At 38.6% G+C, this 144179-nt stretch overlaps 1 protein-coding gene across 1 annotated transcript; it reads left to right on the top strand.

The window, feature by feature from the left end:
• Positions 1 to 43322: 43322 nt before the first annotated feature.
• On the top strand, positions 43323 to 128583 carry LRFN2 (leucine rich repeat and fibronectin type III domain containing 2; the record flags this gene model as incomplete). Its single annotated transcript, XM_083349338.1, has 2 exons — positions 43323 to 44695; positions 127662 to 128583. The coding sequence occupies 2 exons, from the start codon at positions 43323 to 43325 to the stop codon at positions 128581 to 128583; spliced, it is 2295 nt and encodes a 764-aa protein (XP_083205464.1).
• Between the last annotated feature and the right edge of the window lie 15596 nt (positions 128584 to 144179).

The raw sequence follows: 144179 nt of genomic DNA, 5'->3' as shown, positions 1-144179 counted from the left end.
ATTGTTGAAAGTAATAAATAGGTCTATATGGAATGTTAAAAACGAAAATTATCAGTTTAAGCAAGAGATAGCAGATACAAAGAGGAAGAGAGGAAGTATTAAATATTGAAATAAAAACAACAACCGAAAATTAGCAAAAAGGAAGGATCTCATATTGTATCCTTAATTTGTTGACATAGAGGGTGAGAAGTTAAGTAAACAGGATGTATATTTTGAATATTAGATTTTGTGAGGAATGGTGATAGATGAATTGGGAGTATACTAAAAATCTTGGGAATGATAAATATCAAACGTTAAATCTAAATGTTAGTGGAAATTAAAACTGAAAAATCTATTAGGTCATTGATTGTCTAAAAGATTATATGTTAAAACAATTAGAATATGTGTAAACTAAAAACTATGGATATATGTAAGAAAGTTATTTTCTATGTGATTGATAGGATAAAACTTGTCTTTAAATAAACAAATAGACAGTATAAATGAAGGGAAAAAGAGAGGAAATATTTATGGTAGCAATTTGAAATCTGTACTAATGATATCTGTATATAATTGAATTACTACTACCCAGCCACCACATTGCTTTTTAAATATGTGAATGTAATATTAGAAAATCAATAAAATTTGTAATAAATAAATAAATAAATAAAAACAGTAACTGTGAGAGGGACCTTGGAGTCCTAGTGGACGATCACTTGACTATGAGGCAGCAGTGTGCAGCAGCAACCAAAAAAGCTAATACAATCCTGGGTTGAATAAACAGAGGCATAGAATCAAGATCACACAAGGTATTAGTACCACTTTATAAAACCCTAGTAAAATCACAGCTGGAATACAGAAAATTCAGGTGCTGCTGTGCCCAGCTCACCAGGGTCTCACTGTTGAAACAACCGAACCATTACACCCAGATGATAGTGTAATAGCCCCAAACTAATCAGATTAAATCTGGGGTGAAATGGGATATGACCTAAAGTTCTGACCTCCACTAGCGACTTCCTAAACTTAGCTCTTAGCTTGATTTAGTTCAAGAACTGTTCTAAGGATAAAATCATGGCAAACAGAAAACTGGAGACTGACTTAAATTTCTTAGACAAAAAGGGCATATGATAACAATGTAGTGGCTAGCCTTCTTATTGTTGTGGATAAAAGTCTTGTTTAAAATGATTGCTTTGCTAGAAGCTACACAATGACTACATAATATGTAGAGGATCATTCTGAAATAAAATCCAGTCCTCACCATTGAAAGTAAAAGATCACTAACAGATCTAAACATTCAGTCTGCTATACAAAGGCAACTGCCTCCATTACAGACTCCGTGTTATCATAAAAGGAGAGAACTGTAAGTTGCATCTAAGAGACAGATGCATTTTGTATGTGCTATGAAATGACAGAGCTGGTGTTAAGTACAGTCAAGGACTGGTGTTGTGCATGGAAAGAATTATAAATAATTATGATGAGTTACCATACAGAAGAGTTGTATGGAAATGCTATCTATGAAGAGCTTTGCTATTCTGAAAAGTAATACATCTAAATGCTATTACAATTAGGTCTTTGTAGGGCAGTTTGGATTCCCCTCAGCAAAATGTCATGCCATGGAAGCAAAGTGACTCTCCTGAGGCCAAAAAAGTGATGTGATTTACCTCCTCTGACTATTGCAAATACCAGTCAAGGCAGACCAGCCAAGGGATGCAGCTTCATCATAATGAAGCACCCTCTCAAAGATCTATACAGCTTGCTTTACTATACAAGCTCTTTGTGCTGATGTGAAGTGGAGATATCAATAGATTTACTTTCCAGCTTGAGCTTGCTGATAATTATCTACAAAGCCTAGGTGTTTTACTGAAACAACCGGTGATTGGTATGTTGAAGCTGGCAGAAGTGCTGTTTGGTAATATGAGAAATGAAACAGACTAGACTCGGAAAAAGGCTTTAGTCAATTGTGCTTGCACTGCAAAATTGATGTAGCATACAAACGAGCAATAATTCAAGTGATATTTGAAACCATTCCTTCAAATATATTACCCAGAGATATAACTATTGTCTTATTTTACTAAAATAATTTATTGGCCTTCTCTTCTTCTCTGAACATTCTTTTGTTTATACCAATATAAGCATGGAGAACATAAAGATAATGTTTTCATCATTGGTGAGTAAGAAAAGAAAATACCTATCAAATTATCTTATCCTGAAACTATTTTAAAAAAAAAGAATTTCCAGTGCCTAGGATCAGTTATCGCTGTCACGTTTTCTGTTCATGTTGTCTTTAAATAATGCCCACCCACACAATCGCTGTAGTGAAGTGTGTATGTACAAAGCTATCCAACTTGCTTCATTACAAAATCTTCAGCTCAGAAAGTAGCCTAAGCCATTTTATACACAACTTGAGGAAGCGCGGAGTTAGGGTTATGTGTTTCTTTTATGTTCTCTATACTTCTACTTAAAAAAAACAACAGTTCAGACATTCAAAAGATTTAATGCACTAGTGTATTAATCTTATGGCTCCTGTAATGGTATGTCCCTGCTATGATTTTCTTCGTTTGTTTTGCTTTCCACACAGATAGACTCAAGACAACAGATTGCAAGTAACTTTCAACACATGCATTTGCAAGCATACAAGCTCCAATAGAGAGAGGTGAAAAAGGCTGATCTTTTGTGGAAAGGAGGAGGAGGGAAGGATGTCATGCTTCGCCCAAAGGCCTATCTGGAAATTCCCACCACCCCTTTAGGTGACAAAAACCACAGTGGCAGTGACTGTCTTTCAAGGTGAGTGTCACATGTCTTCCCAAGGGTGTTTCTTGGTCTAATATCACATTTCACTGTGTTCAGTTCTGTTCAGTTAAGCTCTTATCACAAAAACAGAACTGATCTCTCCAGATCATTTGTGCTTATTCCTCAAGAGCATCTTGAGTCGCCATCATCATCATCATCATCACCATCATCATCCTACTGTAAATGGTCTTACCATCTCTTTTTTAAACTAAATTCTACAGTATTTGCAGTAATATTTTCCTACTGGTAAGAAATATCCATGTCAAATTCTACATTAGTCAAAGAGTTTTGTGCAAAATAAAAAGATGCTTATAAAATATAAAAGATGTTCTTGCCTCTTTAAAAAAAGTCAGTGAAGGGCTTCCGGTGGCGACGCGACGTCGAAAGACAGCCGTTTTCGGGCTGCCCGCTCCGCAGCTGTGTTTTTCCATCGTAAACAGCGTCTATCAGCTGTTTAGATGGATTTGAAGCCCCCTCCTCAGGAGAAGAGGAGGGGGTGAGGCCCCAGGTAGGGGTTGAGCTCTCTGGGGCCGCCTGAGCTGAGAGCTTGGGCGGCTGAAGGATGAGCCCCCCCGAAGCCTGGGTTGCTCCGAGCTGCGCAGCGCCTCTGCTCTGGGATTCTTGGAGCAGAGCCAGGCGTTAGCAACCACCCCTGCCAAAAGGAAATACTTTTGATTATCAAGATGCAGGCAGAGCGGTACAGGAGGTCAAGGTGAAGTGGACTCTTTATTTTTACTCTCTAGCTCAATGGATTTTATAGCTTTAAAGTGAAAGTGCGTAATAAGTGAAAGTGGGGGAAGATGGCGGCTAAAACTTCTAAAGCTCTTCGGAATGCGGGGTCTTCCCTGGTGCAAGAGACCTCACTGCATGCTTTGCTTCCTCCTGCATCTCCTCCGGTATTGACGCTTAAGGATTTACAAGACGCTCTTGGAAAGCACGCACAACTGATGTCTGATATGATGGATGAAAAGTTGAAAAAGCTGGAGGAGAAATTGGAGGAGAAAATGGAGGAGAAAATGGAGAAATTGGAGAAGAAGATGGAAGAGAAGCTGAGAGCAATGAGGGTGGACATCTTGTCTAAGGTTGTATCCGTAGCTGAATGTGTGCAACAGCTGGATGTAAAAGTGGAGGATCTCAGTCAAAAGAACTCTATATTAGAAGCAAAGGTATTAGAAAATGAAAATATAAGGGATAAAATGGATGAAGAATTGAGCCGTGTTCAGTATAATCAGATGCAGAATGCTATTAGAATTAGGGGTTTAAAGGAGAATGGTAAAGAAGATTTAAAGCAGCTGATTTCTGAGGCTCTGGAAGGGGTACTGGGCCAGTCAGCATCTGAAATTGAGGGAAATATGGACAAAGTTTTTCGTGTAAATTCATGGATTGCAAGACAGAGGAAGTTACCCAGAGATGTGGTGGTCTATTTTACAAAGAGAGTAATTAGAGATGAAGTCATTCAAGCTGCTTATGATACTAATTTGGTAGTGGCTGAGCAAGAAGTTTTGGTTTTAAAAGAGATTCCTCCGAAGATCCTAAGGAGAAGGAAAGATTTCGCATTTCTAGTACAGGAACTTAAGAAACGTGATATTAAGTTCAGATGGGAGATTCCAGTTGGGTTGGTGACAACGCACGAAGGTAAAAGACATCGTTTGGTTACTGTGGCTCAGGCACGTGATTTTTATAGTAATGTGTTAAAAGCAACCCCCCTATCATTTTTGGAAGCTGCAAAAGGACACGGTGTGGGAAAGTTTCAAGATGTTGCAGACAGACAGACAGAGGACAATGGTGGTGGAGGGGATCAAGCTACAGGCTCATCGGTTGTTGCAGGAGGCCAGAAGATGACGCGTGCCGCCCTAAGAAGAGCGAGACGAGAGCAAGAGCAAGACCAGCGGAAAGTTATGGAATCTTCAAAGTGTGCTTACAATGAAGATGTAGGAGGAGAGCGGTCTAAAGAAGTTTTGGGGGTCATGACAGAGGTGCTCCAAAAGTTTTGGGGCGTTAAGATTGCTGGTTAAATTTTTAGATTAGAATGTCAATGGAGTAAAATTATTATAGAGGAGAAAGAAAGTTTTTTTTTTCTTTTTTTAAAAATATTTTATATAATTTAAGATTGATGTTATTTGCTTGCTAGAAAAGTATATTAGGGTTACGGACTTAAAGTATGTGTTGAACTAAGAGTGGGTATGTAAGCACCTAATTAATAACAAGTTGTCTTAGAGATTGCTTAAAAAAATTTTTTTATATATACTCTTTTTATTTGAACTTTTATTTGAACTTAAGGATGATTTGGAACTGGGAGACATTTGGCGTGATACACGCAAGAACTATTTTAGATTATAGTTTAGTTTGGTTGGAGATTATTAAGATTAACAGAGATAAGCGCTTTTGGTGCGTAACTGAGAATTTGTTTGGAAATTAGAGAAAGGTGGGAGAATGCAAATAGCAGGTGAAAGTTTTTTTTTTCTTTTCCCTTTTTTTTTGAAATTAATATGAATAAGGACTGGGATTAAGAAAATTTATTTTGAGTAAAGATCTTTTTTTGTTTTCCTCTTTTTCTTCTCTACTTTATTTGTAATATTAATATTGTTTGTATTCATTTTATATGAGCTAGAGAGAGATAGAATCTATACTTTATTGTTGATAATATAGGGGTGTTTATGTTTGTTTTTTGATTTTATGCCCTGTATTTAGCTCTGGGAAGTCGGGGGAGGGGAGGAGGGAGTGGGGGAGAGGGATAGGGGTGGGGGAGGGGGGGATTAAAGTCAAAATGTATTGTAAAACTTTTTAAATAAAAAAAAAGTCAGTGAAGGCATTTCAGCAAGCATGAACATCATGCCTACCTACATTCTTGAAAGTAAAGTAACAGAAAGACATAAAAATGTTATTTAATTGTCAGGATTTACACACACACACACACACACACACATACACAAACAAACACATGCACTTCTAAGCCATAGCTCAGATTTATTTGAGAGATCAATGCAAACAAATTTTATATAGTGAAATGGGGAAAAACAGGTTATTGACTTGTATACAGAAACATTTTCTGGGTTTAAAATCAAAATCAAAAGGCTTATTATTTCTTCCTATTTGAAGCTGATGTTTTATGAAAATAATAGAAATACAATGACAGGGTTTTGTTTCGTTCTTATTTTTCATTAATATTTTAGAAATACATTCAATGAAACAAATAAAAATTCCTGTTAGGAAATATAAATATATTTTCTGGCTGCATTCAGTCAACCCTGCCCAGAGCCACACTGATGAGTAAAGACATTAACTCCCAGACCTTTTAACATTCAGCTACAATGTTAACTTGTTTTGCCTCTTTGGAAAATGTCAACAAATGTCACTCAACACCTTATACTTTGCTTTATTGTATTTTGACATTATTTAATGTACACACAGGAGTGTCAACTCAATTAATGAGGAAAGCAGAACAACAAATAAAGATAAACCTTTTGTCTAAGAATGTAAAGTTCCAAATTTCAATCCATATTCTAGTCTTCTTAAGGAAATGTATGAGAAGCAGACATTGTTTAACGTAAGAATCTTCAGGAAGTATCATTAGGAAAAAGTCTCCTTGTGCTAAGAGATGCTAAGTTATACCTCATGCTGTGTAATGCATTGTACAATGATACTGCTGCTTGCTTACTGCCACAGAGTCCATTTCCAAATGAGTAGTGGTTTAAGGTACCAAAGTAGAAACAGAGACTGTGGGTTCTAGGCATGAAGCCAGCTGAGTGAGTTTGGACCAGACATTCTCTATTATCCCTAGGAAGAAAGCAATAACAAATCACTTCCCAAAAATGTTGCTGTGAAAATTTCATAGATTAGTTCATGTAGTCATTCCATTTCCAAAGTTCTGGACAGCTCCAGAAACATCCGTAAGATCTATAATTGGGCTGCCTCTTTACATGGACATTTAGAAGACCCAAACAGTCCAGTTTCCATTCTAAGGAAAACTGAACGTTGGCCTAAGTGTCCACATGGAAGCGTTTTTCGGATTTCCATGCACAAAAATTTGAGGGAAATGAGAGAAGAGAATGATAGCAAGAGAAGGAATATGAATTACACTGCTGCTTCTTTCCATTTCTTCAGCTCAGTTTCTGAATAACGTTGAAATGGTGTTTTAATGAAATATGAGCAGTATGGACTGATTTCCCAAGCAGGCTAGAATCACTAAGAAGATTCTCTGATTCCCATTTCAAAAAGAGAATCCTTGCTGGTATATTTGGATGAATGGCTTAAAGGAAAGCAATTTTAAAATGTAAATGTTGTAAAGTGATATTTTTACTTGTTCTCTGACATTTATTTATTTATTTATTTATTTATTTATTTATTTATTTGTTTGTTTGTTTGTTTGTTTGTTTGTTTGTTTGTTTATTTATTTATTTATTTATTTATTTATTTATTTATTTATTTATTTATTTATTTATCCCATTTATATCCCACCTTTCTCCGAAGACTCAGGGCGGCTTACAATCTAAGAAGCACAAATCAATGTGCTTAGCAATAGCCTTCATTCTATGTATATGCCTGCTTCTTAGGCCTTTCCCCCCCAAGTGGCATTATTACAAAGTCAGCTTATTGCCCCCAACAATGAGGAGTCATGTTAAAAAAGATTGTTTAAAGATAGTTTTCTAGTTACTTTTTATTAACCTTGAAGGTTAGGTTGAATTTTTCATAAGATTTGTTTTTAAATATTTGAAAGGCTACATTTTTATGAGCATATTTTTTTAAAAAAAGTCTACTGGAAGGAAAATACATGTCTACTTTGAAGGCCATATATTTTGTATCTCCCACATCCTTCCTTTTGATCTTTTCAAAGAAAAATATGCAACATGTTCAAACAAGTATTTATCTCAACAAAAACCAATATTGCACATTATAGAACTTACATGTATATATTTGTTTATTTCATCCATAATTGTTATAATTAGTATATTATTCTTATGTTTCTAGATATCCACAGTTGCAACATATTTGTATTTATTATTGACTAAAGTAATATTTACTGTTTTGTTAGAGCTTGCTAAGTGTCCTCTGCCATTCATTGACTATAAAAATCTTCTCGAAATTTATCTCAAGTTTTAATATCCCAGATGAATAGATTTATTTCCAAATCAATGTGTTATGTTAGGGAAGCAGAAAAACTGTAGCATGATGGAAATAATAATGTGAAGGGTCCTTGGTCGTCTCTCAGCTTGATTGTTTTATTATAGAAGTTTCATTTCCCAAAGTAAGTAATAGCATCAGTGTTAGTAGGGAGTGGGGTTTGTTCTCAATTTACTCACTTTTACCTTTTACTAGCACTAATGATGTTACTTAGTATGGGTAATGAAATGTGTGCAAGAGACCAATCAAATTCAGAGGGCACCAAGGAACCCTCATTTCAACCCTAAACTACAAACACTACAAAAGGTTTTCAGAATAAATACCTGTATTCCCTCCAAATGTAGGAACAAATCAAATCAACAACAACAACAACAATCTTTACCTGAAGAACCAAATTGTCCCTATTCATTTTGAATTATCTTTCTGCAACTCAACAAAATATACAAATGAGCATTGATAAAGCATTGCACAAACAAACAAACAACAAAAGCAGCCTATGTTGGGTGACTGAGCTCTTCTGCTAAGCCAAAGAAGAGAAAACTCAGCATCAAAAGTACAGCTACTTGTATAAATTAAATTAAAAGACAGTGCAGTAAAAGTGCTACACTCAATTTGCCAGCAAATCTGGAAAACTCAACAGTGGCCACAGGATTGGAAAAGATCAGTTTACATTCCAATTCCAAAGAAAGGCAGTGCCAAAGAATGTTCAAACTATCGCACCATTGCACTCATTTCTCATGCTAGTAAAGTTATGCTTAAAATTCTACAAGCTAGACTCCAGCAGTATGTGGATCGAGAACTACCAGAAGTACAGGCAGGATTTCGAAGAGGCAGAGGAACTAGAGATCAAATTGCTAACATACGCTGGATCATGGAGAAAGCTAGAGAGTTCCAGAAAAACATCTACTTCTGCTTCATTGACTATGCTAAAGCCTTTGATTGTGTGGATCATAACAAACTGTGGCAAGTCCTTAAAGAGATGGGCGTACCAGACCATCTTATTTGTCTCTTGAGAAACCTATATGCGGGCCAAGAAGCAACAGTGAGAACTGGACACGGAACCACTGATTGGTTCAAAATTGGGAAAGGAGTCCGGCAAGGCTGTATACTGTCGCCCTGCCTATTTAACTTATACGCAGAGCACATCATGAGAAAGGCAGGGCTAGATGAATCAAAAGTTGGAATTAAGATTGCCGGAAGAAACATCAACAACCTAAGATATGCAGATGATACCACTCTAATGGCAGAAAGTGAAGAAGAACTAAAGACCCTCTTGTTGCGAGTGAAGAAGGAGAGTGCAAAACTTGGGTTGAAACTAAACATTAAGAAAACCAAGATCATGGCATCCGGCCCTCTCAATTCCTGGCAAATAGATGGGGAAGAAATGGAGGTAGTGACAGATTTTATTTTCCTGGGCTCCAAGATCACTGCAGATGGGGACTGTAGCCAAGAAATTAAAAGACGCTTGCTCCTGGGGAGGAAAGCCATGGCAAATCTAGACAGTACACTAAAAAGCAGAGACATCACCCTGTCAACAAAAGTGCGTATAGTCAAGACTATGGTCTTCCCAGTTGCAATGTATGGCAGTGAAAGCTGGACCATAAGAAAGGCTGAGCGCCAAAGAATTGAAGCCTTTGAACTATGGTGCTGGAGAAGACTCCTGCGAGTCCCTTGGACTGCAAGGCAATCAAACCGGTCAGTCCTAGAGGAGATCAACCCTGACTGCTCTTTAGAAGGCCAGATCCTGAAGCTAAAACTCAAATACTTTGGCCACCTAATGAGAAGGAAGGACTCACTGGAGAAGAGCCTAATGCTGGGAAAGATTGAGGGCAATAGAAGAAGGGGACGACAGAGAATGAGGTGGCTGGATGGAGTCACTGAAGCAGTAGGCGTGAGCTTAAATGGACTCCAGAAGATGGTAGAGGACAGGAAGGCCTGGAGGAACATTGTCCATAGGGTCGCGATGGGTCGGACACGACTTCGCAACTAACAACAACAAAGCCATTGTGACATCTCCAAATGATTTTCTATGTCATAAAGGCTTGAAGATGTACTGTAAAAATATGCATGTTTGTTTTGTCTTCTTGTGGTCTATTGTAAAGTATAAATGGGAGTTGTATAACATTTATGTTGCCTTTGCAGTAGAACAGGGATTTTCAAACTCAGCCCTTTTATTTTTCCTGGGATGGGCAAAATCTAGACTGGATTTTAAAACAAAACAATCAAATAGTTTTGTCATAAAGGTAAAGGTAAATGCGTGCTAGTTATTTCTGACTCTAGGGGCCGGTGCTCATCTCCGTTTCAAAGCCGAAGAGCCAGCGCTTGTCCGAGGACGTCTCCATGGTCATGTGGCTGGCATGACTAGACACCAAAGGTGCACGGAACGCTGTTACCTTCCCACCATAGTGGTCCCTATTTTTCTACTTGCATTTTTACGTGCTTTCAAACTGCTAGGTTGGAAGAAGCTGGGATGAGTAACAGGTGCTTACTCTGTTACGTGGCACTCGGGATTTGACCTGCCAAACTGCCGACCTTCTGATCGACAAGCTCAGCGTCCTAACCCACTGAGCCACCGCATCATAGCCCACCCTTTTTCCATACCAAATTGTAACTGAGGACATGTTTCTTTGTCTGCATGGTCACGTTGCTATGTTCCACTAAGGAAAGAGGAAAGAGGAAGTAGAGAAAGATCAGGAGCAGACTGTAAAGCAGCAAATTGGTTCTATTGATGAAAATGGGACAGAGATGTAACAGAGATATTTTGTAGCTTCTTCTTGAACTTTGCCCTCCAATTCATCTCATGCCTGTCTTTGACAGAGAATAAATGCCACATATATTGGGTGAAGGATCATGCTGGAATAAGATTGAACTATTGTCATTTTTCATGCTTTGGAAGCAGTACTGGGCAACCATTTGGTACTGCACTGAAAAAAAGGATTTCCTTCTTCTACTTTCTTTTGATGTAAAAGAAAACAGGGTAAATTCTTCTCTTCTATGACCTAAATTGATGATGATAATGAGGACAAGGATTCCACAGTGAGCAGGCATCAGCTATCAAGGCTCTGAAGAAAAATATACTGGTATAGGCTTTCAAAGCCAGTGTCTGTTGCGTAGTGATAAAAATCTGATATTTTACCAGCAACTATGGCTGGCATCTTCAGAGGCAGAGACCACCTTGCCTCTGAAGAGGCCAGCTATAGTTGCTGGAGAAAACACCAGGATACCTGTTATCTAGACCAGAACTTTTCACCCTTTTCACAGATTGTACCACTTTTAGGACATGACAATAGTTGAGTTCCACCAGTGCTTAGCCAGGTGTCAAAAACTTGATGACAAAAAAGGGGGTTGGGATTTTGGGTTGTACTGATTAGATTCATTTTTGTTGTTATAGAAATGGCTAGTTTATAATATGGGAAAGTAAAAAGTTGAGGTTCAGTGTTAATGCTTCCTTCTACTGCAACAAAGGAAGTCTGTTCTTTTTCCCTTCTCCCCCTCACTTCTGCCCCCTTTTTCCTTTCCACTGTGTCCTACTATTTGCTTTTGTATTTTTGTATTTTATTCTATAATCTAATAAAATATTACAAACTGTAGAAAAAAAGGGAAAAACGTACCAGTTTTAATTTCTTTGGTGGCTGTTCCTTTGCTGAATCACTTTCCCTTTGCACTGACAAATGTATGATGAATTTATCCATGTTTATTAAAATGGACCACTACCAGCTAGCTTGGAGGTCTTCAAACTTGGCACTTTTAAGACATGTGCACTTCAACTCACAGGATTCCTCAGCCAACATGGCTGGATAAGGAATTCTGGGAGTTGAAGTCCACAGGTCTTAAAGTTGCTTTTATGTTTGTAGACCCCTGAGCTAGCTGGTCAGCCCTTCTTCCTCTCTCCCTTCTGAGCTGTTTCCACAGTGGAGTAAGAATGCACCCCCTCCCAATCCCTTCTCTGTACCCTTAAATACACAGGAATCAAGTGCAAAGCAAGAAAGGCTCACAAAATAAACACATAAACTCCATTTTTTCCCCTCTGTAAGCTGTGTCAGGCATGTCACATGTCACAATGTTGCAACCTGAGACTGAAATTGCAAAAGTGGAATTGCAAAAAGCTTTAGCCTTAAATTAAGCCTGTTTGCCTTCAAAGAAAACTTTCTAAAAGCCATAGACTCAAGATAAGGGGGTAAAACCAGGGCTTTTTTCTCATAGAACGCTCAGAACAGAGTTCCGGCACCTTTTTTGGATGGAACCTTGTAGGATAGGCAGGGCGGGTTGTATGACATGTGTGAGTTCCGGCACCTTTTTCTTATACAAAAAAAGCACTGGGTAAAACTAATTATATGTGTTTAAAGGGATTAAACCTATGGAAGTCAACACTTTGGACTCATTGCTAGCCTAAAATACAGACTAAAATATTCCAATAATCAAAGCACACAAAGGAGCCTCTGAATTACAAAATGCTGTAAAAACTGTACAAAAATCCATATGGTAACCCAATCAAGCTGCCACCTGATCCAGAACTAAATAAACCCACCTCCTTTCCGACATGCCGGCTTTTCATTTCATCAGCGGTGATTGCATTCTCCTGGCTGAAGAAAATGAACCAGGGGACCTTTCCTTCAGCAACAGCTGCTACTTCTTCTCTGTCCCTGTTTCCTCCCTGCCTACTGACCTCTTTCCCTGTTGTCTTTTTTTCACTTTCCCACCCAAACCACCTCCTTTTATATCCTCTCCTCTCCTCCCTCCCCCTTTTTGTTCAGTTCCCCTGCCAGCTCTGTGCTGCTTCTGGAAATGCCAATCAGCTGGAGACAATCAGCTGGAGCCCAGCTGGCTCCTGGGGCTTCTGCTGAGTCCAGACTGTCTTGCAGCTTCAGCTGCCTCTCCCTCAGGCTTGGGTCACTTCGGCTCATTCCCCTCCCCCACTATACTTGGCTAGCAGTTGTGCAAAGTTCCACAGGTGGTATGTGTATCACTGGTTGAAAGGCCCTGATCAAGACCACAGTCCATAAAATCCTGAAGCCCAATATTGCTGTCCAAAGGAAAAATCCATCACTTATCTTTTTCCCCCTTAAATATATATTTTTTGCATGTTTTTGTTTAATCTATAGCTTTTGTATCCATTTTTCCCCTTAAATCAAGACCTGTATCCAAAATCAAAGAGAAAAATAATAATAATAAAAAAAACACAACCAGAATTATGTTGTGTTGGTCAGAGCCATGTAGGTTAATTCAAAATACAAAATGAACCAAATATATTTAACTTGGTTATACAGAAAAAGTATATGAAATAAGAGTCATGGAGAAAAAGACAAATACAAGTGCATGCATTGTGAGTGTGTGTGTGTATGTGTGTGTGGTGTGTGTGTGTGTGTGTGTGTACATATATATGCATTAAAATGACCAAGGTTTGGATGGTGTCCTTCCTGACAAAAAGGAAAGCCTTCAAAACCTTTTGAAAGATGTATTTTTGTTTCAGTTAATCTTGATGTATTATATTGAATGTTTTCATTAGCCTTAATTTTGTACTGTATATGTCTGTACATGAGTAAACATACATATTTATACATACTCTGTGGATAGATAGATAGATAGATAGATAGATAGATAGATAGATAGATAGATAGATAGATAGGAGAGAGATGTGATAGACAGACATATTAACAGGACTTGAGCAAAAGTTGAATATCCTATATTACATAAATTTGGGTACTTATATGAAAAGTACAGTATTCTATTCTTCTTTCTTTGTGTGGGAAGTATTGAATCAAGATTATCTTCACCAGTTTCTATAGGACGGCATAAAAAAAATCCACTATCTTGTCCTGCCCCCATATCATATCTAAAACGATATAGGGTTGGACTAAAAGATCTCCAAAATCCCTTTCAACTCTGCAATTTTGTTGTTCTGTTGAACTTAGTGGAGAGAATACCTCAGCATGAATACCGTAATTCAGAATGGGAGACAGGAACTGCTGTGTTTTACCTATTTTTCAGAAATCCGTCCTCCTTTATTTTGATGAAATCTTCTGTTCTGTTTTAGAACTGATTTAATTAATTAACCTGGATGGATGGATGTACAAAGAACAAAAACATTAAAAACAAAACAAAAGTTATCCCTTCTCCACAGATGGTTTCTGCTTGTTTACATGGGGTCCTAGAGAGAAATTACTTTTTCTTAGCCTGAAGAGGCCTAAACTCATAGTAATAATCACTTAATGTTGAAATGGAACTGTTCATGTGTGTTGATATACTAGTCTTGCTGTGACAATGAGTACTTAGGACAACATTTGTCCTGGTGTGAAGCATGTGGATAATGAACACATACTGGTTTTTTTCCATTGATGAAGTAACCTCATCTGAATTTGACGTGCTTCATTTTCCTGCTGCCAGAGCACAATTACTTTTGTCTAAAAAGATGAAAGGTTAAACTCTGGTTTCATTACTCAGTTCTGGTGATTGTAGAAATTATATCAACCATCCATTATCTCATTTAAAAAGAACCCCTTCATGCATATTTCCTCCATTTTTTTTATTCCTCTTCTACCATGAAGACAATACTTGTGGAAAATAAATATACCTCAGGATGAAAGATAAATAGAGAAGAAACAAAATATTTTCTTCATTTCCCTTCTTCCTTCAAATTGCACCATGTTGGCAAGTTGACAATCAGCATAAATGCACAGAAGTTGGCTTCCTATATTCTAATGAATGTTCATCCAGGCTGGTAGAACATTCTCTTTTATTGGTAGGACATGTATAACTGACAAAGTAACTTTTATAGCAATAGTGTCCCTCTCTTTCCTTGCTATTTTGAGCTTGTTACAAGTGGAAGAAGAATTTCCTTTCATTTGGTTAACACTGAGAACATTTTCACAAATGGGGAAATAAAAGCTGGAGATTGGAAAGAGAAGGAGGTTTGAACTATAAATGAACATTATAGTACAGATTTAACAGTGTCTGTATGTGTGAGTGTAAGGGAGTCTGTTGTTTTCCTAGTGAAATAGATTTTTATTTTGGCAAAATTCCAAGTGTCTTAAAGGTAAAGATGGCTGTTAGAAATCATTCTAAAGAAAAAGAATAAATCAATTTTTTAAAAAGAGCAAAACTGGCATTACAGCTTGATAAGTGGGCACATTAAATCCATACAAGCAATGGCTGTTTGCTGCAAGGAGAAGCTTCCCTCCTACTTACTCCTGATGAACCTGCCAAACGTCAATTATATACAAGAATATAAGTTACAGTTGTGCAGAATTTTTAGCCCAGAATTTAAAAGGAAGTATTACATGGAAAAGAATCACTGAGAGAATAAAAGCAGAAGTATTACATACTTTGCTCTTAAACATCTGTATGTTTTAGCATAATTTGGCATGTTTTACATAGGTTACCAGGCCAGGGTCCCATTTCTACTTTTAACAGAAGGACAGGTTACATACCACCAGTGCTTTTTTTGTAAAAGAAAAAGGTGCCGGAACTCACAAATGTCATACAACCCACCTTGCCTACTCTACAAGGTTCCATCCAAAAAAGGTGCTGGAACTCCGTTTTGAGCGTTCTATGACAAAAAAGCCCTGCATATCACAATCTGGTCCAGTGGCACCATTGCACTGATGTTTAGAAAGGAGTCATAATGACAGAACCATGAGATCATCTTGCTGGTGGGCAATAATTAGTGAACCTACTGGTAGTTGGTCCCACCTTTGTCAATGCTAGTACATATTTCTTTTAATGTTTATGGTTTTAACAATTCTGATATGGTGTTTATGTCGTTTTATTATTGATATTGCTTTAATTTTTGACTGGGAGCAGGCCAAACTGTAGTATAAGATGGACAGCCATATAAATGTTTTAAATCAATAAATAGTAATGGGCTCTTCAAACCCATTGCAGAGGCCGATTCTAAAAGTAAGATCATAAAAATCACAACTGATGAAAAAAATAGAATAATTTAATGTATGAGTTGGAATGGACCCATAGGTGATCGAGTGCAACATTCTGCTGATGTGGGAATAATTTCAATAATCTTTGACATATGGATAGATACTCCCTCTTTCAGTTGCCTGCCCTTTTTAAGAAGAGTTATTTAGAGATGACCTGTCCATTTTTAAAATATTTTTTTTAATCACCATTACTACTTTTTATACACAAGGTGGAAAACTTACCTAATGCTTGAAACAAAAATGTCTGGAAACTCTATCTTCTTCTAGGCAAAATTCTTAGTGTCTTATTTCATGCCATATCTATCTTGCAAGCCCAAGACCTTCTGTGTTGGCATGTGCCGCACCCCTTTCCTATTACTATTTGAAGAGCAATCTTGGTGGAAAGAGAGAAACAAGCAGGCAGACCAAACACAAAGAAGAGTAGCTTAAAACGTTAGTGATAGATTGGGAGAAGGAATAGGACCTAATTAAGAGGGATAAGTTCCAGTTGAGATCAGTAGTAGCTTTCAAATGATCCAGGCTAGGGCTAGTCAACTTCCCTCCGCCCAGTACGTGCCCACAGAGAGGGCCTCCTCAGGGTGCCTCCGGTCAGGGAATGCCGACTGGTGGCCCCCAGGGGGAGGGCCTTCTCTGTGGGCGCTCCGGCATTATGGAACCAACTGCCGGTTGAGCTCCGGATGGCATCAGACCTCCGAACCTTCCGCCGCGGGCTGAAGACCCACTTATTTGAATTAGCTGGTCTGGCCTGATGGGGGAATATGGGTTTTTAAATTGGTGTTTTTTACTACTTTATTATTGTTTTTTAACTGGGCACTGGTTTAATTTCCTTTTAACTTTTGTATCGTTATTTATATATGCCCTGTGAACTGCCCTGAGTCCCTAGGGAGAAGGGCAGTATAGAAATCAAATAAAACTAAACTAAACTAAAACTAGTTTACAGGAAATAAATAGCTTTTTCCAAACCTCATCAAAGCGGCTCTTTCCCCTCATTAATTATTAAAAGTTTTCTTAGCTGAGTAAGGCACATTAAACCAGGGCTTTTCAACCTTTTCACCCATTGTACCACTTTTAGAATATGGGAACATCCAAGTACCACCAGTCGCCTAGCAAGGTGTCAAAAACTTGATGACCAAAAAAAAGGGGAAAAAGTGATGAAGTACAGGTAGTCCTCAACTTACAACAGTTCACTTGGTGACTGTTCGAAGTTACAGTGGCACTGAAAAAAGTGCCCCCCAAGCCACAGCCGAACAAGACACCTGCCTGCCCACCCAACGGCACTCTTCCTCCTGTCCGAGGTTTTCATTGTGTGCATTTCTGTTGAGGATTGGCAGCAGGGGTGGGATGGGGGGTGTTTGGTTTTTATTTTTCCCCCTCTGCTGGGTGGTTACAGCAGATTTTGGTCACTTCACATGACCTTGGAACTCTGTGACCATCATAAATATGAATCAGTTGCCAAGCATCTGAATGTAAATCACAAGACCCTAGAGATGCTGCAACATTCCACTGATAGACACTTCTTCTGGGCTCAGAAGAAGTGCCAGGATCAGTGCTGAGCTCCAGCTGGAGCCTGGCAATGATCTTGGTGCTTCTGCTGAGCCCTGACAGCTCTGCAGCTCCAGCCATCTTTTGCTCAGGCTTGTGCGGTGCTGCCACCGGTTCAGCTCATTCCCCTCCCCCACTACCACTTTTCTAGGATGGTCGTGTACCACCTGCCAGGTGCCAATATACCGCAGGTGGTACTTGTACCACTGCTTGAAAAGCCCTGCATTAAATAACCCCTAAGGACTGTCTGTGAATGCCCAGTATGGGTAGTCTTTGATTTCATGGTTTCAATAGATGAGACTAGTAAAAGCAGAACTCCAAGGCAAGAGGTTTCCTTAAAGAACATATTTATTGGCTACAAAGTATCAGCACAGTCAAAAGTGAAATCAAGTCTTGAGTTCCCTCCCAAGTGTTAGAATGTTACAAAGTTGAACTTCCCACCCCAGCACTATGTCATTATCCACATTTCCCAATAGAATATTTTGGAAGACTTTCTAATGGAAGGCTCAGCCTGCCAAAAGTCAGGCAACAATGACCTTGGACAATTTATTGTTTAGTCTAACCTTAAAACCACTCATTCCCCCCTCCCATTACTGTGGCAACCGAAAATGAAGCAAAAAATGGCTTCAGCCAAGATCATTGCAGTGCTGACAGTCGGATTCCTTAGAGAGAGAAAAAATCCTGCAGACAAAAAAAGGTTAGAGTTTGGAATCTTCCTCGTCTCTTGGGAAAAGTCCATCCTGTTTTCCACTGCAGTTTACTAAAACCTGTCAGAGAGTCCTCCTTAAAACTTGTTCCCCAAAAAGCACCTGGTCCCCTTTTAGTAGAGGGGGAGACCCATTATGAAATAAAACAAATTCTTCATTCTAGATTGTAAGAGGGAAAATTAGAGGATTTAGTACAGTGGAAGGGATACACACTATCAGAAGCTACTTGAGTAAAAAAATATTGATGTCAAGGCAGATAGACTGAAACGTAGATTTTTTGATAAGCACCCTCATAAGCCTTGGGAAGATTCCTAACTCTAACTTTTCTTCTTCTGCAGGATTTGTTCTCTCTCTAGAGATCCAACTGCCAACACGGCAACAATCTTGATTGAAGCTATTTTTGTTTCATTTTCAGTTACCACAGTACTGGGAGGGGGGGGATGAGTGGTTTTAAGGTTAGACTAAATAATAAATTGTCCTGTGGGAACCAAGGTCATTGCTGCCTGACCTTTGGAGGGCTGAGCCTTCTGTTAGAAAGCCCACCAAAGTATTGTATTGGGGAACATGGATACTGACATAGTGCTGGGGTGGGAAGTTCAACTTTGTAATATTCTAATGCTTGGGAGGGAACTCAAGACTTGGTTTCACTTTTGACTGTGCTGATACTTTGTAACCAATAAATATGTTCTTTAAGGAAACCTTTTGCCTTGGAGTTCTGCTTTTACTGGTCTCATCTATCAGAACCATGACACTTGACTTATGATTATTAGCTAGTGACAATCTGAAGTTATGACAGCCCTGAAAAAAGTGACTTATATGACTGACCCTTGCACTTCCAATTGTCGCAGCATTCCCATGGTCATGTGATTAAAATTTGGGCAATCAAATTGCAACCAGCATGTATTTATGATGATTGCAGCATCCCAGCATCATATGTTACCCATTTGTGACCTTCTCAGGGGGCTCCTGATTAGAAAAATCAACAGGGGACTCTGGAGTCATTTAATGACCATGGCAAAAACTTCATAAAACTGGGTGCAACTCAAGTTTAACAATCACATTGATTAGTGACAGACGTTCCAGCTGCTATTGTGGTTAGAAGTCAAGGACTATCTGCACTTCATGATACTGCACTTTTACATGCTGAAACAACAACAAAATCCTCTCAATTTGATACACTCTGTGCAATATATTAGAAGTCAGCAGTTTTGGGGTCTGGCCAACATCAATGAAGAAAATTCCTGTAACCAATAAAGATCTCATAAGTCATAATGTTGAGGAAAAATAATTAAACTGCACATCACCTTGATGGGCATGTACTCAAATGAAACAAGCAAGCAACAGAGTCCTGGATACAAAGAGCCTAAGGGCCATCAACTGAAAGCGCACTGAAGCCCTAAAAATGGGCTGTGGGGGGAAAAAAGTGAAAAAGTCATAGAAGGAATGTGTTGAACCGAATAGCTGCTTGCTTAAAAAAAAAGAAGTTAAAGAAGTTGGGGGAAAAGACAACTGAGAGAATGGAGAGATGCATTGGCCTATGCTAGTAGAAATGCATTATGATGATAACTTTATTGTCACTTTGAATGTACACAAATCGGCATACATCAAAATGAAATTTCGTTGCATACAGCTCTCAAAGGGTCACCACCTCTGATATATACTCCTTGTTCGTGGCCCGCTCAAATTTCACATTGTCCATTTTAGTCTCTAGGGAGTGAACGATGGCAAACAGGACAGATGGAAATGGGGCTCCATGTGGATTAGCCCTCAAATTCGCTTGTATTCCGACAACCTCGCCTTCTTTCCTTTTTCTGATCCTGACTCTTCCACCTTTTCCTTAAAGAGGCCTTGCTTCTTTTCGCCCCTGGAGCACGCTGCTGCCGCCACCAACTCCTCCAAAAGCCCCTCTCTCTTCCTCTGGGCCTGCCGACAGCCTCATCCAGTTCCTTCGCTCCATTATGTGGGAATGTGGAAAAAATAAAGCATGGAAAATAACCATATTAGGAATGCAATGAGCAAATTCTGAGGTAATGGAGCCTGTTGTTTGCAATGTTAATTTAAATGTCATCTATAGCCATGAGCTTCTTTTAGCTGGTATTTCCACCATTCTGGGAGTAGTTGAAAAGCAGGAACTGTAAAGTGAGGCCCAATTTATTCTTTAAGGTTATTTGTTACTCCTTATTCTCTGCCCTCTTTAAATATAAGAAACTCAGCTTACCCTCCTTCTCCTTTTCTTCTCTTCAAGGAACACTACTGTTTGGGGAGTATTTAGAATTATGTGGCGATGATGGGATAGCTACAAAAAAATCTTACTGGTGATGATTTGAGCCCAGCTCCCAATTCTTCTTCAGGTCAGATTAATATTCCCTACCCCACCAACTATAAGGATATGTAGCAATTTATTCTTCCTCCTGCCTATTCTTTCTCCCAGATTTTCTTGGGACCATGCATCTGCTGTACAAGTATGGCTTCCTTTAAGTCCTGCTGACAGATACAACAAAGCTGTAAATGTCAAATCAAAAAGCACACTGGCCTGCTTCAGATCGGAATAGTGCACGCTTTACTCTTGATGCTTAAAGAATCTTCTGCACCTGTGTTGCTAAACCCAAATCAAGTCAGACCACTTCAGTGTTTCATTCTGATGTGCAGTACTGTAACTCAGTTTCTCAGACTGAAGAACCATCTCAAATCTCTTTGTACGTGCTTATTATTTCTATTTTATTTTTGCTGCATTTCTGATCCCAGTCAGGACTGTTAATTGGCTGACCCATTGTGGGCCATAGAAACAGCCAGATCTGTTCTCACTGTGTCCTAACTGAAGGCAACTAAAGCAGTATTTTCCTTTGGGGGGGGGGAAATCACTTAAAGAGAAAAAAGTCAACCAAAGTTGAGGAAGAGGATCAATACAGACAGGAACATGTGCTTCCACTTCAGATTTAGTTCTATTTTAAGCCATCATCCTGAATTCTACTATTTCTTCTTTTTAGTTAACTTAAACAAGTCATTTCATAACTCCATGTTAAAGCAGGTGGCAGCAAAAACACTTCCCCCCCCCCACCATGGACTTACAAGTTTTTAAAAAATAACAATCAAAGATCAAACCAAACAGAAAAATAAGGATCCAAGCTTTATGATCTCTTTCTCTAGCATAGTTGGGAAGCAGAAGGCCATACAATCATTTAGCTGTATTAGAGCAAACTCATAATAATAGCCCACCCTGGGAGATGCTGCATTTTGAGCAGCAGGGAATCTGGACCAGAATTAGAAGCAGCAACACCAGGAAGAGGAAAACAGGACTAACTCAATGAGCAGTCTCGTGTTGCACAGTAGGAGAGGGTTCCATGTGGGTCACAGATGGATTCTTTTGTTATTTTGTTGTAATAGAGAAGGAAGATTGGAGCTGCAAATTTCAGAGGAGTTTGCTGAGGAAGCAAAATTGTAGCCAACTCCAAAAGAGCTGACTAATCCTCCATGCACATTTACAAACTTGTAAAAGTGATTCATTGTCAGCATATAATATGGGGGATGGCTAAAATTAACTGACCTTAGAGTAGATGCTACAAAATCAGTTTCCCAGTGGAAAGCTTCGGGAGTTTCTAATGCTCTTATAGATTTCCTCTGAGGTTAGAACTTTCCCATTCAGTTTCCCAGAAGGCAAGCCTTGCTTGTCAATCCCTCTATGGGTTTCCCATTGTACTTTCTTTTGAACTGAATAGAGCACCTCTGGAGGGAAGATGAGCTTAGGTCTATGGAAATCTAAACACATTATAATAAATTGCTATACTGAGCATCCCAGACATTTTCCAGGAATAGAAAATGCAAACATCAAATAAATGTAGACAACGAACAAGCCAAAAATTTTATGCAGATACTTATTTTATTAATCAAATGTATATAGCTGTGTTTCTCACAAAAAGCAGAACATAGATTTTTTTTCCTTGTTTATACTTTGGATTCTTCACCTCTGGAAATTTTTAAAGAGAAGATTGGACAGCCAATCACCTCATTAAAATGGGTTAATTTCCATCATTCTGTTGATGATCCTTGTCTTTTTCAACTGCACAACTCTATGATTCTGTGATTTTATTTATGTAGAGCTCTTTCCCAAATGACAATTTGACTTCCTTAAGGGTCATACGGGGCTTGGAAAGTTCTAAAACTGAAAAGGCAAACAAAGAGCATTCTTGTAAAATCAAAAGATTACTTGCTGTATATTGGATGGAACCCATGTGATCCGAATGTCTCTACCAACCAGAAAAGAGTAAAATATATAAGGATTTGAAGATTCCTAGTATCTGAAAAAAAATTGTTTTTCACAATTTCCAAAATAAGTAGGAAAAGAAGTATGTGAACCCAGTGTTTTTAAATGTCCTGCCCACATATTGAGCAAAGTAGCTATTCCCTATTATGCCAGATCTTTAAACCACTGGAGACCACTACCTTGAGGTCTCCTTGGAAGGCACAATTGTCTGGGTACTTGTGGACAATCTCAAATTCTCTCCTTGTCCAGAGAGAAATTACAAACAACCATGTCTATGGAAATTCTCAATCGTCCAGGTCATGCTTGTCCCAAAGGTGTTTTTTTCCTTGAAAATGTTTTAATTTCTCATGAAAAAAGCTTCTTCATTTCTGACTAAATGGTGGGGAATAGAAGGGTTTATATTATTTTCAGCCACCTTGCCGTTGATGTCATGTGGTTGAGCTAACAGCCAACCTTCAGAGTGCTAACCAAATGACTGCAAAAAATACAAATCCTTCCATTCCCACCTTTCAGTCAGAATTGAAGATGCTTCTTTGATGAGAAGTGAAATATTTTCAAGGGGAAAAAAAGACCAGTTGCCTTTTGAAAAGCACCTTTGGGACAAATAGCCATTGTATGAACAGATTATACATTCCACTGCAGTCATCTGCTCCACTTTTAGTGGAGTCATCTTCAGTTTGCCATTTTTCCCCCAGAAGTGCAGAGATATCAGAGATAATAGCAGAAAATATGTAGGTATGTTTCATTAATTTTGAGGATATGGCAAAAATATCACATTTTATGCACATACACAGCACTTTCTTTTCATATTTTTATGTCTTTTCACTATTCTCATAATGTAGTTGCCTTTCTGTCATGGTGACAGAATGTCACCGTGACAAAGAGTGCTTTCTCAATATAGCTTCCAGAAAGTTGGCATTTAAAATGTATACTTAAAGGAAAGGAAAAGCAGACAATGGAAGAGAACAAAATATGTCAGAATGTTGAATCCTACAAAATGAAACCCAGATACTTGAATCAGATGCTACTTTTTTGCAGAGGGAGAACTTTTACTTTTTTAGAGTGAGAACTTATTTTCTCACTTCTAGAAAACTGGAAATCTATCAAAATAAGTCAGCATCTAGCATTGCACTGAACTGTTTTATTATTAATAATAATCACCATCACAGCATTGACAAAATCCCCATCAGTCAACTGTATAAGTCTGATTCGTTTAAAACAGCCTATATCCTGCAACAGTACCTTTTAATGCCATCAGACAACAACATATGCCTGCTTCAGGTCCTTTGAACAGACCTGATGGGTGGATAAAAATGTCAAATCCAGTCTAAACATCCGGCTGGCTGCATGACCAACCATTTTGGGGGGAAAAAAACATTGGGAAAGGCATGGCATATTGTCTTACGTTGATGGATTTTATCTGCCTTACTTTGAATTAGCAAACATGATCTAAGTTTGCTAAAGACTCCAGAGGTTTAGCTAATTACTCCCACGTTGTTTACATTGAGATGTATTTGTCGATCATTTTAAAGCCAGTTGGCTGGATCAAGAAGCAACGGTTGCTGTTTTTTTTTTTTTTTTTTTGCAGAAATCACTTATTGCATCAGAACTTTAAATAACAGGTTAACATCAGGCCTTTAATGATTCAGTATATGTGGACATGATAAAACACAGAAACAATAATTCAAATGGTTTCCAATACATTCTCTGAAGGCCCATTTTAGCTCCTGTGTGGAGAATTTAACTCAATGAAAAGAAGAAAATCTTATCATGGCTAAGGAAGGATATATTGTTGTTTTGTGGGTATTCTGAAGGCAACAATAGTGCTTGAATCAAGATGCATGATGCTTTTATGGTGTCTAGATAGCCCATTTTAACCTTTACTATTAATCACATATGCAAGAGAGAGAGAGTACATGCACATATAGGGCCATACACACTGGTGCAGCACTAGCAGCCCTGTTCGTGCATGTGGCATTCACTGGCACTGTGTGCATGCACGAACGGCCACCCACACACACATGGCAGCTAGCGGCCCATTCGTGCATGTGCAAATGGGCCACGCAAACTACCCCGGCTACAGAGCATCGGTTGGGAACTCCAATCTATAAGACTTGCAAAATTTCTTCTCTTCACTGAAAAACAATTTGTTTGTAATGATTTGCCATATTTTAGTCATTGGCTTCAAGTAACACAACTGAGCACTGCTTCATTGTGCATCTTGCAGCTGGGCATATCTTTACAATGTCTCAAGCCAAATTCACAACAGCATGCCACAGATTGAGATTGTGCTTCTAAATTTAATTGGCAATGCACATTTTTATCCAATCAAAGCATTAAATTATTTTGATTATAGAAAGGACTATAAAAATTGTCTTATGTTTTAAACTACTACATAAACTAAAGCCTAATTCACAAGAAACTGTTTTCCAATCCAAATATCTCTGTTCCAAAGTCATTTTTAATTTGTGGTTGAACGTGGCACAAACTGAGAACTATTTTTTTGCTAGACACTGAAGTTTAAAAACCAAGAATTTATTATGCAGAGGTATAAACATACTACATAAAACTGAATCAGACATATAGTGTTACATTTATACTTCACCACTGTAAGATTATAAGTATTAATTAACTGTTCCAGTTTAACTAGGTATTTTGTATTCTTTCTTGGAAATTCACACTGAATTAGCAATAAATTGATTATGTGCCATTAAATTGGTGACAACTTCTAGCAATCAATCTATAAGCTTTCTTCTGGATGATCTGTTCCCAAACTGGCACTCAAGTCATCCAATAGTGCACAAATTTCTGCTCTAATTGTGTCTATCCACTCTATTATTTGTGGTCTTCTTCTTTCCTTCCACCTTTTCCAGCATTATAAACTTCTCAAGAAAGCTATGTCTTTGCATAATAAGTCCAAAATATGGTCCCCATCATTTGTGCCTCAAGTAGGAATTCTGGACCAATTATTTCTATGATCCATTTGTTTGTTTTCTTGGCTGTCCATGATATTCTGAGGAGTCTTCAGAGTCATTAAAATCCAAAAGTGTCAATTCTCTTTCTATCCTGTTTCTCTGAAGTCCAAATTTAGCTTTCACACAGTGTCAGAAGAAATATCATTTCCTACAGGATTCTGTCCTACATCACAATATCTGGATAAGTTTTTGAAAGCCTTCATTGCTATCAACTAAATACTAGTCTGTGGCATATTTCTTGACTGCTGTTACTGCTGTTGATAGTTGATCTTAAAAGGCAGAAGCCATCCATCACTTCAATATCATCACTATCAATTTGTTAGCAAAATATTGATAAAGGTATGCACTGTTCATTTGCAGAGAAAGTAACGTTATGCCTCTCTCTATTTAAAAATGTAGGAGGGCCTTTAAAAAAAAGATTCAGCAATATTTTCTGGCCATTGCCATCATCACACTATATTTTGCAATAACTGGAATCTAGAGATAACTTGGGATACAGAAAGCTCTGGGTACAATGGATTATCTGAATCCTTTCCAGGCAGGCTTCAGGGCTAACTATGGGATGGGGACTACATTGGGGATAATCAGTGATGGAACTTGTGAATGGATGTATTCTTTCTTGTTTTGTAGTGTTCCATACCATCAACCATTAGTACCATGGTATCCCTTTGAGACAGGAGATCTGACAGAAGTTCTGACTTGGTATTTGGAGGCAATGTTTGGAGCAAACAGAGTACAGTTGAATCCTAGCAAGAAGGAATAGTTTCCCTTTTGTTTTTCCTAGAAACCATTGAGTATTAGAGATGCCCCTTATATATCTGTATAGGGGGTGTCCCTTCATTTGAAGGAATCACTGCATACTCTGGGAGTTCTCCTAAACTCGTGGCTCCTGTTAGACTAGGAAGTACTAAAACCGGTAACCCATGCCTTTCTCAGTTTGTTGTTTGCTTTATGTTGGACTGGACTTAAAGAAGAATCTGCAATTATAGTTGGCATCAAATGCAGCATCTCATTGGCTGAGCAGTGTTATCTAGGTTAATAGAATAACACCTGTCTAAAAAAGCTTGAAGTCAGTTTGGTGTGGTGGTTAAGGCATCAGACTAGAAACCAGGAGATTGAGAATTCTATTCTTGCCTTAGGCACAGAGCCCCTGAGTGATACTGGGTCAATCATTTCTTTCAGCCCTAGAATGGGGGCAGTGTAAAAAAAAAAAGAGCTTGCCAAGAAAAGGTCTGCCTTTTTCAGACAGTCCCCAAGAATTAAATATGATTGAATGGAAGAAGGAAAAGGAACTTTACTGGCTGCCTGTAAACTGCCAGTCTTAATTCAATTTATTGTGATTGTTTTGTGTTCAGATCTGTGTCAACTTCAAGATCATTTTCTTTAGGTAGAACCTGCTTACCTTATACAATCTGGTAAGGAAGGATGCTCTATGTAGCTACCCCGAAAATGATTAGGGGTTTGGATCTAAAGAGCAAACAAGTTTCTAATTAATAGCCCACTTGCTCTAGAACAACTTGCTAACTCACAACACCTCCCCTGGGCTGTTTCTGTCCCAAATCTAATAGTGTTTCACAACATTGGTGAAAATAGTCCTCTGCAAGATAACATTCACACCTGGCTGATAATAACAACCTATTTTATTAATAGGTTTTATTAATAATACTTTAATTGAATTGATTATAAGAGTATTTTATAGAATTTTATTGTTTATTGTAAGCTGTCTAGAATTATGATTATAGTTGACATACAAATGTTTGCAAGTGAACAAAAATATTGCAAAACATTGGTGATCTCTCTCTGAAATGTCATCTCATGAGATCATGAACTCATGAGATGTGATGAGACTTCAGTATTTTCATAAGAGATCTAATAAAATGGCAATAATTCTCAGTTGTGGTTGCTGTTTTGTGGTGCCTAGAGGCAATACTATAGAATTTCTTGTGCAGAGAATTATACGGCAACTTGGATTTCTCTACAGCACAACTCAATTATCCTTAATGTAAGATTAAATAAACTAAGTAGTAAATTCTTAACAATACAAATATAAATGATAAGAGCAAAGATAAATTAGAATCCAATGAACCAGGGAGGTAATAAATACTGATCTGCACAGTAGCTGGACTATCTGTCTGTAAAGTCTTAAGATCACTCCTTTTCCCAGTTTTCCAATCTCCTATTTGTTATACTTTTTTATTTTCATATAAATATTCTTTCTTGCTTTTATATAATGATTTGACAGAATTTATTTTTTCTCCCTGTATCATAAATTGGAAGTGCTTTCTAAGGCCTTTCTATATTCTCATTTTATTTGAAGCTGTTCAGTTGCCATGGAAATGAAACTATCCATCTCATTGGTTAGGAACAGATGATGGCCACAGAGGCAAAAGGTGTCTGAATATAATGTTTTCCTGCTGATAATAGTGGCTGAGTCAAAATTATAGTTCATGTAATTAATGCTGTTAATTATCTCATATTGCAATTAGACATGAGAGGCCTAGCCAAGAACAGAGTTTACATTGTATTAATACCTTACAGATATGTATTAAAATGCTTGTTTTCCTGGAAGAATATATCATATAAATGGCCAAAATATTCAGGGTGAATATAGGAGGACAGAGAATGCAGAATTTCAAAGGCAGGTTAGCCAGCAGGATAGAGATACTGTTGTCCTTATTATTTAACAGCATAGGTGAAGATTGTAAAATATATAATTCATTTGCTTATATATTCTTGTATTTTACATATGAATTTAATATCCAAAGGAAAAGTGGATGAGTTGAACTCTGTTTCATAATGAATGAATTACACTTTCTCCCATTTTTTAAGGTGATAATCTTGAGTTCATGAGAACTCATACTAAATTAACTATTTTTTTCTGATTAGCCAAATATTCACTTGTTTGCATCCAAACAATTTGAAAAACTTATCTATACACTGTCTGGATATTATACTGCTTTTCACATAGCAATTAAAGATGAGAAGCCCACCTGAAAACTCAAGAGCCTTGGTGGAGCAGTGGGCTAATGCCTCCTTAAGTAACACCAGCTGCCTGCAATTAGTGCAGGTTCGCGTCCCACCAGGCTCAAGGTTGACTCAGCCTTCCATCCTTCCGAGGTAGGTAAAATGAGGACCCAGATTGTTGGGGGCAATAAGCTGACTTTGTAAAAATGCCGCTGGGGCCCCCCCGAAAGCCCTAATAAGCAGGCATATACATAGAATGAAGGCTATTGCTAAGCACATTGATTTGTGCTTCTTAGATTGTAAGCCGCCCTGAGTCTTCGGAGAAGGGCGGGATATAAATGGGATTTTTTAAAAAAAGATTATCCAATTAAATTAAAATCAAGAAAAAACAAGCCCATCAGAAGGCATTTTTTTTCACTCAGCTTATAATGAACCCATGGCTTTCACTGCCAAGAGTTGAGGTAATGATTACCAAATAGAGGTTTTTTTTTTAAATGAATAGATTCATGGTGGATTAGAGCAGAGGTCCCCAACCTTTTTGGCACCTGGGACCAGTTTCATGGAAGACAATTTCCCCATAGACCAGGGGTGGGATGGGATGGAGGGGGTCTAGTGCAATGATGGCGAACCTTTTAGAGACTGAGCGCCCAAACTGCAACCCAAACCCCACTTATTTATCATCAGGTGACGGATGGGTGTGACCCACTGGGTGGGTGTGGCCCTCTGGGTAGGTGTGGCCTACTGGATGGGCATGGCCAGCTTGACATAACTCGCTTCAGGGGCACTTGTGTGGGCCATGGCATGACTGGGAGGATCTGAGGGTCTCTGGCGGAGAGGGGATGGGACCAGGGCAAGTGCCAGGGCATGGTCGACTGGAGGAGCCTCACTGATCTTAAAGGGGGTGGGGGAAGAGATAATATTAAAGGGGGTGGGGAAGAGATTATATTAAAGGGGGTGGGGGAAGAGATGACATTAAAGGGGGTAGGGGAAGAGATGATATTAAAGGGGGTGGGGGAAGAGATGATATTAAAGGGTGTGGGGAAAGACATGATATTAAAGGGGGTGGGGAAGACATGATATTAAAGCAGGTGGGGAAGAGATGATATGAAAGCGGGTGGGGAAGAGATGATATTAAAGGGGGTGGGGAAGAGAAGATATTAAAGGGGAGTGAGGACTACCTGTACTTTATCACTTTTTTCTGGTTTCTTACCGCCACCCAGCTTGTTCTGCGGCCTCATGGCAGCAGCATTGGGCAGCAGACGGCAAATGGCTAGTTTCGGCATGATGCAGCTGTTTGCCGTCTTGCGTATTGTGCCCAATGCTACTGCAATGTGGCTCAGCCAAAAGCAGCCATGAAACAAGTGGGGCAGGTTTTCCCCCCACCCGCCACACAAACCACACTGCCATCAACCCCATTTCCCCCCCCCCACAACACAGATCGTGTTGCTGCTGCCACCCCACCTTCTGCGCAGATCACGCTGCCGCTGCTCACCCACCCACCACACAGATCATGCTGCTGCCGCTGCCATCACTTAACAAAGACCTTTTCCAAGCTCTGGAGCTCATATCCATGGCTGCGGGATGATTTTGCGGCATGCCAGTGGCCCAATCCGGGCTCCAGAGGCTTGGAAAATGCTTCTGCCACCTAGATCTAGGGCTGGAGAGCAATCTAGGGCTGGAGAGCGATTCTAGTGCATTACATTAATTGAAAATTTTCTAAATAAACAAACAAACAAATATAATGCACTGAATTCTATCACTACTATATTGTATTAGATTAGATCAGTGACTTTCTGCTTCTAAGAAAGTAGGAAGGAAGAGATAGTCCTAAACTCAGCCTTCCAGCAAAACCCAGCATGTTGAGGAAGTGCTGAGAACATCATGTGTGTGTGAGAGAGAGACAGAGTCAGAGAGACAGACAGACAGACACACAGAGACAGAGAGACCAAACCACCTCAGCACTGCGCTAGCCCAGCAGTCTCTGAACAGGTGCAAATGAGGGATTCCCTTGGAGACACAGTGCTTAAGGGGAAATTGTAGCTTCTCTCCCCTCCTCCTCCCTCTCCTTCTTTGCAAGCCAGGTAGGAGCACACTTGGCTTGCAAACTTGGAGAGCTGCAGAAGAAAGGAGGAACATGCACACACATACACTCACCACAATAAACCACAAAAAGCAGGCAGGATGTTGCCAAAACACGAGGCACCTGGAACAAAAGCAAAAAAGTCCGGTTGAAGTACAACTTAGCCCAGCGGTCTCAGAAAAGTTGCAGATGAGAGAGAGGATCCCTTAGAGATGGCAGGGCTGAAGGTGAAAGGTAGCTTCTCCCTGCCCCTATTTTCACCCTGACAAAAAGACACCTTCACACACACATACCTTGGGAGGATCCCCTTCCAATGAGGCTTTGAGGAATCTCCCAGTTTCAAGCTGGGCTGGCACACACTGGTCTTGCAAACTTGGAGAGTTGCACGAAGGGCATGCAAGCTCAGCTGGGGTGCTGGGAGGGGGAGAGGAGGAAAGTGAGGAAGAAGAGGAAGGAGAATTAGCAGGAGGAGGAATAGCCAGTTGCAAGTGCAGCTGCCGGACGACCTTTGCACTGAGCAAGACAGTTTCTGCCCAGCCACTCTCCCTGCTCAGACCCCTGTAGTATCACCTCTTGCCTGGAGGTGCACCTCCAGCTGCACCGCCCAGTTCCTAACTGGCCACAGCCCAGTACCAGTCTACAGAAAGGGGGTTGGGGATTTAATTTTAATTTAGTTTAATTTATTAATATTTCTATACCGCCCTTCTCCCGAAGGACTAAGGGCGGTGAACAGGGCAAGAATAAAAAACACAGAATTACAAAAGTTAAAAAATGATTAAATACATGCCCACTAAAAACAATTAATACATAGTAAAACCCCAATAAAATACAATAAAAACCCCACCAATCCCCCATCAGGCCAGGCCGGCTTGTTCGAACAAGTATGTTTTTAGATCCCTGTATTAGAGTATTTATGACTGCAAATATTGATGGCCCTTTGCCAGATCATAGACCACATGCTTTTAAATACTAAATGCTGAACAGTAGCAATTAAAGGAACTGTCACCCTTCAGTCAAGATTATGAGTTTCCCAGCACTGCTTTGCTCCCTTCCTGAAGCTGTATTAAATGATCTCATACTTGATAGAGCAAGGCTTTTTTTACTTATACAGTTTAGAGGCAATCCCATGCCTAATGCCTCATGGTTCCACAGATCATGGAATTGGGGGAAGAAAAAAAAAACCTACACCAATATCTGCGTTACTTTACATGCTTACCATAAGAATCTTGCAAACACCCCATTCTGATCATAAGTAAAAACATTATATGCACCATGTTGTGTTTATGTTTTCCTGTATATACAGTAAAGATGTTCCCTTGTCCCTGATTCATATGAAGAACTGGGTGGGATGAGTCAGACTAACACAAAGTAGGTAGGTAGGGGTACTTTTGGAGCTGAGGATCTGACCAAGCAAATCAGGGGTCCTTGCTCATCACTAAAAAAATAGAAACTGAGCCAAGTAAAATTGACAGATTTGCCTATCCCAAGAAAAAGCATGCTGACATGTAATAATAATAATAATAATAATAATAATAATAATAATAATAATAATAATAATAATAATAATAATAATAATAATAATAATAATAATAATAATAATTTAATTTCTATACCGCCCTTCTCCAGAAGGACTCAGGGTGGTGTACAGGGCAATAAATACAATAGAAATACAATGTACAAAAGTTAAAAAAGAATTAAACATTGTAGCCCAATTACAGTAAAAATAATAAAATTAATATTAAAACACCCCAAACCCATCAGACCAGGCCGGCTTGTTCAAATAAGTAAGTTTTTAGGTCACGGCGGAAGGAGCGAAGGTCAGGAGCCATCCGGAGCTCAACCGGTAAACGGTTCCAAAGGTCTGGCGGACCCACAGAGAACGCCCTCCCCCTGGGGGCCGCCAGTCGACACTCTCTGACAGATGGCACCCTGAGGAGGCCCTCTCTGTGGGAGCGCACTGGACGAAGGGAAGTTGATGCCGGCAGCAGGTGCTCCCATAAGTAATCTGGACCCGTGCTATTTAGGGCTTTATAGGCCATCACCAGCACCTTGAATCTCACCCGGATGGCAACCGGAAGCCAATGCAGCTTGCGGAGTAGAGGTGTTACATGGGAGTATCGGGAGACCCCCACCACCACTCACGTGGCTGCATTCTGCACCAGCTGAAGCCTCCGAGTAGTCCTCAAGGGCAGCCCCATGTAGAGAGCATTGCAGTAGTCTAAACGAGAGGTCACGAGCGCATGAGTGACTGTATGCAAGGCATCCCGGTCCAGATAGGGCCGCAACTGGCGCACCAGGCGAACCTGGGCAAAGGCCCCCCTAGTCACAGCTCCTATATGATCTTCCAAGGAGTGCGAATCTAGGAGGACACCCAAGTTGCAAGCCCTATCTACGGGGGGTAATAACTCACCCCCCATAATTAGGGATGGAGTAATCTGAATTTCCCAAGATGCCGGCACGTACAACCACTCAGTCTTGTCGGGGTTGAGCCGAAGCCTGTTCCTCCCCATCCAGACCCGAACCGTCTCCAGGCAACGGGACATCACATCAAGGGCATCGCTGGGGTGGTTTGGGGTAGAGATGAAAAGCTGGGTATCATCAGCATATTGATGATACCCAACCCCAAAACCACGAATGATCTCACCCAGTGGCTTAGATGGTTCTTGCTAGATACCATTCATAAGCACATAGATACATACACACACTCAAGCTATTAATATGCAAATTACCTCATAATATTACCAATATATGCAAAGATTATTTGTAATTTATATGCAAAGCTCAGTGACTGAATACATAATTTTTAAACAAAGTTCCTTGGAGACATCCCTAAAAATTAAATACCACTTCTCAATACCTGTATCTTTATGACAGAGATTTAAATACAAAAAAAAGGTCGTTGTGATTCTTCTTATTATTTTTATTAATTCATGCTGAACTATGTGGTAAGAGGTCTAAAAAGGCTATTTTTCACTTGGCACCCAGAAAATTACCTTGTGTTGGTGAAAAAATGCTACTTATGGAAGCCTATTAAATACAAATCAGCAAAGTAATAAGATATCACAGGTCTTCTGTAAAACATTTGCAGATGAGTAAAACAGCTATGGGAGGAGATGCCAGGATAAGTGTTCACCATAGATGGAAACATTGGGTAATGGAGCAGATGATTCTGCCAAAGGGAAAATACTGTCTAGAGCAGGCAAATAAGGTAGATTCTATAGAGACTTTGCTATTAAGCCAAGTTCTTTTTTAGGTGTATCATTTGCAAGGGGACTATTGTAACCAGGTAAGTATGCTAGTAAATTAGGTCTAGCAAAGGAAGTTTTAAAAAGGTGGCATCTTTTCTCTGGATCCCAGATGCCAAAGAATGCAAACAAGAAGATGTGATTGAATTCATGTCTTTTTCAAGGGCTTCCTATAGAAATGGTTTAATGATCATGAAAAATTAGCTACATGTGGTTAGTTAGGCTTTTATACAATTCCTGATAACTGATGGAATGGAGAGAATACTCTGTATGATACAACACTGTTGACATTATTACCCCTGACAGCATGCCAGTTTCTCTATTTTATTACCCCTGACAGATGTCATCCACAGCATGCCACTTTCTTCACTTTCTACCACTTGGGTAGATACTGACAGCCATGGCAGCAGCTCCTCCAGCTCCCAATATCTTCTTCAGCTTTTTATTACCTTCATCCATGGGGCTGCCCTTGAAGACCACTCGGAGGCTCCAAATGGTGCAGAATGCAGCCGCGCGAGTTGTGTTGGGAGTCTCCCGATACTCCCATGTTACACCTTTGCTCCATGAGCTGCATTGGCTGCCGGTTGCCCTCCGGGTGAGATTCAAGGTGTTGGTAATGATTTACAAAGCCCTACATGGCATGGGTCCGGATTACCTACGACAACACCTGCGGCCGGCATCAACTTCCCTCTGTCCAGTGTGCTCCCACAGAGAGGGCCTCTTCAGGGTGCCTCCGATCAAAGAATGTCGATTGGTAGCCCCCAGGGGGAGGGTGTTCTCTGTGGGCATGCCAGACCTTTGGAACCGCTTTCCAGTCGAGCTCAGGATGGCCCCCGACCTTCGCTCCTTCCGGCGGGATCTAAAAACCTATTTATTTGAGCAATCTGGCCTGGTTTGATAGGTTAGGGTCAGGGTTTTAACATGGTTTTAATTACTGTTTATATTGGGCATAATATTTAATTGTTTTTTTAACTTTTGTACTTCTTTTATATTTATTGCCTTGTACACTGCCCTGAGTCCTTCGGGAGAAGGGCGGTATAAAATTTAATAAATATAAATATAAAGGAAGGTGCACAGCTGGACTTTCAATTCGACTTGAAACCCTTTATGCTATCATTAGGCCCATATTTTTTCCTTCCATTCAAATGACTTGAAAGATGTACTTTGGTTTGTATCAAGGTCAATGTGAATAATCATCTTGGGGATTAGGAGTAAGGTTGCCCCAGGAAAGACTAGAAATGATTGGAGGGAAGTAAACAGTGGGGTACCACAAGGTTCCGTCTTAGGCCCAGTACTCTTCAATATCTTCTTAAATGAATTAGATGGGGAAGAAAAGGGGATCTCATCAAATTTGAAGATGACACCAAGCTGGCAGGAATAGCCAACACCCCAGAAGACAAGCACAGGATCCAAAAAGATCTTGACAGACTTGAACAATGGTTCCTATCCAACAAAATTATATTTAATGTGGAGAAAAGCAAGGTTGTACACCTGGGCAGGAAAAATCAAAAGTACAAGTACAGATTAGGCAAAACCTGGCTCAAAAACAGTAACTGTGAGGAGGAGACTTCTGGTTTTGCATGGTAGCGACCAGTCATGGGGTTGCGGATTCTCCGCACCCCCGGGGCTAATTTTGTCCTACCAGGGGACCCTAAATGGGTCTAAATCACCCCAGAGAGGCGATGAAGAAAGAAGGGTGCTCAAGAGATTCTGAAACAGCTGCAACCATTCCGTTTAGCTTTGGGGAAGCCTTCTAACCCGACAGGAGAAAGGCTGGCTGTATTGCATCAACCAGCCCAAGCTACTAACAACCGAAGTCTAAAAACACTAACCAGCACAACTCTGAATAGCGTGCTTGAAACTGGGTGAGGAATTTGATCTTCTCTTTTCTATTTTATGCTTAATTTCCTGGAAAAGATCCCCAAGAAGGGAAGGAGGGGGATTTCTGCCCCACACTTATACTAACGGAAGCAGCAAATTAATCTTTTTGTGGAGGATCAAAATATACGGAAGTGAAATAAATATAAAACCTGAAACTTAAAACTCAAATCTGGATAAATCTAAAATTGTTTGAATTGATATGACTCTCATTTAAAACATAATTGTTAATTTTACAAATTGAAAAACAAATAGTTGCTGATACCTAGTGGCAGATGAAGACTATGACAGCTATGACTTTAATATAAGACTTGGCAAAATCTAGGGAAAACTAATCTGTGACTTCAAAGAACAACAAAGAACAGCTGTGAAAAAAAAGACAATAACCTGGGCTGTAGGCAAAGAGAGAATTATAAATTTCAGAAAAAAAATCTTTTTTGAACTATTTGGATTACAAATATTTATCTAATTGGGACTCAAAAGATATTTGCAGAGAAAAGAAAGGAAGAGGAAAACTCAAATTCTTGGCTATCATGGATCAGAGACATGTAGAAAGAACATATCAAGAAAACATAAATACTTCATCGGAGGAGATATATAGTATATTGCAACTAATTCAAACAATGACTTTAAACCACAAAGAAATCTAAAACAACTTTGAAAATATAAATCAATCTATTTCCAAGTTAACTCTACAACAAAAAAAATCCCAGAAAACAACAACAGAGAAGTAGAGATGTCAGGAACATTGGAGAGAAAAGAAATGATAAGAGAAGTGAAGAGAAGAGAAAGAAAAAGAAAAAGATTTTCAACAAACATGGAAAAGTGGAAGTCCCATACAAAGACACTTGTCCTGATTTACTTTTTATATCTACAGCAAGATTTACGAACACATGGAAAAACTTTTTGATTCAGCAAAATACATTGATTAAGAAAGACACTGGGCAAAAGAAAAAGACTAAAGTGGAAACTAAGAAAATAGATGATAGGACTTACCAGAGAGAATACTTAAAAAGAAACATTTGTTTGAATGTGGTTAAAGAAATAGAAAAGTTTTTGAATATATATGTCACTCTTAGAGGGATGAATTCTCTAAATATAATATAGTATGCTTTTTTTTTCCTTTTATGTTCTCTTTCTAGATATGAGTAATATAAAAAAGTTGAAATGATTTAGATAAAGGAAATGTTTTAGATATTTAAATGTGATTGAATTTAAGAAAATTATAATGGATAAAATGTTTTGAATAAGAGCTAAAGGATAAATGACTAGATGTATTAAATGGAATGTTTAAAGATTAAACATATTTTTAATTATGGTTAAAAAGAATAGGAAATTTAGGAAATAAATAGATATTAGCTTAGGGATACATATTTTAAGTAGTATGTTATTTTTATGCTTCTTTACTCTTGCTTTTCTTTCTTTCTTTCCACTGTTTTATCTATTCCTTAAGAAATGTAAAAGTGTGAGAGAAGCCTCAAAGTGGCAGTGTGGTCTGACAGAGTTCCACATATTTAATCTCCCAACAAACAAAATCCATTTGAAGTTTTTCTCTGGGATAGAATGATCAGTATCATGAGCACAAAGAGAGAATAGAAGGCACCACTCTTATTTATGCAACTTTCATAATACACAGACTCTCTCTTTCTCTTTCATACATACACCTGGAAAACTTAATTCCTATGTATTAGAAGTTATAAACATAGCTTAAGTTGTCCTTTGTTTGATATTGTTACCTATCTCCCAAAACTATGTTCAATTGCTTCTCCTCAATTATGCTTCTTGATGTCAACTTGCTCTCAGGAGTGCAGTGAAACATAACAGCATCTCCCCAAATGGTAATTGGGGAAATAGAACACACTAAAAGGAGAAACCATATGACACAAAAACCTTGAAAAAAAATAAAATTTGGGCTAGGCAATAGAGGAAGGAGTAGGTAAAGAAATCTCTGCTCATTGCTAATTAATGTATCAATCTCATTCTCAAATTGTTTTCTAAAGCCTTTGTTCTCTGTTTATAGTTGAAGCTTCTAGGATAGCACACTAAATTAAAGCTGCAGAATATAATTCCAATTTAAGATTCCAAAAGCCCACTGTCTGTTACTAATGGATAAATGCAAAGCTCAAAGCTTTGCTAACTGTAATAGAGATTTGCATAAACAGCATGGTTAGAAAGCCACAGGATTCTAGTTTATAAGAGAAGGTAAAGCTAAACATATGCTTGAATTGTCCTCTATTTATTTGCATGGTTGAACATAATGAGAACTTCTTCTTCTTCTTCTTCTTCTTCTTCTTCTTCTTCTTCTTCTTCTTCTTCTTCTTCTTCTTCTTCTTCTTCTTCTTCTTCTTCTTCTTCTTCTTCATAATAATAATAATAATAATAATAATAATAATAATAATAATAATAAAATAGGTGGATGCAAATAAAACAGAAGTTGAAATGAAAGAACTATTAATAACAACAAAAATGGTAGAAAAAAAGAGCAAGGAAGATAAAAAAAATTGGTTAGCACTAGGTGAAGATGAACTGAATGGGTTTTGGTTGAAACATCTAACTGTTATGTATCCACTCATTGCCAAGCAGTTCAACAATATACTACAAGGAGGAGAAATTGAAAAGTGGCTAACAACTGGGAAAACCTACCTAATAATGAAAAATCCAGCAAAAGGAGCAACACCAGGCAACTACAGGCCAATTACCTGCTTACTAACAACTTTCAAATTGCTAACTGGTGTGGTAGCTGATGCAGTACAACAGCATCTAGTTGAAAGCAATCTCTTTCCACCTGAGCAGAAAGTAAACCGCCCCAATAACAGAGGAACAAAAGATCAACTCCTAATAGACAAAGTAATCTTGGAAAACTGCAAGAAAAGGAAGACCAACCTGAATGTGGCATGGATCGACTACAAAAAGGAATTTAACTCTGCCACATGACTGGATAATCAAGTGCCTAGAAATAACAGGAGTCAGTAGAAACATCAGAAAAATTGTGCAAAGATTGATGGCACAATGGAAGATAAAGTTTCAGGTCAATGTGAAAGACTGAGAGAGGTTAATATCAAGAGAGAAATATTTCAAGGAGATTCATTATCACCACTACTATTTGTTATTGCACTGTTTCCTCTGTCAACAATACTGAATAACTCAGGACATGGCTATCAAACATCAAAAACATCTGCCAGACAATTCCACCTCCTTTACATGGATGATCTGAAGCTGTATGGAAAAACATCATCTGAAATATAATCGCTGCTCAACACTGTCCGTATATATAGCCAAGATATTGCAATGGAGTTTGGCTTGACAAATGTGCCACACTTACTAGCAAACAAGGAAAAATATTGAAAACTGAAGGAATCAAGAGGCTCCACAAAAATAACATTAAGAGTCTGGATGAGGAAGTTTATTACAAATACTTGGGTATCCTTCAAGCTGACAACATCAAGCACACTGAAGTCAAGAAAAAGATTACATCAAGAGAGTGAAGAAGATCTTAAAGTCCAAACTCAATGGAGGAAATACCATGAAGGCAATCAACACTTGGGCAATTCCAGTCATTAGATACACAGCTGGAATAGTGGACTGGACTCAAGCAGAACTAAAAGCAATGGATAGGAAGACCAGAAAAATAATGACAATGAATTATGCCCTTCATCCATGCAGTGACATTGACATATTCTATCTACCAAGGCAAATAGGTGGGTGTGGAATGCTGCAAGTACATCAGATGGTTGAAGAAGAAAAAATGGCTTTGGAAGAATATCTGAAGGAGAAAGATGAAGATGCACTGAAATTAGTATATCAGGAAGGCTTACTGATTACTGGAGAGACCAAACTGGCCTACAGGAAAGACCAAATGAAGAACAAAATAGAGGCATGGGAAGACAAAGCACTACATGGCCAGTACATTAAAAAAATAGATGAGAAAGCAGATAATAATAAGACCTGGCAATGGCTAAGAGCAGGAAAATTGAAGACAGAGACCGAGCAACTAATTCCGGCTGCACAAGACCAAACTTTAAGGACAAATGCATACAAAGTCAAAATTGAGAAGACAGCGACAGACAGTAAGTGCTGCCTATGCAAAGAAACTGAAGAAATGGTGGACCACCACTGCACAGACTGACTATAAGCAGTGGCACGACAAAGTAGCAACAATGGGATCATAAAATAGAGAAAGTCATGGAAAATGATAAAATTAAACTGCTCTGGGACTTCAGAATTCAAACAGACAAGCACCTGCAACATAACACCCCGGAGTTAACAATTGTCGATAAGAAAGACAAAAAAGTCTGGATAGTGGACATGGCAGTGCCTGGAGAAAAGCAGAATAGACAAGAAAGAACTGGAGAAGATAACAAAATACAAAGACCTACAAGTAGAAATAGAAAGACTGTGGCAAAGGCAAGCAAGGGTAGTACCAATAGTAATAGGTGCCTTGGGTGCAATCCCAAAACAACTGGAGCACCACTTGAACACCATTGGCATTGACAAATTCACCATTAGTCAATTGTAAAAGACAGCCTTACTAGGAACTGCTTCCATCCTGCGATGATATCTGTAATACCATCAAACATCCACATCTGCCTATCACAGGTCCTTGGTAAGGACTCAATAGGAAGATAAAAATGCCAAATTCAGTCTGAACATCTGGCTGACTATGTGAATAATAATAATAATAATAATAATAATAATAATAATAATAATAATAATAATAATAATAATAATAATAATAATAATAATAATAATAATAGAAGTTGGAAAGGACCTTGGAGATCATCTAGTCTAACCCCCTGCTCAGGCAGGAAACCCTATACCATTTCAGACAAATGGCTGTCCAGTCTCTTCTTAAAAACTTCCAGTGTTGTAGCATTCACAGCTTCTGGAGGCAGGTTGTTCCACTGATTAATTGTTCTAGCTGTCAGAAAATTTCTCCTTAATTCTAGGTTGCTTCTCTCTTTGGTTAGTTTCCATCCGTTGCTTCTTGTCCTGGCTTCAGGTGCTTTGGAGAATAGCTTGACTCCCTCTTCTTTTTTGCAGCCCCTGAGACATTGGAACACTGCTATCATGTCCCCCCTCGTCCTTCTCTTCATTAAACTAGACATACCCAATTCCAGCAACAGTTCCTTACATGTTTTAGCCAGTGGTGGGATTCAGCCGGTTAGCACAACTTCAGCAGAGGTAGTAGCTAATTTTTTGTTGCCCAGGCCCAGAATGGACTTCTGGAAGTGGCATCCACACAGAGAACCAGTTGTTCACATATTTGAATCCCACCACTTGTTTTAGCCTCTAGTCCCCTGATCATCTTTGTTGCTATTCTCTGTACTCTTTCTAGAGTCTCAACATCATCTTTACATTGTGGTGACCAAAACTGGATATAGTATTCCAAGTATAGCTGCCTCCTCCTCCTCCTCCTCCTCCTCCTCCTCCTCCTCCTCCTCCTCCTCCTCCTCCTCCAAAATCTAAACAATTGTGAGCTAAAAATACTTATAGTATAAACATATCTAGGAGATTGGCTCTTCATAGGTTGCATCATGATACAGTATATAAGAAGGGATGTTGTGTTGCATTGCATTGATTTGTGGCTGTGAACTGTCTTATTCTGGAAATGTGCATTAGTGGGAATCCTCCAAGTGCAGCAAATCTCAAAGACTGGTCTAAGCAAATTCTTAATTCAGATTCAAATGCAGCAAAAGCAAAAGCTTACTATTTCTATATTTTGCTAAGAGGTGATTTTTCAAAAGAAAATAATCAACATTTCTGAAAAACTCTACCTTGTTCTGAGATAGTCTATTTCTAGATTTACACTAGTGCTGAATCCTTCATCATAAAACTAATTATCTCCAACATAAAGAAGGTTATGCTACCCTTCTTGTTATATGACCTTTTCTTGTTTTAACTGACTTCTGCACAGTATTAGCATGTCAAGAGAGGAAAAGAAGTCCTTTTTTCTTATCTATACATTCATTATTTAATTTCATGGCTATTGTTACATAGTGTTATTATTATTTTTTAATAGTCTGAACTGTCTACCTATGCAGAATATATCTGTACAGCTAATGTTTTTTAGCTGTACAGTATATCTCCTTTGGAACTAGGAAAAGATGGTCAATCAAGAACCGTGATGCTGCAGTGGTTACAATGCAGTACTGCAGGCTAACTCTGCCCACAGCCAGGAGTTTGATCATAACTGGCTTAAGGTTGACTTAGCCTTTTATCCTTCTGAGGTTAGCAAAATGAGGAACCAGATTGTTGGTGGCAGTATGCTGACTTTGTATACTATTTTCAGTGGGCTGTAAAGCACTATGAAGGGGTAGATAAGTTTAAGTGCTATTGATGTTGCTGATATTGTTAATAAATAAATAGGTAAAGGTAAGGTAAAGGTTCCCCCGCACATACGTGCTAGTCGTTTCCGACTCTAGGGGCCGGTGCTCATCTCCGTTTCAAAGCCGAAGAGCCAGCGCTTGTCCGAGGACGTCTCCGTGGTCATGTGGCCGGCATGACTAGACGCCAAAGGCGCACGGAACGCTGTTACCTTCCCACCGTAGTGGTCCCTATTTTTCTACTTGCCTTTTTACATGCTTTCGAACTGCTAGGTGGGCAGAAGCTGGGACGAGTAACAGGCGCTCACTCTGCTACGCGGCACTCGGGATTCGACCCGCCAAACTGCCGACCTTCTGATCGACAAGCTCAGCGTCCTAACCCACTGAGCCACCACGTCCCTTAATAAATAAATACATAAGACTAAATGCATAGGAGCCATTCAGCTATTGAAGCAAAGATGTGTGTAATGGACAGCACTTAGTGACTGAAAGAATCAAATCTACATGCTAAAGTAACTTTCCTAATCTGATACCCTTTGGGGTTTTATAATCACTAGCCAGCATATGTTTGAAGAAAGTTGTTTGAAAATGAAAGTCAGGGTCCACCAAATCACCTCTCATCCTCCTCTCCTAATCCTTTCATATTGGCTCTTAAAGCTCATTATTACCACAAGTGATGATATCTGATGACACGGTTTCCATCATATGAAGATTCGGAACACCCCAAAACTATAACTTAAGTGCTACAATTGTCCCTTAAAAAAGGTTACAAATTTCCTCTCCCACCTAAATATGAAAAAGAACATCCTGACCACCTCAACATGTTTGAAGCAGCCTTGTCTTCTTTGCACCAATTTCCTACTCAGCCTGATTTTTTAACTTCAGAGTTTAAGGGCATCTTACAATCACAGAATACCTTCCCTCCTTTCAAATGTAAGGCATTTAAATAAACATTTCCTGACACCAATACATTTGGGGAGGGGGAGTTCATGTTTTGTGTGTATGCTGTTGGTATTTTTATTGTGGTTTCTGTCTTGGTCTTAAATTTGCTTGGGGCCTGCTTGGCGTTTGGAACAAACTGCAAGTGAACCATCAAATGACTTCTGGGCTTTTTCCTAACCCAGAGATGTTTGCAAGGAATTAAAATAATGTAAGTTTTTTCCTCAAAAAAAAAAAGTTTACACTTTACAGCTGAAATAGTATTTTATGATTAGCTAAATGAGAAATAGCTCTCAGAATAAAAGAGATGCCATTTGTGTCAATGTACACTAAAAAGCAACAGATTTAATGTTTTCTAAAAGTACCAACAGTATCCAGAAAAAGAGCTACAAAGCATGATTCTCAGTATGCTTAGAGGTATTGCTTAAATGCATTTGTCATATTATGCTTGGTAAAACAACACTTCAGATGCCACTAGGTTTTAAAATGTGCCACTTTAGTATGTGTGTGTGTGTGTGTGTGTGTGTGTGTGTGTGTAAGCAATTCTCTAAACTGTTTCTCATTCTTGCAGGCCCCATCGTTGATTTACCATGGAAAAACTGTTCTGCAGCATCCTGGTGTTTGGAGTGGTTGTTGCGGTCAACGCCTGTCCAAAATACTGTGTTTGTCAAAATCTGTCTGAGTCACTGGGAACTCTCTGCCCTTCCAAGGGACTTCTTTTTGTACCACCAGACATAGACAGGAGGACTGTTGAACTCCGACTTGGGGGCAACTTTATTATTAACATCAGCAGACAGGACTTTGCCAACATGACTGGCCTTGTTGACCTCACATTGTCTAGGAATACCATCAGTTACATTCAGCCCTATTCTTTCATTGATTTAGAAAGCCTGCGATCTTTGCATTTAGACAGTAATAGGTTGCCTGACATTGGGGAGGATATTTTGAGGGGCTTGATTAACCTTCAGCACTTGATTCTAAACAACAACCAACTAAATTATATTTCAGATGAAGCTTTTGAAGACTTTCTATTTACTTTAGAAGATCTGGATCTTTCTTATAATAACCTCAGAAGCATCCCTTGGGAATCCATCATGAAGATGATAAACTTGCACCAGATTAGTTTGGATCATAATTTGATAGATTATATCACAGAGGGGACCTTTGCTGATCTTCAGAAACTAGCCAGGTTGGATCTAACTTCCAACAGACTTCAGAAGCTTCCTCCTGATCCCATTTTTGCCAGGTCTCAAATATCTCCATTAACTACAACTCCATTTTCCCCACCTTTATCTCTGAGCTTTGGAGGAAACCCTTTGCATTGTAACTGTGAGCTACTGTGGCTACGGCGGCTGGACAGGGATGATGATATGGAAACTTGTGCTTCTCCTCCAGGTTTAAAGGGAAGATATTTTTGGTATGTCCGGGAGGAGGAATTTGTTTGTGAGCCCCCTCTGATTACTCAACATACTCACAAATTGTTAGTTTTAGAAGGACAAACTGCCACCTTAAAGTGCAAAGCTATTGGAGATCCATCTCCCGTCATTCACTGGGTTGCACCAGATGATCGACTTATGGGCAATTCTTCAAGAACAGTAGTTTATGACAATGGCACTTTGGAAATCCTTATCACAACCTCTAAGGATTTTGGAATATTCACATGCATAGCAGCAAATGCTGCTGGAGAGTCTACTGCAACAGTTGAGTTATCCATTGTCCAGCTTCCACATCTCAGCAATGGTACAGGCCGGACAGCCCCTCCTAAATCAAGATTTTCTGACATCACAAGTTCCAGCAAGTCTAATCGAGGAGAAAGCAAGGGGCCACCAGATAGGGCAGTCTCGGTTTCTGAGGTGACAACTACTTCAGCTTTAGTCAAATGGTCAGTAAGCAAGTCAGCTCCAAGAGTTAAAATGTACCAGCTACAATACAACTGCTCTGATGATGAAGTTCTAATTTATCGGTAAGTGTGAATCCTTTAGGAGACAAATTGTGTAATTTCTTTAGCAGAGAAATTATAATGTGGATTTACAGCATAAGTCTCCCTGTCTCATGTCTATCTGAGTAGTGGCATATATTATGAAATAGCAAAAATATCATATGCATATTGACAAGTACACTTGGTATCTGCTGTGTCTGAAGTAGCATTTTAAAAAATCTTGCTCTTGATGACAATATTGAAGTATAGGTTCGCTTATAAGATCAAATCATTTGTCGTCTTATATCTGAATATACTTTTTTTCCAATCAAAACTTTCTTTTCCAGCTATGAGAAGCAGAAACTGCCTTGTATTTTGCTTTAGATTCATTTCACCTTTTAACCTTGTACAATAGGCATGATGTCTTGAATATAAATAGTTGAATTGGCAACTGTGAGATCATGTAAGGAAGCTGGTGACTTGCAGGATAATAATACCGTGCTATTATATATAAAACAATAGCATGTGTTTTTAATCAAAGGGGGAAAATATTTTGTGGGGATTGAAAACTAAGTCACAGACGTACGATTCAGAAGAGCTAGGTTAAAATCTGTCTTTATGTTGATGGCTTTGGGAACAGCTACTGTCTCTCAGAATAACCTACCTAACAAAATTGCTATTACCTGGATAAAATAGAGGGAAATTCCTGCAGAAAACAAAACTGAATCTATATCAATCAAATAAAATCTTATGCCAGGAGAAGTGGCACAGCTTGCTTTCTTCTTGGCATATACGTAGAACAAACTATGCATAATTAATTCTGAACTTTTCCCCCTCTCTAAATTCTTTACAGTATAAACCAGGAAATAAAATATAAGAACCACCATTCTGCTGTCAGTAAATTTTATTGAAGATTATTATTATTATTCGCACAGTCAGCCAGATGTTCAGACTGGATTTGGCATTTTTGTCTACCTATCGAATCCTTACAAGGGACCTGGGAAAGGCAGATGTGGATGTTTGTTGTTGCTGTTGTTGTTATTATTATTATTTCATACATATTGCATAGAACAGTGATCTTGTATGCCTTTCAAGATAATAGAATATTATTATTTTCTCAAGGACATTCCTGGGCTGAGTCAAAGAGATTTTCAGCGACTATCTGCAAATTAGTACACTTAGGCAATAATTTTTTTCCCCCAGTTTATGGAAGCTGAAATCAATCATATTGCAAATATTTGTGGTTCTAGAAATAATGATGATACTGGTTGATAGAATGTATGTATTTACTCTGGAATTACAATGCTTTTACTTAGCATCTCAGTGAATGTCCAGAACCTTAGACACCCTACTGATCTTTATGGAAAGAGTTTTTGCTCACAGATGATTAAACTCAAATCAGTTTCCTCAAAGAATTCAAGCATCTTTCTTGTGCTAGAACTGAAGTGAATGGAGTCATTACAAGTTTTTAAAAATCCTCCACATGAACCAGGATGTTCAGTTCTGCCATGAGACCAAAGCCACTTGTAGTTTGCAATGGAATGTGTCAAGCACCTTGAGGAAAGAGATGCTGTCCAGAAAAGAATCAGACAAAAAAGGCAATGAAAGGATGAAATTTAGGAAGGACCCTGCCCTAAGGGATCAAGCAATTAATAGAAGTGATGGGAAGTTTGTTCCTTCAGATTTTGTTAATGTAGCCTTACAATAAATAACTAGTTCGTGTTTCCCATCTGGTTTACCTGGGAGGGCTGACATATTGTTACAGTGTATGTAAGTTATACATATATATGTTTATTGTTGTATTTAAAAGTATTATTTCCATAATAGTGAATATGTTGCCCATGTGTACCACAAAAAAAGAAAAAAAATATGGGGATTTTCATAAACCATTTTAATGCAAATTTATATATGAAGATGAAAATTCAGATATTATTGTCATTTAACTATGAATATAATATAGCTCATTACAGTAAAGAATATATAAATCAGATGACTTAATGCCAGCTGTCTAGATGCCACATGTTGATAGGCCACATAAAGACCCTTATCTCTTTCACATTTCTTCATAGTGTCCATTCTACTGGAAGGCACATGATTACTGCATTCTCAACTTGTTTAGTGTCTAAGAGAGTTAGGAATAATAACAGAGCAGATAAAAACTGGCGAAGAAGAGTGAAGCCAGAGGCAGTAACATAAAGAAAAATAACATAAAGAATTACTGAGACATTTCCTAACACAAATATCCCCTAGAACAGGGGTGGACAACTATGGTCCCTTTATCACCTTTGGACTTCAACTCCCAGAATTCCTGAGTCAGCATGGTACAATAGGTCATAAAGGGGACATAGTTGGGCACTCCTGCCCTAGAATGTAGTTCTTGATTAGAGACTCATACATAAGATCATAACTTTGAAATTGCTGGCAAGAATATTTGCCTGGATCAGGCAGGGTCAGTTTGAGCTACACAGATGCATTTTTAATGTTGCTGAAGATTAACTTTGTTAGGCATATGGTGTTAGCCTACAATGTTGGGTTGAAAATATATTAACCATAATGTTATGACTTTAAGAAGTTAATTGACCAATGGGTGTGTAAGTGTTCTCATGGCCATAAGAGGAAGCTAGGAACGTAGCTTCTCTCTCTCTCTGAATTCACTGATCTCTACTATTACTGTTTTTGCTCTGCTGTTGGTTTACTACTGTTGTAAACCTGAACTGTGTATTGACCTCTGGACCGGTAAGAAGACTTTGTAGCTTGGACTGTTGCTATTGTGTATGACTTGGACTGTTTATTTTTGACTGTGCATTTTTGTTCTTACACCACCTCAAAAGTAAACTACTTTTTGTTTTTATAACTCAGTGTATTCTTGTGTGACTTTTACTGCTCTCAGTACCCTTCCTTGTCTGTGAAACTCTTTGGTAGCACAAGGAGACCTCTACTCAACTAAATTCCTTAACACTGGTTATGGGCCCAGGCCTGTACTGAGAGTTAGTACACACAGTATTCCTAGCTGAGTTTGTGTTAGCTATTTTGGTGTAAAATGGCACAAGAACAGTTGTCAGGCATCTCCTGGATAACCCGGTTGGATGGGACAAACTATGTTTCCTGGTCCACAAAATGCTGCTTGCTTTTGCGCAAGGAAGGACTATGGACTGTTGTAAATAACCCACCAGATACTACTGCTTGGGATCCAGATGACGAAGAGGATGCAAAGAAGTTAGACGACTTTAAACGTAGCAATGAGAAAGCTCTTTGCATTATTGGGCTAACACTGAATGACCAGCAGCTTGTCCATATTCGTGGTGAGGAGTCTGCTGCTAGGTGTTGGGGCATTTTGCGAAGGCTTTATGTTCGAGACAGTGTGGGTGCACATATACACCTTACACGTAAGCTGTTTAGGGCTCGTCTGCAGAAGAATGGAGATATGCTGACCCATTTAAATTACATGAAGGCAACTTTTCAAGAGCTTCATGAAAAGGAGCTGATTTTTTCAGAGTTGCATCAGGTCTACATTATTCTGTCATCTTTGGATGAGAGTTTTGATGGGTATGTTTCTTCTTTGGAAGTCCTGACCAGAGAGGAACTGACATTGACTAACATTACTGGGAGACTGCTTGAAGAGTCCAGAAGGAGGTGTGACAGAGACCAGCTGAGAGAGACACAGCCACAAGAGGAGCAGCCATTCACCACTGCTTACAATGTCAAGAAATATTATTCTTGTGGGGCTAGAGGTCATATGGCCAAATTCTGTAGAAAGGGTAAAAAACAGAATGTTAATAGCAGTGGGAAGGCTAAAAAGGACATTGGTTTGGCTATTTCAGGTGAACCAACATCCAGAAATAATGAATTGTGGGTTGTTGATAGTGGGGCTTCACAATGCATTACCAAAGTGAAAAAGAGGTTTATTAATATGAAAAACAGCAACCAATATGTTTCACTAGCAAACGGTTGGAGGATGAAGGCCTCTGGTGAAGGTAATTCCTATTGTCCATGCATTGATGAACAGTTACCTATGTTATATATACCTAAGCTAAGATTCAACCTGTTATCTGTAAGGGAATTGGTTAAAGTTGGGTTTGTGGTAACATTCAGAGGGGAGCAATGCACTGTTGAGAGGAATGGAACCTGTGTAACTGCAAATTTGAAAAATGGTTTATTCGTTCTCACAAGTAACCAGGTTAGTACAGTTAAAGCTAACTCAATATGTGAGAACAAGAAGCCACATGATGAAAGTATACATTTATTGCATAGGCGTTTAGAGCATGTAAACTTTAACTCACTACGTAAAACAGTTGAGTTAGTAGAAGGAATTAAACTGAAGCCATGTAGTAAATATTTGAATTGCAATGCCTGTAATCAGGAAAAGAGTAAGGCAACTCCTGCAAACAGGTTAAACGGCTTCAAAACAACTGTATCTTTGGAAGTTGTGTTTGCTGATTTAATTGGACCCATGAAACCAAGTTTAGGAGGGTCATGTTATATTTTAAGTATATTGGACCACTACTCTGGTTATGGTTTTTGTTATCTGCTTAAGTCAAAGGCAGACACTTTCCAACAATTTGCAAACTGGCTGAAGTTTGTAGAGAGAAAAACAAAGAGAAAGGTTCAGTGCATAATTACTGATAATGGTACTGAATTTACAAATAAGTGTTTTGTTGATATGCTACAATCAGCTGGCATTGAGCATAAATGTTCAGCCCCTTATAGGCCTCAACATAATGCATTTGTTGAGAGACGTGGGCAAACGTTACAAGCCATGATGAGAACCATGTTAAGAGATTCAGGCTTAACAGATAGACTGTGGGGGGAGGCAGCAAAATGTGCAAACCATGTTCTGAATGTAGTTGTTAATACTTCTACTGGTAAAATACCATATACAATATGGCATGGTAGAAGACCAAACCTTGATTACCTGCACACATTTGGCACCCCAGCTTGGGTCCACATTCCTGTACAACTCAGGAGTAAATGCCAACATAGGGCTAGGCAATTATACTTTGTAGGTTACGAAGCTAACCATAGATCCTATCGTTTCTGGGAACGAGGCACAACTAATGTATATAACAGTTCTAGTGCAAAATTCCTTGAGCACGTTGGTTGGGATAGGTTAGAGAAGGAAACTGTTAATACTGATCCTCTAGTGTTTGAGGACTCCTCTGATAACATAACTAGTAATGATAATACATCTCCGGTAAATATAAAAGATGAAGAGGAGATAGGGGAGATAAAAGATGAATCAGAGGAAGGAAAGGAGACAGAAATTCAAAGCCCTGTAATTCCTTGGTGTTCAACGCACATCAGACGTCCACCTGATCGCTATGAAGCCAGTATAATATGTCAAGTTAGTTCAGTACCATATAACTATGATGAGATCAGGATGTATCCTGAAAAGGAACAGGCATCATGGAAATCTGCAATGAACAGGGAGTTAAAGTCTTTGCAGGATCTTAAAGTTTATAAGAAAGCAAAACTGCCACCTGGTGAGCAAGCTATAGGTTGCAAATGGATATATAAGATAAAGAAAGGAGTAGATGGAACTATAACCCATAAGGCATGTTTGGTTGCACAAGGTTTTGCCCAAACTACTGAGGATTATGACGAGGTGTTTGCACCCAGTCTGAGGGCAACTACTTTAAGAGCAGCTTTAGTATGGGCAGCTAAACACCAATATATGGTTACTCATGTAGACGTTGAAACTGCATATTTACATGCTCCATTGCAACATACTATTTATTTAAGAATACCACCAGGATTGACCAGTGATAGAGACCATGATTGTTGGGAGTTAAAGAAAAGCCTCTATGGATTGAAACAATCAGGCTATGAGTGGAATAAATGTTTAGTTAATGAGTTGATTGCAATAGGTTTTGTAGCCAGTAATGCTGATCCTTGTTTGTTTAGAAGAGATCACAACGGAGCATTATCTTTTCTTTTATTATTCACAGATGATATTGCAATATTAACAAAAACTGAGTTAGAAGCACAAACTATCATTTCAAGATTGCAAAATAAATTCACAATTAGAAATCTTGGGAAAATAAGCCACTATTTGGGGTTAGATATTGTGAAAACAAATAGGGGTTTTAAGATTTCGCAAGCCAGTAAAATATCTCAGTTATTAAATAGATACAATATGGAAATGTGTAAACCAGCTAAAACTCCAATGGCTATGGATTTTAAGGACACTAATGTTGAGAGTCCTGTATTTGATAAGGCTATGTACCAATCTTTGATAGGAAGTCTTATGTATTTGAGTAATTGGACTAGACCTGATATTTCTTACTGTGTAAACCAATTAGCCAGGTACAACAATAATCCAACTGTTAGACACTGGCAATCAGCTAAACGAGTATTAAGGTATTTGAAGCAAACTATTTACTACTCGTTATATTTAGAGCCAAATCGTGAGTTAATCCTTACAGCATATGCAGATGCGAGTTTTGCCTGTGATACAAGCACTCGTAAATCTACCTCAGGGTTGGCTGTAATGTTGGGTGATTCTTTAATTGGATGGAAGTCTATTAGACAAAAGCACATAAGCTTATCTACAATGGAGGCTGAATTTTCATGTCTATCAGTGTTATGTACAGAACTGCTAGTGTACAAACAATTATTGTTAGATATGGGTTTAAATGTAAATGATCCATTCATTGTATATGAGGACAATCAAGCTGCGATAAAGATGGCTAACAATGCTGCAGTAAGAACAAGATCTAAACATACTGATATTCGTTTTTTAAATGTCAGACAATGTATCAAGGATAAATTAATACAGCTAGAGTATTGTTCATCTGATGTAAATATTGCAGACCATTTTACGAAGATACAAAGTGCTGAGAAGCACAATACTAATTGTGAAAGAATGTGCATAAGATTGTAAGAGTTATATATTATTCTACCCAAAGGGGAGAATGTTAGGCATATGGTGTTAGCCTACAATGTTGGGTTGAAAATATATTAACCATAATGTTATGACTTTAAGAAGTTAATTGGCCAATGGGTGTGTAAGTGTTCTCATGGCCATAAGAGGAAGCTAGGAACGTAGCTTCTCTCTCTCTCTGAATTCACTGATTTCTACTATTACTGTTTTTGCTCTGCTGTTGGTTTACTACTGTTGTAAACCTGAACTGTGTATTGACCTCTGGACCGGTAAGAAGACTTTGTAGCTTGGACTGTTGCTATTGTGTATGACTTGGACTGTTTATTTTTGACTGTGCATTTTTGTTCTTACACCACCTCAAAAGTAAACTACTTTTTGTTTTTATAACTCAGTGTATTCTTGTGTGACTTTTACTGCTCTCAGTACCCTTCCTTGTCTGTGAAACTCTTTGGTAGCACAAGGAGACCTCTACTCAACTAAATTTCTTAACAAACTTCATTGACAATTTTGATCCATCACTACACAATCTGCTTTGCAAACAAAAAAAAACAACAAACAAAAACAAAAACAAAAAACAAACAGGATTGGAACAGATGCAATAAAGTAATGATGCTTCTGCTCTAGAATGTACGTCTAAGAAGTACTTCTCAATGTTCCAGTTTATGGCACATTTAGATCCATTTTATTTTAGTATATTTCTTATTAAGGATGATGAAAAGAATACAAGTTATTTCACTCTTTGCAATAATAATATTCACATAATGAACATGTATATCAGATATTTCTTTAGATTTACTGTATATTTGGTACACAAAATATATATTTATTGTACATAATTCTGGGACATATTTTTAAAATATATCTAGATGTACCATTATTTGGCATATATAAATAATTTTGAGTTGAGTTGATTACTTAAACATAACTTTTATCATTACAATTCAGCCTCATACTCAAATCATTTCTACTAACATTAACCCTAAGCCTATTAGTACTGATATGCTGTAAACTAGCAATATTTCATTTGAGAATCTTTTCCCCACTTTACTAGATATAAATGTGAGTTAAATGTGAGTTAAAGTGGATCATCCAAATACAAAGTTTATGTTTTGCTGATGTTTGGGGATAAACTTGTGTGAAGGTGCAGAATGTCAATGAACTTTGCTTTAGTAAAGTTGTGTGGGTGAGGGTTGATGGAGATTATAATTCAACACATAGAGAGCTGTAGGTTGAGAAATTCATACAAGTATTTCCTGCATTTATTGAATGTAAAAGTTAATTTTATGCTCCATATTTCAATTTTAGCTTGGTTGAATGAATACTAAAGTTCCTTTATCTTCTCAAGTTCCTTATCTTCTTACATTTTGTCTGATCTTTAATCATTTCAAGATAAAAACTGTTTCAAAGCAACACTGGTGTTAAGTCAGAATTAGTGGAATTCATATGGTGTGTGAACTGACCAATTTAAAAGTTTTTGTAGGATAGCAGTAGCAATAGCATCTAGGCTCCATAAGACTTTACAGCACTTTCTGGGTGGCTTATAATGTAGAAACATTGTTTGCATATTCCCCCCAACAATCTGGTCCTCATTTTACTGACCTCAGAAGGGTGAAAGGCTGAGTAAACCTGGAGCCCCATCAGGATCAAACTTCAGGCTGTGGGCAGCGTTTGCCTGCAATTCTGCACTTTAATCACTCCACCACCAGTATAGATGGAACAATAATATTCATGCTTTAATGTATGTACTGTAGTTGATATGTATTATATATATTTAAATAGTTATGGGGGGTACAATGGCTCAGCAGTTAAAGATGCTGAGCTTGTCAGTTGGAAAACTGACAATCCAGGTTCAAGACCCAAGCACTGTGCAATGGGGTGAGCTCCTGTTCCTGGCCTAGCTCCTGCCCACCTAGCAGATTGAAAGCATGCAAATGTAAGTACATTAATAGGTACCACCATCTTTAGTGAGAAGGTAACAGCATTCTGTCCACCTTTGTGATATAGCCATGCTGGCTACATGACCACAAAAAATATATTTGGACAATGCTGACTCCCTCTGCCAAGAAACTGAGAAGAGTCGGACATGAGTGGACAGGGAAAATTTTACCTTAAATAGTTATGAATGGGCATATTTACATGATAATATTGAACCATAAAGCCAGGCTATAGGACTGTAGTCTCAATGCTGCAAAAGTCACTTTTAAGAAACTATTGGATATCAAATACTGCAAATTGGAACCAGCTCCCCCCTGAGCTTCAGATGGCCCAAGATCTCCAGTCCTTTCGCCGTGGCCTCAAAACACTCCTTTTCTACCTGGCTGACCTGGACTGACAGGGATTTTTATTATGTTTACAATTTTTAACTCTAATCTTTAATTTATTTTAATTTTTAATTTTAATTTATTGTACAGAGACCTTTAATTTTATTGTTGTTAGCCGCCCTGAGTCCTTCGGGAGATAGGGCGGGATATAAGTCCCATTAATAAATAAATAAATAATTGAATCCCGTATATAGTTGTAAACTTTAATTTTGCAAAGAAATATATAAGCTCACTCATTTGAACAATTTAAGCATACATTTCTAATGAAAATTGCATGTGTTAAAACAAATTTTGTCCTGGGTTGAAGAAATTAGCTTTCCCAAGATCCTAAGAGAGATCTGTCCAATTTTGTGTCACATCTCCAACAGATGGAGGGGAGGCACTAGTGGTCCCCCCCCTTCTGGGACATACAATAAAATAAACCGGCACTTGTTGATAGTGAAAAATCACTTTGCAATAAATAAACAGCCATCAAATGGTCAAGAGTATAATATAGGTACAGAAATGACTCTCAATAAAACCAAGCTGTTGAACTCAGTGATTTTTTTTTTCTTCTTCTTTATCCTGAAGACAGGCTTGTTGAAAATCTAACAGCACCCTTCTCCCTTGCTCCCATACACTCCTTAGCACTCTTTCATGAATCAATAACTCCCTTTGCAAAATGCTGCAAATTCACAGATTAGGACATAAAGTGCAGTTCTCAATCTCCCCTGCTTGTTTCTGGATTAGAATTCTTCTATCTATCTGATTCAATCAATTTCCCTTTCCTCTGCTGCCCCATATGTGCAGGGAATCAAATCTGACGTTTGCGTACCTTGATCCTTCTTTAATTAAATTTATTGGGTAATCTCCCACTGGGGGTAACTTGCCAAAATCACCTACCATCTTCTCTTTGTCACCTTTATGTCTATTTAGTATTCTCTTTTTAATATTTAATGTTATCTCACATTTTTCACTTTTCTTTTCATAATGAGCCTTTGATATCAGAATGAGGTTTTCTGCGTTGTTAGATTTTCAGTCCTCTATTTTGAATCCAGTGATTCTCTCATTTCTGATTTCATCCTACAAGTTAAGGATAAATATAGACTATATGAACCTTGTCTCATTCTATTTCCTTTTCTGAACTATTCATAGCTTCTTATTCCTTGAAAATGTTCTAAAATAATAACAAACAATCCATACAATACAACCTGCTCTAATTCCATAAAGCAAAGGTGATTTCTTTCTTTTTATTCTCTTCATTATCCATCTTACATTAGTTATCTCATCTTGTGTTCCTTGACTTTCTGAAGCTTACCTGTTCTAACATTTTTCTCTCCATGTGCAACTCTTTTCTTCTTTGTAAGATCTTGGCCAAACATGACTTATGTGATGAATTGGTTTAGTAGAGAAGTACTTTCTCTTGCCTCTTCCTTCTTCACTATAGGAATATATGCTCTTTTTTTAAGACAACTGTTAGATCCTTATCAGTTTCTTCTGCATCTTGAAACAATTCAGAGGATTGTTGTTGTTTTTTTCCTGTACCTTCACATTCATATTTGATAGTGGGCTATTAACTGTCATGCCCGTTTTTTGTGTAGTCCATTTTGAATATCAGCACTGCTTTGTTCATTTATAGGGTCACATGCCTCCAATATTAGATCACAGGGCAAATCAGATGATACGGTGGCCTATCCCTTCCCAGGGTTCACTGCATTTTAAAATGTCCAATTGCATGAGCTTCATTTCTGCCTTGAAAATTTATTTGGTTCACGCTTCTCATATTTCATGTTTCAGTATATGTCCTTACAAAACAAGAAACTTCTCTTTTAAGAATGTCACCATAATTGACTAGGTATTTATCAAATGAAGGTATGTCACAGACACAAACAGCTGACAAACAATATGCAATATCATCAATTTTACAACAATTAAAGCTACTTTCTTGTAGCTTTTAATATGACCCTTCTTCACTTCCAACACTATTAATGAAAACCTGACTCTCGCTGATGAACTAGAGAAATGTCTTGTAAGCTGGAAGTCTTAACATCTGACACTTAAATACGATGAAATGCCTTGCTTCTTAGCAGCAGTGTGTACATGTTTACCTTTCTTTTTTTCCAGGTTTGCCTTTTGGGTTCCACCTCCTAGGTCAGGGGTTACCAACCCCTGATCCGTGGACCTGCACCAGTCGATGGCATTCCAACAACCGGTCCATGCAAACAAGCAAAGCCCAATCCACAGTATGCAGGCAGCATGCCAAACCCCCTCCCCCCATCTGTGGAAAAAACGTTCTCCACAGAACCAGTTCCGGTGCCAAAAAGGTTGGGGGCCACTGTCCTAGGTGAATTAGTTTCCCTTACTCCTGAAGAGCTCTATTAGGGATCCCCATTAAGGATTTCTCCTAATTTAATTTCTTACTGGAAAGAAAGTAACTGTATCAGGCTATCCTATTCCATTCAACATCCATGTCAAGGTCAATGAAGGAACTGAGCCTTTCCATGGTGTTAAATCAATGTTTCTTTTCTTTTTTTAAATCCCATTTATATCCCTCCCTTCTCTGAAGACTCAGGGCGGCTTACAATCTAAAGCACAAATCAATGTGCTTAGCAATAGCCTTCATTCTATGTATATGCCTGCTTATTAGGGCTTTTGCCCCCCCCCCCAAGCGGCATTATTACAAAGTCAGCTTAATTGCCCCCCAACAATCTGGGTCCTCATTTTACCTACCTCAGAGGGATGGAAGGCTGAGTCAACCTTGAGCCTGGTGGGACTCGAACCTGCACTAATTGCAGGCAGCTGGTGTTACTTAAGGAGGCATTAGCCCACTGCTCCACCAAGGCTCTTAAAATGTGATCCTAGGACCTACTTCCTCTACCAAGATCCTATTAGGAACCCTGAAGATATTTGCAAAAATGTTAAGCAATGTCACTTTTCTAACTAATATTTTTTGTTAAAAAATAAAGGTTTTCTTTCTAATGGGTTTAATATTGTTATTTTCCTGTAATTCAGTAAATAAATCTAGGGATTCATTTGTTTTAAATTTTAATTTGATAAAAAAATTGACAACTATAACCCATGCAAACAAAGGTTTTTTGGGGGGGTCTTCCGTAATTTGTAGTAAAATGTGCATTGCAACATAATTTATAAAAAATATTTTAGATATTATGTTGCAACACACAATATCACTTGCTTCCTTTGCCTCCTGTGAGTGTCAATGTCCAGAGAGATAAAATAGTTATTTTTTTTAAAGAGTTGGTTCTTTGAAGGGTACAAGGACCCTCCTCTTTGTAACCACAAAAGTTGAATCTCAGAAAAAGAAGCATTTATATGCCATTTATATTCAATAGCCCCACCCCAATCTTCATACGGAATAGGCAAAATGAGACCCCCACCACCAACAGCTCCAACAACACTAAATGTATGGCCAGATACAACTGTTTGTTAGTAAAAGCAGGAAAAAGCTGCTTTATATGTGCCATAATGTGTAACCTTGTTTAAGTCAACTATATACCACAAGATTACTTTGTCTTTTTTTTTAACCACCCCCTTCTCTCAGTTTAATATTCTCTTAAAGGAGCACTAAATCCATGTACCGTATATAAGGTATAAATATAAAAACCTGACAACAATTTTGGAAAGCACTACTTAGTCATTACAAATGAAGAGACATCTAATATTTCACTATCCTATAGTCCAAACCAAAATGACAAAGGAGAATGTTTCCCATGACAAGAAGGTACCTTGCCCAAAGCAGGCAAGAGAGGCTAGCAGAAGCTGGGCCAATTCTAGCTTCTGATTCTATTATCAACCATTTGTTTGATGAAGCATGCTACAGTGCCAAAATTTCATTGAACAAAGAGGGGAAACATTACTTTAAAGCTGGAATAGTCAAATATGACCTTAAACTACCATAGTTAGGGGCTGAGGATGAGAATGGCAACATCATGAGCACATGGTATTTTTAAAAAGTGTTACTATAACGTGTTAGCAATGTGGTTGCGTTATGTTACATATTTAAAGTAAAGACTACCTTCCCCCAAATTTCACATAATCCCAATCCTGCACTCTGTTAGAAGGGCATTAAAGACTTGACTTTTCTCTAGGCACTGGGCCAGAACACGGCCAGAAATCTATTAATTGTTATATTATTGCTATATAACTGTGGAGCTGACATACCTACTTGTATATCATATTATTTTCCTCCCTTGTTTGCCTAGTTCATTTATACTGTTGGCTTTACTGATTTGCTTTTAATCCTTTGTAAACTGCCATTGGTGTCATTGGTGAGTGGGGAAGTCTTAGAAATGGGTCAAACAAGTGTATGAATGACTGAATCCAGAAATGCTGACGATAAGGAAGAAATTGGCTGTTGTAATTGTTTTCTCATATGATATTTATTTATTTATTTTAATTCCATTTATATCCCGCCCTTCTCCGAAGACTCAGGGCGGCTTACAAGCTTAGCAGTAGCCTTCATTCTATGTATATGCCTGCTTATTAGGGCTTTCACACACACCCCAAGCGGCATTATTACAAAGTCAGCTTATTGCCCCCAACAATCTGGGTCCTCATTTTACCTACCTCGGAAGGATGAAAGGCTGAGTCAACCTTGAGCCTGGTGGGATGCAAACCTGCACTAATTGCAGGCAGCTGATGTTACTTAAGGAGGCATTAGCCCACTGCTCCACCAAGGCTCTTATACGTAGGTATAAGATATCACATAGGTTAGCTTTTCCCAGTTTGGTACTTGCTGGATATGGCAGGAATACAACTGCTAGATTTTCTGGCTTGCATAGGCATTGGGGTTTCTGGAAGTTGCAACTGCAGGAGATATAGAAGGCACCTGAGTGGGTGAGGTAGACCTGGGGCTTTATCTTTAAAATGTGTGTAGAACACTGAGTTTTTGGGAGACAAGTTGCCTTTTTTTTTAAAGCAAGCTTGATGATTTTAGCTTTACAAGCATGGCTCCAAACCCGACCTTAGGTAATGCACTTACAAAAGGCTGACTGAGTTTCATGTAACATTGGTGTTAATCAGCAATAAAGTCACAAGAGTTACACTTGTGGAAGTAAATATATCACAGGAAGTTTTCAAGATGTATTTGCGGTAACTATTTAAGCATGTTAATGTTGCTCTGTTTTATTACTGCCTCCAATGGTTTATCTAGCTTATCAAAGGCTAAGCATTTGCTCTCAAGGAACATTCAGGGTGAATCACGTCACGGTGCTTACCCCCAACATCTGTCACATTTCCTCCCTTAGCTGGGTGGCATCTAAATGGCAAGGCTCACACTCATGCTTTCAACACTAAGAAGATGCTTTGCTTGAAACAGGATGTTTGCTAAACTTCAAGTGACTCATGGGTGAAATCAGATGTTTTAACATTTTCATACAAGCCATCAATATTAAATGCCAACAAAGGAGACTGCTGGATCCCTCACCAACTAAAGTGTCAGGATTCCATTCTAACTGTCTTAAGGCCTTTAGTCCTTGGCATTGTCTGCTGAATTTTAATTGAATTTTCAAGCGTCAAACAGATATTATAAAATGACAAGGAGAGAGAGCATGTTCCTGTCATAGTTCTGAACACCATCCTGTTGCATTATTCCTAACAAGGAGAAAAAGAAGAAAGCCTGGTTGAATAAATGGATATAGGGATTTGTTAATATATTGTGCCCAAATATTTATTTATTTATTTATTTATTTATTTATTTATTTATTTATTTATATTACATTTATATCCCGCCCTTCTCCGAAGACTCAGGGCGGCTTACAAGCTTAGCAGTAGCCTTCATTCTATGTATATGCCTGCTTGTTAGGGCTTTCACACACACCCCCAAGCGGCATTATTACAAAGTCAGCTTATTGCCCCCAACAATCTGGGTCACCCTTTTCATCTTCAAACTGAAAAAAAACAAAGAATGCTTGGAACTCTGTCTTAGAGTTTCTTCAAGGATGTCTTCCTTGAAACCTTCCTGGTTTTTTCACCCTATTTTAATTCTTAGGCTGCTTGAAAATCTCTTATTTAATGGTGCATTGGAATTTCATTTTTTTTTTTTTTTGCTGGAGTTAGACTTTCTATTCACGAAGATTCCAAAAGCAAAATTACTTCCTTCACATTGAATGAGAAGAACAGAAAATAACACAAGAAAATTGTATTGCACAATAATATGTCCTGCATCCTAAGGTGCTTTACTCATGTTCATTCTCTGGCTTTTCATCTGCCTCCCCTTCTTATGGCTTCTGTAGTCTCTCCTTAATTGAAATTTAGGTTGCAAATTCCTAGAGACAGTGATTGTTTTTTTCTTCTCAGCAATAGCTTTTAGGCTTATATATCACTCCATAGGTATACAGTAATTCTTGTTCGCTCATATCCTATACTTAGAAAATTTTACTATGCTTAGTCCAATCTGAATGTTCCAGGGACATAAATGTTTTCACAGGTTTGTAGTCCTTAGAAAGGAGGTCATTAGAGGCTTTTTGGCATTTGGTAATATTTGTATCTCCCCACTACTCTGCATCAGCTCGCTAGGAACAGACTAAGCATTTCACAGGGTTATAAATTTGAATTTTTCAGTTTTCTCCCTCCTTGTTTGACTCTATATTGCAGTTTTTCCTTTTCATTCAGACATTTGAATTTTGTCATTCCACGTATTTTCCCATTTTTCCACCTGTATATTGTAACTGATTTTTTGCCTGCTTTATTATAGTATATTCTTTCACTTATTCTTCTGTTTCAAATTTCAATAAAACTTCATACATTTTAGCAATTACATGTTTTTCACCGGCACCCAATTCTGGTTCAAACACAGTCTTACAATGTTCAAAACCAAAACTCCTTTGTCTACTTTAAATCTTTCCAATAATTGTAAATAAGAGAACGATTGACTATATTCCTCTACTACCAGTTCTTTTCTTGATTTTATTCCCCTTGACCAAATTTTTGTTATCTCATGATAGGTTATGCATTTGTGTTTTTTGCCTATTATTTCTTGTCTATAAAATGCTTCTTGTGGTGAGGTCCACAAAGTTAAATAGTAAAGTTTTCAACAGGTTTCATTTTTCCTGGATGCAGTACTTATTTCTAAGTCTAATTGGTTTTCACAGGAGGGGAACTACAAGAGAGAAGACATCTCTCTCTTTTTTACATATATAGAATTGAGAGAGGGGAAGGGGGGAGAGGGAGAGAAAGAGAAGAGATTTGGGTTTTTTGTTTAAAAAAGGGGGTAAAAATAGACAGGCAGAAATAAAAAGAATTAAAAAGAAAGAAAAGTCAATATAAAAACAAGATAAACGTGCAAAAAGAAAAAAGGAACAAAAAAGCAAACAAAAATAATTATTTTAGATTTTCTTTGGTATAGGTATAGATGAAAGAATACATCAAATTATTAACTCTAAAATTAACAAATAATCCACATTATTTCTATAACCCCATCTCTGAGTAATCTCCAATTATTCCTTATGGGAAAGAGAAAATTTACCAAGTACTTCCTACTGATATGGCTTTGGCAGGCAGATTTTCCTTGAAATAAGCATTTCTTAAATAATATAGAACTTTTGTAAGTCATTCCTAGCACCTGGGAAACAAAACGGAAGCCAGTACAACTCCCATAGTACAGAGGTGATATCATTCCTGTCACTATGTAGGCTGCTGCATTTTGCATAATATAACAGCTGTAATGTCTGGCTTATTTTCAAGGACATAATACAATTATGGTGTGATTTCAGATTTAAGCTAACAACTACATACAGGTTGTTCTTGGTTAGCAATGGTAATTGGGTCCAGAATTTTTGTCACTAAGGGACACAATCATAAAACACAAGATCAGATGACTGTGCCCTTTAGTGATATCAGTCCCAGCTCTTCTGATTGCCATTGTTAAGTCTAGCCTGCACTGTTATTAAGCACTATGTTAAGTAGTCATAATTTGTAACCTCTTGCCAACTTCCCCAATGACTTTGCTTGTAGGAAGCCAGCAAGAATTTTGCAAATGGTAATCATATGACAAGGGGTCATTACGATGTTGTAATTGAGAATCAGTACTCAAGCACCCTGATTGCAATCATGTGACCACAGGGACACTGTGACAGGTAGAACTTTAGGACTGATAGTAAGTATCACATTTTCAGCACCATTGTAAGTTTGAACAGTCACTGAACAAGTAGTCATTACCAAAGACCACCTGAAGTCAGAATATTATTTTTCTTTAAAAAATACCATTTGGAAATTGATGGGTTTGATTATTAGAAAGCTTAGGGAAGAAGGAAATTATGATGTAACCTTAGAAGGAGAGGGTTAAAAATATAAATACCCTTATAACAGCTGCCAAAAAGATCAGAAGCCTCTTTATAGTATTTTCATTCCTTTGCTTTCTTTTTCTATTTTCTTTCTTGCTTATTCACTATTATTTTCTTTTATAATGTTTGTATTGCTTTCAGCTTGTTAAAAATTCACTAAAAATTATATAAAATAAAATAAAAACACTATTTAGAGTAAAAGATGAATTTGTCCTTGCTCACAATATTGGCTCTTTATGGGAGTTAAGTCAATTTATAATCAGGCTTTGCTGTGGTGTAGATGGAATTTCAATAACAGCAATATGTTTTTCTTAAGGTTCTGCTGTTGTGAAGAGGTACTTGTCAATCAATTTCTTCATTGCAAGAAACTCTCTCCTCTCCTATCTCCTTTGGCAGGAACTCTTGTCTCACCCTGTCCATTCAGCCAAAGAATTAGTCTCCAAATTCAAGGCTAGGAGGAAATGAAAGTGACTTTAGGCAGCCTTTATAATGATCTGGAAGGATTGGTGATGCTGATATAGCATCGAAGTATCTGATAAGAAGTGACCAAATAGGTGATATAAGTAAGCATGGGAAATTAATGGGATCTGAAATGACTATACCACTTATTCTATCAGTAAAAAAATGTATGTGCTTGCATGTGACTTCAAGTCATTATTGACTTTTGGCAACTGCCTGGGCAAATCCATAAAGTTTTCTTGGCAAGATTTTTAGAACTGGGATTTCTTCTTACAGCTGAGAGAAATTGACTGGCCCAAAGTTCCCCAGCTCAAAGCCCAAAGTCACCCAGCTGACTTTGTATCTAAGGCATGACTAGACCATGTGGTCTTCCAGTTTCCAGCCTATTGCCTTAACAATAACACAAACTGCCTCTGTGAAGGATTGTACAGTGCCCTAAAAGTAAATTAAGGGGATGGAGAAAAACAACTTGGAAAAAAATCATAATTTAATGTGATCTTTAAATAAACAGAGGCAAAGACTAATCAGAAATTACATTTCTTTGAAGTCTGCTTCAATTAATAAAGTCAGAGAATGACAGAATTTTTTGAGAGTTATATCCACCTGTTAGCCCAAAGTAAAAATAGGAAAGCAGCACAATGTCAAATAAATAATTATTAGTTTATGTATGTATGTGTGTGTGTGTGTGTGTATCCTTCAAATTAAGAAGGTCCACAAATGTACTCAAAAAATACTTTTAAAAACCTGATGAGGTCTCTTAAACCACAGACAGGTTTGGAAAGCAGAGTTATCAGTAATAGCAGCAAAACAGTTATGGGAATGTTACATTAATTTTGAGAATATTGCAAAAATATCACATTTTGTACACATAGACTAACAGATTTTCAGAACTACCTTTAAAAGCAGTGTAGGTTCTTTTCACTTTTGGCATTTTGACTTCACATTTTTTTTAAAAAAATGTTATTATTTGTTTAGAGTGCATAATTTATATCCGTCCCTCAGGGATTCCTAAAGTAGCAAATACAAATAAAGAGCAGTGCGTACTTAAAAAAAATAAAATGTAACCAATAATAACACTGATATTCAAAGTCTTAGTTTAAATTATGCATCCGCTAAAGCAGGGGTGTCAAACTCGCGACATGTGACATGTTGCAACATTTTTGCCATTGCCGGCAATAGGGTGGGCATGGTTTTGCTATGATGCATCTGGCCCGCGGGCTGGCAGTTTGACACCTCTGCTCTAAAGTGCATGTAAAGGAATGAAGAACTGGTTCCAAGGGCTTTTTATAAACTTGTAGTCCTAAAACAGAAGAATTTCCAGATGTGCCTCTCTTACAAATCTTATTGTCTACTTTCCCAATAGAAAAGGCAATCTCTCATTTCGATTATTCTCCAAAACTACCTGGCTTTTAATAGGTTGTTTATCCTATGAACGATGCTGGTCCTATGTTATTTTTGGCTACTCTATTATTTTCTTTGGGTTTTTCAATTACAGCAGAATTTTGTTCCTTAAAGCTGCAGATTAGGGAACAAAATGATCTAAATGTGCACACAAACTGGTATCACTTTCATTAATTGCAGTAAAGGAACAGGACCACCCCAGTTTGAACAGGCTTAATGGAAAGGTGTGAATTCTCTATCTCTGTCCTTGAAGCCCATCTGCCTAGATGGAAAGATCTACCAATGACAATACAACTGGAACTGAACCAAAGGACTGAAACAGAAATCTCCTTTCCTCTTAAGAAAAAAATTAAATCCTTTTCAGGTTTGGTTTCATTCTTGGAAGGAGGAAGCCTATAAACTGTTCAGACTAATAAATAACTCCCACTTGCCTATTGTGGGAGAGCTGCTACATAACAATTAGTCTAAAAAGCAGGGAAATTTAAAGCTCAGTCCAATGGTAAGCCAACTTATATTAGTTATGGCCAATTTGTTCCTAGTGATTCATCTCTCTGGTCAAATCTAGTATGTAACTCAAGCAAAAATCATTTTTTTTTCTAAATGGTTGGGAATATTGCACTAATTCCTCTTGTATGTGTGGGACTTATTGATTTGAAGACTGTAGTTTTTATTTATTTATTTATTTATTTATTTATTTATTTATTTATTTATTTATTTATTTATTTATTTATTTATTTATTTTTGGGACTTATATGCCACCCTATCTCCCGAAGGACTCAGGGCGGCTAACAGCAATAAAAACAATACAAAAATTAAAAAAGAATTTTCCTAGAGATACTGTAAAAAGTTTTTTTTTATTTCTTGCCTTGAAGCACATTGTCAGATCCTGAAAATAATCTTGGTATGGATGCAAGATATTTCCCAAGAGAAATCATGATTTAATTTTGTAATAGGAAAAGTTTAAAACTGTTCAACTCTACTCAACTGAAAAAAGTGAAACAAAAATCATTTTAATTTTTCTTCTTACATTAGATTTTTTTTATTTCTGATTTTCAATTTAGTTAATACAGTAATTCATGCCAATTTCAGGCGGTGCAGATTGAATTGGATTGGCGAAAGCCCTGCCCAGTCACAGGTCTGTAGTTGTGAGGATAAAATTGAAAGATTATATACCCCGGTTGATCTTCCAGAGCACAAGTGTGATATAAATCTAATACATCATCATCATCATTGTCATTGTTGTCATCATCATCATCATTATCCCATGTGTACTTATTATGTTTTAAATTGACATAATCAAGAGAGGTAATGTACACTCTTGTTACTTACTGTAGGCAGCTGTACATATGCTATGTTTTTCACATATGGCACTACATGATGTTTCATATTTAGGTCACTTTTACATCCAAACATCATCTCACTTACTTTGCAAGCCCATTGGTACATTATATGCTTCCTTTGTGTGTACAGTATATCATCTTCAGATGGTTCTGCCCTTTCTTTGATACATCAATCTCCTTTATAGCAACAGATGGAAGCTAGCACTGCTTCCGCATTCTTTAACCCCCTTTCCTAAAAGTACAGATTCCTAACTTTGAACAGGGAGAAGACATAGCAGAAGGACTTTGCAGAATTTTCAGATAACCTCTCTCTGGTTACAAGAAACTTTTCTAAAGGGTCTACTCTTTCTGGTATTTTCATTGTTTTCTCCCCAAAGTAAAACAGCTTCAGATCTTTTAAAGTTTGCCTTTCTACCCTAGTCTTGCATGGATTCAAACAAAATCAGTTTCTATTGAATTTATATCAAACCATGTCTTTAATTTCAAATCTGCAACTCAAATTGAATCAGAATGGATTTACAGAGGTCTTCAGTAGTTTAATGAAGATATAGGTAGTGAAAACCCATTTAGAAGATTCTTGATGCAACAGGCAATATTTCTGTGTGGATATCCCTTCAAGATAGCAGACATGTCCATTACTTCCAAATACAAGCCATTGAACAAGCCACTTAAAATAGTTTTGAAAATATTTAATTTTCCTTATTCACAGCAATTTACAACAATTACTTAATGATGTGATGCAGATGACAGCAATTTACATAATTATACAATCACACACATGACACAAATCAGTATAAATTATTAGATGTTATATCTAATGGACATTTGGGAAGATTGCAAACTGCCTCCCACTAAATTGTCTGTTAAATTGAGCTTTCACTGACTTAAATAGTTTGCTAATAGAATATCACAAGATATTCAGTCAGCAGAAATCAAGATATTTATGTATACAATATTCCCACAGTCCTGGAGCATCTGTGAAATTTACAGCTACTACTTGTCATTTTCCTTAAAAAAACTCATTTATTCTTTGAAGAAGAGAAAGTCAAGAGTGGAATCAAAATAGAATATAAAACCAATCTGAGTCAGGTTTCAAAAAGAAGAGTTTTCTACTTTGGATTGGCTTCCATTCCTTGAGAGGGGCAGATATATACATGTATTCAATTTTAATTAGTCTGATCTATAGCACTTACCCAATCCTATTAAAATCATATATTCTGTCATCTGAGAATAATCTTCACAGATTTCAGGGCAGTTTACCTCCAGTTAGAAAATAATACTGTGGATTAGAAATCCCCACAAATTCAACTAGCCATTTCCAAATGGGAAAATAAAAGGCTAGCAATAATTTAGCAATAACAAGATCCAGGAATAAAGGAAAGAAAGAAAATGGCAGCAAAGTTTTGTTTATTGTGAAGAAACTCAGTGAAATGAAGAATTGTGAACAATTGTTTTTGTCCAGGGTGTTTATAAGGTGTTATATGTCGACCGCACTACAATAACAAGATAAACAATAATAATTTACATAAGATGACATATCTATAAACACATAGAAGAGTTATTTAGATATCCAGATTCAAAAAGTATTTGGAGCATGTGGAAATAGAACAACACCTGCTCCTTAAGCCAAACACAATTAGTCCAGGAATCAACCCTGTTTCCTTGAGAAAGCAACCATGTACATTTTCAATCTCTTTTTCTCTTTCGAATCAAGACTGCTGCACAGCCCAGATATTTGGTGTTCTATTCACTATCAGGGTTACACTTTTTTGTAATACTTCATTTATCATGGCATCCCAATAAAGGGAACATCCAAAACAAAAATACATACCCCAAAAGCAACTACATTTTAAAATATATTTTATGAAGTAAGATAAGTAAAGAGGCAAATGAAAAAGACACAGTATAGATATTGACACTGGCAGAGACATTAAAAGTGGATGCCTTTTCTCTATAGTACAGCTTGCTGTGAGAACTAATCGTTTTCATATATTTTATCAAACTACATTTATATCCCAAATTATTATTGTCTCTTTCTCCTTCTTTCAGAATTCCAGTTGGCAAATATGTGCGAATATTAGGATAGGATAAAGGGACGTGGTGGCTCAGTGGGTTAGGACGCTGAGCTTGTCGATCAGAAGGTCGGCAGTTTGGCGGGTCGAATCCCGAGTGCCGCATAACAGAGTGAGTGCCAGTTACTCGTCTCAGCATCTGCCAACCTAGCAGTTCTAAAAGCACATAAAAATGCAAGTAGAAAAATAGGGACCACTACAGTGGGAAGGTAACAGCGTTCCGTGCGCCTTTGGCATCTAGTCATGCCGGCCACATGACCACGGAGAGGTCCTTTGAAACAGAGATGATCACAGGCCCCTAGAGTCAGAAACGACTAGCATGTATATGCGGGGGAACCTTTACCTTTACCTTATTAGGATATAAAACAAAATTGTATAGATTTATATTATAGCAGCTTTTCCTTGTGCCATAACATGGCATTGTTTCAATGAAGAAACCCAAAGGAACACACTATTCAATGGATGGCCTCTTCCCTGTACCACCTTCCTTGATCCTCAGTTTTCCCCTTACCAATTTTGGTCCCCCAATTTCCATTTTTTTTACTCATTCTTAAAAACTCCACACGTTGGGCAAAAGGGATGTGGGTAGGTCAAAAATTAATATACTGAAATATTAACCAATAAAATAGAAGTAAAAATCAAATGTAATCTCTAGGTATAGTCACTCAGTGTTGATGGGCTTAATTGAAGGAAGTCTTTCACTTTATATATTGTTGACACAAAAGACATGCCAAATAGTCACTTTTTCTATAGTGATGAATAGCAAGAGAAATAAAGAGCAATAGTACCTACCCAGCAACCCACTCACATAAAGACACAACACAATCTTAAAAAGAGAGATTGCTAAATTAACCTATGCATTGTCAGAATGGGATGGTTAATTACCTTATTTTTGTAATTTCATGGCAGCTAGCTTTCTATGTTGGATGGTCAAATTAATTTTCTGTGTTACTTTTTTCCGTTTTGGTTGCTGTCAAAATGGGCAACTCTTTTCACTCAGATCCCACTGAAAAATAATGTTTTGGATTATTTACCTTGTCCCACCTGTGTGCCACATCCAATCTTTGTCATGCATATGTTTATTATTTGTTGTTGTTAACTGCGAAGTTGTGTCCGACTAATTGCGACCCTATGGACAACGTTCCTCCAGGCCTTCCTGTCCTCTACCATCTTCTGGAGTCCATTTAGGCTCACGCCTACTGCTTCAGTGACTCCATCCAGCCACCTCATTCTCTGTCGTCCCCTTCTTCTATTTCCCTCAATCTTTCCCAGCATTAGGCTCTTCTCCAGTGAGACCTTCCTTCTCATTAGGTGGCCAAAGTATTTAAGTTTTAGCTTCAGGATCTGGCCTTCTAAAGAGCAGTCAGTTTGATCACCTTGCAGTCCAAGGGACTCGCAGGAGTCTTCTCCAGCACCATCGTTCAAGGGCCTCAATTCTTTGGCGCTCAGCCTTTTTTATGGTCCAGCTTTCACTGCCATACATTGCAACTGGGAAGACCATAGCCTTGACTATACGCACTTTTGTTGACAGGGTGATGTCTCTGCTTTTTAGTGTGCTGTCTAGATTTGCCATTGCTTTCCTCCCGAGGAGCAAGCATCTTTTAATTTCTTGGCTACAGTCCCCATCTGCAGTGATCTTGGAGCCCAGGAAAATAAAATCTGTCACTACCTCCATTTCTTCCCCATCTATTTGCCAGGAATTGAGAGGGCTGGATGCCATGATCTTGGTTTTCTTAATGTTAAGTTTCAACCCAACGTTTGCACTCTCCTTCTTCACCCGCAACAAGAGGCTCTTTAGTTTTTCTTCACTTTCTGCCATTAGAGTGGTATCATCTGCATATCTTAGGTTGTTGATATTTCTCCCGGCAATCTTAATTCCAATTTTGATTCCTTTAACCCTGCCTTTCTCATGATGTGCTCTGCATATAAGTTAAATAGGTAAGGTGACAGTATACAGCCTTGCCGGACTCCTTTCCCAATTTTGAACCAATCAGTGGTTCCGTGTCCCATTCTCACTGTTGCTTCTTGGCCCACATATAGGTTTCTCAAGAGACAAATAAGATCGTCTGGTATGCCCATCTCTTTAAGAACTTGCCACAGTTCGTTATGACCCACACAATCAAAGGCTTTGGCATAGTCAATGAAGCAGAAGTTGATGTTTTTCTGGAACTCCCTAGCTTTCTCCATGATCCAACGTATGTTGGCAATTTGATCTCTAGTTCCTCTGCCTCTTTGAAATCCTGCCTGTACTTCTGGTAGTTCTCGGTCCACATACTGCTGGAGTCTAGCTTGTAGGAATTTAAGCATAACTTTACTAGCATGAGAAATGAGTGCAATGGTGCTATAGTTTGAACATTCTTTGGCACTGCCTTTCTTTGGAATTGGAATATAAACTGATCTTTTCCAATCCTGTGGCCACTGTTGAGTTTTCCAAATTTGCTGGCAAATTGAGTGTAGCACTTTTACTGCATCATATTTTAATATTTTGAATAGCTCAGCTGGAATACTGTCACCTCCACTAGCTTTGTTGTTGCTCAGTTTTTCTAAGGCCCACTTTACTTCACATACTAGGATGTCTGGCTCGAGGTCAGTGACCACCTCATTGTGATTATCAGCGACGTTAAGCTCATTCTTGTATAGTTCTGTGTAATTTTGCCACCTCTTCTTAATCTCTTCTGCCTCTGTTAGGTCCCTGCCATTTTGGTCCTTTATCATGCCCATTTTTGCATGAAACGTTCCCTTCATCTCTCCAATTTTCTTGAAAAGATCTCTGGTCCTCCCTATTCTATTGTTTTCTTCTATTTCTTTGCACTGTTCATTTAAGAGGGCATTCTTATCTCTTCTAGCTATTCTCTGGAATTCTGCATTCAATTGGGCGTATCTTTCTTTTTTTCCCTTGCCTTTCACTTCCCTCCTTTCCTCAGCTATTTGCAAAGCTTCATCAGACAGCCATTTTGCTTTCTTGCATTTCTTTTTCTTTGGGATGGTTTTAGTTGCTACCTCTTGTACAATGTTGCGAACCTCTGTCCATAGTTCTTCAGGCACTCTATCAGATCTAATTCCTTAAATCTATTTGTAACCTCTACTGTATATTCAACAGGGATATTATTTAATTCATACCTGAGTGGCCTAGTGCTTTTTCCTACTTTCTTCAGTTTAAAAATAAACTTTGCAATGAGAAGCTCAAGGTCTGAGCCACAGTCAGCTCCTGGTCTTGTTTTTACTGACTGTATAGGGCTCCTCCACCTTTGGCTGCAGAGCATATAGTCAATCTGATTTCTGTGTTGACCGTCTGGTGATGTCCATGTGTAGAGCCTTCTCTTGGATTGTTGGAAAAGAGTGTTTGTTCTGACCATCATATTATCTTGACAAAATTCTATCAGCCTGTGCCCTGCTTCATTTTGTACTCCAAGGACAAACTTGCCTGTTATTCCAGTTATCTTTTGGCTTCCTACTTTAGTATTCCAATCCCCCATGATGATAAGGACATCATTTTTTCGTGTTAGTTCTATAAGGTGCTGTAGGGCTTCATAGAAGTGGTCAATTTCATCCTCATCAGCACCAGTGGTTGGGGCATAGATTTGGACTACTGTGATATTGAATGGTTTGCCTTGGATTCGAACTGAGATTATTCTGTCATTTTGAGGATTGTATCCCAGTATTGCTTTTCCTACTCTTTTATTGACTATGAAGGCTACTGCATTTCTTCTGAGGGATTCTTGCCCACAGTAGTATACCTGATGGTCATCTGAATTAAATTCACCCATTCCTGTCCTTTTTAGTTCGCTGATTCCTAAGATGTTGATGTTCAGTCTTGTCATCTCTTTTTTGACCACGTCCAGCTTGCCTTGATTCATGGATCTTACATTCCAGGTTCCTATGGAGAAAAAAATCTTTACAGCATCGGACTTTCCTTTCACCACCAGACATATCCTCAGCTGAGCATCCTTTCGGCTTTGGCCCAGTCGCTTCATTCTTTCTGGCGCTACTAGTACTAGCCCTCTGCTCTTCCCCAGTAGCATATTGGATGCCTTCTGACCTGAGGGGCTCATCTTCCAGCGTCATATCGTTTTGCCTTTTGGTACTGTCCATAGGGTTTTCATGGCAAAGATAGTGGAGTGGGTTGCCATTTCCCTCTCCAGTGGATCACGTTTTGTCAGAACTCTCTGCTATGACCTTTCCGTCTTGGGTGGCCCTGTACGGCATAGCTCATCACTTCATTGAATTATGCAAGCCCCTTCGCCACGACAAGGCAGTAATCCATGAAGGGGATGTGTATTATTAAGTACATTTAAATCAATTAATTAATACAAAGACAAACCTATTGTGGAAGATTTTTTTATTCTCTAGTGACTTCTTTTTGGAAATGAAGATGCTTTTATTGATGAGGAGGCATTTTTAGTTTACTTTATGAATGAGGTGCAGAATGCCAAACTGAAAGCAAAAGTACCTGTAATCCTAGAAACAAGATCTTAGAAGTAGCAACAGAAAGGATGTACATACCGACTAGCTAGTAGATGTCAAAATACCATGAGAGAAAATATTTTAATTAATTTTAAATATTTTTTCTTCAACCTGTTCTGATTGAAAAATTAGCCTGGGGAGATTTCTAACGTGCATATTCAAAAACAAAAGGCTAATGTTTTGTTTCAATAGCATTAGCTCTTCTATAAAAAAAACTGCTGTTCTTTTTGAACAGAGGTGAATGGTATAAATATTAAAGCTGTATAAGGTACCTTGGCTCTCTTTGAATTGAAGCAAATTGAAGCAAAGAGGGGGCACAATCCTCCTCAACCAGACAATACCCCAAGCTTCAATAAGACCAAAAGGGGACAAAAAAGACCAAAACATACCAGTGATCAGTACCCAGATGAGCATAGATTAACTCCAAGATTAGCATGAGACCAACAATCAAGTAAACAATACCCCAATCAAGGAACTGCCAAACAAGTCAACGGTAAACAGTCCAACAAAGAACCTCTAGGACCACTCCCACCAACACAGATAGTGGAAGCCATTAGAATATAAACTAAGAACAAACCCCACTCCTTACTACCCTGATGATGTTACCAAGTTTGGGTATTGAAACATCCGCAAGAAAATAATCAAACTCAGAGAGCACTGAGGACTCCTCAGTCCTTTAGTCAGAAGATGCATTGCATATTGTAAAGAAACCTCTTGTGAAATTTCCAGCACTGAAACTGCTGAAGTAGTTCTTAGAATGAAGCAACATGGCTTTAGTTTATTGCTAGTAGAAGAGAATGGAAGCAGTATGCTCCGTCCCTTATTTGGGGTAGACCAGGTGGCCCTGATAGACTGATCTCACCGGAAAACACTTAGTAGAAGAGAGCTGCATTGCTTTGTTGAATAGCTTTGTTTGAGATTTTTCTTTCAAAGAAAGGCAAGGTGTGTATGTATCAGTTGTAACTCTCTGTCAATCCAACAGCATTTTTTTGAACTTACTCATTTGATAATGAAGTTTTATTTATGCTGTTCAGCCAAGTGAATGGTTTCTTTCCTGAGTGACGTTCAGTGAATGAATGGGAACAACAATATTGCATCTGCTAGAAACAAATATGCAAGATAGTAGCCCAGCCTAGTTTTTATTATTGTTGTCACAAGTCTTTAAGTTGAGAATATCTTTTTTCAGGCATCCATATTTTCTAGAATTCCTTGGGGAGTCTCAACAAGTGCATGAAGATAGCTTGCAATCTTTTAAGATTATATATATATATATATATATATATATATATATGTTTCAAATGTTAACTATTTAGATTACCTTGCTAGGCCCCAAACATGGGGCAAATCTTTATTTCCTGTTTTCAGCCTATCTTGAAGGCTATCGAACAGGCAGTAGTCACACCGGACAATTCATATATTTGTGTAAATTACTAACAAAGAATTAAAGGGAAACTGAGATGCATTTCTGACTCCTTAGTCGTCATCAGTCAGCTATACCCTTCTGAGATTCGAACCTGGGCTGATTGCATATGAGGCAGTGTTATTTGCCTCTAAGCCACAAGGTCTCTCTCGCTCTGTTAGCTTTTTTTTCTGCAAGGGAAGATATGTTTCAAATGTTAACTATTTAGATTACCTTGCTAGGCCCCAAACATGGGGCAAATCTTTATTTCCTGTTTTCAGCCTATCTTGAAGGCTATCGAACAGGCAGTAGTCACACCGGACAATTCATATATTTGTGTAAATTACTAACAAAGAATTAAAGGGAAACTGAGATGCATTTCTGACTCCTTAGTCGTCATCAGTCAGCTATACCCTTCTGAGATTCGAACCTGGGCTGATTGCATATGAGGCAGTGTTATTTGCCTCTAAGCCACAAGGTCTCTCTCGCTCTGTTAGCTTTTTTTTCTGCAAGGGAAGATATGTTTCAAATGTTAACTCATATGCAATCAGCCCAGGTTCGAATCTCAGAAGGGTATAGCTGACTGATGACGACTAAGGAGTCAGAAATGCATCTCAGTTTCCCTTTAATTCTTTGTTAGTAATTTACACAAATATATGAATTGTCCGGTGTGACTACTGCCTGTTCGATAGCCTTCAAGATAGGCTGAAAACAGGAAATAAAGATTTGCCCCATGTTTGGGGCCTAGCAAGGTAATCTAAATAGTTAACATTTGAAACATATCTTCCCTTGCAGAAAAAAAAGCTAACAGAGCGAGAGAGACCTTGTGGCTTAGAGGCAAATAACACTGCCTCATATGCAATCAGCCCAGGTTCGAATCTCAGAAGGGTATAGCTGACTGATGACGACTAAGGAGTCAGAAATGCATCTCAGTTTCCCTTTAATTCTTTGTTAGTAATTTACACAAATATATGAATTGTCCGGTGTGACTACTGCCTGTTCGATAGCCTTCAAGATAGGCTGAAAACAGGAAATAAAGATTTGCCCCATGTTTGGGGCCTAGCAAGGTAATCTAAATAGTTAACATTTGAAACATATCTTCCCTTGCAGAAAAAAAAAGCTAACAGAGCGAGAGAGACCTTGTGGCTTAGAGGCAAATAACACTGCCTCATATGCAATCAGCCCAGGTTCGAATCTCAGAAGGGTATAGCTGACTGATGACGACTAAGGAGTCAGAAATGCATCTCAGTTTCCCTTTAATTCTTTGTTAGTAATTTATACATATATATATATATATATATATATATATATATATATATATATATATATATATATATATATATATATATGTATATGTATATAATTTTAGGTAAATACACTGCCTAATGTGCAATCAGCCCAGGTTCGAATCTCAGAAGGGTATGGCTGACTGATGAAGACTAATGAGTCAGAAATGCATTTCAGTCTCCCTTAATTCTTTGTTAGTAATTTACACAAATATATGAACTGTCCGGTGTGACTACAGCCTGTTCTATGGCCTTCAAGATTGGCTGAAAACAGGAAATAAAGATTTGCCCCATGTTTGGGGCCTAGCAAGGTAATCTAAATAGTTAACATTTGATCTATCTATATCTATATCTATATCTATATCTATATCTATATCTATATCTATATCTATATCTATATCTATCTATATCTATATCTATATCTATATCTATATCTATCTATCTATCTATCTATCTATCTATCTATCTATCTATCTATCTATGTTTTTTCCCACGTAGAATTGAAGGTGTAGGAGCAACGTTTCGACGGAATCCCATCCGTCATCATCAGGCTGGTGGCTTCAGCTTCCTTCTTCTGGGAGAAGCATGTGGTAGTGGCTGTTTGTTCCTCTTTTTTAAACTGCCAGAGGGGGTGTGTTCTGTGGGTGGAGGTGTGCTCTGATTCGGTGGGGGATTAGGTGTGTTCTGATTGGGTGGGAGTGTGTTTTGAATGGTGGGTGTGTTCTGATTGGGTGGGGGTGTGTTTTGAGTGGATGGGCTGGTCTCAGCTGCCAGCCTTAGACCTGAGCTGGTGAGTTGTGCTGCTTTTGTTCGGCTTCGTGTTTGTGGTGGTGCCATGTTTTTATAGTGGGTGTCAGTTTGCTTATTGTGTGGTTTGGAGGGGTTTAAAGTGGCTGATGTTGCAGCTGTAGTTAGGTTTCTGTTTTGTGGTTGTGCGTTGTTATCATTGTGGGTTCGGATTTGCTTTTTGAATGGTTGTGTGGTGGTGATGTCATGTGATGTTATCATGAGTTTGGGTCTGGTATCATTCTTGGTGGTTGGGACTCGTCTGTCAATCAAGGCGAGTTTCCAAATGGCTGGTAGGCGAGAGGTATCATCTTGTTTGTTCATGCTGTGGGGGCGTTTTTCTATCTCAATGGCTTCTCTGATTATTCTGTTGTTAAAATGTTCAATTTTGGCGATAGTTTTGGTTTTTTAAAAATCAATTTCATGTCCCGTGGCTTCAAAGTGTTGGACCAGGGATGAAGTTTGTTCTCCCTTTCTGAGTGAGTTTTTGTGCTCTTCAATGCGTGCACTTATTCTTCTTTTGGTCTGTCCGATGTATGTGGTGGGGCAGGTGGTGCATGGGATTTCGTATACTCCTTGGTTTTCTAACCCAATTATGTCTTTGGGGTTTCTTAGGATGGTGGATATTTTTCTGTTAAATATAATGTTCATATATGTTAAATGCTTGTTAACTATTTAGATTACCTTGCTAGGCCCCAAACATGGGACAAATCTTTATTTCCTGTTTCAGCCTAACTGAAGGCCATCGACAGGCAGTAGTCACAACAGTGACAGCTCATATTTGTGTAAATATGTATATATATATATATATAAATAAATTCCCTCAAGTACCTTCAAGTACTCAAGACTTTAGCAGCTTTTTAGCTGCAATCTCATGGAATTTAATATATGAATAGCACCAACAGTTATGCAAGAATACTGACATCTGCTAAGATTTAGTGATCTTGAAAACACTGTAACAATTTTGGTGACAGATGTGACAGTCCTGATCCCTGAGGACAAGGGAATCAGAGTGACCATACCTCTTATTTCAGGGGCCTAGGACATTTGGACATACCTTTACATTAGAGGCCCTCCAAATGTTGTCATAAAATTAATGTTTAATGTGAGGAGAAATGTATTGATTGCATGGGGAGCAAACATTGTAACATATTTGATTGGTTGATTGATTATGTGCTAATATTTCCATCAAATTAGTCTTAGTTTTTGATCTAATCCTTCTGACTTCATTGTCCAGACATTTTTGTAGAGTACTTGTACACTTTTTGGAGTCCTATTCAATGCATACTCACCCAAAATTGTGCCCCTCTCTCTTTCCACCTCATACTGTTTTTTGTTCTTTCTGACCTCTTGTCAATTACTCAGAGAATCTGACAATGAGCTGCATTTTTATTCATAAATAATATGTCTTCACAGAAGCTGGAGTCTTGCTTTATAGTGGTATTGGATATATTGAATTTGGTAAGGACAGGGAGAACACCAGAAACATGGTCTTGTTCAAGTACTTATTGGCATCAGTATTATAAAAGTTGCAAATAATAATTTCACAAATGGTGCCTTAACAGAGGTTATATATAGAGATACAGCATGTCATATGTCAGGGGTGTCAGACTCAATTTCATTGAGGGCCGCATCAGCATGGCGGTTGCCCTCAGGGGGCCAGGTGGGTGTGGCCTGGGTGGGCGTGGCTAAGGTGCGTATGGCCTACTGGGTGGGTGTGGCCAGCTCTACATCATTCACATGAAGGGTGCCTATGGGGGCCTGGGCAGGAGTGGGACAGATCTGAGGGTCTCTGGCAGAAGGAGGGTCTCTGGGCCAGGGCCAAGGCAGTGGGGGCTGTTTCCTCACTGTTTCCAGGATGGCTTCGTGGGCCACATGAAACCACTTCGCGGGTCAGATCCGGCCCCCGGGCCTTGTGTTTGACATGTCTGTCATATGTTATAACTCCCTGTTATAGCATTAATTGTTATTATAAGTGACTTCTAGATATTGGAAATTTGGAGGTTATCAGTGATCTCTAAGCCTTGACTTGCTAAATGAATTATTGTCACCTCCTCAACAAATCAAGTTAGCATATAAAGCCTTGCCTGTACCTGGTCAGGGAGAAAGGAAGTCCCTATCCAAATATCCATCAAACCAACTTAATTATTTTACTTCATTAATACAGCGGTATTTTTTTTGAATAAATAGCTACTGTCTTCACTAAGCTGCCACTATAATGGCAGAGGAAAGGAAGGAAGGAAGGAAGGAAGGAAGGAAGGAAGGAAGGAAGGAAGGAAGGAAGGAAGGAAGGGAGGGAGGGAGGGAGGGAGGGAGGGAGGGAGGGAAAGAAGGGTTATCTTCTCTTTCTTCTACCAAAGCTTAAACAGTATACATAACACTCTCTCTTTCAATTTAATTCCCATAACCAACACTCTATAATGTACTTGGACAGAGTCCTAGATAGAGTGTAGATTTAAATCTGAATTGAATTGGTATTAGATTAATTGTAGAAAATCAGAGAGATAAGCTTGCAATGGTTAGCAAAATGTGAATTAAGCTCAGAAAGAAGGGGGGGGGAAACTTCTCTAGAAAGCGAAGTTTTCATATGACGTCAAAATATATTTTTTATTGAAAAGTTTTATAAAAGTTACAATATTATCCCATCCCCAACCCACCCCTAAACCCCCCTCCCCCTCCCCCACTTCCCAAAGCTGATTACAGGGTTACAAATATAAAATAATCATAATCTAACTAACATTAACCAACTATATAAATAACCAAATACATAATGCACTTTAACCCGTCTATAACATAATTACAAACAATCTAAAAGTATCCAACTTATACTAATACAATAATAATACTGTATAATATATATATATTATAACTAATAATAATAATAATAAAAAAAGACTTAACAATCTAGAATTTACTCATAAGCTAAATGGAACTTTTTGGTCCCATATTTTTTCTGAATATAATCTATCCATCTTCTCCAAACCGAAATGTATCTTTCTTGTGAATGATCCTTCAAATAAGCAGAAATCTTAGCCATTTCTCCTAAATTTGACACTTTAAGCATCCATTCCTCTATAGTAGGCAGGCAATCCTTCTTCCAATATTGCCCTACCAATAACCTCGCAGCTGTTATCAAATTCAACATCAAGTTAATTTCTTTAGTATCACCATCTGTAATAACACCCAATAAAAATAATTTGTGGGGTAAACTTTATCTTTCTCTTAAAAATCTTTTGAATGTTCCACCAAATTTTAATCCAAAAAGCTTTTATATTTCTACAAGTCCACCAAATATGAAAGTAGGTAGCATCCATACTACCACATCTGAATTGAATTGGTATTAGATTAATTGTAGAAAATCAGAGAGATAAGCTTGCAATGGTTAGCAAAATGTGAATTAAGCTCAGAAAGAAGGGGGAAAAAACTTCTCTAGAAAGCGAAGTTTTCATATGACGTCAAAATATTATGATGTGAGTCTGGTCATTTGTGCCTCCAGTGAGTAAGTAATCTGTGTTCATTTGTTCTATGATCCATTTGTTTGTTTTCTTTGCTATCTATGGCATTCTCAGGAGTTTTTCCTAGCAAGAAAGTTCAAAAGCATCAATAACCTTTGTAGCCTGCTTCTTCAAAGTTCAACTTTCACTTCCATAGAGTGTCACAAGGGAATACCATGCACTCTTCTGATCTTTGAAGATATAGACACATATGACATCTGAATATATTTTCCAAGCCTTCATGACTCTTCTACCATGTGCTATTCTGTGACATATTTCTTGACTGCTTGTTCCCTGTTGATAGCTGATCCTAAACAACAGAAGCTCTCTACCAATTGGATATCTTTATTTCAGTTCTAAGGCTGGTTCTACTATTTGTTATCATGATTTGATCTTCATTATATTTAATTTTAGCCCTATTTTTATCACTAGAACTTTCAAATACTTTGCAATTTTGCCTATCAGGTAGTATCATCAGCACAATGCAGGTTATTAATGTTTTTTTCCTCCACTTTTAAAACCATGCTTACTTCTTCCACCCCAGCTTCCCTTAATATATATTCAGCATATAGGTTGAATAAATCAGGGGAGAATATAATCTTCCTCACTCTTTTGCCAACCTGGAACCAGTCTGTTTCAGTATATTTTGTTTGTACTGTGATTATCTAAGAACTATATTGGTTTCTCCGTAAGGATAATAATATGTTCTTGGACCCATTTTTTAAAAACTGAATCCACAGCTTGAATTGTGATCAATACAACTGAAGGCCTTTCTATAATCTATGGAATCCCTTTTTGTATTCTTTGGTATAGCCAGTGCATCAGAAACTCCAATGTGGGCTTCCAGTTTTGTGTAGTAGCGCAAGTAGCCAAGGGATCATGGGGCTCCGCATCCTATAGCCGATTCTTGGGCCTAAAGTCTCCCTGGAGAGGTGACAAAGAAGGAGGGAAGCCCTGCCAACTGTAGAGAGACAGCGGTTGATCTGGCCAGTCTGGGAAAGCCCTCCAGAAACCAGAAGAAGAAAGGCTAGCTTCACTCCAGAGTCTAGCCCAAGCTACAAGCAGTCAAAGCCAAAAAGCACTAATTCAAGCTTGATCATAAACATCGTGTTTAGAACTGGTAAGAATATCGATTTTTCTCTTTTCTACTTGATATTTGATTCCCTGGGGAATCCTCTGAAAGTGAGAAGGATGGAGATTCTTGCCCCACCCTCCCACAGAAGGAAGCAGTGAATTTAACTTTTATGGGGGACAGAAATATATTGAAATGAAATGAATATAAGACTTAAATCTGGATAAGTTTGAAATTTGGAATTTGTTAAGATTTTCTTTTCTTTTCAAAAGATTATTGATGAAAACAGAAGAAAGCAATTGTTTGTTTTGAAACTCAAAAAATGAACTGGTGCTGACATTGAGTGATGGATGAAAATATACAACTTAGTTGCTCTAATACAGGAACTGACAGAAAGCCCAGTAAACGATAACTTGTTTTTGTGACCTTCAATGCCTTAACTAAACAGAACCGCTGCAACAAAAAGAAAACCTTTTGGGCTATTTACAAGGCAAGAACTATAAACTTTTTTTAAAAAAATTGAACTTCCTGGATTATAAATACTTATAGAATTGTGACTTTGAAGCTGCTTGCAGAGAAAGGGAATCTTTGATTTTTGGCTATCATGGAACATCAGAGACCTGCAGAAAGACATATCAAGAAAAAAAAATACTTTCCAGGAGGAAATGTATGCTATGTTGCAACTAATTCAAATGACAATGATTTCAAACCAAGAGGAAATTAAAAACAATATTGAAAATTTAAATGAATAAATCTTCTATTTAACCTTACAACAAAAAACTCTCAGAAAATAGAAACAGAGAGTGATCAGATAAAGCAGACAACTCAACATAGACCAGAGGAAAGAGATTTAAAGGTGAAACCCAACAATGAAAGGAATTATGATTTAACCCTGGCAGAGAAAAAAATGCAGGAAATATTGGACATGGAAAAGATAATCTATATTGCAAGATTGCAAAATAAGTCTGAGGACAAGAAAAAAAGATTTGACAAAATGGATTTTAGACCTGTCAGAAGAACTACAAGAACTTGAGAGACAAAAATGGTAAAAGAAATTAAGAGAGAAAGAAAAAAAAAGATTTTCAATGAATACAAAGGGGCAAAACCCTCCCACAAAAATATTTTACTGGATTTGTCTCCTGTAGCTATGAGAACATCTACAAGACTATGGGAAGACTTTTTGTTCCACCGGAACATACTGAAAGATGTTTGGCAAAAAAAAAGTTAAAGCTAGAATTAAGAAATTGGATGATGGGACCTATCAGATGGAATATTTAAAGACTAAAGATTTGTTTGAATATGGTCAAAAAATAGAAATAATCTGGATATAAATGTATTTTAGTTTAAGAGGGATAGGCCCCTCAAGTAACATAATATTCTTTATTTTATTTTATTTTATTTTATTTTATTTTATTTTATTTTATTTTATTTTATTTTATTTTATTTTATTTTATTTTATTTTATTTTATTTTATTTTATTTTATTTTATTTTATTTTATTTTATTATTTTATTTTATTTTATTTTATTTTATTTTATTTTATTTTATTTTATTATTTTATTTTATTTTATTATTTTATTTTATTTTTTATTTTACAATATGAGAAATATAAAAATGTTAGGATGGTTTATATGAGGGAAAGGTTTTAGATATTCAAGTGTAATTGATCTTGAAAAAATCTCAGTTGACTAGAATGTTCTGAATAAACTCAAAAGATTAGATTTTGGATTTATTAGATGGAATATTTAAAGATTGAACATTTGTTTGAACATGGTTAAAAAAATAGAAAAAAATTGGATATAAATGTATTTTACCTTAAGAGGGATATGTTTTTTTAAGTAGTATACTATTTCCCTCCTTTCTTCCTTCTCTTTCTGTATGTTTTTTTAAGATATAATAAATGTAAAATTGTTGGGATAGCTTGTCTGAAGAAAAAGATGTAATAAGTGTAATTAACTCTGAGAAAATCTTAGCTGGAAAGAATGTTTTGAACATTGCGGGGAAAACAAATCTGAATAAGAACTTTGTAAACAGGACTTATGATGAGGTAATTAAGATGATCACTTAGAAAAGAAGTTTTATATTGATGTGGTTGTTAAATACTAGAAAAATGTTTATATTCAATTATCTATCAAAATATTAAGAAATGTACTAATTTAAGGTTTGTTAAAGAGAATATTACTGGAAGAAGAGAAAATCAAATGAAGTACTATGTGGATTATGGAATTATAGAAATTAATTGTTATGGATTGTTTTTAAATGTAAACCCATACAACATGCTATTTATCAAATATTAAGGTGAGTACGGTATGTTAAAAAAATCAGTATTTTTTTTAAAAAGAAATAATCTCCAGTGTGTATCATTATCCAGTGTGCATCAGAAATAATGCTTCTGTTCTTCGGCTTTTTCTAAAGCCAGTTTGAATTTCTGGCATCTCTCTTTTTTATGTAGAACTTTAATGGATGATCCTAAATATTATTTTGCTAGCAAATTAAGTTAAGGATATTGTATGATAGTTTATATACTCTGTTAAGCCTCACATTGGAAGGTAGATTGACCTCTCCCAATCTGTTGACCACTATATCTTTCTCCAGATTTGCTGGCATAGCTTGGTTGGGACCTTTATTGATCGTTCTTCTGTTGTTTGCCATATTTCTGTTGGTATTTCACGAGTTCCAACTTAGTAATCATCAAAATATATAGTTATAATAACAGACTTTCAATGGTATTTCTAGTACCTTCACCTGGTTGACATTAATCTTGAAAGTCTGATAGAGGTTCTCTCTCTTTCTCTACACTTTATACTTCCTCTTCCTCTATTTCAGGGTTAACCTGATGATTGTGTAACTGCTATTGCATTTGTTCTTCATGGTTATATCCATGTTTTTCTATAGGTAGCTTAAAAAATATGTACATAAGTTGGTACATGATAAGAAAAAAAATGAATTATTCAATTCTGACATGAGCCCTTTGCCTTTCTCCCATGCTTTCCTCTGCAAGTAGAGACAATTCAGCTGTTTTTATCCAGGAATGAGGAAATAAAATAAGAGGACAAAGAGAGATTGTGAATTGAGAAATAAAGGAGAATATGAGTTGTGTTTGGCTAGATAGCTCATTCTAATCTTCAACCAGTCACTTATGACAATTTAATGACTTTGTCCTGTCATGGTCTGTATTGTAGACAGAGCAAACAGTTATCTTCACTACAGTTTATATGGTGATGAGAGAACATCAAATGGAATATTTCCATGAGTCAGGATTCTTTCTGTAATCTCTTACATCTATTCACCTACTTACAAACACATATTCATGTGAAAGAAGCTGTTCAGAGTGCTACCATTAACACTTTTCATACATTTGAATCAATCTGCCAAAATATCCATACATCAAGGGGGATGGAAGATAATTTCCAACCTTGTTGTAATTCCAGCCATTGGCACTTTTAGCATTTTCCTATGTACACTTACAAGGGACGCAGTGGCTCAGTGGGTTAGGACACTGAGTTTGTCGATCAGAAGGTCAGCAGTTTGGCAGGTCAAATCCCAAGTGCCACATAACAGAGTGAGCGCCTGTTACTCATCCCAGCTTCTGCCAACCTAGCAGTTCGAAAGCACGTAAAAATGCAAGTAGAAAAATAGGGACCACTATGGTGGGAAGGTAATAGCGTTCCGTGCGCCTTTGGTGTCTAGTCATGCCGGCCTCATGATCACGGAAACATCCTCAGACAAACGCTGGCTCTTCGGCTTTGAAACAGAGATGAGCACCGGCCCCTAGAGTTGGAAACGACTAGCACGCATGTGCAGGGGAACCTTTACCTTTACTTTATGTATACTTAATATGTATCTCTATATACTGTAAAATCAAAGCTGATTTTTTAAAAAAAATACTACACCATCCTAACTCATTTGATGTCTGAAAAGTTACTTCTGTGACCATTCTGTAGAATTCAATAGAAAATGCCATTAGTTGAATGGAATGGGATGAGGGAACCCCTATTTTACTAATCTGCAACAAGATTAGAAAGTAATAGCACATTTCAGATTTTTTTTAAAAAAACTTTTTTTAAAAAAATTAAAGATATGTTTGTGTGTGTGTGCTGTAATTCAGTAATTTCTTAATTGGTGGACATCAGTTCATCAGAAGGGTTGATCACTTACTGCTTCTTTGAGTTCTTTGAAGTTCATGCTTTGGTCTTTTTATTGATTGCTTTTGATGTTTCCAGGCTTCAGGATTTTCTCCAATAACTCTTGCTTTTGCACTGTGCCAAACATATTCAATCTTTAGCTGTATTATTAGTTCTTTTAGCTTGGAGTGTGGGTTTGTTTGTTCTTAGTACAGAAGGAGTTGTTCTTGCTGTCCGAAGTGTTCTCAGCCATCTTCTCCACCACTACAGTTTTTATTTGTTCACCTTCTCTGATGGTCTAACATTCATGGTTATACTGGAAAATCATGACAATATGTTCCCTTGCTGGCAATCAGATGTCTCTACACTTAAATATGTTGTCTAGATCTGTCATAGCCTTTCTCCCAATAGTAGATGTTTACTTCATGGCTAGAGTCACTATCTTTATACATTTTAAGCCTAGAAAGTTAAAGCCTGTTAAATTCTCCCCTGCTATTTGAATACATTGCCCTTGGACATGTTCTTTTATATTAAAAAAAATATTGCACTTTTTTTTCACTTTCAGGAAAAGGTCCCTTAAATCTTTCTCATTTCTAGTCATCAGAATATCTTCAGTATAGCTGAGTTTGTTGATATCTTTCCCAGCAATTTTAATACCAATTTCTATTTCTTCTAGTCTAGCATTTTTCACTATATATTCTGCAGACAAGTTAAAGGACTTACCTATCAGTATACAATTGTAATGCATTCTTTGTCAATTTCAAACTATATAGATTTACCATATTCCATTTGATCTATTTCTTGACAGTCAAATTCTTCAGATTCTTCAGCACACATGAGCAAATTTGGAACATCAATGTTTTTAACAGCTATCCACACTTTGTAGTGCTTCACAGTCAAAAATCCTTATAAATGGGTGGATTTTTTTGGGGGGGGCATCATTGCATTTTGCCTTATCCACTCTATGTTAGCAGTGTGATTTTTGGAGATCCTGCTTCTTCCCCATATGTCCTATACAGCTGGCAATTCTTGTTCTGCACATTGTTGACATCTAGGTCACAAAATCTTGAGCATTATTTTAGTGAGTTAAGTGTAAAATGCAAATACGTTAAATAATTCTGAGCATTCATTTTTTGGTATTGGCATTTTAATTGATCTCTCAATTCCTTTGCCATCCTATGTTTTACATAATATAAATCCACATTGAACTATTTGCCATATGGGAAAAAAATCAATGAGGAAATTCAGGAAAAGCAATAAAGAAAGGGAGTATGCTTCTAGACAACCTAAGAGGAAGGAAGGAAGGAAGGAAGGAAGGAAGGAAGGAAGGAAGGAAGGAAGGAAGGAAGGAAGGAAGGGTCCTTACTAGTATTTAGAAAAGTAACTATCAGAAAATCTTAGTAAATCATCATCACCACCACCACCGTCCTAGAATAAGATTACACTATCTATGATTTAAGGGACGCGGTGGCTGAGTGGGTTAGAACGCTGAGCTTGTCGATCAGAAGGTCGGCAGTTTGGTGGGTCGAATCCCAAGTGCCGCGTAACAGAGTGAGCGCCTGTTACTCGTCCCAGCTTCTGCCAACCTAGCAGTTCAAAAGCACGTAAAAATGCAAGTAGAAAAATAGGGACCACTACGGTGGGAAGGTAACAGTGTTCCGTGCGCCTTTGGCGTCTAGTCATGCTGGCCACATTACCACGCAGACGTCCTCGGACAAGCGCTGGCTCTTCGGCTTTGAAACGGAGATGAGCACCGGCCCCTAGAGTCGGAAACTACTAGCATGCATGTGCGGGGGAACCTTTACCTTTCTTTATCTATGATTTACTCCCCATACAAATTGAGTAAGAATTATTACCTACCTCTGGGGCCAGTTATTTAGCTCTTCTTCATTGGAAGCAATTGCAATTTTTTGAATAATTACTTTGCTTTAGTTTTGGAGGAACCTTTGCTACTTTGCGCCCTTGCAAAAATCAGTATCTCCTAGCTTCAGTTCCCCACTTGCAAAGGTCATCTACTTCATTGGGTGGTTTGTCATAATGGGAGAAATCAAGAAAGGAATGTAAGGATACAGAGTGAAAGAAAGTTTATGAACAGGAAACAAAAAAAGGAAATTCTCACAGTTTCTCTTAATTGCTTTCATTGCTTCACTGCACAAGAGCTTCAGTCTTCAAATTTCTTTGGTTCCACGGAGCTTTGTTGTCTGCTCTGCTTTAAAGAAGTCATACTTGTAACCAGAATGTTTTAATCCAAGATTGACTTCCATCAGGAACCTCATCTGCATTTTTATTACATGGACAATAACATCTCTGGCATTTCAGCCAAGTTCTTTGTCCTGTTTTGATGAATGTTCAAAATGGATCAAAATTTATATCCTTTGGATATATATATATTCAGAAAATGTTTGACATTAAGTGTCTAGGCATACATTTGACTAGCTTCCCCCAAGTCTGATTTAGAAATTAACACCTCCCTGACAGGGAAAAACATACAACATGCTTTGAAGTTGGAATGAATACCACACGCATTATATCCTAGTGTTTGATAAAAGTTTGTGTTAATCAGGTAAATACTGAAATAATTTCTCATTAATTTCTGCTTAGTTTCTCTTTTTTCTCATTTTTCTCATTTAGTTTGTGATTTTTTTTTTAAAAAAAGTTCCCATTTTAATTTGTTATCATAATATTCACGCTTATACACATTTTTCAAATATATGCATCATCTGTGTATATACAGTATATATTTGCCAATACATGATTTGTGCTCTTGTTGGAAAGCAACATTCTAAGAATCAGAAATAGGAGACAATCAAATAATAACCTTAATTTACATATTGATTTAGAAAGTACATTAAAGAGTGAATTGAGCTAAACTTTCACTTTGTAACTATGGTGGATATTAACCATTGAAAAAAGGTAGTTTTAGCTGTTCTTGAAATAACTCTCATTATCATGTAAGAAACAAAAAGCCTTTCTTAACTAGTGCAGAGATTAACTTAGAGAAAAAACAAGAAGTCATCAACTATATTCTTTTTCAAAAGCTGAATTTTTTTTTCATCTGGTTAAAAACTGAGGACACTTTTACTAGATCTTTAAATGAACTGGCAGAAAGATATTGTTCAGGCTTCTTACTCAAAAGCAGGTTTCTAATTCATTATGATTGCTGTTTGATTTTTTCCCCCTTACAAATCTGGTGAGCCTATTTTAAAATGCTATTGGGGGAGAGAGAAAAAGAACTATGGATACCTAACAAGGAGATTAACTGGTAGCAGAAGCAGTAAAGCTTGATTGATGTCGTCTATTTCAACAAACACTACAATTATTTGGAAAAAACCACGTTTCTTTCAAATCTAAAGAAGACTAAAGGAATGTGCATCTACACTCAGCTTGAAGATCCTATGGACAATGGATTTTGATCAAAAGGTTCAGGTTTGAAGTGACAGTGTTGAAAGGGAACTTGAGGCTATCTAATCTAACCCCCTGCTCAGTGCAAGATCCAGTACTGTGTAGATACGTATAGTGACCATATTTTCTTGAGAAAAATAAAGGATAAATCTGGGGGGAAAAACAGGAAAATCTGAAAGAGGTTATCAGAGTGAATATGATTACCTCCCAGTCAAGTAGTTGAACATTTTTCCCTTGTGCATCATTAAACATTACAATTTTGTAGCAGCCACTTAGAAGAGTTCCAGGGTAATATCCAAGTTTTTAGGGGGTGCTTGATGTGCTGGGACTGAATTCCTATATGACATCAGCGAGAAATCAGCGAACACCTTGATGCAAACAAAGTCATCACCAAAAGTGAACATGGGTTTGTCAAAAACAGATCATGCCAGACAAATCTTATTACATTCTTTGACCAAGTGACAAAATTAGTGGACCAGAGGAATGCTGTAGATATAATTTACTTGGACTACAGTAAGGCATTTGATAAAGTAGATCACAACCTACTACTTGATAAGATAGAAAAATGTGGGTTAGATAGCATCACCACCAGATGGATTCGAAGCTGGCTGACAGGCCGTACTCAGCGTGTGGTCCTCAATGGAACTGCATCTACATGGAAGGAAGTGTGTAGTGAGGTTCCCCAGGGCTCTGTTCTGGGCCCAGTGCTCTTCAATATCTTCATTAACAATTTGGATGAGGGGATAGATGGGGAACTCATCATATTTGCAGACGACACCAAGCTGTCAGGAATAGCCAATATTCCAGAAGATAGGCTTAAGATACAGGAGGATCTTGACAGACTCGAACACTGGGCGCTATCTAACAAAATGAAATTCAATGGTGAAAAAAGTAAGGTTCTACATTTAGGCAGGAAAAATCAAATGCACAGGTATAGTATAAGTGGTACCTTGCTCAATAGTAGTAACTGTGAGAGGGATCACAGGCTGAGGAGTAATTTATTTTAATTGGGGTTTTAATTGCACAGGGTTAAGTTTAATCTTTTTAAAATTGGTTTTAACTTTTGTATTGTCGGTTTTTAATTCCCTGTAAACCGCCCTGAGTCCTCAGGGAAAGGGCGGTATATAAATGTAATAAAATAAATAAATAAATAAATCTCGGAGTCCTAGTGGACAATCACTTAAATATGAGCCAGCAGTGTGCTGCAGCTGCCAAAAAAGCCAACACAGTGCTAGGCTGCATTAACAGAGGGATAGAATCAAGATCAAGTGAAGTACTAATACCACTTTACAATGCTTTGGTAAGGCCACACCTGGAATACTGCATCCAGTTTTGGTCACCACGATGTAAAAAGATGTCGAGACTCTAGAAAGAGTACAGAGAAGAGCAAGAAAGATGATTGGAGGACTGGAGGCTAAAACATATAGGGAACGGTTGCTGGAATTGGGTATGTGTAGTTTAACGAAGAGAAGAGTGAGGGGTGACATGATAGCAGTGTTCCAATATCTCAGGGGCTGCCATAAAGAAGAGGGAGTCAAGCTATTCTCCAAAGCACCTGAAAGCAAGACAAGAAGCAATGGATGGAAACCTAGAACTAAGGAGAAGGAGAAACTTCCTGACAGTTAAAACAATTAACCAGTGGAACAACCTGCCTCCAGAGGTGGTGAATGCTCCAACACTGGAGGTTTTTAAGAAGAGACTGGACAGGCATTTGCCTGAAATGGTATAGGGTTTCCTGCCTGAGCAGGGGGTTGGACTAGATGACCTCCAAGGTCCCTTCCAACTTCAACAACTTCTTCTTCTTCTTCTTCTTCTTCTTCTTCTTCTTCTTCTTCTTCTTCTTCTTCTTCTTCTTCTTCTTCTTCTTCTTCTTCTTCTTCTTCTTCTTCTTCTTCTTATTATTATTATTATTATTATTATTATTATTATTATTATTATTATTATTATTATTATCCTGGCAAACTAATATCAGATAATGTAAACAATATTGGGCAGTACTGAGCAATGGCCTGACTTCATATCAAGCATTATTTTGGATTCCAAGATTGGATGAAGAACCAATAAACCCAAAGGTGTTTTGTTTTGTTTTGTTTTGCACAGGTTGATCCGTTAATAAACACTAAGTGTTTAATCACTGATCATAATACCCTGTATATAATAACCATGCCACATTGAACCATAGATTAGCCAATCACCTCATTGCATACTGTACTATATGAATTCATCTCATGGAATTAATGCACATTGCATTGGGACTTGCAGACTCAGAAAATGTGTTCAATTAAGAAAAAAAAACATAATTAGGTTTCTTGTAGGTAAGTGCCAAAACCTTTGGCTTAGATGAATGAAAGTCAGGACAGTATTGAATATTTAGGGTCAGTTCCCTCAGACTCTTAAGTGGTTTAAACTTTGCTTCCACCTTTTATTGTGCTTTATGAATGAAACATACCAAAACCTACTGAGTTGATTTCACATTATTACATTATCATTAATATTTAGTGAGATGGACTATTTGCAGAGCTTTCCAGCAAAGCATCTAGGAAAAAAGCTACTTAATATAGCCTAATATTCAATCTCTTCCTCATAACTATTAACCTCCCTTGAAGCCAGCTAAGTTAAAGTGCACAAATACAAGACACAATGCTTGCCAATGTTGTAGTTGCTTTATGAATATGTTGTTCTAGTCATCTCCCGTACAATTTTTTTTAAAGTTAATACAAAAGAGATTACAGCAGGCTATCAATGTGATATATATTATTCTAATACTAAGAAAAATGGATACTACCATATGAGTACCATTTCTAACAATAAAAAAGAAAGAAAGAGCCAAAAAACCCCCTTTTTTGCCATTTCAATACAGTAGGCTCCAGTGCCTTCACTTAGTGTTAATTAATGTAAGGACCTGCCCCAGGTAATCCCTCAGAAAAGCAAGACTCTTGAATCCATTGAGTTGAATCAAAGGAACTTCTACTGAGAGAAAGTGGTTGCAGTAAAGTCAGGCAGAATATGAAAGTCCCACACAAAACACAAAGCAATCCTTTTGTTTCCCCAAACCCATCCACCGGCAGCTAGTGTGATGACGAGAAGATGTTTTGAGAATGCTGAAGTGCTGGCCAGATAACAGGCCATTGTCAGGGCGTGACAGCCTTGGAACCAGCTGAGAAGGAGTCTGCCCTATCTCCAAGAACAATCCCCCTCCCTAATTCCTAACCATACAGCAAAAGTGAAAGCATCCCCAAAATGCCAATCTCCCTCCCCCTTAACAAAATGGGAGGACACATTGTGTACCTGACAAGGTGAAGCAGGAGATAGAAAGAAACCACCTCCATGTTCAATTAATAGAGTTGAAGGGTGGCTGTTATTGTTTTTTTTTTCCTATTTGTGACCTCTGACCATCAAAAGCCTTCCAGCTGTGGCATGCACTTGATGCTTCAATTATTACAAAAATCCACAACACATTTTAGGAAGAATTTCAGATGTTATCTTTCAAGACTGTATAAAAAAGTAAGGGGAAAAATGGTTCCTGCACACCACACATTTGAGGCTCAGCTCTTAAGAAGTGAGGAGATGAGGGAGTAGGCTGAATGAACCAAAGAAAGAACAATTCCAGGAACAAACTCTGATGCCTTTGCTTCTCATCTGATTCTAAGAGGAAAAAAAATTGCCTCCTTTCTCTCTAGCCCATTTTTAACTGCAGTCTTGGGTACTCAGATAAGTTCTGCTTGGGCCTCTAAATCTAAGGAAAATCTCATAGAACCCACCAGAAAAAAGAAAACTCCTAAAGTTTGCTCCCTGGCTCCATTCCTGCATCATTTGGGCTCTGATCCTGATGTGCCTATAGATCAGATTTTTGTCTTTGAGTTTAATAAAATAGCAGAGTGTGAAAATAATACAATCTGCAGCCAGCAGGAAGTAAGTTCTAAGGATACTAATCAAAAGATTTCCCAGTGTTCATCTGTTTCTCTTACTGCAGTCCTCCACAGCATATGCTAAATTGTTCTGTAGAATCACTAAGGCTTCAGGAGTAATTTCATGGGTAGAAATTTAAGAGTCTAGGAAGAACTTGCGAAAATTGGGTGGCCCAACTTGCAGAAATAAAGTGCCTTTCATTAAGGCAGGATCTTAGCTACAACCTGAGAACAAAGGTGCACACACATACCCCAAAACTGAATAGCATCTCCAAACGTTTTTCTCCTAATTGTAATTATTAATATGATTGAAGGAGAAAAATTAGAAAATATTCAGAAGTGATTGTATTGCATTTGAATAAGCAATTAAACTTAATCAAGTATAGTTTTTGACCTACGTTTTTGTCTTTATAAATGCATTTATATTTTACCTTCTCTCTCTCTCTCTCTCAAGTTAACATCATAATTTACTTCTTCCATAAGCTACCCTTTCTAATCATCAAACAAATAAATCACAAATTCGTTGATTTCTTTGTTGGCAAAAAGTCCCTAAGAGACTTCCAGTCACTGATAAATTTAATAGGGTCTTTCTCTAAGCAAACAAGTTAATTTTGCCATCTCTGCTAATTGCATCTTCTTTGCCAATCATTCCTCAATTGTTGTAATATCTTTCCATTTTTGTGCATATAGTAATCCCACAGCAATGATTATAGGTAAAAATACTCTTCTGTGGCATTTTTCTAGTTTTCTGTCCATTAATTCCAATAAGAAAAAGTCTGGTTTCAGTTGAATATTGATCTTTAAAATTCTTTGCATTGGTATATAAATTTGAACCCACATTTTTCTTGCTCTTTTTCAAAGTTATCAGCATGATAAAATGACCCTTCATATTGTCCACATTTCCAACATAAGTTTGAAGTAACTTTATCCTTTATAAACAATTTTATAAGCTTATTGGGAATTGGTTCTTGCATGCTCACACAAAGGAAACTAAACTAAACAAAATAATGTTAACATATTGAATATTTTATGATTCATGTAATTTAAACTTCATTTCAGCATGATCCCATCTGGCTGCACCTGTCAACTTGTATTCTGCTACTCTAAAAGAATTTGGCTTATTAATTTTAAAAAACAAATTTTAAAGAGATTATAGTTTTAAGTTTTGGGGTCATCTTCAAGGGCAATGCCAGTGTCAGAATGTTATCACATTAAGGGTGAACCGTGACTTGATTACATCTGTTAACTCATAACTGATTCAAATCACACTGACTCCTAAGATTGCCTGGGGCCTCATTCACAAACGTCAACCCTCCCTTGACTTAGAAACCAGTTATCCCCAAAAGCTTTCATTCAACTTCAATTTCTCCTATGCACTGCATCACTGAGTTATTATGGTGTAGGTTATAAAGAGTGGATACAGCTTTCAAAGAGATGTTCAATCAATTTTGTATGTTCTAATGAAGTATCTTCCAGGTAATTCCTACAGTTTCTATTCAGCATAAGGCTAGTCATAGGAAAATCAGCCTAGCATGTGGGTTTATCTACACTGGGGTCTGAAGTGTACATAAGCATGTCTGGGCACCCCCCCCCCCCCCATCTGAAGATGAATGGTCTAAAAGATAAAGAGAAGACTTTGGATCTGACAAAATGTTGAATAAGGGAAGATTTCAGATGCATCTAACTGGGAATCAGTACACATCTCATGGGAGAAATATTACCTTAAAAGAATTCTGAGAGCATCCTATACCTTGAAGTCTAATAGTCAGCAGAAAAATCATTGGTAATGAGTTATGATGTTTGACAGTGCTTACACTTCCATGCAATTCTTTGAAGAATTCACTTAGCCAGAAAAAAAATCCTACTAGCTATTCAGACTAGCAAAAACCTAATAGTAGTTTGAAATTACTGAAATGAACAAATTCAGTGGAACTTTTTGCTGCAATCTTTTGTAATTGCAATTGAAATAAAGTACCGTATATACTTGAGTATAAGCCGAATTTTTCAGCCCACTTTTTGGGCTGAAAAATTCCACTTCGGCTTATACTCCAGTCAACAAAAAAAACTTACCGAGGACTTGTGCGCGGCCGAGGCTTTGGTGCTTCCGGGATCGCCCGCACCTCTCCCAAGCCACCGCCGTCCGAGACCTGCCGAAGTTTGGGGAGGTTTGGGGAGGTGCGCGCGCACCTCCCCAAACTCCGCGCCTTGCCTGCCTGCTTCTTTCCGCAGCGGAAAGAAGCAGGCAGGCAGGGCGCGGAGGAACGGAGACTTGCCGACGTTTGGGGAGGTTTGGGCGCCTCCCCAAACCTCGGCAGGTCTCCGTTCCTCCGCGCAGACCTGCCGACGTTTGGGGAGGTTTGGGCGCCTCCCCAAACCTCCCCAAACCTCGGCAGGTCTCCGTTCCTGTTTGGGGAGGTTTGGGCGCCTCCCCAAACCTCCCCAAACCTCGGCAGGTCTCCGTTCCTCCGCGCAGACCTGCCGACCTTTGGGGAGGTTTGGGCGCCTCCCCAAACGTCCCCAAACCTCGGCAGGTCTCCGTTCCTGTTTGGGGAGGTTTGGGCGCCTCCCCAAACCTCGGCAGGTCTCCGTTCCTCCGCGCAGACCTGCCGACGTTTGGGGAGGTTTGGGCGCCTCCCCAAACGTCCCCAAACCTCGGCAGGTCTCCGTTCCTCCGCGCAGACCTGCCGACCTTTGGGGAGGTTTGGGCGCCTCCCCAAACGTCCCCAAACCTCGGCAGGTCTCCGTTCCTGTTTGGGGAGGTTTGGGCGCCTCCCCAAACGTCCCCAAACCTCGGCAGGTCTCCGTTCCTCCGCGCAGACCTGCCGACCTTTGGGGAGGTTTGGGCGCCTCCCCAAACGTCCCCAAACCTCGGCAGGTCTCCGTTCCTCCGCGCAGACCTGCCAACCTTTGGGGAGGTTTGGGCGCCTCCCCAAACCTCGGCAGGTCTCCGTTCCTGTTTGGGGAGGTTTGGGCGCCTCCCCAAATGTCCCCAAACCTCGGCAGGTCTCCGTTCCTGTTTGGGGAGGTTTGGGCGCCTCCCCAAACCTCGGCAGGTCTCCGTTCCTCCGTGCAGACCTGCCGACCTTTGGGGAGGTTTGGGCGCCTCCCCAAACGTCCCCAAACCTCGGCAGGTCTCCGTTCCTGTTTGGGGAGGTTTGGGCGCCTCCCCAAACGTCCCCAAACCTCGGCAGGTCTCCGTTCCTCCGCGCAGACCTGCCGACCTTTGGGGAGGTTTGGGCGCCTCCCCAAACCTCCCCAAACCTCGGCAGGTCTCCGTTCTTCCTGCCAACCTTTGGGGAGGTTTGGGCGCCTCCCCAAACCTCCCCAAACCTCGGCAGGTCTGCGCGGAGGAACGGAGACCTGCCGAGGTTTGGGGAGGCGCCCAAACCTCCCCAAACAGGAACGGAGACCTGCCGAGGTTTGGGGACGTTTGGGGAGGCGCCCAAACCTCCCCAAACAGGAACGGAGACCTGCCGAGGTTTGGGGACGTTTGGGGAGGCGCCCAAACCTCCCCAAAGGTCGGCAGGTCTGCGCGGAGGAACGGAGACCTGCCGAGGTTTGGGGACGTTTGGGGAGGCGCCCAAACCTCCCCAAACAGGAACGGAGACCTGCCGAGGTTTGGGGACGTTTGGGGAGGCGCCCAAACCTCCCCAAAGGTCGGCAGGTCTGCGCGGAGGAACGGAGACCTGCCGAGGTTTGGGGAGGTTTGGGGAGGCGCCCAAACCTACCCAAACAGGAACGGAGACCTGCCGAGGTTTGGGGACGTTTGGGGAGGCGCCCAAACCTCCCCAAAGGTCGGCAGGTCTGCGCGGAGGAACGGAGACCTGCCGAGGTTTGGGGAGGTTTGGGGAGGCGCCCAAACCTCCCCAAACAGGAACGGAGACCTGCCGAGGTTTGGGGAGGTTTGGGGAGGCGCCCAAACCTCCCCAAACAGGAACGGAGACCTGCCGAGGTTTGGGGACGTTTGGGGAGGCGCCCAAACCTCCCCAAAGGTCAGCAGGTCTGCGCGGAGGAACGGAGACCTGCCGAGGTTTGGGGACGTTTGGGGAGGCGCCCAAACCTCCCCAAACAGGAACGGAGACCTGCCGAGGTTTGGGGACGTTTGGGGAGGCGCCCAAACCTCCCCAAACAGGAACGGAGACCTGCCGAGGTTTGGGGAGGTTTGGGGAGGCGCCCAAACCTCCCCAAAGGTCGGCAGGTCTGCGCGGAGGAACGGAGACCTGCCGAGGTTTGGGGACGTTTGGGGAGGCGCCCAAACCTCCCCAAACAGGAACGGAGACCTGCCGAGGTTTGGGGACGTTTGGGGAGGCGCCCAAACCTCCCCAAAGGTCGGCAGGTCTGCGCGGAGGAACGGAGACCTGCCGAGGTTTGGGGACGTTTGGGGAGGCGCCCAAACCTCCCCAAACGTCGGCAGGTCTGCGCGGAGGAACGGAGGCCTGCCGAGGTTTGGGGAGGCGCCCAAACCTCCCCAAACAGGAACGGAGACCTGCCGAGGTTTGGGGACGTTTGGGGAGGCGCCCAAACCTCCACAAAGGTCGGCAGGTCTGCGCGGAGGAACGGAGACCTGCCGAGGTTTGGGGAGGTTTGGGGAGGCGCCCAAACCTCCCCAAACAGGAACGGAGACCTGCCGAGGTTTGGGGACGTTTGGGGAGGCGCCCAAACCTCCCCAAAGGTCGGCAGGTCTGCACGGAGGAACGGAGACCTGCCGAGGTTTGGGGAGGTTTGGGGAGGCGCCCAAGCCTCCCCAAAGGTCGGCAGGAGGAACGGAGACCTGCCGAGGTTTGGGGAGGCGCCCAAACCTCCCCAAAGGTCGGCAGGAGGAACGGAGACCTGCCGAGGTTTGGGGAGGTTTGGGGAGGCGCCCAAACCTCCCCAAAGGTCGGCAGGAGGAACGGAGACCTGCCGAGGTTTGGGGAGGTTTGGGGAGGCGCCCAAACCTCCCCAAAGGTCGGCAGGAGGAACGGAGACCTGCCGACGAGCCGCGGCCACACAGGGTATTCCTGTGTATTCAGGCTTGCAAAATGGCGGATCGAGCCTCTGCTGGCGGCAGAGGCTTGCAGAACGGCGGATCGGCTTATACTCGAGTCAATAACTTTTTCCAGTTTTTGGGGGTGAAATTGGGGGTCTCGGCTTATACTCGAGTCGGCTTATACTCAAGTATATACGGTAGTATTCTTATTCTAAATGTCAAGAAAACAATCTCCCGTTAAATTTTATACATGCTTTCAATGATGGCATTCAACACTTTGCTTGACTCTGGTGGTCAAGCAGAAATTGATTTAATTCACATATTCATAAAACAGAATTTTGATTATCACTTCCAACCTTTGCTAAATCTAAGAATTCAAATTAAACCATTTCAAAAATAGTTCTCCAGCCTCTGTACAAGCTCACTTGAGAAATTCCACCATCACTTCTCTAGCTAATTAGATCCACTGCGATGACATGGTGCTCACGTTTTGCTAGCATTCATAGGCAAAATCTAGTTAAGTTTTAATGAGAGCATAGCTAATTTACTATTTTAGTATCAGTATAGTACTTTCATTCAAAACCCAAATTTTGAATTATATAATGCAATTTTTAAATTTGAAGATGTGAAGAAATGCACATGAGAAAAGAATACAGTACAATTTAAAATAGCATATAAAATTTAACTTGAAATTTGTCTGCATAACCACCAGATGGATTCATAGCTGGCTGACCAGCTGTATTCACTGTGTGGTCCTCAATGGAACTGCATCTACATAGAGGGAAGTGTGTAGTGGGGTAACCCAGAACCCTGTTCTGGGCCCAGTGCTCTTCAACATCTCCATCAATGATTTGGATGAGGGGATAAATGGGGAATTCATCAAATTTGCAGATGACACCAAGCTGGCAGAAATAGCCAACACTCTAGAAGACAGGCTTAAGATAGAGAAGGATCTTGATAGATTTGAACATTGGGCACTATCTAACAAAATGAAATTCAATGGTGAAAAATCTAAGGTTCTACATTTAGGCAAGAAAAACCAAATGCACAGGTATAATGCTATAAGTGGTACCTTTCTCAATAGTAGTAACTGTGAGAGGGATCTCGGAGTCCTAGTGGAAAATCACTTAAATATGAGCCAACAGTGTGCTGCAGCTGCCAAAAAAGCCAACACAGTGCTGGGCTGCAATAACAGAGGGATAGAATCAAGATCAAGTGAAGTGTTAATACCACTTTATAATGCCTTGGAAAGGCCACACTTGGAATACTGCATGCAGTTTTGGTCACCATGATATGAAAAAGATGCTGAGACTCTAAAAAGAGTACAAAGAAGAGCAACAAAGATGAGTAGGGGACTGGAGGCTAAAACATATAAGGAACAGTTGCTGGAATTGAGTATATCTAGTCTAGTGAAAAGAAGAACTAGGGGTGACATGATAGCAGTGTTCCAATATCTCAGGGGCTATCACAAAGAAGAGTGAGTGAAGTTATTCTCCAAAGCACCTGAAGGCAGGACAAAAAGCAACAAATGGAAACTAACCAACGAGAGAAACAACCTAGGACTAAGGAAAAATTTCCTGACAGAACAATTAATCAGTGCAACAACCTGCCTCCAGAAGCTGTGAGTGCTCCATCACTGGAAATTTTAAGAAGAGACTGGACAGCCATTTGTCTGAAATGGTCTATGTATGTATGTATATGTATATATATATGTATGTGTATATATATATATATATATATATATATATATATATATATATATATATATATATATATATATATATATATATATATATATATAATATATATATATATATATATATATATGGTGTGTGTGTGTATGTGTATGTGTGTGTGTGTATGTATATGTATATGTATATGTATTCTTAATAATTTTAAAAATAAGAATCCCAGGTATATTTACTTAAAGTATAAATTCTTCGAACACCAGGATGAATAAAAACAGTCGTTTATTGCTAAAAGATCATAATAAGCAATAAAAAGTAACCGTTTAAAGCATATCTACCTAATCTAAGCTTTTGCTGGTCCTCTACCAGCATCATCAGAGAAAGCATTGAAGGTTTGAAAAACCATTGGTAAGCCTGTTTGGTTCCGCACTCTGCTCATTGGCAGCGTGATGGACCTTGCTCTAGCCAATCGTGATTGTTCTGACTGTCTCGCATCGCTTCCCTTGCAATCTGGTCTTACTGTCACTTTTTATAACTTTATCCTCCTTATCTGTTTTGGTTTGACTGCCTTAACTGATCTTGTTTTCTTTTGCTGTTCCTCATTCAATATCATACCTGTTGGTATTTGTATTTCCTTGTTCTCTGTGTCCTCCTTCTCTACCCTCCTTGCCATTCTGTGCTATAGCTGGGTTTCCCTCTTGACTCCCTTCCGTGATTTCTGCAAACAGCTTCCCACCCTGATTCACTTGCATGCATGACTTTCTTTCAGTGCTTATCCACTGATCTTTATCTGATCCCTGGACTAGCTACCCCAATATTTTTGTTTATTTATATGCCGCCCTTGCTTTCTGCTATCTGATTTAGTTGATCTTGCTGTCTTTGGACGTTCTTTGTGTGTTGGTGTGTATGTGTGTTGCGGCGCTCTCTTTCTTTGGTTCGCCCATATCTGTTGAACTGGGTTTTTTTTCAGATCATTCCTTGTCTTCTCGTCTAGTTGTTGCATGATTGGTATCTTCTTTTTCTCATGAGTCGCGTTATCCTCTTTTTGCTGTATTTCTTTCGATGGGTCACGCATTCGCTGGTTATTTTCCTTGCCTTGGGATGGTCGCTTTTGTCTGTTCATTAACAGGAATGGATGGACGGACAGGCACAACGGTTTCTAAAACCTTCAATGCTTTCTCTGATGATGCTGGTAGAAGGACCAGCGAAAGCTTAGATTAGGTAGATATGCTTTAAACGGTTACTTTTATTGCTTATTATGATCTTTTAGCAATAAACGACTGTTTTTTATCCATCCCGGTGTTTGAAGATTTTATACTTTAAGTGAATATGCCTGGGATTTGTATTTTTAAAATTATTAAGAATATATATATATACATATACATATACATATATAAAATATATAATTTTGGTGCTGGAAAAGACTCCTGTGAGTCCCTTGGACTGCAAGGTGATCAAACTGTTCAGTCCTAGAGGAGATCCACCTTAACTGCTCTTTAGAAGGCCAGATCCTGAAGCTGAAACTCAAATATTTTGGCCACCTAATGAGAAGGAAGGATTCACTGGAGAAGAGCCTAATGCTGGGACTCCAGAAGATGGTAGAGGACAGGAAGGCCTGGGGTTGCGATGGGTCGGACACGACTTTACAACTAACAACAAAATATATTATTTTAACAAAAATGTTTAAGTATAAATTATATAAAATATGTTATTTTGAGTTTATATCTCACCCCTTCTCTTTTCCTAAAACTGAGTTGTCTCTTATCTTGACTCAAATATTTCTGTGTACTTTCTCCAAAGTTATCCACACATACGTCTATACTTATTTTGCTATCTGTTGTTTAAATTTTATGAACTAAGAAGATGGTTTTCTAGAGTTGACTTTCCAAGATACATCAGCAGTTTTGTTGGCTTCAGTGTTAAAGGCTTACCTGAATGCTTAAATGCAAAAGATAATATGCCAACTTTGTGGGTATTTTTGTATAGTGAAGCTGTTGTGATGCTTTGATCACTGTTGCTGTGCTACTTTGTTGTGACACCCAATACCATTCATAAGTGCATTGAGAAATAGCACTAAAGGGGGGATAGATCTATGTTGCTGTTGGGTTAACATTGCAAACTATGTGTATGGCCAGAAGTCTATAACAGGTCATGCCCACACTCTGTATGAAGTACAGCCCAAAGTGTAGTGTTATTTATGGCTCCACTGCAAGTTTGCAATGGTACAAATGGGCATTTGGAAATCAAGACATGAGCTACTACTGCTGTTGCCATCTACTTTAACAGTGTTTCCCACCCTCAGCAATTTTAAAATGTGTGGACCTCAATTCCCAGAATTCCCCAGCTAATATGCTGGCAGAGAAATTCTGGAAGCTGAATCTACACATCTTAAAGTTACTCAGGGTGCACTGCACACCAATAGAAGAGAATATCTGTAGCTCAAGGTTGAGCTGTGGAGTCCCTGATGTTCTCTGAATTTGGTTGTTTGCTTGTAGAAGTTTCATTGCCCTACTACAAGCCAGGCACGCTAGCTGAGGAATTCTGGAAGTTGAAGTCCACAAGTCATAAAAGGGCCATGTTTGAAGACCCCTGCCCCACTAGGTAACATCATCAGTTGCATTGTATATCTAGTTTTGTAGGGAATTCCAAAGAGATCGACAGAGTTCAAAAGACTTACCAACACTAAGGCTAATGCTCCTAATTCTGCATGAACCAAATACATTTCACAATGTGATGAAAAAGAAAAAGTCTTTGTAGTGTGATTATGGAGGACAGGCAAGCATCAATTCCTTATGTTAACTTCAGAAATGAAAAAAGTGACCATCACAGGAAAGCATGGGAATGAGTAGCCAGACAGCTTGAACATTTCACAATGCCACAACAATACTGGTCCTTCAAGTGTGTTACCAATTATTTGTGCATCTGTTCCAGTGCCCATGAAATCAATGATCCTAGTACCTAATCCTGTGCCTTTTCCCTGACTGCTATATAGACAATCAGCTTGCTCATTAAATTGCAATTGGATTTTATAAACCTAGCAGTGAAGTTCAACCATTACTGAATGAATCCTTCTTCACCGGAAAAAAGTGGCTAGAGCTAATGCTAATTAAATATCCTCCTAATAAAGCAATTGTATTTTATCATAATGAGCTGGAATTATACCTTAATTAGCTGTATAGCTAAGTGAAACTAAAGACCGATGTCTTCGGATACAGGCATATTGGCTTGCAATTTCATCATATTTAGTTTCTCAGGAAGAAAGAATTCCATCTACATTTCCCTGATCATGGAAAACTACAAGTATGAACAAAAACAATTTATTACAAATAGAACTGCTACTTGAGCTTTCATCTGGACACAGGTATTGCCCCAGCTTCATGGAGAAATAGTGACTCATTATAAGTCTCCCTTCCTACATAATTGGCAATAATTAACAAACTACTTAATAACACCTTTGCCGAACCCTGTGCTTTATTCAGTCCCACAATAACCCACCTATCCTGCCTTGCAAATAATTCAGGATTAGTTGCATGATGATTTTTAGGCCAAGTATTGGCCTGGCTGCATTTCCACCCCAGCTTACTCAGTAATTTGGAAAGGAAAGAATTTCTCAGTTCAGCTAATTAGATTCTTAACTATCACCGTTTATGTGAGAAGTGTGAGAGATTATGTGTTTCCCTGGTGAGACCCTTCAACTATCTTACTTTTTATCAATGTCCCCAGTGAATATTTGGAGGAAGAGAGGTGTTGGGTCTCTACAGTTTGAGTAGTGAGGGGATCCTTTAGTCTGATGGCCAGAACTAAAACACCTCGACTGTTACTGATGTGAGACAGAGGGACACAATGTGAGTTGCACACCACATTCAATGACTCTCTGAAGTGGCTGAAAGAGGCACCTCGATCATTGTCACCAAGTGATGTGATAGAAAGTGAAATTATTAAATGCATGATGAGAGGAATCATCATCTATTCAGTCATTGCGAAATATAGATTCAAATGAGATGAAATTGCATTTAATTATTGACCTGCTCCCATCTAAAGTTTGTAGTGAGGCTATTGCTCACTGCTGAAAGCACACTCTGTGGCCTAGTACCAATTACATCCCTTTGAATCTTCTTTTTTTTAAGTATTTGAGTCTTATCTTTTAAGTATTTAAGTCCCTTTGAATCTTATTGCTAGTACCAGGCCCTCCCTTAATAAAATAAGGCTTATTGCTCTTCCTTTTAGTCCTTTCTCTTCCATTCCTAGCCCTTTCACATATGGACACCTATACTGAATGGGAAGATTTATGGTGAAATTATGACCATGCTCTGTTTAATATGAGGAAAAAAACTCCATAAAGATATTTATTTGGGCATTGGTGGCACACTGCTCACTCCAGGAGCTCGATTCTGACTGGCTCAAAGTTGACTCAGTCTTCCATCTTTCTGGGGTCAGTAAAATGAGGACCCAGATTGTTGGGAACAATACGCTGACTCTGTAAACTGCTTAGAGAGGGATGTAAAGCACCATGAAGATGTCGAGACTCTAGAAAGGGTACAGAGAAGAGCAACAAAGATGATTGGGGGACTGGAGGCTAAAACATATAGGGAACGGTTGCTGGAATTGGGTATGTGTAGTTTAATGAAGAGAAGGGTGAGGGGTGATATGATAGCAGTGTTCCAATATCTCAGGGGCTACCACAGAAAAGAGGGAGTCAAGCTATTCTCCAAAGCACCTGAAAGCAGGACAAGAAGCAACGGATGGAAACTAGTCAAGGAGAGAAGCAACCTAGAACTAAGGAGAAACTTCCTGACAGTTAGAACAATTAACCAGTGGAACAACCTGCCTCCAGAAGTGGTGAATGTTCCAACACTGGAAGTTTTTAAGAAGAGACTGGCCAGCCACTTGTCTGAAATGGTATAGGGTTTCCTTCCTGAGCAGGGGGTTGGACTAGATGACCTCCAAGGTCCCTTCCAACTTATTATTATTAGTAGTAGTAGTATATAAGTCTAAGTGCTATTGCTATTCTTTTTGCATAAATATTCCAGCCTGGTTTGATTTCTTAGCACTATGGTGGTTGCTTCTTCTGTGAGTCAATGATTATAGAATGCTGAGACTGATGCTTCTAAAGCAACAATGAGAAGCACATTAACAGTTTTGCAGTCAGCAAAAAGGCTACTTTATGAAGAAACTCTCTCTCTCTCATCTATAGCTTTGCAAGATATATCTACTAGGACCACTCGCCAAAACCTGAAATAATTTTGCATGTATTGAAATAATTTCAGACAACCTGGCATTAAACCCATTTTTTCCCTTGTGATCTATCTGCGTGTTTGTTTTTAAAAATTGTACTACTTTGTTAATTATGATTCCATAATTATGATTCCATGCTTCTGTAAGTGCCATCTGTATTATTTTAGAAGAAAGAGACACAGAAGAAAAGAGAGAGACAGAAAGAAGATTTTCCAATTTGTAGATTCTGGAATGATAAATATACTAAGGAAAAAAAAACCAGAATAATTGTCATCATAACTTCCAAAAATGTTATTTTCTTTCTTAAGGCTCAAAGACAGGGGCTGCAGTCATTTGTCTTTTTTTTTTTTTTTTGCTGTAAGGCAATTTTGTTCAAAAATAGATTTCCATATACTTGTATGTCAGAATAAGAGAATGCCTGGCTGACAATATTTGGGTCTATGTTAAACCAGAAGTCTGCAAACTTCACTCCCTAAGCAAGGGAAATTATTATCTCAAAAAAGCAGGCATATCTACAGTATATCACACCAAAGAGTCTACTGTGGCAACTGCGTTGTGTAGAGAACTCTAGCCTAGGAACAACTTTGCAGAATCAGCCCAATAGGATAGCAATGAGAAGGGGCACCCAGCTTTTTGACCTGAGAGACCTCTTCTTTCTTCACACTCCTTCCCAAGCAGCCCTTCCCCAAAGACACTACTGCTTCCAAGGCTGTCTGCAGCAATGTGGGGCAAATTCTAACAAACCCTGCCTTGCAGCACTGTCACTCTGTAAGCTCCTCCTTTATGTGTTTGCACCATGATGCTATTGAGGCGGGGCTCATCTTTGCATATGCTCAGAGGCTTCAAAGGCACATGTGGTTTCTTGCTTGCTAGCCAGTTTTTTTTTAAAAAAAAAACCCAACCCAACCAAGCCTCACTGTTTTCTGCTGGTAATTGACTATGATGCTTCTGCTGACCTATTCATCACCTGCAAAGAATGCATGCACTCACACACAATCGCACAGAGCTCTCTGCTGGTTTGCTTTGGTTTTTTTGTTTGTTTGTTTTTTTGGGGGGGAGTCAGCTTTTGTGACTTGATTTCACTGGCTACAGTGCAAACAATTGTTTCTGTTTACCTGTTGTTAGCCACCTCTAGCAGAAGAGAATTACTGTAGGGCAGAAGACTACTCTTCTTCTGAGTAGAGACACAGCAGTGGTGTTGCCAGAAATCTTCTATGGCCTTATATGCATTTTACCAGTCTGCTGGATGTTTAGATCTGGGAAGGGGACAAAATGGTGAGAAAACTGCAGCCCTGCCTCTGGTCTTCCCTGCGTTTGAAATAAACAAAGCTTCCCAAGGCAAAGGTAGCATGGTCATCTAAGATTACAATCGACTTACAATCATAATTGGGAATTCACTGATATTAGTACTTATTGTGATATAGTCCTGTTAAGAAAATGAGAATAGCAATTTTTCATCTGTTATACTTTTGTTGGGATTATATAATATGAGTGGCATTGAGACATCACCACAAATCTTTATCAGATACAGCAGAATCCATTGAAAGACATCTGACTTTGTTCCTTTACTAAGAATCAACCCATAGCAAATTAAATTTGGTCACCTGGATAATGTGTAATCACCATACAACCAATGGGGAAGCTGCAGCAATTAATGGAAGAAATATAAAAAGAGGTCCTTGGTGCTCTCTGAACTTGGTTGTTTTCTTGCTGAAAAAAATGGTAGCACTGATGATGTTACCTAGTTTATTTATTTATTTATTTATTTATTTTATTGGATTTATATACCGCCCTTTCCCGTAGGACTCAGGGCGGTTTACAGGATATTTAAAACAAGAAATACAAAAGTTAAAAACAATTTTAAAAAATTACATCAATCCCTGAAAAAATAAAAAACCCAATTAAAATTAAAATTCTCAGCCTGGGCCAGAGAGCTCAAAGAGCCAAGTCTTCAGGTCCCGGCGAAATGAACAAAGGTCGGGGGCAGTCCTAAGCTCCACAGGCAGCTGGTTCCAGAGAGCAGGCGCACCCACTGAGAAGGCCCTCCCCCTGGGTGTTATCCACTGGCAATCTTTTACCAGCGAAGACCCTCCCTGTGAGAGCGCACTGGATGAAGGGAACTTGATGCTGGCAGCAGGTGTTCCCTCAGATATCCCGGACCCAAGCCATTAAGGGCTTTATAGGTCATCACCAGCACCTTGAATCTCACCCGGAGGGCAACCGGGAGCCAATGCAGCTCGCAGAGTAGAGGTGTTACATGAGAGTATCGGGAAACCCCCATCACAACTTCGCACGGCCGCATTCTGCACCAGCTACTATAGTTTGTATAATGAAATGTCAGCAAGAAAACAACCAAGTTCAGAGAGCATGAAGTGCCCTTCATTTCAATCCTGACCTACAAATATTCTCTTTTAAGGAATATAATCACCTTGCCCTGGAAGAGCTTTGTATCTAGAGTGTTAAGCCTGATATTTCAGATTAATGTGGCCCTTGCCCATTGGAATGAAGAATTTCTACCTGTGATAAGCATTTTTAAATTGTATGTGGGACTATTATTTTAAGCAGTCATGGTGGTGCAGTGGTGAGAATGCAGTATTGCAGGCTAACCCTGCCATAGTGTGGAGTTCGGTCCTGAAGGGGCTCAAGGTTGACTCAGCCTTCTGTCCTTCTGAGATTGGTAAAATGAGAACCCAGATTGTTGGGGGCAATATGCTGACATTGTAAGCCACTCAGAGAGTGCTGTAAAAGCACAATGGAGTGATATATAAGTTGCTATTGCTACTTATAATACATAGGTTCTTGGAATTGGGAGATACAGAAGAATCTGTAAAGCAGGGGTCTTCAAACTTGGCCCTTTTATGACTTGTGGACTTCAACTTCCAGAATTCCTCAGCCAGCTGGCTGAAGAATTCTGGGAGTTGAAGTCCACAAGTCATAAAAGGGCCATGTTTGAAGACCCCTGCTCTAAAGCAATATAAATTACAGTCATATAGGAGGAGGAACCTTTCAAATATCCCAATACTAAGCAATTTCAGCCTACTGTCTTGAATTGTCCCCAAATAAATTGGTAGCCAATGTAATTTATATCCAAAATATATAATGTATTGCATCCAATTCAGTCATAAGTCAGTTGGGTTGCAGAAGCTTGGCCCCAATTTACCATGCATCCAGTGCCATCACCTGAAGTAGCAGTTTCATTCTGCTTAATGGCCAATCCTGCATTTCTGGTATTTCCGGCTGATGTTTGCAGCTATAATGTGTGTGTGCATCAATGTCACTCAGCCTTCAGGTTCATTATTTTTAACTGACAGGGAAATGCCAGAATGAGAGCAGATCCAAAGAGAAAATCATACTCTGTTCTATAACACATATGACAACATGGCTAATTAAGACTGGAACTTTATTCATTCAAATATAGCTCAGTGCAGCCTGTACAAAGTGGTGGAGGCTACTTCCCAAAACAGGAGAGAAAGTATAATCCTTAAAACTCATTGCTTTCTATTCTTCCCTGTACTATTCACAACAGTTAAACAAATTTAAACTCAACCCAAGTAGGATATCAAAAAAACTATTTAATATAAACATGTCATAATTAGATCTAATCCTTTCCCCCCCCAAAGTCAGAAAAAAATAAATATTTGTTCATTTTGTTCCACCAAGAATGGTACCATATTATTTTACATGAATCATGTGCAAACGTATTTGCATAGTGCAAAAAAAAATCTTGCCATCTAATGCCAGTTTTACCTTTTATCATCTCTAATGCTGTTGGAATATTCCTACAAAGCTGTAATGAAAATGGAATCTGAATCTCAGTGGATACCAATCTTAGTTCATTTGAATGCTAGAAATTTGATCTGTATTCTGCAATTCCCAATATACATAGACAGTTGCAATTTGCTTAAATATATATATTTTGCTATAAATGTTATTTGGCTCTATCTATCTTTGTTTCAATTATGTTTCCATTGTTTAAATATTTCAAAGACTGTGAAGTAAAACCTGCAAGTGGATGACATTGATAATTCTGTGAGATTCAGTTCCTGCTTCAGCTGTTAAATTCAGTGTTTAGCCTTGATCGAGTCACTGTTTCAGGCTCAAAAGGATATGCAATGATTTGAAGATAAAACAAGAAGTCTTCTCAACCTTAGCCTAAGTTCCTTGAAGCAAGGACAAAACATACTTTCAGCAGGCAGATCATCTCACAAGAAGCATGTTACTGAGTTGTTAACAATTGAAGATCCTTCTACAAATATGTACCATGAGACTATATAAAACTACCTATAGACTTAGTAAAAAAGAACAAATCTTGTTGATTGCTTTTAATGTATATCTCTTAAATGCAGCTTTCCATAGCAATAAGTATACAGACAGACAATTGTCCTAACATTCTTTAGAATTCTTCAAAGGAATTCTGCAGTCAAAAATGAATACAATGATTTATTTATTTATTTATTTATTTATTTATTTATTTATTTATTAGATTTATATACCGCCCTTCTCCTGAAGGACTCAGGGCAGTGTACAGGGCAATAAAATAAGAATACATTAGTTAAATAATATTAAAACCCAAATCCATCAGGCCAGGCCGTATATAAACTATACAGCATGAAAACGGCACACAAATTAGATTTCAGGAAAACACAAAAATATCTAAACAAACTAGATTATAAATTTGTACAATGGCTACTTTGAGTGGTTTTAAAATGCATTGGGCTTAATTTATGGAAGCTTTGTGGACTGCTCAATAGTATCCAGAAGGCCATTATAACAAATAGGATTCAAAGCAAAATGTGCATGATTTAAACAGTTGTGATTTATTTAGACCGCTACAAGAGGAACTGAAGCAAAGAAGGGTAAATAATCAAATTAAAAAGTTAATAGATACTATGACACAGAAATGAAGGAGCTGAAAGAAGTAAGAAAATAGTGGAAAGGATAAGGAACATGGTTCACAGTGAACTGAGAAATGGAAGGAAAGAGGAAGAATGCAGTGTCAGAGGTTTTAGGGAATATGTCATTTGTTGCAACATATATAGAATTAAATGGGACGCGGTGGCTCAGTGGGTTAGGACGCTGAGCTTGTCGATCAGAAGGTCGGCAGTTTGGTGGGTCGAATCCCGAGTGCCGCGTAGCAGAGTGAGCGCCTGCTACTCGTCCTAGCTTCTGCCAACCTAGCAGTTCGAAAGCACGTAAAAATGCAAGTAGAAAAATAGGGACCACTATGGTGGGAAGGTAACAGCATTCCGTGCGCCTTTGGCGTCTAGTCATGCCGGCCACATGACCACGGAGACATCCTCGGATGAGCGCTGGCTCTTCGGCTTTGAAACGGAGATGAGCACCGGCCCCTAGAGTTGGAAACGACTAGCACGCACGTGCGGGGGAACCTTTACCTTTACTTTTATATATAGAATTAAATAGAAGGCCAAAGGCAGAAATCCTCATATCATATCATCAAATAGTTGTTCAATCTTTTCTTGAAAACCTCCAGTGATGGAGCACTCACATCTTGGGAAGCAAGCTTTTCCACTACTTAATAGTTCTCATTGTCATGAAATTTCTCCTTATTTCCATGTTGGATCTTCCTCTGATGTGCTTCCACCCATTACTTCTTGTCCTATCACTGGTGCTATGGAGAATAAATCAACACTCTCATTCTTGTGGCAGCCCTTGATATACTGAAAGATTGCTATCATGTTTTCCAACTCTCTTCTTTTAATGAAGCTAACCACACCTTAATCCTTCAAGTGCTCTTCTTAGGATTTAACGTCCAGACTCCATATCATCATTGTAGTTCTTCTCTGCACTCTTCTTAGGGCCTCAGTTTTCTATGCTTCAGCATATTTTATTGTGATGACCAGAACTGGATGCAATATTCCAAATATGGCATTACCAGTGCAACATAGTGTGGTACTATCATTTCCCTTGATCTTGTTACTGTCTTTCCATTGATACAACCCAGGACTACATTGGCTATTTTGGCAGATACAGCACACTGTTGACTCATACTTAAGTGGTGGTCCATCAGGACAGTGAGATCCCTCTCATAGGTACAAGATCTTACTCTTCTTGCCACTGAACAGCATTTTATTAGACAGGGCCAAATACTTAAATCTGTCATAATCCATTTGAATTCTGAATCTATCTTCTGAAATGTTAGTAATTTGCCCCAGCATTGTGTCATCTGCAAATTTGAGTACCCCTTCAATCCCCTCATCTAGGTCATTGATGAAGATGCTAAAGAGCAGGGGGCTCAAGGTGGAACTTTGAGGAACCCCACTGCATATTTCTCTCCATGTGGAGATAGGTCAATTAAGGACCATACTCTAAGTGGAGCATGGTTGGTCAGCCAACTGCATATCTATCTGGAAGGGGTATCAAATGCCTTATTAAAATCTAAGTACACTATATCCACACATTTCCTTGGTCCACTAATTTAGTCACTTTATGAAAGAAGGCAGTAAACTATGTTTGGCATAATCTGTTTTTAACAAAACCCTTGCTGTAATCCCCTTGTTCATTTCTAGATGCTCACAAACCCACTGTTTGATTACCTTTTCAGGATTTTCCCAGGTACTGATAGCAAACTGTTTGCTCTTGTAGATTCCTGCATCCAGTTTTTTCCCCCTTTTTAAAGATTTTAAGTGCATCATCTCTTTTCCAGTCATCTGGCAGTTCCCCTGTGCTCCAGGAGCATATTAAAGTGATGGTGCCAGTTAAAATAAGAAGGAAATCAGAAGCCAAAGTAAAGAGAAGAAGTAGTGAGCCAGCAGTTAATAGGAAGAGAAGGAAATATGAACAAACCCCAATTAACATTGATCAAAAAATTAGTAACATCTAAAAATGGCTAGAGCTGAAATGTTGCAATCTGCTCAATAAGTAGATTTGAGATAAGCATTTGTGAGAGTACTGAAGTGTAGATCATGATATAATCAAATCTCTCATATATCAGCAAATTATTTTATTCTAAAGCAAATTTTCAACAGCTAGATCAAGAAAATTGCTGCTTTAAATCTGCATGTCCTTCTTTAGAACTAAAAAATATAGAAATCTGAATTTAAATTAGCTGTTATATAAATGAGGATTTTAACCCTCAGTGAACAGATTTTGGATCAAAATACTCTGACAACTACAAAGTTTAGCATTTCACAGCTCTATAAAAGGACAGTGAGTTTGGCATCTTTTTGACAGTCTCCCCAGAACATGCTACTTTCATCAGTGGGTATCTTTAACAGTGACTCCATTACTGAAATGGATATGCTGATTCTCTCCATGCCTGGATTTTATATATATTTTTAACTTTAACTTTAATTTTAATCATCTGTAATTTTTAACACTATCCTTTTATATATTCATATGTTTTTATATATGTGCAGTTTTATTGGATTATTGTATACTACCCAGAGTTCACCCTTGGTGAGATGGGTAGCCATATACATTTAATAAGTAAGCAAGCAAGCAAGTAAGTAAGTAAGTAAGTAAGTAAGTAAGTAAGTAAGTAAGTAAGTTAGAATATTTCCTGCCAGATTGTCCTCTCAGGAATTCTCTGCTCTGATTGGTTAATGACATCATTGTTGAGTCTTTGTTGAAGTTTTCTGAAGGTGCTCAATGTCATCCCAAAGCTTGTGATGGGGAACATACTTGGTCTTCAAGTGGCATGCCAAGGACTGGAGGGAAAAATTGTGAGGACAGCACATAAGTCAGATCTCTTCTCATCTCAGTGAAATTTAATTAAATTTACATAGTTACTTTCCATACTTGTGGAAATTTCTCTTTACTGTCTCATTTAAATTCAGCAGTACTATAGGAAAGGACTCTGGAGGCTATGTTCAAAGTTTTCAAGGCCATATGGTAGTCCTGGGACCTCAGACCATTGTATCTTTCCCTTACATACTATCCTTCCAAAAAATTTCCAAGCTATCCTCCAGATGGCATTGCATGTCATACCTGTGAAGCAGACATGGTCAAAATCTTTGATGCCCAGCTCCACAAAATGCTAGCTGAAATGGTATACCTACAGGGTTTATAGTTGTATGCATGGATGCTTGAATTCATAACTCTTTCTGAATTCAGTTATGGTCTAACACAATTTTGGATTTTCCCAATTAAAATGCAAATTCAGACAGAGTGATGTGTTGACTTCTTGAACATTGCAGCACCATTTTTTTACATTTTCTTTTAAAAATCAATTGTGCTTTAAAAATGCATTTTGAAAACAAATGAGAAGGGTGCATTTTGAGAGAACATAGATTTCAAACTATTGATACAAAATTCATTTTATGCCCACATATAGAAATATACAGTAAATCCAATTTCATATGAAGTTGCTCTTTTTCTGCATTGAAACAATGTGAAAACAGACCAGATTTATGCATATATGCATATATGGCATTGACCTAGGCACAAAATAAATCAAATGATACATTTTTCCCCATACATATCTATAATCATTGTTTTTATTGGCCCAATGATTTTCACACTATTGTTAATGGATATGCTGCTATTTGCAGTTTTGGAGGGTATATAAATAACTGAACTAATAAAAATACAGTTCTTAATTTCAGGCAACAGGAGAAAAAAACAGCATTAACTCAGGATCTATACAGATGCATTTCTCATTCTACAAAGCAAATGTGTTGGTTGTTTTTTTAACTTTGATAATAAAACCATGATTTGTGGAAGAGCAATAAGAGGTAATGGGTTCTGATTGCAAAGGCTGGGTAAACCGAAGTGTAGAATTACTTTCAGTGCCTTTCTTCCTTAATATTGTTGCATGTTGGCAGTGGAGAATTGATGACAGCTCACTGCTTTCTACTATTCTAGTCATAGCAAAACAACTTAAATAAAGAAGGCAAAGTATATATGCAGGATATCAAGGGAAATGATAGTACCCACTCTGTGTTGCACTGGTAATGCAGCTAGTCCAGAATGCGATGATGTGGCAGTGATAGGAGAAATTTTGCACCACAAGTATCTGGCCCTGCTGTTTTACAATCTGCATAGACTGCTACTTGGCTTACTGATGCAATTCAAGGTGTTGGCATCATAATCATAGGCTTCCCAGAATCATTTCAAAATTCTGTATGTCCCTCTGTGAACAAGATGAATGGTTTAAAAATGTGATCAAGTAAAATAAAATAATTCATCAAAAGAGATAGAAGATGAAACGGGAGATTTGGGACCAAAGTATGAGGAAGTATGTTCAATAGAGAGATTCTTGTAGTTAAAATGATTGAGGGCAGTATGACATATAAAAGCTACAGTTGTCTAACTTGTCAGCAGCTTGCCTCTCAAAATAATTCCAGCAACTGAAAAGTCAAAGGTTTTTTTATCAGTTTTAAACAAGTGCTTTGTTAAATTAATGCTTTGTAATCTCATCAAGCCAGTAAATTTGAAGAGAGAATGCAGATAAGGAACTGTGAAATTCTGTGTTACATATATATTGCAGAATGTAATTGTCTCTTAGTATTAACATTAAATTATGATTGATATCTTTCTAGTGAGAAGAAAATTTAGAATGCTTTATGGGTTTTTTTTTAAAAAAACACTTCATTTTCACCAGGTCATGAATAAATGATATTTAAGTTGCGGTGGCTCAGTGGGTTAGGACGCTGAGCTTGTCGATCAGAAGGTCGGCAGTTTGGTGGGTCGAATCCCGAGTGCCACGTAACAGAGTGAGCGCCTGTTACTCGTCCCAGCTTCTGCCAACCTAGCAGTTCGAAAGCATGTAAAAATGCAAGTAGAAAAATAGGGACCGCTGTGGTGGGAAGGTAACAGCGTTCCATGTGCGTTTGGCATCTAGGCATGCCGGTCACATGATCACAGAGACGTCCTCGGACAAGCGCTGGCTCTTCGGCTTTGAAACGGAGATGAGCACCGGTCCCTAGAGTTGGAAACGACTAGCACACATGTGCGGGGGAACCTTTACTTTTTCCTATAGGTTGATCTATTTTTTAAAAAAAGTAAGACTAGCTTTCAACAACAAACAAGTTGGATAGCTATGACAATTTGGCAACAAGAATACAGGTAGTCCTTGACTTACAACAGTTTGTTTAGTGATCATTTCAAGTTACACTGAAAAAAGTGACTTATGAATATTTTTCATACTTATGACCATTGAAACATCCACATGGTCACATGATCAAAATTCAGGTGCTTGGCAACTGACTCATATTTATGATGTCTGCTTTGTCCCAGCGTCATGTGATCGCTTTTTGCAACCTTCTGACAAGCAGAGTTAATGGGGAACCCAGTTCACTTAACAACTGCCGTGATTCACTTATTAACTGTGGCAAGAAGGTCATAAAATGAGGCAAAACTCACTTAATAAATGTCTCATTTAGCAACAGAAAGTTTGGGATCAATTGTGGTCTTAAGTCAAGAACAACCTGTAATATATGTACATTGTAAGCTGACAACAAATTGAAAATAATAATAATAATAATGAAGACAAAAAGGTGCATTGAAATATATTCAAAAGGCCAAATAAAACTATGAAAAGGTTTTACCTTTGTGGTGAAATGACAAATTTACTGGCCAAGGCATTTCATGTTATGCCGCTACTGAAAGGTTTCTCCTATAGATGTCCTCTGTGATTTTATGGTGCTTCCCTCAATAGAATGGAAAGACATAACCATTTAAATATCCTGGTCCCAAATTTGATTGGAAAAAGCTGAAGAGGATAAAACAGGGACATAAAATGTCTCTGCTTTGTGATTCCAGTTAGAAATTGTCATATATACCCATCCTGTAGCAATGGGAAGTTACCACAAAATGGATAACTGACCCATTGATATTTGTGTTCAGGCAGATCTGTTATTAACATACGGACTAATTAAAAAAAAAAGATTGAAGTCACAGATGCCCCTTCAGACTTCAGTAAACAAGATGAACCTGTGAGCTTCCCAAATTAAATATACTGTTCTTGAAGGTAAGTTCAATTCTTAAAAATATTAAAGGCTTTCCCATTAATTCAAATAAAAATAGGTTGTGCATTTGTTTGTTTTGTGGGGTTTTTGCATGTTCATTTAGGGGCCACAGCAAACAAAGTGCAATGTGTGTGTGTGTGTGTCTGTGTGAGTGTGTGTCTGTATGTAAATGTGTGTGTGTCTATATGTTTGCATGGATAGATAGATAGATAGATGATAGATAGATAGATAGATAGATAGATAGATAGATAGATAGATAGATAGATAGATAGACAGACAGATAGAAAATGGATGATGGATGATAGAGATTGATTGATTGATTGATTGATAGATGCCATATGCAAATTACAAGGTCTGTGGGAGGAACCTCCCGGCTAGTAAGATCATTTTTCACCGACCAAAACTAGGCTCTCCATTATTTGCACAATCACCTTAAAACATTTTTCTTATTCTTTCTTTGTAACTGAGTTCTGGAAAATTAATGTAATTTTCAACATTAATTAATTAATGTTCCCTCATGCACAGAATCTCACATGGCTTTCCTTTCTCTTTGAAGCTCAAGGGGAATGTTCATTATCTCGATCTGTCTTGCTTGCCATTTCATACCAACCTTATCAATACGCCTTTGACTCTGCCTTTTCTTCCCTCTTTTTCAAATGAGTTGAAAAGAGCATAATCAAATTAGGAAATAATAATGAGGCAACAAGCACCCTGGGCTTCATCTGACAAGACAAATTCTCCAAAGGGCAGCTGGATGTATGAGTGATGAGAAGACAGGATTGAGAATCATGGGGAGTGAATCAACTCTAATGATAATTGTTCTGTGAAAAGACAAATTTAGGACCCTGCCTATATTTCAACAAAAGAAGAAAAGAATTAAAATGAGAAAATATGCAGCAATTGCATTGTTGGCTGCTCTGGCCCTGGGAGTTGTTTGGGTTAGTTGTTTAATAGTGTGGTACTTGGCTTCTGAAAAGATGCTTACCACTGCCGAAGAGGCTTCTGGGAGTGTTTCATGGAAATAAGCAGCATGAGTAGAAGTAATACTAGGCTTAGCTCCTACCTCACCCCTGGGGGGAAAAAAGGCAGAATTCAAAGTTGTGCAGCATTGGCTCTGTAGAGTAGTCCCTGACTTACAATAGTTCATTTAGTGACCATTCAAAGTTTCAATTGCACTGAAAAAAGTGACTTATGACCATTTTCCACACTTACAACTATTGCAACATCCCCATGTGATCAAAATTCAGACTCTTGACAACTGACTCATATTTATGATGGTTGTAGTGTCCCAGAGTCTTTCAATCAGCTTTTGTGACTTCTGACAAGCAAAGCCAGATTCACCTAACAACTGTGTTACTAACTTAACAACTGCAGTGATTCACTTAACAACTGTGGCAAGAAAGGTTGTAAAATGGGGTAAAACTCACTTAACAACAACTGTCTCGCTTGCCAATGGAGGTTTTGGACTCAGTTGTGGTCATAAGTTTCAGACTACCTGTACCTGAAATACAGATTGTTGCAATTCGAGAGCAAGGCTAATGAAGTGCATCAAAGGGCAATTTAAAATAAATAAAAGCAGCAATGAGCATTAAATACTTCGGCTAATTGCAATACTGATTGCAATGCAACAGGGTTAATCCTTTTTGAAGAACTTGTAGTCCAAAGCATTGGTATCCTTGAAGGATTGGGTGACTTTCCATGAAGTTCCTTAATCTAACATTTGTTTTAAGACACTCAGTTGAAGATTCCTTCTCCAAAATATACTGCAGGTTACCTGTGATTGATGACAACTCTTAAGAGTGCTCACACCTAAAATCAATACAGATGTTGGATATCAACAACTCCTTGATTAGCTCCAACCCAAGGAGCACACAGTGCCCAGCCTCTGCTTTCTTCCATCATACTGAGCCTTATTTCTTAGCAGTTTTAGAATAGCTAATATGGAACATTGTTCCTGTGGTCTTAGTATTAGGAAAGAAATTAAGTATATGCATAGATAGATTATCCAGTCTAATTCAAGGTATCAGTCTGGAATTCTAGAAATGGACTGATCTAGTTTGGGTTAATCTAGCTATATTTTAATCTGATTCAATCCCTGAATTAAAATGTGATTTAGAAAAAAAATGAGTTCTGTCTTCCCCAAAATTTGGGTGTGGAAAACTAACAATGGCAGTGACATTTTTTAAAAAATTTTCAGCTCAGTTAAATGAAATTGAAACGTAAGCCATATATTTAATAAGGAGCTGAAGTGTGTCAAATTTCACAGAAATTGGCCCAGAGATGTTTAAGGTATGCTCTTTTAAAACTGGTTTTTAAAAAAGTCTTATGTTGGCATAAAGTGTGATCTCATGGATAGCAAGAGTAGTCTACGCTATGGGGAAAATTGGTGCCAAATGCTATGTAGATAGGAAGAAATAGGTTATAAAGAAAATTGTGATTTTAATAAGGAAATGTGATGTTCTTTCCTAAATAAAATAACTTACTAGTTCAAGTCAGATAGTAGGTAGATTATAAATTTTTTTCCAATATTACTCAGGATGTGATTGAGCTATAGTGGAGTAGAATTAAGTTGTAGCCACAATCATCAACCGGAAGTTCTCCTTTTATACTCAGGAATTTTCACAACCTCTCCCTTTTTCCCTTAAGACAGGGGTCCCCAACTCCTGGGCCATAGCCTATTACCGGGCCATGGCCTATTCAGAATCAGATTATGTGAGCAGCAGGCCTGGCATGCATGTGCAATGCATATGCACAGCTCCACTCATGCAAATATGTGCACTGGCCTGCCACTCATGCATATCAGCCCACCACTCATTCAGCCCAGTTCCCCTCTCCCCCCCAGCTGGGCTGCCAAGCCATAAGAGTTGGGGGAGAGCTGCCTTAAGACATTGCAGCTGAGACAACAAATGGTTCCTTGGTTGAACAATCATTTGATTTAGGCAGGGCAATCACTCATTGACTAATAATCTTTGTCTCTCCCATGTTATTTTATATACTGTAAACTAACAAAACTTTGTTTTGCTTGTGTGAATTTGTTGTGATTTCTGCAATAACCTAGAGCCTAGGTGAAATACACTGAGACACTAATATGCTGGAAGTGAAATGGAGTGGGTTTAATTTTGTCAATCCTCCCCTTTTCTTCTGAGAAGGAGGAAACCTACTGAAAGAAGAAGCAAGTTATGATGCACACTGAAACTTAAATTTATTTAATACCATAATCTTCTACCATGCATTCACATTTTGGAAATCAAAGCTATGAAATTCCAACCAGGATGGAAGATATCCAGTCAGCATGCATAATTGTTATAAGTACAAATAAATAGAAACTGGTTAAATTATCCTTCTCCACTTCTGAATCTCAAAGCAATAATGCAATAATTTGATTCATGAAACACTGATCCACCAAATTGTTATGAAACTATCTGCACATAACTTTTCTGAGGTTCCACATGGCTTTGCACTTTCTCCTCTTTTGACACCTCTTGCCATAGACATTTAAAGTCTTTTCATATCTATCCATTCCCAATCTATTATTTATGATGGTGGATCACATTTCCCCTGTTCAAGATGCAGTTAGGTTATTGTTTCCATGTGCTATGTTGCACATTCCTTTCCAAGTAAATAGAGTTAAATTATGGCATCTGTATTCAGCTGAACAGGGACAGCCAAACTATATCTGTTAAACATGACTTTCCTTGCTATTGAATCTTAAAGCAAATCACGGTAAGTGTAGATAGGTTATATATTTTTTCTTTCCATTTACAGTATGAACTTGATTAAAATGGGCATATGCTGAATATTCCAGGATAGAGATTACCAACCAATCAATTCCATGAAAACCAGGATGATTAGAAGTGGTCAACCATTAGGTTGTATATCTGTGAATCACAGCAGTGTTGCCTCCTTCCAATGCTCTTTTGTTGCAAAGGATGATACTGTCATTCCGATCTAATGCTCTAAGTGGGAAAACTAAATTCATAATAGGAATTAAGAGAAATAACAAGCATATCCCTATCACTTCCCCATACTTCATAAGTCTCTAACCCGTTTTTTAAGCCCTTGGTCACAGTAGGATCACATAGTCTGTCTCATCTAGTTTATCTATTTCATTTAACCCATCTTTTGTCCTTAGTACTTCATTTCTTTGTGCAGCTTATTGTTTTCTTCCCTGGCTTTTAATAACTACTCTGGGGAAGGATCATGTCACATCTGTGCAACATCTAGTGTGCCATTGCCACTTCAATATTTTGAAATAGCAGCAGTAGGTGCATTAGTTTTTGCTTAGTAAGATAATGTCTCCCTGAGAAGAAATATGGAAAATAGAATTTTTGCTTAATATACTTATTTTACTTAGTTTATACCTGAACATGTAAAGTTTGCCTGGGGAAAATTAGCCTGTCACTGAGAAAAGAAAACATCAAGAATAATAGATTAATGAAAGTGTGATCATGGTAGCTTAATATGGAAAACTGGGAGCTTATAAAAGATAAGTAAGAGAGCCAGTAAAGATGCTAACATAATCAATTTTAAATGCAAATTATTCCTTATATAAATGGATCTTCTGTGTGAGGTCAAGATTCTTTCTTATTAGGGGAAAATTCTCAGATGCTCTCATGATGTTCCTCCAGCTATTTGCATCAGTTACAAGGAAAGGCAAAAAATACAAAGGCCGTGTGGACATTAATGTTATGTTGATGCGGATATGGATATTATAAAAACTTTGCAAGTCAATTTTCAGTAGGATTATAGAGTTTTGGTCACAATCTGATTATTTATTTCATTGGGCCTATAGAGCAGGGGTGTCAAATTTGCTACGTCATATGACGTGTCACAACATATTGTGACTTTTTCCCCATTGCTGGAGCTGGGGTGGGTGCGGTTTCGGTATAATGCATCCAGCCCATGGGCCGGATGTTTGACACCCCTGCTAGAGGGATAAAGGAATTTGTTTTAGTCAGCTTTTTAAAAAAAAGAAAAAGAAAAAAAAGGGAAGCAATTTAATTTGAAATATCCCCAATTTCTTTTTTTAATCCCATTTATATCTCGCCCTTCTCTGAAGACTCAGGGCGGCTTACAATCTAAAGCACAAATCAATGTGCTTAGCAAATTGTTCAGGCTTTGGTGTAGAACTTTAATGCTAAAATGCTAAGAAACATCGCATACATAAATAAAGATGTTGAGAAAAGTTTCATTTTATGAAAATATGCACATGCGAACTAATTTGGATATTAGATGGAATAGAAAAATGTTTGAAGGAATGTAAAATCAATGCAGAATGAATCTAGATTTATTCATCCATAGGTCTGTGCAAACTAGGTAAGAAATCATAGTGTTTACTCTAGTGCAGAGTTCTCCAACTTTTCCAGGTTAGCGGCCCAAAGGAGGGAGAAAGAGGGGATGATTTTTGTGGGTGGGCAGGTACACATGTGCATGCGTGTGCATGCACATGTATCTGTGACATTCACAACAATGCTCATCCAAATGGGGCCACAAGCATCAAAACACAGATCATGCAATTTGGGCCACAAATATCCCCAACGACGCTCACGTGAGTGGGGTTGCAAATATCCCTGATGTTCACAGCACTGCTCATGCAAGTGAGGCTATGCACACACACATATGGGTGCATACCGGCCAGCCACCACCGCCCAGAGGCAATTAGGCCACGGGCTACTGCGCCATTGCCCACAGGTCAGAAACCCCTGCTCTAGCAGCAAAAAAGGATTTGCTTTATTTCCAAAGGAACCTTGCAGAAAGTAATGGCAAGAAAACAGAGGTGATGTTTAGGGAAAGGGAGTTCATATATTATCTAGAACACAGATGTAGGAGACAGAATGAAAAAAAAAGCCCTAGATTTTCAAGAAATGTGTGCTGGCAGTTGCACAGAATATAATAGATTGTAAATTCAGAAAGGAGATGAAATAGCATCTCTAACAATCATGGGGTGGTTTTGTTTTGTTTTTTTTGTCAAAAGCAACCAGCAAAGGCATAAACTTTTTCAACAACTTCAGCAAGAATTATATAGAATAGTTGATTCATCTCTCAGATACAGGTTGTATGATTATTATTTTTTTAAAAAAGGATACCATAGTTAATCCAGAGCAGTTAGTTTCACACTTCAGTAGAGGTAAGGAGATGGACCTGAGACTTGTTTAAGAACTCTTCAGTGGTGTAGAGGGAGGAATACTCATTAATTTTATTCTTAGGATGGAAATAAATTAAAAAACCCTTAATATTCAACTGACCCTTTATGTGAACCATGAAGCAACTGAGATATTAAGAACAAGGAAAGTGTTGATGAAAAGAATGGAAGAGAAGACCCGTGTAGTAAGGAACATAATTCAAGTAGTTAAATTTAATAAAGATAAAATACTCCTGAAAGCACTTTCTAGGATGAAACCAGATCCATGTAATGATGTGGGAAGGGCAGAGGGAATGTGAAGAGTTTGCTCTATGGTTCAATGCAGAATTTTGTAACCTGCCCCCAGATCAATGCAGAATATTAGTGATGCATCACATGAACTTGGACATGAGGCCAATCTTCAATCCTCAATGACATTTTGCAAGAGCAAAGTATTATGGTTGCTTCCCTGCTTAGAAGCAAGTGACCACTTTGTTTTGTAGTTTACCTTCAAGAGGGTCCTTTGTTCAAAGTTTCAATGCTTCAAAACTCTGCATATTCATACTGTGTTATACACTGAACAAAGAATTAGTAGAGTGAGATGGTAAAAAAAATCAACTATGTTTGGGGAGAACCAAGTTTAGGTCTCCCTTCGGGTATGAAAATTCAAGCCAGCCACACTCTCTTGTCACAGGCCATGGGTTGTTCATTTGAGGACAAAGCGAAAGCCACCTTTCTAGAGAAAAGGTGGGCAAATGAACAAAACACTAATATGAGCAAGTCATATCCTGAATAGCCACAGCGCTGCAGGAAATGCTATTGAATTATACATATATGCTGTAGGTGCTTGTATGTCTGCATGTGTGTATATGTACACCAGTACGCTCTCCCACAGAAAGACTGATCTCGTTTTAGCTTATTAGCTAAATCTCAGTCATTGTATTAGGTTTTAGAAAGACTTAATACTATGGTGACTGGCAGAATTCCAAAGGCAGGGCAGAGATTGGAATGTATGGAAAATCTGACATCAATTTAGCATAAACATTCAATTGTTGTTAAGACTGAGAGTGGGCGAATGGAGACGTTTCAAAGTGTGATAGAATGGGAAGAAGCTTTAGAGGCAGAAGGAATGTTGTGCTATTTTTCACACCTATTTATTTTTTTTAGAAACCAGCTGGAGTGGGAGAGAGCAACACAAACATCTCTCTACCTCCAGTACATCTGCTATGGTAGCCTGTCACAGTCAAGCTCCTGGACTCCTTGGTGACTCCAACATTAGAGTGCCAAATGACGAGCTCAATTGCCTTGCCAAAATTTTGTATAATCTACAGGAACAGAACAATTAAAAATTACCTATGTGGGTGACATTCTGTTGACTGTTGATTCCTCCACTGTGCATGCTAAACAATAATTTCATTTTAGTTTTAATCCATCAGCTTTTTTAAAAAAAATCCTTTAAGGTTCTTTATCTTAACTATGTGATCTAACTGTGCAGATCTAAAATGCCCAAATGAACACATAATCCCTACTAAAATTTCCAAGAATAATGTGTGATATTGTGTGAGTGAGAATTACTAGCAGAATTACCTGTCAGATTGGTACGAAAGCTAGGTTGGCTGAATATACCTACTTTAGGTCTCCAGTGCAAGTCTAAGCTATTTCTGTCTCATACTGATAACTACTGAGAAATCAGAAAGGAAAATATGTTAGCCATAAGGATGTAATTAAGATAGATCATTGGGAACAAAATTAGAGCTGAATCTGTCAATCAGGTTGTGATCATGTAAGTGAAAAAAGTAGGTTGGAAAAAGTGAAGCAAAGAAAATATGTTAGACCAGCAGTCCCCAATCTTTTTGTCACCAAAGACCAGCTTCATGGAAGACATTTTTCCATGGGGGGGCACATGCACAGTTTACAGTAAGGTTTGTGTTCTTATGAGAATCTCATGCCTGATGATCTGAGGGGGACCTGAGGGGAACCAGATGAAACTTCACTCACCCACTGCTAACTTCCAAGTGTGTCCCCCAGTTCATAATAGTCTGTGGCCCAGGGGTTGAGGATCCCTATGTTAGACAATGAACTGATGGACAATTTGCATCTGTGTCTCTGGAAATAAAAGTTCATTTTGAGACTATCTCTGCAGTCCCATTCCATTCTCTCTGCTTGCATTGCCCTACATTCAGTGTTCCTACAATGAATCTCCCACAGTTTTTACTATTAACTATTAAATTTGTGTTAGAGACACAAATTTACCCACTAATGAAACCCTACAAAAATAGTTGGCATGATTCTTCATATAACTGTATATAGATTCCTTCCATGCAGTGATTTTCAGCTGTGCAGATGTATACTAAAAAAAACACCAATATTGATACATGTATACCATATGTGTATTATGAATCAAGTCAGTTTACCAGTGTTTACCATGCTTTTAAAGCCAGTTTGGTGTAATGGTTAAAGCATCAGCCTACAAATGGGAAAATCATAAGTTCTATATTGCCTAGGTGCAAAGCCAAGCTAGTTATTTTCTCCCAGCACTAGGAAGGAGGCAATGGGGAAGCCACTTCTGAAACACCTTGGCAGGAAAACTGCATAATCTCTGAGCACTGGACAAGACTGAAAGGAAGAAAAAAACCCCAGTGTTTTATCACTGTATAATGGATGTGCACATTGATAAAGCACTCCACTAAAAATATAGTATGATTATTAATGAGATATTTTAGAAAAAATGTGGTTTCAATTTAGTGTGATCCCTGAGATTCTCTGAATGCTGCATATGAAATTACTGTCAGCTCTTAGTACTACAAAGACAGATTTTTTCCCATGACAATCTGCCCTACCTTATCCTTCAGGTCTTCCAACGGTGCAGCCATCACCATTGTTAAGTCCTTCCACCTTACTTCTGATCATCCTCTTCTGCTCTTTGCTTCTATCTTTGCTTCTATCTTTTTCTACAGCCTTTTATAGAGAGCTGCAGAGAAAAGAGGGAATGGCCTTCAGAAAAAGGAGGAGGAATCTCTTCCAGACAAAAGTCAGATAAAAGGGGTTGAATCAAGATCATATAAAATGTTAGTACTACTTTATAATCCCTTGGTAAGACCTCACTTGGAATACTGCATCCAGTTTTTGGTCCCCACAATATAAAAAAGATATTGAGAGTCTAGAACAGACATGTCAAACTCGTGATGTCACATGATGTTGCACAACGTATTGAAGCTTTTTCGCCACTGCCAACAATGGGGTGGGCGTGGTTTCCTGATGATGCATCCAGCCCGTGGGCCAGCTGTTTGATACCCTTGGTCTAGAAAGTCTGCAGAGAAGAGCAACACAGATGATTAGGGGGCTGGAGGCTAAAACATATAAAGAACAGTTGCTGGAATTGGGTATGTCTAGCTTAATGAAAGGGACGCGGTGGCTCAGTGGGTTAGGACACTGAGCTTGTCGATCAGAAGGTCGGCAGTTTGGTGGATCAAATCCCGAGTGCCGCGTAGCAGAGTGAGCGCCTGTTACTCGTCCCAGCTTCTGCCCACCTAGCAGTTCGAAAGCACGTAAAAATGCAAGTAGAAAAATAGGGACCACTATGGTGGGAAGGTAACAGCGTTCCGTGCTAGTCATGCTGGCCACATGACCACAGAGACGTCCTCGGACAAGCGCTGGCTCTTCGGCTTTGAAACAGAGATGAGCACCGGCCCCTAGTGTCGGAAAAGACTAGCACGCATGTGCGGGGGAACCTTTACCTTTACCTTTTAGCTTAATGAAAAGATAAATAGATGATAACAGTGTTCTAATATTTGGAGGGCTGTTACAAAGAAGAGGGAGTCAACCTATTATCCAAATCCCCTGAAGGCAAGACAAACAGCAGTGGATGTAATCAAGGAGAGAACCAACCTAGAACTAAAGAGAAATTTCCTGACAGTTAAAACAATTAGTCAGTAGAATGACTTGCCTCCAGAAATTGTGAGTGCTTCAACACTGGGAAGGCAACCATTTGTCTGAAATGGTATAGGGTTTCATGCTTGAGTAGGGGGTGGAACTAGAAGATCTCCAAGGTCCGTTTAAACTTTGTTATTCTGTTAAAAGAAATCAAACTCCACAGCAGGAATGTAACATATGCAAATGTCTAAGACAGGGGTCTTCAAACTTGGCCCTTTTATGACTTGTGGACTTCAGCTCCCAGAATTCCTCAGCCAGGCATGTTGGCTGAGGAATTCTGGGAGTTGAAGTCCACAAGTCATAAAAGGGCCAAGTTTGAAGACCCCTAGTCTAAGACAACCCCTCCCTATTTCAACTGAAGAGGGAGGTGGGAGATTTTCAAGATTCTGTTACATATTTTTTCAATAAAAGTAGTATTGAACTTGCAGCTTTGATAAGAGCTAGATATCCTAGAATTAGGCAATCTCAAATCATTTTCATATCATTGCCAAGAAAGTTATATGGGTATGTTGACATGGTCATCAGCAAATGAACTTTCTTGAGGCCAACTGTAGTTTAACTTTTAAAATCTAGATGTCCCCATTTTCACATCCAATACTACTATCATACAATGACCCCAAGAAAGGTGAATGATAATCACAGTTTCTTGACTGTTCTTTCTCATTCATCCATGTGATGTCCAGCTGTTTAATTTAATTGGTATACCGCCCTTCTCCCGAAGGACTCAGGGCGGTGAACAGGGCAATAAATACTAAAATACAGAAATACAAAAATTAAGAAGAGATTAAACCATAATGCCCAATAAAACAGATAAATTACATAAAAACAGTGATAAAATCCCAAACCCATCAGACCAGGCCGGCTTGTTCAAACAAATAGGTCTTTAGATCACGTCGGAAGGAGTGAAGGTCGGGAGCCATCTGGAGCTCAACCGGTAAACGGTTCCACAGATCTGGCACACCCACAGAGAATGCCCTCCCCCTGGGGGTCACCAGTCGGCACTCTCTGACCGGTGGTACCCTGAGGAGGCCCTCTCTGTGGGAGCGCACTGGGCGGAGGGAAGTTGATGCCGGCAGCAGGTGCTCCCTAAGGTACTCCGGACCCATGCCATGTAGGGCTTTAAAGGTCATTACCAGCACCTTGAATCTCACCCGGAAGGCAACTGGAAGCCAATGCAGCTCACGGAGCAGAGGTGTAACATGGGAGTATCGGGAGACCCCCAACATGACTCTCGCGGCTGCATTCTGCACCAGTTGGAGCCTCAGAGTGGTCCTCAAGGGCAGCCCCATGTAGAGAGCGTTGCAGTAGTCTAACCGAGAGGTCACGAGCGCATGAGTGACTGTACGCAAGGCATCCTGGTCTAGATAGGGCCGCAACTGGCGCACCAGGCAAACCTGGGTGAAGGCCCCCCTAGTCACAGTTACTATATGATCTTCTAAAGAAAGCTGTGAGTCTAGGAGGACTCCCAAGTTGCGGGCCCTATCTACAGGGGGTAATAACTCACCCCCCATAGTAAGAGATGGAATCCTCTGAGTTTCCCGAGATGCCGGCACATACAGCCACTCAGTCTTGTCAGGGTTGAGCCAAAGCCTGTTCCTCCCCATCCAGACCCGAACCGCCTCCAGGCAATGGGACATCACATCGAGGGCATCACTGGGGTGGTTTGGGGTCAAAATAAAAGGGCAACAGCATTGGGGGAGGGGAATATTTAAAAAAAATATTCTTGGTTCACCACTGAGTGGTTAATTGATTAAAAGATGAATGTCTTTCTGCTACTAGGCATAGCATAGCATGCTGTTAGGCATAGCATGAAAAATGTCTTTCTTATGAAAAATGTAACTTACAAATCTATGTTCCACTCATATGACAACCTGAAGCTGACATTTACTTCAACTGGGCTTTGTGGAAATGGAAGAATTTTCTTCCTTCTACTCAGTGTGCCCCGTCCCCCAGTATTGAAAGACAAACATCTGTGTCACATAACTAAGAAACTATTATGTTAACTCTTGAGGCTAAACTGAACCGTTTGTTAAGTTTGTCATCAAAGAATAAATTGTCTCCTTCGTTGGAGCAAATGGCAGAGAGTGATTAATTATCCCTGGTTGTCATATTGTGACATTCCTAGATGTTTGTGAGTAAAGTCCACATGTTGTGATTGATTCTTTTCCTCTGCTTGAAAATTTTGAGCTAACTGATGACGTTGGGAAAACAGGATACTTATGGAGATAATTTTCAGATGGTCTTCCTTAGAGTGCTTCATATACATAAAACACTAACACTAAAGACTACCTGTGGTTTATTTCCTATAGGTGCCTCTGCTGGTTGCTATAAAGCTCTTCAAATGTTACAAATGCTTTCTGGTATGAAACTAATAAAAGCTACACTCATTCAATTCCATGCAGACAAATATAGGTCTTCTTGATTTGCAATTCAGGAAGAACTGCTCTTAGGATCCCCATGAAAGCCATTGCTTGTTATGCATCTAGCAGAACTGAGATGCAATAAATGATTGAAAGCTGGCCAGAAGGGGGAAACTGCTTTGCCTGGTGGATATAAACAGGTTTACTGAATCTGTGTTTTTGAAGCCTGCATTGTCTCTGCCACTTGGCTGGTATGATGCCAGGTGACAGAGTGGGGGAAGCAACTTGACATCTCTAGACATTTCCATTTCTGGAGAGGAAAGTTCCCTCCAGGTATTCTTTGGCAGGAGACTATGATTCCCCTGTATCTCATAAGTCTTGATCCTGAAGAAGCACCAATGCATCAGAAAATGTTTTGAAGGTAATGTTGACCCCAAGATTATACACAAGATACAACAATTACAACCTTATATAGCAATCATAACCTTATTTGTGCTGCCCAGAGTCATAGGGAGTCAGGCAGCATACAAATTAAACAAATACATTTATTTTTCTTGATTTATTGTAAGTGGCCACTCCAACAGATCTGACAGCTTACATCTGATACAATGTTGAAACAATTAAAAATACAGACAAAGGAAAACAGACTGCACTAATAACCTGTCTGCTATAAAAGCTTGTAACGTATATTTTGATAATCTTGTTAGATATTAAACTGAAGTAATGTCTCTTCTTTGTATTCTGAATGCTTGTGCTTTGTCAATTTGGGACTTCAGGCATTATGATTTGTAATATGTGGACAGAATAGCAACAAGGAAGCCAGAATATATGATTTACCTAACCACGGTGAAAATGCCACTAATCTTGTAAGGGCCAGTTCTTGTACCATGGCAGAATGAGTTTTTTAAAATCACATATTCAGAAATAAACAAGATTGTTGTGTCTGTATGCTCAGGTGAAAAAAGAAACAATTTAGAATTCAAACGTTGTACCTGTTATTTAGTTTTCTGAAGTCCACAATTGCCTCTGCCTTGCCAGTCTACTGTTCTCTTTCAAATTAATCTAATGCTATTCTTTTCTTTCTCTTTAAGGATGATTCCAGCTACAAATAAAGCCTTTGTGGTGAACAATCTAGTTTCTGGAACAGGCTATGATCTGTGTGTTCTGGCCCTGTGGGATGACACTGCCACAACGCTCACTGCTACCAACATAGTAGGCTGTGCCCAGTTCTACACCAAAGAGGACTATCCCCAGTGCCAGTCCATGCACAGCCAGTTTCTGGGTGGGACCATGATTTTAATCATTGGAGGCATCATTGTGGCTACTCTGCTGGTATTTATCATCATACTCATGGTGCGGTACAAGGTTTGCAACAACAATCCTGGTAAGATGGCCAATGTTAGCAACGTCTATTCTCAAACAAATGGATCTCAACCTGTCCAGAATGGAGTCCTGCCACAAGTGAATCCCAAAGTTGTGGTAAGGAATGAACTCATGGAGTTTAACTGTGAGTCGGCACACAGCAGTATCTCTTCTTCCTCTAGTTCCATGAACAGCCGTGACTGTGATGGCTACAGCCTCCAAAGTGAGCAGGGCACATTGTCCAGTAAATGGAGGCCCCCATCAAGATCGAAGCATCACAATATTGATCGGCTCATGGGAGCTTTTGCCTCTCTGGACTTGAAGTGTCAGAAAAAAGAAGAAACAGTAGACTCAAGAACTTCCATAGTGGTCCGTCACTCAGACAAGGAGCCACTTTTGGGTCAGCAGGAATCCAAATTTCGTAGCCTCCTCATGTTGCCACTGGAGGGTAAAACTAAGCGTAGCCATTCTTTTGACATGGGGGACTTTTCCACTTCTCAGTGTTGCAACTACCCAAAAAAAATCACAAACATTTGGACAAAACGTAGTTTGTCAGTGAATGGTATGCTTTTACAGTACAATGACAGTGACCTGACAGAATCAAAGGGAACTTATGGGAGTTCTGAGTGGGTCATGGAAAGCACAGTGTAAATAGAAGTTGCCCTCCATTCCATTCTTAGTCCTACCAAACATAACCAAGTCCATGAGTTCAAAAGGCCATAAATGTGATAGAAGGAAAACACACACACACACACACACACAAACACATTCAGCGACATATTGGTCAATAAATATTAACATAAAAATTCAAGTGGAGTAAACGAAGTTATGAGACATTTATAGGATGTGTGCATGTGTGTAAGGAGATGGTGATATGCCCTCAACATATTATTTATATCTGTGTGAATGTCTCAAGGAATTCACTGGAAACATTCAGTGCTATCCCAGTTTCCCAGTGAACTGTGTAACAAAATTGAAAGAGGATTAATGCTGGTTAAGAAGTGTCTATTCAACTCTTAGGAGAATTATTTTTGTCTTCATTTTCTCATTGTCTGAGAAGAACATTTCAGTGGACACAAAACTAACAGGGAAATAACCTCAGCTGCCACTACATAACCAATATATCTGGAAAAAGGAAACCCTGAACACACAAATTAACATTAAGATTAAAAGCAACATTTTGAAAAAATCTTGCCACTGTTTACCTGAATATTCTCCCCTCTCCAGAAAAAATAGTAATCCAACAGTCCATACTCAATGCCTTTCTTTCCCTTGTTATAAGTTTTTTTTTAAAAAAATCCATAGCACTTTCCCAGAAAAAATCTAATAATTGATTATTAATAATTAAGGTGTTATCATTTTCCAATCTTATTTTATTCATCAACAGATGGCCATAGGTTATTAAGAATATAAGAGAGTTTAGTGTCAGGGTGGAAGAGAGAAATCGAGTTTTTATAACCTGAGGGAGAAAGGAGAAAAATGTTCTTATTTCTGGCCAAGGAGCCCAAATCACTATTTAATCAATAAACAACAAAAAAATCCAACTCATAAACATTAGAAGATGGAGGGGGATTCATAGCCTTAATATTAAATACCATAAATTGGCATATCATCATGTCAGTCAGAAGAAAGGGGCATGAAATCTCCAGCATCACATGAGACTCCAAGGTTGATTATGAGAATATTCCTCATTTGCTCTGGTAAATGCAGTGTAGACTAGGAGGGCCCCAGATTCAACAGTGCTATATAGTCTCTCTGTGTCCCACATTATGTTCACATGTTTGTCTTTCTTGTTGAAACCCTTGTCCATTTGAGACTACCCATTATGCCTTTTTAAGTGATAATCAAATGCATTAATGGATCTGGAAGAGCTGTGAATGCACAAATTCTGCCCTCCCAAAACACTACTCCATGGCAGAAGTGAAATGTTGGCCTTTAGAGCCACAGCCTATAATTCAGAATTGTTTTTTGTATTTATTTGCTCCCAAAGATTTGTCCATTGGGAAGCTCTTTCTAAAATTACACACTATTTATTTTTTCAAAGGGACTGTGCTGAACAGAATTGTAAAAGGGTGAAGAGAACACTCATATACCATCTTGGTTTTTGTTTTTAAGACAAAGCTCAGCTCAGAGATATATTGTGACATGGCTATGTATTTGATCCTGTTATCTGTCATGTTTCCTATTTGAAGTTTTAGAAAATGGCATCCCTGTGATCAAAATATTTTCTTTTCCCTTCCTCTTTTGCTACAAAATGTACAGTAAAAACAACTTATTGGGAAAAAAATGAACCTTTCTTTTATTCATTATTTCAATGGTCTGTTCTGAATGCTAGAATTAATTTTTGTTTTCTTAGGGGAAAAAAAGATCCTTCAACTTGTATGTTCTTCCAAGGGAGTTCATTCCAGATCATAGAAGCTGATACTTTCTATCAATTAAATACTTCTGGCTGTAAATAATTCAGCAATACAGAAGCAAGGTATTTATAGTAAGAGAGGTGTGCATGTCTATTACACTTTCCTTGAAATTGCCAATATCCACATTTACTATGTATCACATAACACACATTCTCTCTGTACAAAATGTCTTGTCAGTATCTTCAGCCCTACTATTCACCAGCTTCTAATTGAAATAACTCAGGAGGATAATAATAATAACTCAGAACTGTAGAAATTGGATAAATTATGAAAATCAAGTAGAAAATAGATTATGGTTCTTACTGAACAGGCAAAAATGATTACTAAGGGATCTTAGGAGCTGTGGTGGTGCAGTGGTTAGAATGCAGCTTTGCAGGCTAGCTCACTGTTCACTGCCAGAGTTCAAATTTCACTGGCTCAAGGCTGACTCAGCCTTCCACCTTTCCGAGTTCGGTAAAATGAGGACCCAAATTGTTGAAGGCAATATACTGACTGTGTAAACCACTTAGAGAAGACTGTAAACAGTGGTGGGATTCATCTGGTTCACACCACTTCAGCAGAACCGGTAGCTAATTTTTTGTTGCCCAGGCCCAGAATGGACTTCCGGAAGTGACATCCATGTTCACATATTTGAATCCCACCACTGACTGTAAAGCACTATGAAGTGGTATATAAGTCTAAGTACCAAGTGCTACTGCTATCTTTGAAATGTTTTAAGAGAGCTGGTGCAGCATTGAACATAAGAAAGTCTCAGAGATTCAGAAAAGAATCTCAATAAGGCAAACTCGTTCTATTTTAAGTGCAAACAGCTTTCATTGTCTGTTGCCTGTTCAAGGTGCCAATTTGACAACTTCCAGAAGCTTCAACTTACATGACTAAAGCTGGCTTGGAATGCAGAGAGCAATCATTTCAACACAGCAGGGCACAAGATTGGAAAGTCCAATCTAGATCATGTTAATTAGCAATAACTAGTACATGAAGTCAACATACCAGCTGATATGCCTCAAGGCTCAGGCTAGCATAGCTTGGTTGCAAAAATGCAGGCAGGCACTAGATGACATGAAGAGGCACCCAAGGTGATTTAATTTGGGGTTTTACAACTCAGCCTTGTATGTCCCTCATCAAATTAACCATCCATACAAGTAGTCCTTGACTTATGTTCACCGTTGGTGCCAGAATCTCTGTTGCTAAACAAGGCACCTGATGGCAATCACACAACACCAGGGTATGGTATCTGTCATAAATACAGGCTGGTGGCCAAGTGTTCAGATGTAAATGTGAGGACCGGTCATGTCACATTTTTCAGTGCTGTTGTAACTTTGAAAGTCACTCAGTGGATGGTTGTACTTTAATGAGCAGCCTTCTTAAAGTAGCAGCACTTTTTTTCCCCCAAAGGCCCTCTGAAAAAGGCCTTATTTTATTAATAGGAGAGATTCTGGACTTGCCCAAGGACTGAAGGACTTCTTCCACATCCTCTTTGAAGCAGATGCAGCACTATTCATTTATTCCAGAATACTTGAAGAGTGGACAATCAGTGCAAATATCTAATGACCCAGATGGTGTAAAAGTAAAATTCCTTTATACAGAAGTTAATATAAAATTTTGGCTTCCCCTTGAAAAGGCTACATCAGAATCTCTCTCTGGGAAAGCTATAATATTTGAAAAATGATAAGTAAAAAAGGTTCATGCATGAACCTTCAAAATCTATTTTCCTTTTATTCCACCACTGCATTTAATCAGTTTATCCATCCTTTCAGTGGTGCAACCAGTCATAATGCCACACAACTAGAAATTGCCCAAAAGAGAATATGTTTTTTTAACCTTGGAAATGTAGCTTTCTTGGATATAATTTGGAATTCATTTGGAATGAACAAACACTTCAGCTAGAACAGACATGTCAAACTTGTGATGTCACGTGACGTCATGCAATGTATTGGGACAGTTTTGCCATTGCCAGCAATGGGGTGGGCGTGGCTTCTGCATGACACGTGAGCTAGAACATTGGGAGGAAATATATAAACCTCAAGGTGACATCTTATGTCAGTTCCAGTGATCCCTTACTATAGACCCACCTACTACAGGTGATGAAAATTGGAATTCAGTAGAAATTGGGAAATATACCTATTTCATGAATACTCATATAACAAAAACTAGCATTCATGTCCAAGCATTGTCTCCTTTCCTCTCCTCCCCTCCCCTTGAAGATATGCGTGTCCACATTTCTGCACCATAATATGGACACACTTTAAATAATTCTTATTTAAAATTAAACAATCTTGAAGAAAGTGTTGTGTCTGCAAAGTATTTTATTTGTTCATTTGTCCATTCAATTTTATGGCCACCCACCCACCAGGCCACTGTGGACAGCTAGCAAGAGTTAAAAACATGAATATATTGATATGATATAATAATAAAACATACTACATTGGAGTCTAATTCTACAGCTCATAACTGGCCCAATGCCTGGGGAAGAGTCCTGTCTTCCAGGGACTCCTGCATCCCATAAGGTGCCACTGATTAATTGATGAGCATGTCATCCCTGTTGAATTTTACAGGATGGGCAGAGATAAAGAAACAGATGGTCATAAAAATGCCTAGGTCCTGTGCCATGAAGGGCTTTACAGATGACTACTTTCACTCACCTTGAACTGTATTCAGAAGCCCAGTTGCAACCAGTGCAGTTCACCTAGTATTGGTGATATACAGGCACCTATATTCATATATTTTATTGGATACATGTCACAGTTAATTCTTCTATCACCAACATATACAGCAAATTGCTGAAACTGAATAAGAGCACAGAAACTGTAAAGCTGCAGGGCATCCTTTTTTTTCTTTTTTTCCCCCACTGCTGCAAAATTTTGCTACCTCACAACATTGCATATAGATGTCTGATTGTTCTCCTTGCTTATCTCATCTATGCAGAAATAAACATTTTACTTATTTTAACTTTTTTCTCTTGGAATAATTCTTTTCCCTAAACTTGGCCAAATTACAATGTTGCAGATTTATTTATCAAAGGTTATTTCTCTCTTTTGGAAATAAAGATCTATGTAATTATGGGGAAATTACTATAAATAGCATTTTCTTTGCATTCATTCCTATTAATGTAAGCAGTGGAGAGTTTACTTCCTATAATTCAATACATAGATTACCTCATTTTATGTTTTTTCTTCTGTTGTTTCTGATTATATATTCTGACAAAAACATGAGCAATTTGAAATCGCTTTTTTTGCCACATGAATGTTTCTGCCCAAATTAAATACCATGCATTTCCAAAACTCTTTCCCACATCAGCTATCACAGAAGACCCTATTATATTACTTAGTATCAGATGCTCACTCTGTTGTTGTTGTTGTTGTATATCTTGTAATGGCTGGCAAATTGTATCTGCACATTTGATGTCAGTAAAAGCAGATTTTCATATGAATCTCTTCATGTTTGCATCTGCTAGTGAACTGAAGAAGCCATCACTGCTTTTTGTGCTAACATAACCTCAAATAGATTTCCTTGCAGCTGTGAGTTCACACAATTCCAAGCATCAAAAAGTCAAGTAATTGTGTACATGTGCGAAAGAGCCCAAATTCACAGAAATAAGCATTTTAGTCTTTATTTGAATGTTTTCAGTATTTGAATGTTTTCATTTTACCAGGCGTTCTTATTGCCTTTACTTATTCACACCAAAGAACCTGTTCACACATTGTGTTTAAACATTAAAACATTCTTACTCAGAACTGTGAATGTGACAAACATGTCTTGACAAACAGAACATCTACAGTTTCATTCATCAAGATGGAATGCAACATCTTAGTTGCTAAATCTGAGTCTGTTCAAGTTTGCATTAGGGAAACTTATCCATTGCTACCAATCAGGAAAGCCTAATACAGTAAGTGATATGTGTGTTTACAGATGAACATTTATCCTTATAGAGAGAAATGTAGAAAGATGATTTAGACTGAACTGCTGGTTCACCAAGCATGGCATTGTCTACATGAAGCTGTGGTTCTCCAATTTCTTCAGGCAGGTATTTTCTCCTTGGAAATATCACTGTTTAAACCTGAGAGCTTTAGAACACATTGTCCAACATGTGCTATGAATCTTCTTTTATCTCTATATAGACCTAGTTAAATGAAACATTTCAGAAGCATTGCAAGCAAAGGCAACAGTCTATGAAATTCTAATTTAGTAGTGTTGCTCCTACTTCTTTTTTATTATAAGTTTTATTAATTTTATACTATTTACATTCAAATATTTGTGAAGCAATATGGTGGTTGGGTAATCAAAAGTAAACAATATCAAATAACAAGTTATTTGTACATAGCTCAGGTTACTACAACCAAGATTCCCTCTCCACTTCCCTTAGTTATAACATAGTCCAATTAATCAAATTATAAATTTCTAATTGTGACCTAGTCAATTAAAAGAATTTTCAATATATTTTCACTAGTACATATCAATATCCTGTTTTTAGGTTTTAGCTAATTGCAATAAAAAGATCTAAAGTAGCCTATAATAAATGAAAGAAAGCTTACTTTTGGGTAACCCCAGTGCTTTTTTTGTAAAAGAAAAAGGTGCCGGAACTCACACATGTCATACAACCTGCCTTGACTACCCTACAAGGTTCTATCCAAAAAAGGTGCCAGAACTCCGTTCTGAGCGTTCTATGACAAAAAAAGCCCTGGGTAACCCACATTTCCCTATTTCAATAAAGAGTAATTATCCTGTCTACAAAACTTACATTATTCATTTCAAAACATTCTTATTTTTTACCAATATCGTCTATTTATTATCTTAACAAATCACCACTTATAGCAAAATATCTTATATTATATCTTTCCAAATTCTATAATATATATCGATTCTAATAACCAACTTTCTTTTAAAAATTAAATAAAAAATGAATTTCCGTCTATATCCTTATAACTAATATATTCTATAAGTCATCTTAACCATGCAACAATTGTTAAAATACTATCTTTTCTATAATATAGTTCAGAATTATGTTCTATTATGTATTTTACTTTGCCCTGTGAACCACCCTGAGTCCTCAGGGAGAAGGGCGGTATAGAAATATTATTAAATTAAATTAAATTAAATTAGAAGCTTAACTTTGTTTTTCCTTACAGATCAGAAACCTAAATGTAAAATCAGTTATATTTTTTAGAGATTCCCCTTAGTCCATTAAAAGTTATTTTTAAACTCTATCCTTAGGAATCCCACAAATAGAAACAAGTTCAATTTTTTAAAATCTAATTCTTGCCTTCCTTTTGTGCCAATCAGGCTTCCCTTTTGGCATCTTTAAATTCTCAAATGTATCTCTGTTTTTTCCTATACCCCTTATTTGGATCCAGGGAGAGCACCCAAGTGTCAGTTTTGCAAAGAAAGTATCCCCTTTCTAACCATTGAAATTTTGCTGTAATAATTCAGTTTTTGATTATTGATGTAATATAGTTGTCATTAAATCAGTCAGGTCTTTTTCTTCTTCCAGTTCCATCTGGGTTATATAGAAAGTAGTAGCTGGTGTTATGGTTGTCATTTGATTAGCTGAGTTCTCACTGTAATATATTTGAAGGCCTTTAATGTCTTCAGTCTTGATGTTGCTTTCTTTGGGTGTTATTGCTTTTTGAGTTGTAAGTTTTGTAGTTGACACTGAAATTTGGACTTTAAGGTTCTCTGTAGGTTGCATTTGTTGTTCTTTGAAGTCTCCTATTTTAGTGTTAGTTTTTGCTTCTTCTGTTTGCTTTTGGATTGTCATTTCCTCATTTAAGGTCAGAGTTTGGTTTGGTGGCTTTAAGTTGTCAGATTTTTCTTGCAGTTTGGCTTTAATTTGCTCTGTCATTGCCAAAATTGTGTCCAGTATCACTTTGTGGTTAAGTGGTGGGATATATTCATCCATTTCATTGTTTGCAGCTAAGTCTTCCGTGGAGGCTATTTTAGTAAGAGTCAAAGATTATCCACCTCCAAGAGAGTTGTTTTCAGTGCCAGGTGTTCCCACACTTATCTTTAAAAGTGGTGTCAAGGACAACTCTGTTATTCAGTCAGCTCTCACAATAGGAAAAAGATTTACTTGCTGTACCACATTTTGCCACAAGATGTCATCAATAGTATACAGAATGTGATGTAAAAAAAATTCCCCAATTAATATAAAACTTTTATAGCATTAGTCCATTTTTTCCCCTTAATTCACAGTTTAGAGAGAAAGTAGGGTAGTTGATCCCTACCAAAAAATAGGAGCTTTTTAGTAATTACAAATAAAATTGCTTAAGTTCTTTGCTGAATTACTTGATTTTCTTTTAAGACTTTAAGGCTTTAAAATTTGTTCCCCAAGTAAATACTCACCATTTTTTCAAAAAATGGGGAAGGAAATTTCCAGGAAAGTCCCACAGGAGAATGGTTAAAGGGATAAGAAAGGTAAAGTCTCACCCATGTCCTCCAGATTGCTTCTTAGTGCTAGGTAGTGCTTTTGGCTTTCGGGAGGGAGCAGCTTAATGATTGGCCATCTTTATGGCCGTTTTTTTCTTCTTTGGGCCAAAGAAGCTGTCCTGGATTCAAGCGGAGGGAGGGCCTCCTTGTGGTAGTTGCCCCTCCAGGGCAATTTTTGACCCTTTTCAGGGTCCTCCAAAAAAGAAAGAACGGACAGCAGGGAGCGGACTTCCTGCATGTCCGGAAGCACCGTGTGTGCAAACCGGAAGCCAGTAGTGTTGCTCCTACTTCTGATCATAATTTGCTATAGAAAAGACAAGAATCCAGTGTTGATTGCTAATCAATGTTATAATCTCAGCGCACATGTTCAAACATTTTTTGTTGTGTACAACTTTGACTCAGTGCAGCATAAGCCATGTAGGTGAGTTTACCTTGCTAGGCAAGATGGACTCACGCCATAGATTAAAGTGTGCATGCTTCTAAGAGCAAATTCCAATGATTAAGTTTTCCAAGTTTATTTTCAGACTCTATTTCCAGCACCCAGTTGACATAACCAGTTAATTAGCATGTTATCTGTAGCACATCCCAACAAGTCTGCAAAACAAGATTAAGCAACTCTTAATCTTTATGACAGAGGGAATCACTCTCTTTCTTCCTGCTATTCTACATGGTAGACATAAAGAAAAGAGATGCCACAGTGATTAGAATGCAAAATTGCAGGCTAACTCACTGCTCACTGCCAGAGTTCAAATCTCACCGGCTCAAGGTTGACTCAGCCTTCCATCCATCAGAGGACAGTAAAATGAGGACCCAGATTGTTGGGGGCAATATGCTGACTCTGTAAACCACTTAGAAAGGGCTGTCAAGCACTATGGAGCAGTATATAAGTTTAAGTGCTATTGCTATCTGGTAAACAGATGTTGCTAGTTTGTAACAAATTATAATGCAATAGATTAGCTGTAATTTACCAATTTCACTTATGTTTTAGTTACCTTTTGATTGGATTATTGCAATCAAAAGGTGACCTTTTTATTGAAACAGTGTTCAAACACTGCCACTGGTTCAGAGCGCAGTCATTCATGCAGCTTGGGGCACATCATAGTAAAGCCAACTAACACTTTTGCTTCAAGACCATCATTGCCATCATTTAGACTACTGCAACGCTCTCTACATGGGGCTGCCCTTGAGGACCACTTGGAGGCTTCAGCTGGTGCAGAATGCAGCCGCGCGAGTTGTGATGGGGGTTTCCCGATACTCCCATGTAACACCTCTACTCCGCGAGCTGCATTGGCTTCCGGTTGCCCTCCGGGTGAGATTCAAGGTGCTGGTGATGACCTATAAAGCCCTAAATGGCTTGGGTCCGGGATATCTGAGGGAACACCTGCTGCCGGCATCAAGCTCCCTTCGTCCAGTGCACTCCCACAGGGAGGGTCTTCTCAGGGTGCCGGCAGTAAAAGATTGCCGGCGGGTAATGCCCAGGGGGAGGGCCTTCTCAGTGGGTGCGCCTGCCCTCTGGAACCAGCTGCCCGTGTAGTTGAGGACTGCCCCCGACCTTTGTTCATTCCGCCGGGACCTGAAGACCTGGCTCTTCGAGCTCTCTGGCCCAAGCTGAGAATTTTAATTTTAATTTTAATTTTAATTTTAATTTTAATTTTAATTTTAATTTTAATTTTAATTTTAATTATTTTAATTTTAATTTTAATTATTTTAATTTTAATTTTAATTTTAATTTTAATTTTAATTGAGGTTTTTATTCTCTCAGGGACTATTATAATCTTTTTAATTATTTTTAACTTTTGTATTTCTTGTTTTAATTCCCTGTAAACCGCCCTGAGTCCTTCGGGAAAGGGCGGTATACAAATCCAATTAAATAAATAAATAAATAAATAAATAAATTGCCCACTAGGATTCTCAGTGCAATATTGTATTAGTTGCTCTTTGTCAGCTACAAACAGTGCAGGACATAAATCCAGACTATTTACAGGATCACCTGTCTCAGTATGTGTGTGTGTGAGAGAGAGAGAAACAGAGAGAGAGAGAGAGAGACAGACAGACAGACAGACAGACAGACAGACAGACAGACAGACAGAGACAGACAGAGAGAGAGGCAGGAGGAAGGCCTTTTCTGAATGTTTCCAACTAATATGGTCCTGAGCTTTCTTTCGCCAAATGAGCCCACAAGACTTGCTGATGTAGTTGTTCCATCTTGTTTTAGGTCTCTTTCATGGATGCTTTTTTATCAAGTGGGAACCATTCTATGACTGCCTTGGTCGACCTTAGCCAGTATACACATACACACACACACACACACAGTGTGTGTGTGTGTGTGTAAAAATAAGTGCCAATCTATCAAAATCTAATAACTGTATATACACATCTAATATTTTATAGTGGTTATTTTAATCATATATCAGCTATTTATTTTAAAGAAGAATTTAATTTGATGATGAAGTTTGTTCTTCTTAACTTCCATGGAGTCAGTCCCATGCATTTGCTTCCTTCTGAATAATTGGTATTGTTTAAATTCATTTCATTATCTATATTTATTAAAATTATTCATGTACTGCTGCTTTTCTAAATTCTTTCTATGCCTCAGTATAGAAAACATTTCTCCCAAGCAATCCCTTTTACAGAAAGAAACCACTCTTTTCTGCTGTCATTTATGTACTTTAAATGTTACAAGCTTATAATTTATTAATAGACTGATTTTTTTAAGAGAAAGAGCACTGGGATATTTTTTACATTTGGCAGTTAATAGTTGACAATAAGTAGGAGGGAAAGAAAAAGAAGGCGGCGGAGGAGGACAAGGCCAAAAAATGTCCAAATGTATTAATTATTGCAGTAAACTATGCATTTCCTTATATATAAATATTGTAAATGACAACTGAATGTGTAGCAAATTCACCTTTGTATCTTCTAGATATAATCTCAAAAAATATCTTACTGTGGAGGATATGTATTTTGTGATAAAAACTGAAGCTATGCTCCACAATAGTAGTAGTAAGTAGTAGTAATAGTAGTAGTATTTGACACAATTTTGAGTTTGTCCATGTCTACAAGCGTAAAGGAGAGACAGGTTCTGGAGGGAGGGCTTGTAAGGTTGACCTTCGTAAGAGAGGAAAAGGTGTAACATTTTTTATTTAGATAGCAACCACGCACTATTAACTGAACAGAAACTTCATTTCTACCACTATGACTGTGATACAAGTGATTAATGTATACCTTTTCTTCTAACATAACTAGCATTTGTGTGAAAGGCCATAAGGAGCTGATAGATGAACTGATAGTTTTTATTTATTTATTTATTTATTTATTTATTTATTTATTTATTTATTTATTTATTTATTTATTTATTTTCTTGAATATGTATACTGCCCTATTCCTGTAGGACTCAGGGCAGTTTACAGGGCAGTTAAAACCATGAAATACAAAAATTAAAATCAATTAAAACAATTAAATTAAATTCAAGCCCCAAGAGTAAATCTAAAACCCAGTTAAATTAACAACCCCACAGTCTGGACAAAACAGTTCAAAGAGCCAAGTTTTCAGGTCCCGGCAAAATGAGCGAAGGTTGGGGGCAGTCCTAAGATCCGTGGGTAGTTGGTTCCATAGAGCAGGTGAACCCACAGAGAACGCCCTTCCCCTGGGAATAACCCGCCAGCAATCATTAACCAGCAGTACCCTGAGAAGGCCCTCCCTGTGGGGGCGCACAGGACGATGGGAAGATGATGCCAGCAGCAGGTGTTCCCTTAGATCAGACATGTCAAACACAAGGCCTGGGGGCTGGATGCGGCCCACAAAGTGGTTTCATGTGGCCCACGAAGCCATCCTGGAAACAGTGAGGGAAAGGCCCCCACTGCCTTGGCCCTGGCCCAGAGACCCTTCTTCTGCCAGAGACCCTCAGATCTGTCCCACTCCTGCCCAGGCCCCCATAGGCACTCTTGATGTGAACAATGTAGAGCTGGCCATGCCCACCCAGTAGGTCATATGCACTCTAGCCACACCCACCCAGTAGGCCATGCCCAACCAGGCCACACCCACCCGGCCCCTTGAGGGCAACTGCAATGCTGATGCGGCCCTCAATGAAATTAAGTTTGACACCCCTGCCTTAGATAGTCTGGACCCAAGCCATTTAGCGCTTTATAGGTGATTACCAGCACCTTGAATCTCACCCGGAGGGCAACCAGAAGCCAATGTAGCTCATGGAGAAGAGGTGTTATATGGGAATATCGGGAAGCTCCCATCAAAACTCACGCAGCTGAATTCTGCATCAGTTGAAGTCTTTGGGTGGTCCTCAAGGGCAGCCCCATTTATTTATTTTATTTTATTTTAATTCCATTTATATCCCGCCCTTCTCCAAAGACTCAGGGTGGCTTACAAGGTTAGCAGTAGCCTTCATTCTATGTATATGCCTGCTTATTAGGGCTTTCACACACACCCCAAGCACCATTATTACAAAGTCAGCTTAATTGCCCCCAACAATATGGGTCCTCATTTTACCTACCTCGGAAGGATGGAAGGCTGAGTCAACCTTGAGCCTGGTGGGATGCGAACCTGCACTAATGGCAGGCAGCTGGTGTTACTTAAGGAGGCATTAGCCCACTGCTCCACCAAGGCTCTTGTAGAGGGCATTGCAGTAGTCTAAGCAGGAGGTCACGAGTGCATGAGTACATAGAGCATCTCGGTCCAGATAGGCGCACCAGGCAAATCTGGGCAAAAGCCCCCCTGGTCACGGCTCCTATATGATCTTTAAAACTGAGCCGTGAATCCAGGAGGACGCCCAAGTTGTGAGCCCTATCAACAGGGGGTAATACCTCATCTCCTATTGTTAATGATGGAGAAGGCTGGTCAGCCCGAGATGCCAGTATGAACAGCCACTCAGTCTTGTCAGGATTGAGATGAAGCCTGTTTCTCCCCATCCAAACCCGGACCACTTCCAGGCAATGGGACATCACAGCGAGGGCATCACTGGGTTGATTCGGGGTGGAAAGAAAAAGTTGGGTATCATCAGCGTACTGGTGATACCCCACCCCGAAACCACGAATGAGCTCACCCAGCGGCTTCATGTAGATGTTGAACAGGAGGGGAGAGAGGACCAACCCCTGAGGGACTCCACAAATGAGAGATCTCAAGGTGGACCTCTGTCCTCCCATCAACACCGACTGCGAGCGGCCCAGGAGGTAGGAGGAGAACCATTATAAAACAGTGCCCCCCACTCCCAGCCCCCTGAGACGCCGCAGTAGGATACCATGGTTGATGGTATCAAAAGCCGCTAAGAGGTCTAATAGGACTAGGACAGAGGAACAACCCCTGTCCCAAGCCCGCCAGAGATCATTCACCAGTGCGACCAATGCTGTCTCCGTGCTATGCCCGGGTCTGAAACCCGATTGGTACGGGTCGAGATAATCAGTTTCCTTTCCTTTCTGCAGAAATTGCTATCAAAATTTCCCCTGAAGCCACAAACATTTTAAATATTTTGATAAAATAATTTGCCATCTAGTTTGGCCCTCACTTCACAAAAATCAGAATCCCAGATGTAATTTTAGATCCATACAGATAGCATAACGTTCTGCTTTACCATTAGTCAAAAATATCACTGAGCATCCTTCAGCATGCCAGATTATAGCTTCTTTCTATATGATGTCAGGAACATTTTCATCTGTACATAATCTCATCAGTTCAACTGGAGGAAGTTGGAACCTGATGTGATGAAAACCATCCAGTAACAAGGGCCTCAGTTCACTTCCTGCATGGATCTGAAACTATGTATGATGATGATGATCTAATAATGTTTCATGGAGAAAATTGCACAGTAGAGGCAGACTCCATGCTTGCAGCCAGGAACGCCTCACGAAGGACCACAATCTGAGGTAAAAGAAAGACTAGTGATGATGTTCATTAGTTTGGGTAATGAAATGTCTGCAAGAAAACAACCAAGGTCAGAGACCACCAAGGACACTTCATAAGAGCCTTGGTGGAGCAGTGGGCTAATGCCTCCTTAAGTAACACCAGCTGCCTGCAATTAGTGCAGGTTCGCATCCCACCAGGCTCAAGGTTGACTCAGCCTTCCATCCTTCTGAGGTAGGTAAAATGAGGACCGAGATTGTTGGGGGCAATAAGCTGACTTTGTAATAATGCCGCTTGGGGTGTGTGTGTGAAAGCCCTAATAAGCAGGCATATACATAGAATGAAGGCTACTGCTAAGCTTGTAAGCCGCCCTGAGTCTTCGGAGAAGGGCGGGATATAAATGGAATTAAAAATAAAAAAAAATAAAAAATAAAAAAATAATAAAAAAGACCTGTGGCTTCCTCTTTCATTCCCTCATATACTCCACCCTGCATAATTCTCCATTAATCCCTTCCTTGATAGTACTGCCATACTTCTTCAGCTACCCAACCTGGAAAGGTAGACCTCACAGTCAACTTACATTGTTTTATTCTGGGACCCGCACAGAGAAATTCAGCTAGAGCTATCTAGCATTACAAGAAAAAGCTTCATGTGTATCTTGACCACAAATAAATAGTTATATCCCATGGTAAATAGATAAGCAGTGAAAAATACCCTTTATCATTAGGTTAAAGATGAGTTATGATTTATCTAAATATGTTCCTGTGGTAACATCTGATGCAGCCTCTTCAAACCTGATGCCTTCCAGATATAATAGAACTATATTTCACAAAATTCCCAGCCATCATGGTTAACTCCAAAAACTGTTTGAAGTTAATAAGACACCTAAACTTTTTAATTTCATACTAGAAAATAAAAGAAGAAACACTCAAAATGGAAGACAGATTGTTCAGGACTTACAAGTTAAACAATGTTTCCTGCTTTTTTGCACTAATACATTCTGTTAGCAACATGACATCACATATTAGCCCTAGGAAATCATATCTTAGCTCTAGGGCATCCCAGCTGTTCAAGCTGCCCAGCAACCTACTCAAGGATGTATGTGATGGGAAAAGCTAACAAAAGAAATAGGTATACTACAAACTGCATCATTAATGGTTTTGGCTGACTGCTAATTTTTCAGAAAACAAAATGCTTAAGATACCTCTGATGTTTTTCTTTTTCTTACTCCATCTCATAACGGCCCCATTATTACACTGGAGGTAACTGCCAGCTAAATTCAGATTACAGTGGACAACTGAGGACAGATAATCAACACATTGATGAAAAGTGACTCTTATGGCTGCAGTAAGAGAAACATATCAACAAAGTACTTAGGAAAACTGCTGATGGTAAGCCACCCTCCTTAAAACCTATTGGGGAGCATCAAGAACCCATAGAGAAATTTGAAGAAATTATTTCCCAACTTTATCTGCTGACTAATTAGATATCTAGTCATACCAGAGATACTATATTGACTTTGGCTTTTTTAAGACATTTGTACTCTAGAGGGAGGGAGGG

The sequence above is a fragment of the Vipera ursinii genome, assembly GCF_947247035.1.
Source record: "Vipera ursinii genome assembly, chromosome: 1".
Classification (NCBI taxonomy): Eukaryota; Metazoa; Chordata; class Lepidosauria; order Squamata; family Viperidae; genus Vipera; species Vipera ursinii.
The sequence above is the reverse complement of the archived record's forward strand: the minus strand, read 5'-3'. Positions and strand labels throughout refer to the sequence as shown.